The sequence below is a fragment of the Pan troglodytes genome, chromosome 4 (assembly GCF_028858775.2).
Source record: "Pan troglodytes isolate AG18354 chromosome 4, NHGRI_mPanTro3-v2.0_pri, whole genome shotgun sequence".
Lineage (NCBI taxonomy): Eukaryota > Metazoa > Chordata > Mammalia > Primates > Hominidae > Pan > Pan troglodytes.
The window spans coordinates 5,630,969-5,775,147 of NC_072402.2; the positions used below are offsets into that span (position 1 = coordinate 5,630,969).

Here is a 144,179-nt window from a genome sequence, read left to right on the forward strand (position 1 = left end):
AGGAGATCAAGGTCAACACCAGCAGTGACAAGTCACGTTGTTAGTATGGCCCCTGCATGAGATATGATGAAAATAGAACTTTATCTCCATGGCCTTTCTTCCCAAGTTCCATAACCTCAATCTAATTGTGAAAAAAAAAAATCAGATACATTTCACTTGTAAAGGAAATTCAACCAAATACCTGACTAAAACTTCTCAAAACTAGTCAGGTTATTGAGAACAAGATATGTCTGAGAAACTGTCACATCCAAGAGGCAACTAAAGAGACAAGACTGTTAGATGTAATGTATTCAGGATGGAATCCTGGAATATAAAAAGGAAATTAAGCAAACAACAAAGGCATTCTTGATAAGGTATGCACTGTACTTAATAATGATGTATCAGTAGTGGTTCATTAATTTTAATGTAAGATGTTAATAATAGAGAACACTGGTTTGGGAACTCTGTGTACTACCTTCACAATTTTTCTGTAAATCTAAAACATGCATTATTTTTAAATGAAGAGGAAGTCTCCGAAGAATGGATGCTTACCCTAAAGAAACAGAGGTGGCATGGAAGAGATAAGCAAGACAAAAACAATTCTACTTTAAATATTTAGTCCCCTGAGTAGAAAAAGGCTCATGGGGCTGGGCACGGTGGCTCATACCTGTAATCCCAGCCCTTTGGGAGGCAGAGGTGGGGGGGTCACATGAGGTCAGGAGTTCGAGACCAGCCTGGCCAACATGGTGAAAGCCCATCTCTACTAACAACGCAAAAATTAGCTGGGTGTGGTAGTGGGCGCCCAGCTACTCGGTAGTGTAATCCGAGCTACTCGGGAGGCTGAGGCAGGAGAATTGCTTGAACCCAGGAGGCGAAGGTTGCAGTGAGCAGAGATCGCACCACTGCACTCCAGCCTGGGCAACAGAGTGAGACTCGGTCTCAAAAATAAAACAAACAAACAAACAAAAAACCTTATCACTTTGTGTTAGCTGGGCTAGAACAGTCATTAATGCACCTCTAATTTTTCTTTTTCTTAAAGGTTTCTACATAATCCGATTATCACCATCATGAGGGCCATCATGAGAGTCATCTTTGCTATGAGGGTGATGATGGCCCTCCTATAATGCTTATGTGGGTCAGGCACTAGTCTCAGGATTTACCCAATTAATTCCAGGTATCCCTTCAAACACCCTAAGAGGTATATTCCATGATGAAATTGAGACACAGAAAGACTAAGTTACTTTCCATAGAGTACAATCAGGTAGTGATGGAACCAGGCTTCAACTGTCCAGTTCTAGAAGGCAAGCATATATGCACCATGCAATTCTGCTTTTGATGGGCAGCCTGACCCAAAAATAACAATATTCTGACCTTTAGGGAAGCAAAGGATCTGCCACTTGTTGAGTATATTATGGACCTGTCTGGGAAAGGTGCATTTCATTTTTGTGCTATAGCAATGAACAAACAATTTTTTGAACTGCATCAATTACTAGAACACAAGAGGGCTTTTGTTACACATGGACCACTTCTAAACGTCATCTCATCTACCTAGCACTAAAGCATCAGGCATGGAAATGGTAGAGAATCGTGCTGGGCCTGCTCCTTACAATGACTCCCATCACCCGAAAAACATATGTTTGGCAGCTGAGGGAATGCATTAGTTCAAAGGAAATGGTAAAAGGCTAAGGAAAAGAAGGCAAAAGCGTGTTCTCCAATTATTTACTTGTAACACATGTTAAATGATTGTAATATGTTTGTTTGCATGTTTCGTTACTAGGAACTTTTACCTTATCTCCAAAGAACAGAAGACAGCCAAGTCACAACATGTCTTGACTCTTTCTAAGTAAGTCATTTACGAGCAGTGGGTGTAATGCTGACTCTGACTCTATTAGCAGCAAATCCTGGCTACTTAATACTGGGAAATAGCTTCCAGACACTTAATAACTAGCAGACTGGTTCTACTTAAAATGACTTTGTGAGCAATACTTGTTAACTCTGCTTGTCAGGGCTCTTCAGAATGGGCAGGCCATCCTCCTAGACTGGCAATTAGTCACTCTAGAGAAGGTTTGTCTCATCACTCCAATCCCAAAAAGATGTTCGCCAATTTTGAATGAACCGATGTTCTACACTGACCCAAGGAACTACTGAAAAACGATCTTATGCTCTTACGAGAGTTAGGACAGTACAAGAGACAGAATTTGAATTTTGAAGTGAGGATGTAAAATGTGACTCTGGCACTTGCTAATTGAGTGACTAATTATTTCTTTTCCAGGCATTTCAGTTGTCTTATCAAAAAATTTTATAAGATAACCCATACTCTACAGGATGATGTGGGAGTTAAAGTAAACATGTGTTGGAATATTCAGCCATGATAATAACGTACTCAGTAGAGCAGAATCCAGTTGTATTTATTCATGTATTGTTCTCTGCACTGTATCTCCACAATAATGAGATGGAATTGGATCTAGATGAATCTCAATAGTAGGATTTCACAGTAGTCCTTAGAACCAGCATTTGAGGCAGTAAGACTTGTTGCCATGTGACAGAGAAACCTAACCATTCAGTAGCCATCTGGAAACCGTTTTCTCTTATTCTAAGTAGATGCACAACTCCCTTCTTTTGGCTGAAATGTGAAAGAAAGTAAGCAGTTAGGTTGGAGTGGCTACCTGAAGTAGGAATGAGACTTGTTGGAAGAGTCACAAAAAGTTGGCAAGATAATCAAAAGCCAGAACAAACAATGTCCTAAGTGAGATGAAAGATCATCTGGATATATACAGAATCGTGACCACTGCTGACATCTACTGAACTCTTGGTAGCTTGTTCCTTGTTTGACTTCTTGCATGTAATCCTCACAACTACTCTATGGTAGGCAATCACAATTTTTATCTGTCAGATGAGAAAAATGGAGCACCACAAGATGCAACCATGTGTCCAAGTTTGTATCTCCAGTGAGGACCACAGCTCAGTTCTGCCCAGAGAAGGATCCTGGATCCCAAACCATGATGCTCCCCTGCCCCTCACATCTGGCTAGACTCTGAGCATCCTGAGGACAACGCATATGGCTGATTCAGATTTGCTTTGCTGTAGCTCAGCCACCCAGACTGCCAAATCACAAATATTTCTTAGATGAATGCTGTCTAGGTTGTAACTGTTTGACCCAGGAAATGTCATGATGAAATGGGTGCTTGGGGAGCATTAGTCTGATAGAATGCAGGTTGGTTGGACCAGAAGTGTGGGAGCGGAGAGGAGAACTAGAAAGATGTCTTAGGAAACTATTACAGTGCACTGATGTGAGGATAGCTGAGGCAGCCTGCGAGCTTAACTCTCCTTTTCCATTGCATATAACACAACTTGAGGAACTCATAGGAACAACTATATATTGCACTAGTTTTCACAATCATTGTCCACTTTCCATACCTTACCTTTTTCTCTGTGGAGACAGAGACTTCTGCCTCACCAGCAAGGTTCCTCAGTGGTAGAAATTTATTCCAGGAGCCATCCAAAATGTCATAGGAAGGTGCCTTTAGTGACTAAAGAAGACCACATCCATATTAAATATCCTACAACTTCAGTGTACCTTTGCGTAAGTTACCAAGTTTAGGTTCATTCTTACATAATTGAGGTTTCACTGTGGCTCTCCAAATACAATTACTAGCATTGTTTTCCAGAATCAACAAAAGGATGGGACTATAGTGGTTCTTTCCACTTGAGGCCTTAAAAAAATGCATGTCCCTTCATTTGTTCAGCTTCTATTTCTCATATACCTACTACATACCCGGCATTCTCCTTGATTCTAGAAGCAAAACGAGGTCCTTGCTCTTTAGAAACCTACAAGTTAGAGGGATAAATAAACAAGCAAGGAATAATCTATCCATATCTCTCCTCGTTATAAGTCTCCCAAGTGTTTGTCATTTTACTTAGGAAGAAATCTAAGCTCATCAGCATGGCATAGAAGGTCCACCAAGATCGCACGCCTCTGTCCCTCTGCAGCCCCCTATTCTATCTCCTCCTCTGGAATTCAATTCTCAAGTCATGCTGAAAGGCACATGTTTCCCCAAATGTTTCGTATCTCTTCTGAAATGTTCTGTGTTTTTGTCACTCCCAGGACTTGGAGCAGATTCCTCCTCCTTCATTGTTCACCAGCTGCTCATCTTCTGACACTCAGCCTAAATGGCCAACCCTTCTCCAGGAAGACTCTGTAAAGGCCCCGGCACCCATTCCGTGTGACTGCTTCCCCTTTCTCTGCCATAACATTTGTGACAGTGTTTTATAATCACCTCATTTGAGAATGAGGATTTTATTGTTTATTTCTGTGAACTCCCAATGACTTGAACATAATGGTATCTCCTCAACATATTTCTACTGAAGGAAAGAAGGAGGGGAAGGATGAAGAGAGGGAGGGAAGAATGGGGGGAGAGATAGAGAAAGGGAGTAGGTCAGGCCTTTGTCATTAGTTTATACTATGATTAAATCCTCCTCTTCCCTGTGGGGCAATTCTGTCCTTATTCCAGGGACAACCAAACAGGAGGTAATGAGCACCTGACCTCAGTTTATTGTAGTAGCAGCACAGAGAGACAATCTGGAAGAAATCAGAATGGGAGAATCAACAATAGTTGGTGACAGGTTCAACAATTACATAAAAGGAAACAGTATTTTCCTTGTCTTGTGAATGGAAAAGACAGAGACAAAAAAGTGGAAGCCATATATTTTTGTGTCTATTAGTGAGAGTTGGGTGCCTGGATTTTCTCATTTAAATCAAAGTATTCAGAAAAACATAAAACATGCATTAATTTAGAGGTACACAGGAAAGCTTTAACATAAATACATAAGAATAATCACTGTGTTAAATTAAGTTACAAATGTATAGACCATCCAAAAGCTTTCCTGCCAAGATTCAACCAAGAGTATATTTAATAAAAATCACATCTTGTCTGATGTGGTAAACTCCTTGCCTGTGATTCATTCCTCTTGATGAACAACTCTTGAAGCCTATCTTCAGATCAGGGATAACCTCCAGCTCAAAGTCTGAATTTTCTCTGGAAGCGTATTCAAGGTCTTGAGCAATCCATCATGTTGTTATCAGATTATCAATGAAACAAAAGGAAACAAATATGCAAGAAAAATATTAAGGATCTGTTCTATGAGAGTCAAGTCAGGGTTCACGAAGCCACTATGATCACACTCTAGAGCAAGCTTGTCCAACGTGCAGCCCGTGGGCCATACGCGGTCCTGAAGAACTTTGAATGCTGCTCAACACAAATTTGTTAACCTTCTTTCAACATTATGAGATGTGGGGGGGGATTTTTTTTCAACTCATCAGCTATCATTAGTGTTAGTGTATTTTATATGTGGCCCAAGACAATTATTCTTCTTCCAGTGTGGCCCAGGAAAGCCAAAAGATTGGACACCCCTACCTAGAGATATAAGATAAGAGACCTGGGAAATATGAAAGCATTGGTGGATGGGAGACTTCCTGGAGACTTACTTGAGGAAAACCTATTGGCTGATCAAGAAGCTGCAATTCACAAAGAAACTGCAACATGCATTTGTTTTCATGCAGCTGGACACGATAGGAATGACTGCTTAAGTAACTGAGACATTTCACAAACGGGACAGTTTCACCCTAAGGGAAATCTTTTAGATTATGTTATTGCCAATACTAAGGCATTCCAAATAGAATAATTCTAGGATCCCAGAGGATTCCAATTTTGTTTGAGGATTCCTGTTAAAATTCCAGCCCCAGGACACTCCTGAGGCCTTCCTGGGTTAAGAGAATGGATGTCTATTCCAAGAGTCTCCTCTTTATCGGGGCATGATTCTTACTAACTTCTGCCACTCTGTAATATCCCCATCCCATTATTAAGTTGGCATATATTTCCTCAGCTTATACTGATTTGCAACTGGGCCTATAACCCTCAAAACGCTTGGGAGTCTCCGAGCCCCCACTTCTCTTACTGTTTTGTCTGGCTTTGTTCTGTTTGCTTCCACTATTTGTAGTAACTTGTATTATTAGAGCGCTTTTGAGTTTACAATGCTTTCAAATCCATTATCTCATCTGGCCTAAGGATTTGGCACTGTTGCTAGGCATAAGCAACCATCTGGGGATCTCTGATTTACAAGTCTATCATTAACTCATCAACAAACAGTCACCGAGCAGCTACTGTAGGTCAACCACTACATTGGGTTTGGTGTGACCTGTGGAAAGCTGGAGAAGAAAAAACAAAAACAAAAATGGTATTATGATAATATTAGCTTCAACAAATTTTAAATTAAAGAACCAAAACAAACAGCTATGAACACTCAAGTTTCAAAAAATACTAGTGTTGTCTGAAATTTCACCCCATCTTCTGTCATTTCTCTACACAGAAACTACATAGCTTTCTCATAATATCTACTCATTTGGCGGCAGTCAAATGTAAATCAGGCTGGGCACATGGGCTTATGCCTGTAATTCCAGCACTTTGGGAGGTCAAGGTGGGTGGATCACCTGAGGTCAGGAGGTCAAGATCAGCCTTGCCAACATGGTGAAACCCTATCTCTACTAAAAATAAAAAAATAAAAAAATAGTCGGGCGTGGTGGTGTGCACCTGTAGTCCCAGCTACTCGGGAGGCTGAGGCAGGAGAATCTCTTGAACCCAGGAAGCGGAAGCTGCAGTGAGCCAAGATTGCACCACTGCACTCCAGCCTGGCAGACAGAGCAAGACTCTGTCTCCAAAAAAAAGAAAAAGTAAATCAATCTTTCTTTTTTTTTAATATATATATTTTTATTATACTTTTAGTTCTAGGGTACATGTGCAGTTTAAATGAAGTCTAGATCTCCTAAATTGTACTCACTAAGAAAAGGAATCCATAGATCATTTGACCATAATACTCACTTTAATAACAGTTCTTCAGGGAAAATGATAAATATGAAATGTATGGATTGAGTATAACTTGGGCTCACCAGCTTCAGAAATGTAAAAATGTCAACATGTGCCTTAGAATTAAATGCTGACCACATACACCTAATCTTCCAGTTCCTCAGGAAGGATGCCCTACATGGCTTCAAAGAACACTTTGAGATACTAAAAATTAATATTATTAAGAGTCATTTAGAAATGTTAAATTATAAATCGTCAAAATTCTAAATATTTCTATTAGAAACAACATTCGTTGTTCAATTAGGAGTTTTAAGCTGGATATTTTGTGAAATTTTTAGTTTGGGGCACCCATATAGCCCAGAACAGCAGTAATTTTTCATTCTGAACACAAGGTTATTGACAATTCTTCAGACAAGGTTGACTTCAAAATCATATAAGATCTTTTAGCCAATTAATTTTCACTATAAAATTCATGAGGAGCTTGTCCAACACTAGTATTTATACCAATAGTTACAAGTCAAAAAGAAATAACTTCTCTAGCATTTTCTTCCAGAAGCCAGCTAAAATGCAGGACTCCACCTTTAGACTATTTCAACCTCTATTATATTAAACTACTTGACTAAGAGTATTTAACCCACAGTTTTCATAAATTGCCAACAAATAAAAAGAAAACAACAAAAACAAATGTCAAGGAACAATGTCAGGTGATATTAGAAAATATCCCAGGAAGTAGCAACTAAAATAGAGTCTGGTAGTTAATTTTCAGCTGCTCAGAGTATATTGGTTACTTATAAGAACTAATTTGTAACCACTATTGAAGTGTGCTTTTTATGCTAATGAGGGAAATTATGTTTTTGCTGTGAACTTGGACCACTTGCATGGGAAAATACGCTTACTTCCATCTCAAACTAATGGCAGTTTCTCATTCATCCTGGGTTCCTCATCAAAGTGGGTTTCCTGAATTGGAGATAATGTCTCTAGTAGAGTTCATTCTTGTGGATGCTCTACTTAGGAGAGTTGTAAATCCAGGCAGGTATTTTAACTCTGAGAACATTTCAAATGGGCTTCCTACTGGTACCTACACCCATACCTATCCCTATCCTATATGTAATTGGATACCTACACCTATTCTTATATCTACACCTATACCTATATCTCTACCTATACTACACCTGTATCTATAACTATATTTATATTTACACCTACACTTATCCCAAATACACCTGTATCTACACGTATACCTACACTTATAATGATATCTACACATACTCCTACACCTATACCTATACCTATACCCACACCTATACCTCCAACGACACTTTTGTCTATACCTATACCTACACCTATACCTATACCTATACCCACACCTATACCTCCAACGACAGTTTTGTCTATACCTATACCTACACCTATACATATACCTCCAACTATGTTTATGTCTATATCTATACCTACACCTATACATCTACCTCCAACTATCCTATGTCTATACCTATACTTACACCTATATATATACCTCTATCTATACCTACACTATACGTAAACCCATTTCTATACCTATACCTGCACCAATATGTATACATACGCCTACACCTGTACACATGCCTATGCGTGTGTCTCTGCCTAAGCCTATCTATACCTATGTGTACTCCTACACCTTTCCCTATGTCTATACTTACATCAACACCTATACCTACACCTATGCTATACCTATATGGATCCTGTGCCTACTCCTAGACCTATACTTATACCTACATCTAGACCTATACCTACACCTACCATGACACTTCTACCTATTCCTGTACCTATATCTATACCAACACTGACACTTATATGTATACCTACTATGCCTGTACCTCCAAGTATACATATATTTATACCTACACGTGTACTTAAATGTACACCAATATCTATACCTACACTTATCCTACTTATTTTTATACTTTTACCTATACCTACACCTATGCTTATACGTATACCTACATCTATACTTATACCAATCCTATACCTACTTTTGTACCTATACCTACACCTACACCTATGTCTACACCTGCACCTATACCTAAACCTGTACCTACAGGCATTCCCATGCCTGTGTCTCTGCCTAAGCTTGTGTATGCCTATGCGTACTCCCACATCTGTACCTATACTTACACCTACACCAATACCTGTATCTATAGGCGTGCCTGTGCCTGTGTTTATGCCTAAGCCTGTCTACGCCTCTGCCTACTCCTGCACCTATACCTATAACTGTATTTCTCTCAAAGGGTTGTTTTGAGGATTGAAAGGCGATTTCAGGTATATGATATCTAATACCTCATAGTCATTGCCTGAATGTTGGCCCCAAAATGATTTCCTTGATAGACTTAAAATTGATGGATTTCAATCTCTGGTAAGTGGTCATTGTGAAGAATGGGCCATCCAAATGAAGTCTGCAGTGGCTGCCAGTGGCCACAAAACATCCAAGTTCTTGAAAACATCCATTTAAATCAGCTTTGATTTACTTAAGTGAATAATGCGAATCTGCAATAGAATATTCTTGTTTACTTTTTTACTTGGCATTAAGTGGCCTGGCCTCACCCTTATCAGGAACAGGCACCATTCCCCCTCCCAGCCCATGGGTCAGCTTTAGTGGCCAGAGTGAAAAGCAACAAATTGCTATGAAAAAGGCATATAGCCAGAGGCCTGGAGTTCAAAAGGGGCATTTCAACCATGGGCAGCTGGAGAACCCCAACAAGATGGCAAGCAGGGTCACAGTCCCAGCACCTGGGCACAGGAAGGAGTTGAAGAGAGGTTCCTAGATGTGGAAGAAGTCACAGTCACTGAGAGCAGGCCCATGGATGTGTCCCTTGGGTGGACAGTGAATATGCTGCAGAAATTACAGCAGTCAAACCTTCCCAGGAGCTTGCATATCCACAGAGACTTTTCCAGCAACTACTGCATGCTGAGCCTGGGGTGGGATTCTGAAGATACAAAGATAAGTAGAAAATCGTCCAGCCTCTGAACACTTCACCTCCTGCATGGAGAAATAGAGAATGTCCCTGTAATATCAGCTGTAGGAGAAGGCCAGAGAAATCTTCTTCCTTAACACCCAGAGATATTGCTTCATCTCAGGGTTGGGGAGATAAATTCACAGAAGAAGTGACATTTGAATCAGAGCCTGAGATGAGGAAGACTTTCTGCAGAGGCAGGTGAACAACAGTCCTGGAGAGGCACAGCAGAGGCAAAGGTGTGCGGGGCAGGGCTGCAGGCACAGGACACTGACCACTGATGGAGAAGACAGGAAGCTTAGCTTAAAAGTAACAACAGCCGGGCGCGGTGGCTCACGCCTGTCATCCCTGCACTTTGGGAGGCCAAGGCGGGTGGATCACCTGAGGTCAGGAGTACAAGACCAGCCTAGCCCACATGGTGAAACCCTGTCTCTGCTAAAAATACAAAAAATTAGCCTGGCATGGTGGTGGGCATCTGTAATTCCAGCTACTAGGGAGGCTGAGGCAGGAAAATCACTTGAACCTGGGAGGCGGAGGTTGCAGTGAGTCGAGATTGTGCCATTGTACTCCAGCCTGGGCAAGAAGAGCGAAACTCCATCTAAAAAAAAAAAAAAAAGTAGCAAGGCAACCTGAGGCATCTAGGGTTTAGACTACCCTAAATCTAACCCCTCCCAGTATTGACACACATTAGTAAATGTGCATCATTTCTAATGAATTTCACTTTTATGTGTTCTGAGGTTTACTGAAATGAAGTTACTTTCACAGCTGCATTGTGCAGCGAACCTCAGAATTGCATATTTAATTGCTCACGATTGCCCATTTAAAATAAAGCAAAGGTATAGTCAAAAATTCTCAGAAATAAAGAAAAAAAGCTGCATATAACAAAACATATAAGATTAACAAAGTGCAAGAGGATGTTTGAGAACTTCTCCTGCTCTGTGCTATAAGGAGGTTCTCCTGAGTCTGTCTAATAATGCATCGACAATAAGAGTTACTTCCTTTACAAAATATCTTATTTCTGTGCTCAGGTCCCCAGGAACTCCAGTTGTATCCCCATTGTGTACCCTTTGCATAAATGAATCTATTAAAATGTGCTCAATTCTGCTGCTTTCTATTGTTTTACGCATTTGCTCAAATAAGGTTTGAATGAAGAGCACATTTTCTGATCTTTATTAAGGATGTTTCCATCTTCTTACATTTCCTTGGCTTAGGCCCATTCCACACCACTATGTTTGGTTTAGGATTTAGTTATGCTCCCTCAGTACCAATAAATCCGTGCAAAAGATATGCATCTAATTGGACTCTTCTTTGGGATGTTTCCTTGACATTTTAAGAGAGTACAGCTTTCATCCCCAATAGTGAACAAGCTCTCAAAAGCACTGAAGCACATTTCCCTTTGCAGAACAGCAAAGGCCCAATTTTCCTTCCGCCTTCAGCTCTACAGGCAGAAGAAAGAGTGTGAAGAGCCAAGGGGTGGAAATATGATCTGTGGCACTCCGCACACAAGCACTCACACCCCTCACCACAGCTTTGGATATCCCACCCTGTGCCCTCAACCCTGGTGTCTGAGAGCCACTATTTTCCTCTTGTCCTTCTGAAAATGAGGTGCTCACTGTTGTTTTCTTTGAAAGCTTCTCTGTGAGGTTTAAAGATCAGTTGCACCAGGATGTGTGGACTGTCATCCACACCATTGAAACTAGAAGCGCAAACAAGAAATGCACATCTTAGGAGTAACATACAAAGTGATAAGTAGATTAATGAATGGATGTATGGATGACTGAATGATTCAGTCAAGTGACTGCAAAGACTTGGGCCCAAGCCACACTTTGAAATTCTAAGCAGATGAGAACACCAACAAATCATTCAGCTATTTGTTCTGGCTAATCATTTCCCCTGCTGAAAAAGGGTAAACACAGACTGAGAATTCTGATGTGGTTTGCAAGTTTATTCCTCAGAGGTAAAATGTGGGATGATGACTATTTTATTATCTCTAATTACTACATTATACCATGTTTAATAAAAGAGTGTTATCACTTCATGCTTTTCAAAATGTTTCACAACTGTTATCTCAAGCTATTAAAAAAAAGAGAGGAGAATGAGTTCTGTGACTTCTTCAATTAATCTTCAAATTTTCATGTGTTATATTTTCCTTTATTGTATATTTCTGTTTTATCCCAAAAAATCAGTGTTCCTTTCTTGTGGAAGCAATTAAAAAAATCACCAATTACAATATAAAGTTCCTTTGTTAATTGTCCATAGACATTTTCATCAGGTTTTCAGAACTCATGCTATCCTAATTCAGAAGCTGGACACGGGACAAGCATTACTTCAGCATCCAGAGCACTGCCATAGGAAACAAATAGAAGCAAAGGGGAAAAGCCATAGTGAAACCAAAGTCTCCTCATTAAAACATGACAGAGAGCTCATTATACCCAACCAGCTTTTACTGCAGTGGCAGCAACAAATGTGAATGGAAAACACCCCAGACAAGAAGCTGTGTTGCTGGATGGTCTCTGGAAAGAGTTAGGCATTGATTAAAGAACCCACAGGAGCAGGCTAGGAACTAGTCTCAGACATCTTTCCTCTCCTCCAAGTCAGACCCTCTTCTGAGCAGAAGTGTGTGTGTGTGTGGGGGTGTGTGTGTGTGTGTGTGCTGGTAAGAACCTTGAGCGCTCGGCCACCTTCCAACCATGGGAGGAGGAAAACTTAAGTTGAAAGGATCTGGAAGATCATCTGGTGAAATCCTCTCCCATCTTGTGCATGAGTCACACTACAGTGTCCGACACAGGGCACTTCAGCCTTGGCTTGAATCTACCTCATGATGAGTGGCTCATCACCTGAAGGGGTGGTTTGTAGGTGCACAATTCTTATAGCAAAGTCGTGACCTGATTCTATTGAAGCGCACCTACTTGTCCCCATCATAGACTTGTTCAAGTCCTATCCGTGGAGGTCACCTGTATCCAGGGCTCCTCCTAGGGGGCCTCCAGTCCATCCTCACGTCCTCCACTGGGTGCTTTCTCTGTGGGCATGCGGAAGACAGAAGTCACCCTGCTCAAGATGTGAGCAGCCAGCCCTGCTTAGCACTGACAGACACTGTCCCATACCCTACTAACCCACTAACGCTTCCATAAATGCACTCAGATTTCTTGAGCTTTAGTCTAGAAAAAGTATGTGATACAGTTTGGGTCTTTGTCCCCAGCCAAATCTCAGGTTGAACTGTAATCCTCAAGCTGGAGGTGGGGCCTGGTGGGAGGTGATTGGATCTTGAGAGTGGATCCCTCAAGACTTGGTGCTGTCTTCATGAGAGTGAGTGAGTTCTTGTGAGATCCGGTTATTCAAAAGTTTTGTGGCACCGCCCCCCCCCCCCGCCAATCTCTGTCTCCTGTTCCTGTTTTTGCCATGTGACATGCTGCTTCACTTTTGCCTTCCACCACGATTCTAAGCTTTCTGAGGCATCCCTAGAAGCTGAGCAGATGCCAGCATGGGGCTTCCTGTAAAGCAAATTGTGCAAAACTGTGAGCCAATTAAACCCTTTTTCTTTATAAATTACCCAGTTTCAGGTATTTCTTTATAGCAAGGCAGGAATGGCCTAATACAGTATGGAACTCTGATTGCTGGCAATTGTGTGAACAACTATGCATAAATACCTAGCAACTCCTAACTTTACATGACCCACTTAAATTGAATCCTGTGTATTTGGTTGCATTTCTCTTCTTTTTTCATTCATTCTGAAGGTCAATTCTGTCATCTTCTATATCAGCTATCCCTTTGAGTTTGTGTCATGTGCAAATCTTTTTAATTTTTAATTGTAACTTTTATTTTAAATTCAAGGGTACATGTGCAGGCTTGTTATATATGTAAACTGCATGTCGCAGGGGTTTGGTGTACAGATTATTTTATCACTGAGGTTGTAAGTATAATACTCAAAAGGTATTTTTTCTTATCCTCTCCCTCCTCTTAACCTCCAGTAGGCCTGGTGTCTGTTGTTCCCCACTTTCTGTCCATTTGTTCTCCTTGTTTAGCTCCCACTTATAAGTGAGAATATGAAGTATTTGCTTTTCTCTTCCTGCATTAGTTTGCTTGGGATAATGGTCTCTACCTTCATCCACGTTTTTGCAAAGACATGACCTCATACTTTTTTATGGCTCTGTAGTTTCCATAGTGTATAAGTACCACATTTTGTTTATGCCATCTGTTGTTGATGGGCATTTAGGTTGATTCCATGTCTTTGCTATTGTAAATAATGCTGCAATGAACACATGCATGCATGTGTCTTTATGGTAGAGTAATTTATATTCTTTTGGACATATACCAAATAATGCAATTGCTGGGTCAGATGGTAACTCTGTTTCAAGTTCTTTGAGGAATCACGACACAGCCTTCCACCATGGCTAAACTAATTTAGTTTCACCAGCAATGTATATGTGTTCTCTTTTCTCCACAATCTCATCAGCGTGTCTTATTTTTTGACTTTTTATAATAGTCATTCTGACTGGTGTGAGATGGCATTTCATTGTAGTTTTGATTTGCATTTCTCTAATAACGAGTAATGCTGAGCATTTTTTCATATGCTTGTTGGATGCATGCATATCTTCTTTTGAAAATTATCTGTTCATGTCCTTTGCCCACCTTTTAATGGGGTTGTTTGTTTGTTTCTTGTAAATTTGTTTAAGTTCCTTATAGATTCTGGATATTAGACCTTACTCAGATGCAAAGTTTGCAAACATTCTCTCCCATTCTGTAGGTTTTCTGTTTACTCTATTGATAGTTTCTGTTGCTGTGCAGAAGCTCTTTAGTTTAATTAGGTCTGATTTGTCAAATTTTGTTTTCATTGCAATTGCTTTTGGAGTCTTCATCATAAAAGTTTTGCCAGGTCCTATGTCCAGAATGGTATTTCTCCTAGGTTATCTTCCAGGGTTTTTATAGTTTTAGGTTTTACACTTAACTCTTTAATCCATCTTGAGTTGATTTTTGCATGTGGTGGAAGGAAGGGGTCCAGTATCAATCTTCTGCATATGGCCGCATGTGCAGATCTTATAAGCATGTTTTTTATGCCTTCATCCAAACCACTGAATGGAAGTTAACACATGATAAAGAACAAGACCTAACAGCATGCCATTAAGGGTTTCCTCTGGATTGACCCCAATTAATTAGTACCAGTCTTTGAACAGATTGTTAAGGCAGCTCTGATCTGTTGAACTGTGGCTCCATCTAGTACCCAGGAATATCAAAAGGACAGCTACCTGCCAGCTGAAGTGGGAAGCCGGAAGTTCACCAAGCTGTTTGATACACCAATCGAGAATGCTCCTTAAATCCAAGGATCATTCTTCATTACTCATTATGTAACTAGCACCCAGCAAAGAAAGTTGACTAAATACAAAGTGAAAACATGTTGCTTGTTGTCAAACTAACCGGGCTGGACCTGGAGATCTCTGCTCCTTTTCAACTGCTCATCTGCCTGTTAATAATTCCTTCTGAATTGTTGTCAGTGATCAATGTTGAACTGACTGGCCCAGCATTTCTGGAATTCATCCTTTTGCCAATTTTGAAATTGGAAAAATATTAGCCTTTTCCACTCATCTGACCCCTCTCTCACAATTCAACATTTTCTCATGGAAAAATAACTCCTCTTTCCTATCTGCAAATACTCGAAGGCCCTGTGTTGTGACTTTGGTGGGCCTGAAGCGTTGAAGCTTCCTGGAACATCTGATCTCTTTCTTGCTGTCCCCACCCTGGAGCAGAGCAGAGCACTCTTACTGACACGTCTCTGCTGTCAGCCTGAATGTTGTCTTCTGGTCGAAGATGATGGGAACACAATGGTCATCTAGAGGTGCTGCCCTCACTCCGTCCTCTCTGAGTATAATAAATTTTCCCAAGTGTAGGCCTGTCTTTTTCTTTCTGTACTTGCTTTGCATGTATCAAGTAGTTCCATCTGATGGCTGATAATAAAGTGGTGGATTTCTCAGAAATTGAAAAGTGGAAAGAAGCTTAGGGTGTTTCCTTCCTCACTTTAATTTTCTGGAGAACAAAAGTAAAGTAATAAGTACTAAAGCATTCAGTGGTATGGTCTGTCAGTAATTCGTAAAAAAATAATAGAAACTGAAACACACAGATGATGAGTATATAAATTACATGTTCAAAATTTGAACTTATAAAAGAATCTAGCAGAAATTAAATGCAAAATTTGTGAGTGTTAAATGTTCTGTTTGTTATCATGGATTTTGTTAACTATAGAAAATAACCAACTGATTTAAACATTAATTACAATGATCATTATTAATTGAACTATAAGTAATAGTTATTTGAAAGTTTTGCTATAATGCTATAAAAGAAAAATGTCAAAACACACAAGAAAAACAATATGTGCATGTTATTTCTGTCTGTGGACATGCATCTCTCAGAGGGACCAAAGCTGGAATCATTCTCTGTGCCAGCTATTTTTCCAAGATCCTGACTTATTTCGAATATCTTTTGGTAATTGGTTCCTATTCTTCTGGCAAGCCACCTGTAAGCTAAGGCAGAAGCTAAGAAGGAGTAAAATGGGTGGAGTTGATATGTTTTTAGCATTACTTCACAATACTGTAATGCAAGCTCTTAGCTCCTGAGTCTGCGCATATTTTCGCAGGGTGTGTGGTTGATTTATTAAGGCTATTCAGGTCAAGCAATATGAGTTTTCATTTCATTTAAAATTTAAAAAGATATTTCTTCAGAGAAATATTGAATTTGGGATATTTATCTATGATTTAAAACAATAATATAAGTCAATTTAAAGTCAGTAATTCTAGTGTAAGACTTATTTGGTTAAGAGAAGTATTGGTGCCTGTAAGTGAATACTCATTTTGCCTCTATTACATCAACATAATTTAATTGAACCCAAATAAAGCTAAACCCAAGGCATGTATTTTATTTTGCTTCAAAATTTGAAATTTAATTATATAAAAAAGAATTGGCCTTTTTTTTTTTAATGCCTTGGTGCTCCTCTATACCTAGCTATGTGTTAAGGTTGGGCTATGAGGAAATTCTGTTGGAGAGAATCAGCATGGTACCGTGCCGTGGCAGCTGCTGGATGGTAGTGTGGACAGTCCTCACCAGGCCTTGCTGCTGATGCTATCCAAATCCAGTGTGTGTGTCTGTGTGCAGGGGGCGGGGCGGGGGGGTGGTGGTCTAGGTCGCTGCTCTTCCATGTGTAATCCCAGACCAGTGGCATCAGCATCACCTGGAAACTGGAAGACACCCCGGGATCCCTGAGTCAGAAACTCTAGCAACAGAATGCAGCAATCTTGTCTGAAGAATCCCTGCAGGTCGTTCTACCTATGCTACAGTTCAGAAACCACTGATCTAGGTCACACTCCCTAGAGACTGAACAATTTTGCTGGAAGCTTCTTAATTCAAGATCAACACAGGACACACGCCTGTGAAGCACTGGAAGAAAAATAGAAATGGTGGAATCTGGTTTTTATATATGCCAAAGGTAGGACCAAGTCCAACAGCTTCAAGACTCCTTCAAGGCCAGAAAATAACATCTTACAAATCACAGTTCTGTGTAGGAAAGAACTAAGCACAGCACTGGAGAGGTGATGATGTCCTTCGGCAGTTTATGGTCTCGGGGGATCCTCTAGTACAAACAGCTTCAGGTGTTTTTCAAGGTTATCTGTGTTATTAAGAGTCTGCTAAATAAGCTAAGTGTTTTATTTTACGTATTCCTATTGGTGAATCAAGATTTTTTTTAGGTTATCTAAATTATCATCAAAGTCTGCTAATCTTCAAACAGAGTATTTTATTTATCCCTCATTTTCAAGTCATTGATTAACAACTAGCTATAACTAACATTGCTTCCAAATGCTTGAAATTAGTGAGTCCACAGCAGGGCCGTGCAACCAGAAAGAGGACTCCAGTCAGGCGCACGCTGGCTCAAGAACAGTGAGACGATGAGTCAGGAAACCAGAAATGCAGCCCTTGTTGTGTGCTCACCTCTCCCATGCCTGTATTCAGTCTCATGCAGAAGTTTCCTATGGTAACTTTGCATGTCCACAGACAAAAAGGACAAGTAAAGGCAGACATGTCTATTTAAACATTTAGCAGTTTTAACAGGCATTTAAAACATATACCAAGTCACACATGGCCACTTTAGCTGATGGCTGCTCTATGTGCTGGAGAGTTTATCCATACAGGCTTCAAGACACAATCTTCCTTCTACCATCAAGAGTTTATTAGTGATGCTTTGTAATATAACACTAAAGACTACTCAGAGAGACTCATGCACTCCCTTCCACATGCCTGAGAGTTTGAGAAATAGACATGCCGCGAGTGAATGAAAAGTCAATGCTGGAAAGACTCAGAACATGCACAGGCCACCTTCACAATTTTGTCCAAAATAACCATCATGGTTCAAAGCAGATGGTGACTGACAAACAGTTTTTACTAGAGGATCCCCTGAGACCATAAACTGCTGAAAGACATCGTCACCCCTCAGTGCTGTGCTTAGTTCTTTCCTACCCAGAACTATAATTTGTAAGATGTTATTTTCTGGCCTTGAAGGAATATTGAAGCTGTTGGACTTGGTCCTATCTTTGGTTTATAAAAAATCAGATTCCAGGATTTCTATTTTTCTTACAGTGTTTCACATGCATATGTTCTGCGTTGACCTTGAATTAAGCTGCTTCCAGTTGCACTTAAGTTGCTTGCCAGTTCACGATCTGTACTTCAGCTTCTTTCAGAAAAGGTTTCTGAGAGCCAAGAAGAAAGTGGTACTAACATTAATGCTGTCGTTCCAGCATCAACAACAGCAAAATCCCTCGTGTTCCCCCAGCAGCCCCAGCAGGGGGATCTCCTGCAAATGCTCCCACAGTGCCCTGTCCTGCTTGTCCACCACATTTGTGATACTGTCGTTGAGTACCTGTGTTTCAACGTGTCTTTTCCACCAGAATGCAAGTTTCAGAAAGGCAGACAGCACATATTTTATATTCTGCACTCTATTTTTCACATCCAGTAGCACATCAAGCCTAGCATATTGTAGGTACCCAATACATTTTTGTATAATTACTAAACAAATACATAATAATGTATACATATACATATATACATTATATATTGATATTACAGCACATATCACATGGTAGTTTTTCACATTCATTTTCTTGCCTGGGTTTCTTGCTGAGCTGAATAGAATTCATTCTTCAACCTACATCTAGTGCAATGCCTGTTATCCAGGGGATAGCAAATAGTTTTATTATTAAGGGATAAATCTTGAGATCTAGGAGTGAGTAAATATGGCATGAATTCTCATTCTCACTGCTGATGAAGAACTGTTAAATTAACCATTCTGTGTTCCAGTGTTCTCATCCATTATACTGACATAATCCTATTTATTTTTATTTCCCTAAGACATTCTAAGGCTATAGGGAAAAAATGATGGGACAACACAGTGAGCCTTGAAAACAAAGGCGTTATGTGATTCTGTAAAAACAATAAAGCTATTATTTCTGGTCTACTTTTTTCCTTTTGAAATATCTACCCTATTCTAGTAACTTAGGCAGAATCTGAATAAAATACTCTTCCCATTTTACTGATTATATTCTCTAAGTAGCATTTTCCTTCTTAGCACATGACTAAAAACTATGCAATGAAAGACAGAGATCTGCCGTATAGACCTATCCTATTTCAATTTCTTCTACAGATGTTTCAATACTACTTAGAGTCTCCCAAACCCAGAGGACTAATCCTAAGTCACCCATGATTCCTTTTGCAGCCAAAACGAGAATCAGTCTCCCTAGAAGCCCACAAAAGAGGTGGCCGAGGGGCCATGAGAAATGCAGCATGAGATGGTTAATTTTATATGACAACTTGGCTGGGCAATGAGATTAAACATTACTGTGGGTAGGTCTGTGAGGGTGTTTCTGGATGAAGTTAATATTTGAATGGCTGCAGTGAACAGAGCAGACTGCGCTCCCCAGCATGGGTGGGCCTCATCCAATCCATGGAGGGACTGAATGGAACAAAAGGGCTAAGAAAGAATTTACTGTTTTCCTGCCTGAAGGTCTTTGAGCTGGGACATTGGTCCTCTCCTGCCTTTGGACTCAGACCTGGACTGAAACTTACACCATCAGCTATTCTGGGTCTGCAGTTTGCTGGATGCAGATCTTGTTACTTCTCAACATCTTTAATTAAATGACACAATTCTTTATATTAATTTCTCTCTCTCTCTCTCTCACACACACACACACACACACACACACACACACACACACTCCCTAATGCTTCTGTTCCTCTGGGGAGCCCTGATTAATACGTGGTGTGTGCAGAACCTCAACATCACTAAAACCCTCATGGTGACCACAGCTTCCTACCCTGGTGTCCAACTCCAGCATCAGGGATTTTCCTATAGTAGGTACAAATTAATAAGAATTAAAAGGCCTTTTGTAACCCATAACCTGATTGCCGGGCCACATATTCATGACTGAAAACATCCACCCTGTTAAGTGTCTTCTCACGAAGGTGATGAAGATCAGGATGGCAGAGAAACTGTAATCATAGAGGTAGAAACAGAGGACATATTTGAAAAAAAAAATGCACACATTAAACAATGTGGAATGAGTCTGAGGAGGGTTGAAGTGGAGAAGTGTAAACCCATATGAGCCATTTAGAAAAGCAATGCTAGGCACCGCCTTCTTGCCACTGCCTTAACCACATTCAGGCACCTCTTCTTTCAGAAGCATTGCTGGAGTGTGATCAGCCCTCCAGTCCACAGCCTCTTCTGGGTTGGAATGGTGAGAACAGATACCAAGTCTAAAGCCAAGCTTGGAATAGGAATTAGACAAATTCAAAGAACTAAGAATGTCAATATGATCTTTTCATGACACTTTGGAATAGAAAGTAAGTCATGTACAGACGTATTGTGCTCTGCAGTGGTGGCACCATTGGGAAGCTGCTCCCTTCCCCTTGGGAGGATCTGGGCCATCCTCCACCTCCAGTCTATGGCACTGCTGAGCCTTGAGGCAGCCATTTGCAATTTCTGTGTTCTCATGGGTATTCTCCCACCTAGTGCATGATACTTATAAATGGAGAGGTACAGAGAGTTGTGTAGCCCAATTGTAAGCATAGGAATATTGGTGTAAAACAGAAGGTATAAAGAAATAAAGCCTCTTTCTGTCTCCGGTAATTGCGATTTAACTACTTTCTTTTTTTGAGACAGGGTCTTGCTCTGTCACCCAGGCTGGAGTGCAATGGTGCAATTGTAGCCTCAACCTCCTGAGCTCAAGTGATCCTCCTACCTCAGCCTCCTGAGTAGCTGGGACTACAGGTGCATGTCACCATGCTTGGCTACTTTTTTTTTGTAGAGACAGGGTCTTGCTGTGTTGACCAGGTTGCTCTTGAACTCATAGCCTCAAGCAATCCTCCTGCCTCAGCCTCCCAAAGTGATGGAATTACAAGTATGAACCACTGCACCTCACCTAATTATTAATACTTCCTTGATAGAAAGAAGTTGAAAAGATAGCTCTTGTTAAAAGAATGAGGGAAAGGGTCTATAGCTGTAAAATCTAACTCTAACGGCAAACTTCTTTAGATGAAACCAGGCTTCTCATGAGTCTGAGAATGATAGTAGCTGAAAGTGAGCCCAGAACTGTGATTCTATATTGAATGTGGCAGCTCAGATCATGGTGTGCCAAAAGATTCTTGGCGTCAGAGGTGTTCAGGGTGGGTTCCATACAAGCACCATAAAATAATAATAATAATAATAATAATAAATCAGTGATTTTAAACCTGACAGTGGTACTTGGCTTGGGATCAGAATAATCCTGATGAGTGTCCCAACTATGTGAAGAGAACCTCAGGGCATAGCTGGACAAAGTACACAGGTCAAGAGAAAGCTGAGCTGCTCTGCAGTCCAGAGCATGGGGAGTCTGGGAGGAAGTCTGGTGATGAAGAGGGGCAGGAAAACAGAGACGTGACCAACTAGAGGAGGCTCCTCAGAGGCTGCTGGGATGAGGAGTGACAAAAGACCTGCAGCAGTGGCAAGCTAAGTGAGAAGGGGTAAATGTCCCATGGAAGTCACTTGGTATGGTAATGGCAGAAGATCTCTGAATGCAACAAGGTTTAGTGCTCATTCTTAAGAAGTTTTGTGTATTGTCCTAGATATTGAACATTGCTGCTGCTCCCAAAACATTCCTACTAACAAACATCTTACATATGGACTGTTTGAGGTATTGAGATCAAAGAGAATGACTTCTGTTTTGGGGACTGTGTGAGGAGTAGAGAAGAGACCAGGTGCCTTGAGAAATACAGAAGGGAGATGAAAAGGAAGGAGGCCTGAGTTTCTCAAACCCTGCACATTCCCCAGAAATGACTATTTTCAGGACTGACTGTTGGCTAGTTCTTGGGAAGCAAATGCTGAGTTTTGGAATGTTCTGCCTGGGAAGAGTGTTTTTGTACGGCTGAGGCCTTACGCTGCATGGCACCAGTTGAACAGCTTGTTAACGCTAGCAATGTGATTTATGCTGAATGCCTAATTCTGCTCTGGAGAACTGGAATCTGAGTATCTGAGTTCAGCCATATAAATGCTTCAGGTCTGCAGGACTGGCTCCCAATAAGAACCCTGGACACAAAGGCTCAGGTGAGCTTCCTAGACACCAATACTCAGGTGAGCTGTATGGAAACTAACGCTCAGGTGAGCTTCCTGGACTCCAAGGCCCAGGTGAGCTTCCTGGACTCCAAGGTGCAGGTGAGCTTCCTGGACTCCAAGGCCAGGTGATGTTCTGGACACTCAGGCTCAGGTAAGCTTCTGTGGTTGGCAACACTTCGCATATGCTGTTGCACAATGTTAGGAGAATTAAGCATGTCCATGAGACTCCACTGTAAGAGGATGCCTGGAAACTCTATTCCTTTGCTGAAATAATTCCTATTCCTTTGCTGTAATAAACTGTAACTGTAAGTATAATAGCTTTTCTGAATCTTGTAGGTCTTTCCAATATATCATAGAAGCTGAGGATGGTCTTGTGACTCCCCAACACAGAGAGGGATAAGTCAACAGGTGCAGGATAACAGCTTAAGGAAAAGAAAACAGGGAAAGGCCAATTCCTGCAAATCCTATGGGGTAACTGTAAAGAGAAATGATTTCCACTGTCTGGAAGTTTAAGCCTTTATTTTCCAAAATAAAAATGGAGAATCTTATACAAAAGATAATAGGAGCAGAAATAATTTTATGTGTTCTTTTCTCCTTTTCTGGTCTAGATTTGTCTTCATTTATCAACTTTAAGTGTTATTTTACCATGTTATGTTGAATCAATTTTTGTTAGCTGTGTTACATTAGTTTTGTAAAAAGGTTGGGGGTGTAATCATTAGTCAATTTTTCAAAATAATATCTTGCCAATGGCCCTTTTGACCCAAATCAGGTAAATATGACCTAAGAATAAGTAACTCGAATTTTGTCATATATGGCCACCACCACAGCGTGCTTCCAAGAAGCCCAAAAATCCCACTGTCATAGAAAGACAGCAACGTCAGCTCTCTCTGGTATCTTATTTTTCTTTCCAGCTTAAAAGTGAATTGGGTTTACTACCCACACGAGTGGATTTACCCACTTCTTAGTCCCTGATGATTGCATATGCCATAGTCACACTTGAACTGTTCTGCTCAGTCTCTTCATATCTAAATAAGGGCAGACATGTGGATTCTGGAGTGGGCTGCACTGCTTGACCCACTGCAGATTGAAGGAACTTCTCTGTGGATCCATGGCCTCTCTTTGACTGACAGACAAATAGAGAACAAATGTACAACCAGCAGTTCTTAAGAGGCTTTTTTCCAATTATAGCATATTTTAATATGTCTGTGCTTTATGAATCATTCCTTTGAAGTCATCCTAGTGTTTTGTTTTGTTGGGTGTTTTTTAATAAATTGATGACCAAAAGCTAGTATTTATATTATTTAACAAATCTATTTTGTGTCTATTTGCTTTTTTGTTGAGCACACTGTTTAGTCTGAGAATCCACAAGCACAAACTGTTACATCAGGATAAAAGCTCCTTACAACCTGGCCTGGCATTGGGAAGTGCCTCGTAATGCTTGACTTATTAATGCAGTCTATAAATGATTGTTGAGAGTTTTACAGATGGTGCATATTTTTACCAGCCTCCCCTTTCTAGGTACACTAACTAATGTGAACTTATTATTTTCTGCCAGCTAAGCACACACCCTTGGTTGGTTCCAGGTGAGAAAGTAGTTGGTGATTCAGTGGGGCCTCACTGTAGATCAAAGGCAGATTCTCCACTGGGAAAATATGTGTTGTTTGCAAAAGCTCCAGAAAAATCAAGACAATTCTCACAGAAACAGAGCATTGTTTACAAATACATTCCAGAAATATGTGAGCTAGGTCGGACTTTTTAAAAATATTTTTTTCAATAGAATACTTTTAAAACTTCAGTGGGCCTCTCAGACATCTATCCTGCTTTGCCAAGCCAAATATGAGGCTTTCCGTGCAATCCTGCCGCCCTGCAGGGGCTTTTCCATGCAACCCTGCAGTAAAATTAAAATTTGTTCTCTTTTTGCTCTCTCCTTTAATTGCAAGAATAAAATTACTCAAGAATAAGTTATGCAAGTTGGTGACAGCTACTTCTGTCAGGGACTATGCCCTACATTCTCTTACAGTAGATATTTATTGAACTTGGTTGATTTAGCAATGACCACATGGCTGAAAGAGATGCTAAGTGTCATTCAGCCCACATTTCTGAACTTATAACTAAAGAAACCAGAACAAAAGTTGACTGAGTCTTTTGCACAAGAGTATGCTGTTTGTGAGGATGAGGGATGAGGTTCAAATTAAAACTAGGTGTGTCAGGCTGGCTAGCTGTTCACTGATCCTGCCATTTTCTTCCTGAGCACACAGTGACATGGCGTTTTATGGGTCCCTGGAAGTGAGATGTGACCTGTAAGGCACATGTGCCTTGGTCAGGAATAGGCCGAGGGGAACATCCAGGCCAGAGTGACTCAGTGAGTTTAGGGTGCAGGCACATACTCCACTTGTTATATAACCTGTTTGTGTAACTCCATACTTGGATCTGAGCCACTATTGTCTGAAAAAGTTATAACTGCCCTGCTGACACTGTACGGGGTTGGCTTGCACTTGTGGGTCTTGAAAGAAGAGGGTCTGGTTTGAGGCGCATCTGGTTCACTCCAGTACCTGCCCCATGCTGGTGGTAAATGTTGCTAAGATGAGTAGAAAAGAGAATTCCAAAGTGGGTATAGCATTTATAAAAATTGACTCCCTCTCATTGGACAGATGACTCTCTCTGTACAGCGCCCAGAAAGAGAGTAGTGCTACTGAACCCGTAAGGGAGATCCAGTTGCCTTGAAGACAGGCAGTGGGGAGCCAGGAACTGGCTTGGGCCCAGAGAGAAAAAGAGTTAAGCTGCTGACCCTGAAGGCAAGAAAGACCCAGCTGTGCCGCTGTGTGTGGGAGCAGCTGGAGCAAGCAACCAAGACAGATCAGACAGTGAGAGAAAGCTGCTGTTGAGAGAGCTGCTGCTGAAAGAGCTGGTGAATAAAATCGTATTCACCTGCTTACAGCCCCCCGAATGTTCTCTCAGCTATCTGCCCAACCACCCACTCCCCTTCATACCTCAGCTGGGGCTAAACCTGACCCTGATCATGATATTTGGCATAGTTGTGGACCTAACATAACACATAATTGACTGAGCTCAAGCCAGTGGATGTGAACATAGGTAATACATAATTCTTTGTGTTCTTCAAAGACTCACCCACGAGACCTCTCCAGCGAAGACTTCATGTTCTTCCTTTATCTGCTGACTTACTGCAGACAAGCACGCCACCTTGGAAGTCACGAGCTATTACAAGACGAGAGGAGCAAATATCTCCAGTCACTGAGTAGGGAAAATCTACCCACACACCAGGAACATTTTTTGGGTTTTACATGAGAGAACAAGTAATAAACATCTATGCAAAAATAAGCTACAAACTATGAATTCAAAAGACAACAACTAAAATAAACAGAGTATAATAAGTAAGCTGCACTGAAAAAGCAAAACACAAATAAGCCAGTATTGGCTTTAGATGTTACTGTGTAGTCGTAAGAAGGTTTTAGTGTTGCTGTAGTTGTTACTTGAAGGGTGGTATTAGGATTTATTGCTTTCATACCTCATGGGTGACTTAAAACAGCCAACTGGCTGTCATACACAAATGTAGACTTTTTTTTAATTTAAAAATCCATGTTTCCAACAGTTGTGCAAAGTGGATCTGATATAGTTAGAAGCAAAAGAGTTTTAGCATAGTCAGCTTCCAACTAGCGTCTGTGTTGAATACACACAGTGGTGATTCCTGCGAAAGCAGAACGGGCTCAGAAGGAGTTTGTAGATGCAGGTATGTTTGAGGCAACAGAGATACCTTCAATCTCCCTTGGTTTTCAACACTTTTGCATAAAATTCTTTCTGTTTTCTGAATGCCCAAGCCTACTTCTTTTGATAAAAATAGTTTTGTTTTTATTATTATTACATAAAATAAGTAAGCAAATAATCTCAAAATAAAGTATGTTGTGTTTCCAATAGTAACAATTTAGCCAGCCATATATAGTTATTTCTGAGGTTCTCAAGACATTTGAGAATTGCATGCACTAAATAATAAAATAACATCTACACTGTAAGCATTCTGAGATACACCCCTGGCCCTTTTACTTGCTTTTTGTTGGAAGGCAGTTATTGCAAGACTAATTTTCTTAATCTGTCCAATGAGAGGGAGTCAATTTTTACAAATGCTATACCCACTTGGAATTCTCTTTCTACTTATCTTAGCAACATCTACCACCAGCTGAAGCATGTGCAAGTGGCGGCAACTGGAGTGAACCAGATGCTGCCTGAACCCAGACCCTCTTCTTTCAAGACCCACATCAAGAGGCCATTTCTCATGGTCCCTACAAGTAGACACTGCCAGTGACCTAGTGACACTCAGCACTTCCAGACCCATGCAGGGAGCCTTCCACATGATTGAATCTTTCCCTATCCCCTCCCAGGATTGAATGCAGAATTCTCTGAGCAACCGAAAAAGGGCACAGTCCTTGCTGGAGGGGGCTGGGAACCTGAGTGAGCACATGGAAGGCGCGCCAATGAAAACACCTGGTATTGGACTAGGGTGTGAAGGAGAAATAAGCTTCTGCTGTGTTAGGCCAGTGACAGTTGGGGGTTTATGTGTTAAATGACCTTATGTTATCTTTGTGCAAACGGACATCTCTTTTAAGTTTTTCAAACTAAAATATATTTGAGGCGTTCAAGGGTAAAACTTCAGTTCCCTCTCCTTAACCTGAAACTTATGCATTGCTCACTTCATGAGCCTACATTGACAATGGCTGATGACTGCTTTATAGAAGCTTAGGCTATGGGTTCAAAGTCAGGGCTTCTTAGCCTTGACACTATTAATATTTTAGGCCAAATAATCCTTTGTTGTGTGTGTGTGTATGTGCGTGTGTGTGTGTGTGTGTGTGTGTGTTTGTGGGGGGAGCTACCCGTTCAGTGTAGGATGTTTACCAACGTCCCTGCCCTCTGCCCATTAGATGCCAGTAACGTCTCCCCAGCTGTGACAACCAAACATATCTCACTGTCAAATAGCTCCTTAGGGGCAAAATTGCCTCTACTTTGAGAATTATTAAAGATCATCAAAGCTGGACAATAGTTAAAGAGGCAAAAACCAGATTGTATTTAGGAGTTGCTGCAATAAGAGACCTCAGTATAGTACTGAGGTACTGAGCTCAAGCGGAGATTTAGAGTCAAGGACCAGAGTGGGGATCAGTGGATAGAAAAATCACTAAGGGGAAACATCAGGGACAGAGGGGATTCTGGTTAAACCAACTTCCCAGCATTCCTGTGGAAGGCAGGCCAGGATGATCTGACATCACCTGTGGGTGGTGAGCATGGGTTTGATCAAATATTGAGGGAGAACAGTCTGGCCAAATTTACTTAACAAAATTCTTACTAAATCTAGGGAATGCAAGTGCATGAAGGACAGACACTGAAGCCCAAGGTTGAAGTCTAGTTGAGAAGCAGACTTAGGCAAGCCTGACAAAAATTTGGCCAAGGATAAGGTCTTTGTTGAATCAATTACCTGACTCAGAAGAACAGCAAGTTAACAGAAACACATAACTATTTAGTCACTTTACAAAACATTAGAATCACACAACCTTAAAGACTGATGGGAACTTAGAAATTCTCTAACACCAGCTGCCGTTCAGCCCAGACATTTCTACATTCGGTCTTTGCTGGCGTCCGGAGTTACGGAGTGCTAGGGAGCTAACACTCATTTACCTGTGGATGGCAGGACTTTCTAGAAACAAACCAAGTCACAAGGGCACATTAAATTCTAAAAGAGAAGTGAGGGACATCTTGTGTATGCCACAGATGGCATTGGTTAAAGTTGTTGCTTATGTTAGCTTTGACTAAATGCTCATAAACCACTTTCTTAATTTCTAATGCATTGGTGTTGCTGTTTTTACTAAGGCATCATGAGATTATAATCAACATGTAATTTAACAGTAAATCAGTTATCTGGGTGACAGATAAATTGGATGTTAAGTAGATACTTCATTTCCTACAGTGTATTGTGCTGTACTTAATATTTTATACAGAGAATACAGTTTAATTTTAATTTCAAAGTTTATTCATTTTTGACTGAATGCCCACATTACACTTTCTCATATTCCTGCTCTTTATACTCTAGGGTAAAATAATAGCTTTTATCTCATCTACTCCAAACATACCTCTTCCCACACACTATTGAACATATGTACCTGATGAAAGACATGTGGTTACTTCAAATATTGAAAAACACACATAATTTATTTTCAGTGCATTCTTTTTTGATATTTTTAACCTGCCAATACTTCAAGAAAAACAGAAATATCAAAATACGTAAATTTCCCTTTGCATTGTATGCACATGCACAGTTTGTATGTATACACACCACACACACACACACACACAGTGCATTTGCATATATATGCATAGTCAGCAGTTAGCATCCAAGTAGGATTATGCTAGAAATCTTTAAGCTCACAATCTGCATTAGACAGCATATCAAAGGCTGGACTTTGGCTCTCAGCAGATTTTGATAGTCTACAAAAGAGTAGGGGCCATTGCTGTAGGGGCAGGTGGTGATTTGTGAAAGGAGATTTGATCTAAGAAATGCCTTGCTCAATTTCCCTAGGAAACCTAAGGAGATGTTTGCAACCATATCTTGCCTTAAAACGATCTTAACACATGAACCTGTACAGTTTACAGTATAATTTATCCAAAGTGTAAGTCTTGAAATGCTTGAATGGTGGATAGACCCATCGACCACGTTAATCCAGGAGCTTCTTGTACCATATGGCACCTCTATAATCAAGTATGTTCTTAGCAATGTTAGGTCACTAAAAGATTCAGTTTATGGATGACCCCGAATTTGGGTTGATCTTTGCAGCTATCACTGAAACAACAAGAAGTGTGAAAAAGGACTAAGACAAGATACATCCATGTAACCAACAGCCAATCATGATACAGATGTTTGGAAATATTTTCAAACTATTTTTAGAAATGTTTTCAATATTTACTTTGTGCCCCTTACAACTTAGTATGGAGTCAAAGAACCAAACTAGTTTGCTTTATCTTCAGAGAAAAAGTGAATTTTGTTTGAAATTATGCTTTCAAGATACATATGGACAGAATTCAAACTTGAAGAACTTGGTTTTTGTTGCATTAATTTTGTTTTCTTTGTGGAGTCAGCAGACCTCTCTGCATGTACCCTTTGCTTAACAGCTTTATTAGAATATAATTCATGCACCACAAAGCTCACCATTTCAAAGAGTATGATTCAGTGGTGATGAGTATATTCACAGAGTTGCGCAACCATCACCGTATCTAATTGCAGAATGCTTTCATCATCTCACAGAGAAACTCCATTCTCACTAACAATCATTCCCCATTCCTCGCTTTCTCTAGCCCCTGGGAACCAGTAATGTACAATACTTTCTGCCTCTGAGGATTTGCCTAAGTAGGCTATTTCAAATAAATGGAACCACATAATATGTGATCTTTGGGTCTGGCCTCTTTCACTTAGCATAATGTTTTCAAGGTTCAGCTGCATTATATCATGTATCAGCACTTCATTTTTTAATGGCCAATTATTATTCCATTATACAGACATCCCACATAGTGCTCATCCATTCATCACACGGTAGAAATTTTTACAGTTTCCACTTTCTAGCTATTATGAGTAATGCTGCAAAGAACATTCAGGTTCAAGTTTTTGTATGAATACATACTTTCAATTGTCTTCAGCATATAAGTAGAAGCGGTATTTCTGTAGTACAGGGTAATGACATAATTAACTTTCTGAAGCATTGTCATGCCATTTACCTGCTTCACTACTTCACCATCTTACTTTCATACCAGCAATGCTTGAGAGTTCAAATATCCCGTATTTTCCAACACTTCCTTGTGTTCATCTTCTGATTGTCGTCATATCACTGTGGGTTTCATTTGCATTTCCTAGTGTCTAATGATGTTGAGCACATTTTTAAATGCTTATTCACTCTTTTATATTTTTTTGCTGAAGTATCTATTCAGATCCTTTGAATGATTTTAAATTGGCTATTTTTAGTATCAAATTGTAAAAACATAAATGCAAAATAAAATTTTTATTAGAAATATGATTTGCAGATATTTTCTCCCTTGCTGTGGCATATCTTCTCACTTTCTTGATGATTTCCACTGAGGCACAAAAGTTTTAAATTTTGGTGAAGTTTAAGTTATCTATTTTTTATTTTGTTGCTTGGGATTTGGAGCATATTCATAAAATCATTGCCTAAGCCAAAATCACAAAGATTTATGCCTATGCGTTCTTCTAGCAGTTTTATACTTCTAGCTTGTACTTTAGCTCTGTTATCCATTTGAGTTTTTTTATATGATACAAGATGATGGGAGTCCAAATTCATTCTTTCTCATGTGAATATGTAGTTTTCTAAGCAGCATTTGCTGAAAAGTTTATTCCTTCCACTGAATAGTCTTAGGACCCTCATGGAAAATTAATTGACCATAAATGTTTGAGTTTATTTCTGTAATTTTAATTCTATTAAAATTTAATCGACTTAAAATTTAATTTTTTCTCTCACTCTCAAAATTGTAGAAATTAAAATAGAATATATATATTATATATATATATATATGTATTTATATCTGGAAGACTTTGTCACCTTATGCCAGTACCACACATTCCTGAATACTATAAACTGTACTAAGTTTTGCAATCAAGAAGTGTGAATTTTCCATCTTTGTTCTTTTCAAGATTGTTTTGTCTATTCCAGGTCCCTTAAATTTCTCTAAGAATCTTAAGATCAGCTTATTAATTTCCACACATAACTATCTGGAATTTTGATGGAGGCATGTTAAATTCATAGATGAATTTAGGAAGGGCTGTCATTTTTTTAAAATATTTTAAAAATTTTTTGTTTTTAATTGATAATAATTGTACTTATTTATGAGGTTTAATGTAATGTTTTGATACCTTTATACATTGTGGAATGATTAAATCAAGCCAATTAACAGTTCTATCACCACACATACTTATCATTTTTTGTGATGAAAACATTTGAAGTCTATCTCTTGGTAATTTTGAAATACACAGTACATTGTTATTACCTATAGTCACTATGTTGTGTGATAGATTTCAAAAACTTGAAATATATTTCCTGTCTAATCGAAACTTTGTACACTTTGACCAACATGTCACCATTCTCCCCCCCATAACCCCCACCACCAATTTCTGGTACCACCATTGTACTATTTGCATGAGTTTCACTTTTTAAAATTCCACATATAAGTGAGATTACGTAGTATTTGTCTTCCTGTGCCTACCTTATTTCCCTTAGCATGATGTCCTCCAAGTGCTATTATAAATGACAGCATTTTCTGCTTTTTGAAGGTTGAATAGTATTCAGCATATGTGTACCACATTTTCTTTACTCTTTTATCCATGAATGAACACTGAATTTGCTCTGTGTCTTGGCCGTTGTGAGTAGTGGTGCAATGAACATCTGAGGGGAGAAATCTCTTCAACATACTACTTTTAATTCATGTGAATATATGCTCACAAGTGGGATTGCTGGGTCATATGATAGTTCTATTTTTATTTTATCCAGGAACCTCCATATAGTTTCCCATAATGACTAAAACAATTTACACTCTCACTAACAGTGCATAAGGATTTCCTTTTTTCCACAATATTGCCAACACTTACATCTTTTTGACAGTAGCCATTGGAACAGGTGTGAAGTGGTATCTCCTTGTGCTTTTAATTTGCATTTCCCTAATGATTAATGATGTTGAGCGGTTTTGTTTTGTTTTTTTTTCATGTAACTCTTGGCTACTTGTATGTCATCTTTTAAGAAATATCTTTTCAGGCCCTTTTAATGAGCTTCTTTGTTTTTTATTCTTATTGGGTTGTTTGAGCATCATATATTTTGGGTATTGACCCTTTATTGGGTGTATGAATTTCAAATGTTTTCTTCCAATCTACAGTCTCTTCACTCTGTTTATTGTTTCCTTGTCTGTGCAGAAGTTTTTAGTTGTCTCTCAATTCAGGAACGTATGGTATCGCTCCATACAGAGACATGCTCCATACAGAGCATGTAGTTCTGTCATTGTTATTCACCCATTCTGCTAATCTCTGCCTTTTAATATTCTTTATCTGATAAGTTTGTTCAAATATTTTGTTTAATTTCTGATTTTGTATTATTTATATATATTTTAGGTAGAAGTATATATCAGATACATATATTGCAAAATTTCCTTTAAAACTGGTTTGCCTCTACTTTCCACATTTTCTTAGTGAGATCTTTTATGAACAGAATATTGTAATGGGGATCAATTTTAATGAATTCATTAAATTTAATTTACATTTGGTATTTTTCATCCTCTCCAAAAAAACCTTTGCCTAACCTGAAATTGGAAATCATTTATGTTTAGTATCTGTATTAGTCCATTTTCAGGTTGCTAATAAAGACATACGCAAAACTGGGCAATTTACACAAGAAAGAGGTTTAATGGACTTAAAGTTCCACGTGGCTGGGGGAGGCCTCACAATCATAGTGGAAGGTGAAAGGCACATCTCACATGGCGGCACATAAGAGAAGAGTGAGAACCAAATGAAAGGGGTCTCCGCTTATAAAACCATCAGATCTCATGAGACTTATTGACTACCATGAGAACAGTATGGGGGAACCACCACCATGATTAAATTATCTCACACTGGGTCACTCCCATGACATGAGAATTATGGGAGCTACAATTCGAGATATGGGTGGGGACACAGCCAAGCCATATCATTCTGCCCCTGGCCTCTCCCAAATCTCATGTTCTCACCATTTCAACACCTATCATGACTTCCCAGCAGTCTCCCAAAGTCTTAACTCATTCCAGCATTAACTTAAAAATCCACAGTCCAAAGTCTTATTTGTGACAAGGCAAGTCCCTTCCACCTATGAGCCTGTAAAATCAAAGGCAAGTTAGTTACTTCCTAGATAAAATGGGGGTACAGGCATTGGGTGAATACAGCCATTCCAGTGGGAGAAATTGGCCAAATCAAAGGGGCTACAAGCCCCATGCAAGTCCCAAATCCAGCAGGACAGCCAAATCTTAAAGTTCCAAAATAATTTCCTTTGACTCTATGCCTCACATCTGGGTCACACTGATGCAAGAGGTGGGTTCCCATGGTCTTGGGCAGCTCTGCTCCTGTGGCTTTGCAGGATACAGCCTCTGTCCCGCTGCTATCATGTACAGGCATTGAGTGTCTGCAGCTTTTTCAGGCCCATGGTAGAAGCTGTTAGGGGATCTACCATTCTGGGGTCTGGAGTACAGTGGGCCTCTTCTCATAGCTCCACTAGGCAGCACCCCAGTGGGGACTCTGTGTGGGGGTACCCACCCCACATTTCCCTCCTGCACTGCCCTAGCAGATGTTCTCCATAAGCGTCCTGCCCCTGCAGCAAACTTATGCCTGGACACCCAGGCATTTCCATACATCCTCTGAAATGTAGGTGGAGATTCCCAAACCTCAGTTCTTGACTTCTGTGCACCCACAGTCTCAACACCATGTGGAAGCCACCAAGGCTCAGGGCTTGCCCCCTCTGAAGTCATGGCCTGAGCTGTACCTTGGCCCCTTTTAGTCACAGCTGGACTTCACATAGCAGAGGGACCCTAGGCCCAGCCCAGGAAACCATTTTTTCCCCCTAGGCCTCTGGACCTGTAATGGGAGGGCCTGGTGCAAGTGTCTCTGACCTACCCTGGAGACATTTTCCCCGTTGTCTTGGTGATTAACATTTGGCTCCTCATTATTTATGCAAATTTCTATAGCTGGCTTGAATTTCTCTTCAGAAAATGGGATTTTCTTTTCTTTTCTAAATAATTTTTATGAATTGCATGTATTTATTTTCTTTCTTCTAAAAAAAACGGGATACATGTGTAGAATGTGCAGGTTTGTTACATAGGTATATGTGTGCTATGGTGGTTTGCTGAACCTATTGACCCATTCTCTAAGTTCCCTCCCCTCACCCCCAGCCCCCAACAGGCCCTGGTGTGTGCTGTTTCCCTCTCTGTGTCCATGTGTTCTCAGCATTCAACTCCCACTTATGAGTGAGAACATGCACTGTTTGGTTTTCTGTTCCTTTGTTAGTTTGCTGAGGATGATGGCTTCCAGCTTCGTTGATGTCCCTGCAAAATACATGATCTTATTCCTTTTTATGGCTGCATGTTATTCCATGGTATATATGTACCACATAGAAAATGGGATTTTCTTTTCTATCACATTGTCAGGCTGCAAATTTTCTGAACTTTTTTTTTTATTTATTTTTATTTTTTTTATTTTTTATTTTTTATTATACTTTAAGTTTTAGGGTACATGTGCAGATTGTGCAGGTTAGTTACATATGTATACATGTGCCATGCTGGTGCGCTGCACCCACTAACTCGTCATCTAGCATTAGGTATATCTCCCAATGCTATCCCTCCCCCCTCCCCCCTCCCCACCACAGTCCCCAGAGTATGATATTCCCCTTCCTGTGTCCATGTGATCTCATTGTTCAATTCCCACCTATGAGTGAGAATATGCGGTGTTTGGTTTTTTGTTCTTGCGATGATAGACTGGATTAAGAAAATGTGGCACATATACACCATGGAGTACTATGCAGCCATAAAAAATGATGAGTTCATATCCTTTGTAGGGACATGGATGAAATTGGAAACCATCATTCTCAGTAAATTTTCTGAACTTTTATGCTCAGTTTTCCCTTTTAAAACTGAATGCCTTTAACAGCATCCACATCACATCTTGAATGCTTTGCTGCTTACAAATTTTTTCCACCAAATACCCTAAATCATCTCGCTGAAGTTCAAAGTTTCACAGATCTCTAGGGCAGGGGCAAAATGCAACCAGTCCCCACTAAAACATAACAAGAGTCACCTTTGTTCCTGTTCCCAATAAGTTCCTCATCTTCATCTGAGACCACCTCAGTCTGGATTTCATTGTCCATATCATCAGCATTTTGGTCAAAGCCATTCAACAAGTCTCTAAGGGTTTCCAAACTTTCCCACATTTTCCTGCCTTCTTCTGAGCCCTCCAAGCTGTTCCAACCTCTGCCTGTGACCTAGTTCCAAAGTCACTTCCATATTTTCAGTTATCTTTTCAGCAGCACCCCACTATACTGGTACCAATTTATTGTATTAGTTCATTTTCATGCTGCTAATAAAGACATACTCAAGGCTGGGCAATTTTCAAAAGAAAGAGGTTTAATGGACTCACAGTTCTACATGGCTGGGGAGGCCTCACAATCACGGTTGAAGGTGAAAGGCACATTTCACATGGCATCAGAGAAGAGTGTGAACCAAGTGAGAAGTGTTTCCCCTTATAAAACCATCAGATCTCGTGAGACTTATTCACTACAATAAGGACAGTATAGGGGAAACTGCCCACATGATTTAATTATCTCCCATTGTTTCCTCCCAGAGCATGAAGGAATTATGGGAGCTACAATTCGAGATGAGATTTGGGTGTCTCATTAGACATTTCTCCTAATGCTATCCCTCCCCTAGCCACCCACCCCCTGACAGGCCCCAGTGTGTGATGTTTCCATGTGTCCTCGTTGCTCAACTCCCACTTATGAGTGAGAATATGTGCTGTTTGGTTTTCTGTTCCTATGTTAGTTTGCTGAGAATGATGTTTTCCAGCTTCATCCATGTCCCTGCAAAGCACATGAACTTATCCTTTTATATGGCTGCATATATTCTATAGTGCCTATTTGCCACATTTTCTTTATCCAGTCTATCACTGATAGGCACTTGGGTTGGTTCCAAGTCTTTACTATTGTGAAGAGTGCTGCAATAAACATACATGTGCATGTGTCTTTATAGTAGAATGATTTATCATCCTTTGGGTATATACATAGTAATGGGATTGCTGGGTCAAATGGTATTTCTGGTTCTAGATCCTTGAGGAATCGCACACTGTCTTCCACAATGGTTGAACTAATTTACACTCCCACCAACAGTGTAAAATCGTTCTTATTTCTCCACATCCTCTCCAGCATCTGTTGTTTCCTGACTTTTTACTGATCACCATTCTAACTGGCTCGAGATGGTATCTCATTGTGGTTTTGATTTGCATATCCCTAATGACCAGTGATGATGAGCTTTTTTTCATATTTTTTTTACTGCAAAAATGTCTTCTTTTGAGAAGTGTCTGTTCATATCCTTTGCTCACTTTTTGATGGGGTTGGTTTTTTTTTCTTGTAAATTTGTTTAAGTTCTTTGTAGATTCTGGATATTAGCCCTTTGTCAGATGGATAGATTGCAAAACTTTTCTCCCATTCTGTAGGTTGCCTGTTCGCTCTGATGATAGTTTCTTTTGCTGTGCAGAAGCTCTTTAGTTTAATTAGATCCCATTTATCAATTTTGGCTTTTGTTGACATTGCTTTTGGTGTTTTAACATCTACAATCATCTGATCTTTGAAAAACTTGACAAAGACAAGCAATGGGGAAAGGATTCCCTATTTAACAAATGGTGTTGGGAAAACTGGCTAGCCATATGCAGAAAACTGAAACTGGACCCTTTTCTTACATCTTAGACAAAAATTAACTCAAGATGAATTAAAGCCTTAAATGTAAGAGCTAAAACCATAAAAAACCTAGAAGAAAACCTAGGCAATACCATTCAGGACAAAAGCATGGGCAAATTTTATAGTATATTTTAAAAAATCAAACACCATGACGAAGTAGGACTTATCCCTGTGATATATAGATAGTTCAATGTGTGCATATTAAACAGTGCAATACACTAGATTAACAGAATGAAGGATAAAAAGTCCCATAATCATGTCATCTCAAATCTTTTTGACAAAATTCAACACTCTTTTATAGTAAAAAAAATTCCAACAAATTAGGAATAGAAGAAACTTTCTTCAATGCAATAAAGGGAAAATAGGAAAAGCAAGAAGCTAACATCATCATCCTCAGTGATTAGAAACTGAAAGCTTTTTCTCTGCAATCCTGGAATAAGGAAAGGATGCCACCTCTTACCACTTCTATTCAACATATTTCTGTAAATTATTACCAGAGCAATTATCCAAGAGAAAGAAAATGCATTCAACTCTGAAAGGAAGAAGTAAAATTATCTCTCTTTTCAGATGTCATAATTTTATATGTAGAAAACCATAATGTGTACACATCTACACACACAACTGTTAGAACTAATAAACAAATTCAGTAAGGTTGCATAATACATAATTGACAAGCAAAAACCTGTTGTATTTCTGTGCACTAACAATAAAATATCCTAATAGCAAATTAAGAAAACAATCACATTTGCAATAGCATCCAAAAGAATAAAAGACTTGGAAATAAACTTAACCAGAAATGTTGTCTTAGTCTGTTTTGTGCTGCTGTAACAGAATACCACAGACCGGGTAATTTATGACAAACAGAAATTTATTGGCTTACAGCTCTGAAAACTGGGAATCCCAAGATTAAGGTAGCAGCATCTTATGAGGGTCTTCTGCTCTGCCATCACAAGGCAAAAGGCATCAGATATTAGAAGGGCAGAGAGTAAAGGGGGACCAAGTTGGGGCTGAATTCACCCTTTTATAATAACATCAATTTTGCCCGTGAGGGCAGAGCCCTTATAGCCAAATCACTTTCTAATGTTTTCACTATTTAATACTGATACAATGCCAATTAAGTTTTAATTGAGTTTTTGATGAGTTTTATGACCAAGATTCAAATCATAGCAAATGTGAAAGATTTGTGCATTGGAAACTAAAATAATGATGAAAGAAATAAAGCCAGCATAAATAAATGGAAAGATATCACATATTCACAGATTGGAAGAATTAATATTGTTTAAAAGCCCATACTATCCAAGGTAATCTACAGACTTATTGTAATTTCTGTCAAAATCTCAATGGCACATTTTAATAGAAATAGAAATTTAAAAGTTTAAAATTTATATAAAACCACAAAAGATTCAAATACCCAAAATGACTTTGAGCAAGAAAAGTCAACACATTTTCAAATTTCAAAGCAACAGTAATCAAAACACTATGGTAGTGGCATAAGAAAAGAAATGTAGACCAATGGAACAGAATAGGGAGCCCAGGAATAAATAACACATTCATAGTCAACTGATCTTCAACAAGGATGTTAAGAACACACAATGGAAAAAAATGGTTTCTTTAATAAATGTTGCTGTAAAACCTGGATGTCCACATGCAAAAGAATGAAATTGTACCCTTATCTTACACCATACATAAAAATTAACTCCAAATGAATTAAAGACTTAAATGTAAGAACTGAAAACATATAACTCTTAGAAAACATGGGGAAAATCTTCTGGACATTAGCCTTGCCAATAATTTATTGGATATGACAAGAAAAGCACAGGAAACACAAGCAAAAATAGAAAAGTAGAATTCTACCAAATAAAAATTCTTCTGTATATTAAAGGAAACAATCAAATATAAAATTAACCTACAGAAAAAGGAAAATTATTTGCTAATCATGAGTCTGATAAGGGGTTAACTTCCAAAATACGTAACGAATTTCTAAGACTCAACAGCAATCAATCAATAAATAACCATATTTAAAATATGGAAAAGAAACTGAATAGGCACTTCCCCAAAGAAGACATGCAAATGAACAGCAGGTATATGAAAAGGTGCTCAACATTACCAATCATCAGAGAAATACAAATTGAAACCACAATGAGCTATCACCTCACAGCCATGAAAATGGCTATTATCAAAACAAAAGAAAAACACAAGTATTAGGAAGGATGTGGAAAAAAAAGCCTGGTAGACTGTTGGTAAAATGTAAATTGGTGCAGCCACTATGAAGAAGAATAGGGAGATTCTCCAAAAATTTAAAGAGAGCTAACATATGAGGCAGCAATCTCTCTTCTCTGTATATATGCAAAAGTATTGAAATCGGTCTGTTGAAGACAGATCTGCATTTCCATGTTCATTGCAGCATTGTTTATTCACAATTTCCAACATATAGAAACAACCATAATGTCCATTGATAGATGAATGGATAAAAGAAATGTGTCATATACATACAATGGAATATTGTTTAATGTTAAGAAGAAAGAAATCCTGCCACTTGTGTCAACATGGATGAACGTGGAAGACCTTATGCTAAGGGAAATAAACCAGTCACAGAAGGACACATACCACATGATACCACTTTATATGATTTGGGTGTGTCCCCACCCAAATTTCATCTTGAATTGTAGTTTTCATAATTCTCATGTGTGATGGGAAGGACCAGCGGGAAGTAATTGAATCATGGAAGCAGTTTTCCCCATGCTATTCTCATGATAGTGAGTAAGTTCTCAGGAGATCTGAAGATTTTATAAAGGGCTTCCTCCTTCACTTGGCTCTCATTCTTCTCCTTCCTGCCATCAAATGAAGAAGGAGGTGTTTTCTTCCCCTTCCATCATAATTGTCAGTTTTCTGAGGCTTTTCCCACCTGCATAACTATGAGTCAATTAAACCTCTTTCCTTTGTAAATCACCCAGTCTCAGGCAGTTCTGTATATCAGCCTGATAATGAATTAATATAGTATAGTAAGTTGGTACCAGGCAGTAGGATGCTACTGTAAAGATACCCAAAAATGTGGAAGTAACTTTGGAATTGGGTAATAGGCAGAGGTTAGAATAGTTTATAGGGCTCAGAAGAAGACAGAAAGATGTGGGAAAGTTTGGAACTTCCTAGAGACTTGTTGAATGGCTTTGACCAAAATGCTGACAGTGATATTAAGTCCAGGCTGAGGTGGTCTCAGAGGGAGATGAGGAACTTTTTGGGAAATGGAATAAGGGTGACTCTTGCTATGTTTTAGCAAGGAGACTGGTTGCATTTTGCCCCTGCCCTAGAGATCTGTGGAACTTTGAACTTGAGACAGATGATTTAGGGTATCTGGCAAAAGAAATTTCCAAGCAGTAAAGCATTCAGGAGATGACTTGGGTGCTGTTAAAGGTGATCAGTTTTCTCTATTCACACAGATATGGTTTGGAATTGGAACGTATGTTTAAAAGAGAAGCACAGCATAAAAGTTCAAAAAATTTGCAGCCCGACAATGCTATAGAAAAGAAAAACCCATTTTCTGAGAAGAAATTCAAGCCAGCTGAAGAAATTTGCATGAGTAATGAGGAGCCAAAGTGAATCACCAAGACAAGGAGGAAAATGTCTCCAGGGCATGTCAGAGGTGTTCGTGGCAACCTCTTCTATCACAGGCTCAAAGGTCTAGGAGGAAAAAGATACTTTCATGGGCTAGGCCCTGGACATTGCTGCTTTGTGCGGTCTCAGGACTTCGTGCCCTGCACCCCAGCCATGGCTAAAAGGGGCCTACATAGAGCTCAAGTCATTGCTTCAGAGGATGCAAGCCCCAAGCCTTTGTGGCTTACATATGTTGTTGGGACTCTGGATGTGCAGAAGTCAAGAACTGAGATTTGGGAACCTCCACTAAGATTTCAGATGATATATGAAAATGCCTGGATGTCCAGGCAGAAATTTGCTGCAGGGGCAGAACCCTCATGGAGAACCTCTGCTAGGGCAGTGCAGAAGATAAACGTGGGGTTGGAGCCTGCACACAGACACACAGAGTCCCCACTGGGGCACTGCCTACTAGAGCTGTGAGAAGAGGATCACTGTCCTCCAGCCCCCAGAATGGTAGATCCACTGACAGCTTGCAATATGTGCCTGAAAAAGCTACAGACACTCAATGCCAGCTTGTGAAAGAAGCTGACAGGGGGGATGTACCCTGCATAGCTGCAGGAGCAGAGTTGCACAAAGTCATGGGAAACCACCTCTTGCATCAGCATGTCTTCACTTTTATTTCAAGCCTCATCTTCCTGAAACTTTTCTGGCAATTCTTTCCAAAATTGAATTTCTCCATCAAAGACGTGGAGTCAAAAGAAATCATTTGGGAACTTTAAGGTTTAATGACTGTCCTATTGGATTTTGGACTTGCATGGGGCCTATGGCCCCTTTGTTTTGGGCAATTTCTCCCATTTGGAGAGGGGGTATTTACCCAATGCCTGTACTCTCATTGTATCTAGGAAGTAACTAACTTGCATTTGATTTTACAGGCTCATAGTTGGAAGGGATTTGCCTTGTCACAGATGAGACTTTGGACTTGGACTTTTGGGTTAATGCTGAAATCAGCTAAGACTCTGGGGGGACTGCTGGAAATGCATGACTGTGCTCTAAAATGTGAGGATATGAGATCTGAGAGGGACCTGGAATAGAATGGTATGGTTTGGTGGTGTCCCCACTCAAATCTCATCTTGAATTGTAGTTCCCATAATCCCCATGTGTCATAGGGGGGACCCTGTGGGAGATAATTGAATCATGAGGGCAGTTTCCTCCATGCTATTCTCACGATAGTGAGTACATTCTCAGGAGACCTGATGGTTTTAAATAATGGGCTTCCCCTTTTACTCAGCTCTCATTCTTCTCTTTCTTGCCATCATGTGAAGAAAGATGTGCTTGTTTCCCCTTCCACCATGATTCTAAGTCTCCTGAGGCCTCCCCAGCCTGTGGAACTGTGAGTCAATTAAACTTTTTTTCTTTGTAGATTACTCAGTCTTGGGCAGTTCTTTACAGCAGCGTGTGAATGGACTAACACACTAGTTACATAAAGAATTGAAAATAGTCAAACTCCTAGAAGCAGAGAGTGGAAAGGTGATTACCAGGGGCTTAGGGAAGCAGGAAACCAGGAGGTACACAGCTTCTGCTATGCAAGACAAGTAAGTCCTAAAGAGCTATTATACAGCATAGTGCCTAAAGTTAACAATACTGTATTATATACTTAAAATTTTCCTTTGGTTGCAGATATCATGTTAAGTAATCTTATCCAAAAATAATTATTATAAACAAATAGAGAATGGGAAATCTTCTGAAGGTGATGGATAGATTTATGACATAGATCTTGCTGAGTTTCTTGGGTGTAGACTTATCTCCAGACTCATGAAGTTATGTACATTATATTTCTACAGTCATTTGTATGTTAATCATTCATCAATGAAGTGGTTTAAAAAGACTTTCATTTCTCCAAGAAAATGCCTTGGCACCTTTTTCAAAAATTACGTGATCTTCATATATGGACCTATTTTAGGGTTGACTTTTTTCTTTCCTTTCAGCACTTTCAGCATATTTACTATGTTGTTTTATTGTTTTCTATCCATCATTGCTTCTTATGTGAATCAGGTGTCATTTATATTATTACTCTCTTACTCTTTATTTAATAAGTCTTTTCCTCTGTCTGCTTGTTTTTCATTGTTTAATTATTTTATTTTATGTTTTTATTTTTGTGGGTACATAATTGGTGTATATATTCATAGGGTACATGAGGTAATAACTAAGACTTCCATCTGCTTTTAAGATTTATTTTTATATTTTACTCTCAGCAGTTTGACTATGATGTGTGTAGCTCTCTTTTTTAAAATTTATTCTTCAAGGCATTTTCCTTCATGTGAATCTATAAGGGGTTGTTTTTGAAACGATTTTGGAGTTTTATCATCATTTCTCAACTAATGTTTTCTACTCCATTCTCTATCTCCTTGGTTTTGGAATTCACATTCAATCTATGTTTGTCTGCTTGACATTGTCCCATGAGTCAGTGAGGCTCTAGTCAGTTTTTTTCTCTTGGTTCTTCAGCATGGATAACTTTTATTGACCTCTTTTTAAGTTTATCAGTTCTTTCTACTGCCGTATCTAATTCACTGTTAAGCCCATTCATTTTATTTTTCAATTCGGATGCTGTAATTTTTAGTTCTAGAATTGCCATTTAATTATTTGTCATAGTTTTTATGTCTCTGGAGATCTTTTCCGTCAGTTTATACATTATAATCTTTTTGTTAAAGTTCTTGAATATATTTAATATGCTGTTTCAAATTTTTTGTCACAATTTTTGCTTATCTTTGAATCTGTTTCTCTTAAATGCTTTTTCCTCCTTTTTAATGGGTCATGTTTTCCTGCTTCTTTGCACATACAGTAAATGATAAAACTTTGCATGTTTGTTCCATCCAAATTTCATGTTAAAATATCATCCCTGATGTTGGAGGTGGGGCCTTGTGGCAGGTGTTTGGGTCATGGGGCAAATCCCTCATGAATGGTTTGGTATGCTGTCCTTGCGATAGTGAGTGAGTTCTTGTGAGATATGGTTTGTTTAAAAGTGTATAGCACCTCCCCCTTCACTCTCTTGCTCCCACTCTTACTATGTGACAGGCCAACTTCCCCTTTGCCTTCTGCTATGATTGCAAACTTCTTGAGGCTCTCACCAGAAGCAGATGCTGAAGCCAAGCTTGTACAGCTTGCAGAACCATGAGCCAATTAAACCTCTTTTCTCTATAAATTACTCAGTCTCAGGTATTTCATAGCAATGCAAAAAAATGGCCTAACACAGTAAATTTTATTATTTGTTGAATGTTATGAATGGTATCGTGTCTTAGTTTGTCTTCTTTTTAAAGATGTTAAATATTTTTATGAGAGATAACCAAATTACTTGACAGGTAGATCCTGTCAAGCTGTTTTCTTTTGTTACGATGTATCTATTTTACTTTTCAATTAAATCCTAGGATGTTGACTTTATAGTAAAATGTGAGTCTTCTGTATGAGACGTATCATTTCCTGGGATCTTAAGTGAATGCTCAAGGTGTGTAGTGAGGTTTCTCCACTGTTGTTATGTCAGAACATCAACATCCATGAGTCCTACAGGACCTCTTGTATCTCTGTTCAGCTGCCAACTCTGTAGCAAGTCCTCTCTGCAAGGCCTCAAGGAGTCCTTTGTGGATACATGTCCAGCCCTGTACAAGGATTCAAAGTGAGTCCCATTGCCACTTCTGCAGCCACTCCTCTGTACATCTGCTTCACTTCCTGATTGCCAGCCACTTCAGCAGGTTAAAACTCCAATCTCTGACCTTTTAATTCAACAACTGTGCTACTCTGTTTGGGTTTCACCTCCTTGTGTCTCGGCAGGCAGGATGGCAGTGCTATCTTCAGGCTTGGTTCTATGTTTAGATTTTCCTTGCAACTTGTATCTTGGTTTTCTGTTGCCTAATGTCCAAAAACAGTTGACTCATCAATTCTGTCCAGTTTTATGCTTGTTCTCCACTGGAAGGAGAGTCTTGCGACTCACTGTCATAACCAGAAACCAAAGTATCATCTCCTGTTATTTGGATTACTGCAACATCCTTCTACCTATCTTCCTGCTTCCACTCTTGCCTACTCCCCCATCATCACAGTCTAGTCTCAGCCTATCAGTCAGAGTCATCCTCGCTAAACAGTTAGAGCATGCTCCTCTATTACTAAAAACTATCCATGGCTTTCTGGGGGAAAAAAAAAATGCTTTCAATGACCTGTCTGCTCTTCCCTCAGTCCTAACCATGACTGGGTCTCTAACCGTGAATTGTCATCGTTTCCATTTGTGCTACACCGGTGTCCTCCCTCTTGTAGATGTCCCAGCCATGCATTAGAGCTGTGCACCCACTGCTCTTGGTCCACAGCCTGCTTCCAGTCACCTGATTGCTCTCTGCCTCATTGTCTTCGCTTTTATTTCAAGCCTCATCTTCCTGAAACTTTTCTGGCAACTCTTTCCAAAATTGAATTTCTCCATCAAACTACATGAACTTTTCTCTCTACTTCTGTATGTCTTTTCCTCTGTGAAACCTGTCAATAACTACAACATAGCCTCTTGTGAATATTGACCTTGTCTCTTATTTGTTTTACACGTTTAGGCATGAACATTTTGTGTTTTGTTCACTTTTGTAACCCCTTCACCTAGAAGAGTACTTGACTCTGAGTAGACTTGGTATTCCTTGAAACAATAAAAGCTAAAGCAAGTATAAAGAATTTACTTTCTACAATAATAATTACTATTTATTTGTTCACTTACTCTTTAAATTTTTTCAGGAAAACTTATGATGTATTAATTATAACACGAAGAAGAGCATTCAAGTTATGTCTTAAAAATATTATAAAGATAGCTGGAACAAATTACAGAAGACAACTTTTCCAGATATTTCATTAAATACCTTAAATACTGAGAATCTTGTAAAAAATTACATTGTGTATTTTCTTTCATTCCAAAGAGATTACATGGAACCCAGATTATTTTATTTGACAATCATTGAAATAGAGATGAAATATTTTACTGCATTTTACTATTGATATAACGACATCCTCAAAATTTCTGGATATTTTCATGGTTCATACCGTTTTACAAAATTATCTAAAACTGCTCTTCTTTTTATATTTTTCACCATTTTTGAAGTTATTAAGACTTTCCACCTTAGATTCATTTCAACAAAACAACCATGATTGCAGATTTTTTTTCTAAAGATTACATGTTTCCCTGATTAAAAGGGGATAGAAAATCATTCTTCCTGTTAGTGACCCTGGGCAACTTGGCTCTCTGGTGGATTCTACTCTTTTCCCCTGCTGTAGTTTGAACTGCAAGGTCTGATGCTCTGTGATGTGTTCCTCAGTGATAGATCCATGGACAACTCACTGGATGTGGCCCTGTGAGGCACTAGAGGGAGACTGGGAGGTGGAGAGAAGAATCAAGCCAGCCTTGTCTTCTCTTTACCCACTTCCAATGGCAGTGGCTGTGTGATGGCCTCAGTTTCCCCAGGGAGGCACCCACAGGTGAGCTACATCACCTCCATCACTTCCTCATGGTACTCACTGGCCTGGTGCAGTGGCTTCCTGCTGACACTGATCCCTGCGTACTTGCATTCTCTTTTGGCTCTCTGCCCCTCCCTCACCTGTGCAATGGTTTTCCTGCATTATGTTCTCCCTTGTTAGGTAGATACATAGATACATAATATGGAGACATAGGTATAGAGAGATATAGAGGTAGATATAAAGATACATATGTATGTTTTATACGGTTTCTCTTTTCCAGGCATTTCCCGCGTAAACTCTTAGTCAATGACTCAAGTCATGCTATGAGCAACAATTTCTGTGTTCCACATCATGTACAAGCAACACAATCTGTGACTCTCCATCTGCCCCTAGTTATGCTTTGGCCAGTAATCCAATTGCTACCATCATGCTTTCCTCTTAAAGAGTCCCTGGATATTCCTGCCTAGCTTGAGGGAAGTTACTTTATTAGGGTGATTTGGGCACTTGGGGAACCTTTGCCATCTTTATGACTTAAATTTTGACTTACCAAAATAAATAAGACATATAAGGAAAGAACATAAATTTAATAGAAAAATTCAGCATATTTCCCCGTGGATGTCTTATTTACATTAATTTGGCCTCTCCTTTCTGTCCTACTCACCCCTCCTAAATAGAAAACAAAGTTAATTATTTGATTGGCTGTATTAGGGAAAGAATTAGGGCTGAACCTGTTTGTCTTTTGTTCTCTGTTTATTTGGAAATCTGAAATAGCATCTATTCTTGGATTATCTGTATCATAAATTTTCAAGGTCAGGGAAGGCTGAAATCTTCAGCTCATCAATAACCAGTTGGGTTCAATGCAGGGGTGCTGAACAGGAAGCCCACTTTTGCAGAGGAGGGAGCCGTTGTGTGCAAACAGCCTGATTAGTAATAAAGGCAGTGATTTTGTTGTCTATCTCTTTGGTTTCTCCCCTATACATTAATTAATTTAAATGTGGGGTTAGGGAAGACATTCAGTAAGTCTTTCGAAACCCTAACAACAGTTTACAGAACAAACATCACATTTAACACTTTTTTTTTTTTTTGAGACAGGGTCTCACGCTGTCACCCAGGCTTGAGTGCAGTGGCACAATCTCTGCTCACTGCAACCTCTGCCTCCCAGGATCAGGCTATTCTAATGCCTCAGCCTCCAGAGTAGCTAGGATTACAGGCACCCGCCATCATGCCTGGCTAATTTTTGAATTTTGAGTAGAGATGGGGTTTCACCATATCGGCCAGGCTGGTAACATTTAACACTCTTACTGGTAAATTTAACACACCCAGCCAGAATCTTTGCATCCTTTCCTGGGAATATCATGAGAAGAGACTTCAATTTATGATAATTCTCAAGGGATAGATAAATGACACTTTTCGGTCACGTACCTTGAAATCACCTCTCAAAAACATTAATTATAAAAAGAAATGCTCATATGAGGAGAGACAGGTATTATTGTGTTGCCCTAACCTGTGGCATTTCTGTGAGAAGGTGCAAGGCCAGGTCCCCACACTGTTTAAGCATTCAGAGGACAGCAGATAGCATGCTCCTCCATATCCATTCACAGCTCCCAAAAATGCAGTGGTTGGCATCACAGCTTCAAAGCATTCAAAAAAATTTCCATAAGTTTTGACTTTTCACCCAAATGGTTTTACGATTTTCATCTTAAAAAGGCAGAGCTGGACCTGGCACCACACCAACCATCATATCGTCCTCTTGAGTTGATCATTGCCCATTGGGGAGTGAGAAGCAGGCTATGAAAGCAAACAGCTTAGCCGTGGTTACTAGGTAAGTAAGAGCAATTCAGAGCCTTGACTATGATTCTACCTTTTCAGCTATCTAACCCAAAGACATCATACTTGGAGGAAAACATACATAGCACGGATGTCCAATCTTTTGGCTTCCCTGGGCCACCTTGGAAGAAAAAGAATTGTCTTAGGCCCCACATAAAATACACTAACACTAACAATAGCTGATGAGCTTAAAAGAAAATCACACAAAAAAAGTATGATATATTAAGAAAGTTTATAAATTTGTGTTGGGCTGCATTCAAAGCCATGTTGAGCCTCATTCAAAGCTGTCCTGGGCCACATGCGGACTGCAGTCCGAGGGTTGGACAAGTTTGATATATAGTAAAACACATAGCATTACAGAGTTACAGAACATTCTGACCAACCACTGTGTAAGAAAAATGGATGCCAATTTTTACCCTGTCAACCAGAAGACCCTTCTGTAAGTTTCCAGCAACTCTATCTATAGAATAGCATCTCGATCCTGCCATTTTAGATGAGACTGTAAATTTACATACAAGATTCAAAGATATATAATACTCATCAGACACAGTTACACCTGAGGCTCTAAAAAGGAATCTTGACATTATTTTGTTATTTAAAAGACAACCATTTGTGACAAAATGACCTTCTCCCCCAAAAATTTAATCAGTGGCTAATCTCTGGAGACTATATGTACTAGCTTACATGGCAAACAAAGGAGCTTTGTGATGAATAATTTTGACATGGGAAAATGATCCTGGATTATCTGGGTGGGCCCTAAATGCAATCACTTGTTATAGATGAGCGGTAATATACACCCAGAAGAGAAGGAGATGGTAGGACCACAGAGAGCAAAGGATGCAGCCACAGACCAAGGAATACCACAGGCACCAGAAGCTGGAAGAGCCAAGAAATGGATGTTTCCCCAGAGCCTCTGGAGGGAGCAGGCCCTGCTGACACCCTGAGTTTGGCCTAGTGAAACTGACTTCAGACTTCTAGCCTTCAGAACAGGGAAACAATACATTTCGGATTTGTTTATGGCAATTTATCATAGCAGTGACAGGATATTAACTCATAAATCACTGGCCCCCATTTCCTTGCTCAGGTGAAAAATGTCCCTTGGGTTCACTCTCTTTGGACTTTTGGGGCCCACTATGTGCTAGACTGACAACTGCAGGCACAGTCCATTTTCATTGCACAGGGGGCATTGTCTAAACCTACCGGTTTGACTTGACAAATAATACAAACAAAATAAATTTAGTTTTGACAGACTGAAATGAATTGAATTGGTTGAAGTGAACATAAAGAACCATATGATTTTTAAAAAAACTACTTCTTATTTTTTAAAGCCCAACACAGTACTGTAGATTATAACATATGTATGCATGTTTGTGGGTATCTATACATGCACATATATACATATATATATATATATATACACACACACACATATATATGTATGAATTTTCAACCAAAATGTGAAGAAAATTGTAGTTAAAAATGCCATAATTTATCTTTTACTGGTAATTTCTAACTTATCGCTTTAATTTTCTCTACCTCCCAAACATCCTTACTCAAAAATTGGAGAAGAAATTTTTATTTATCCATCTAGCTCCTCTTTATCATCTTAGTCTGTTCAGCTGCAATATCACTACAGCAGGGATAACACTTTTAAATATAATCTGCTCTAATCTGCATAATTGTCTAACAGAAAACAGACAGGTGGTGCCTTCTCAATCAGCTTGAGGACAGTCTCTGAAGCAAACGTCACGAACATATGCAAATCATCGGCTAATATGCTAAATCAGAGGATGTGTTTTTATTAAGAATTTCGAATCTGCAAAATGGTTTCTCCTTGTATTATTTTTTCCTGGAAACTTTCAGGTTTTTTCCTTTGTGCTGTATGTTTAAGCCTGTATGCTAATCTTGACCTAAATCCCTATTCATCTTTCCATCATTAAACACGATCCTGTCATTCAGATGTTTGAAGGCTTAAGAGTGACTGTTTCTACTCTTTTAACTGCAACAATTTGGCATCCTGTTTCCCATAACTGCCATATCCATGTTTTATGGGATTTTGAAAAGGTTTCGGAAAGTATTTTGGACACAGGACAGCCTACTGAATGAGACTTGGAAAGTGCCCCAAGCAAAGTGGTAGGGGCCAAGAGAAAGCCCAGAAATGATTCATGGTGTGTTCACACCGTGTGGGCTGGCAAGTGCGGGAGACGGCTCTCTGCTAGCAGACTGGAACTAAATTCTTAGACATTCCTGGGCTGCCAAACAATGTCATCACAGGGGTTCCTAAAGAAGCTGTGAATTGGATGTCAGTGTCTTTTGGCTGAAAGGAGAGTTTGTGTCAGACCCCAAGAGGTCTCCTTAGATACATTTTTCTAATTGAGGCTCCTTCTCTTACCCTGACAAAGAAAAGCATTGACACCTGTGTATTCTGCGTGGGGAAGACTTTCAGCTAAGCCAGATTCCAAGCGGGAGGTTACAGCAGGCTCGGGTGTGGTTTATTCCCTCTGCCAGTTCAATACTTTTACCCCACATTTTCAAAGAAAGCGTGTGTCCTGTCTGGTCCCTGCACACCCTTCCTCCTCACCCAACACTCTGTGGTCCTACAATTTGACTACTATTCTTGCTGCTAGAGAGGCCAGGCCACACGGCATCCAAAGGGGATCCCATCGCCACGGCAGACACTTTGGCTACGTCCTGCCCTTCTCTTTCCTTCTCTGACCTTTTATTTCCATGGTGAAAATCCACAGCTCTTTAACACACTCTGCAGCAGCCCATTTTTAGCTTAAATAAAAGTGAAGAGAGGATTTAGTTTTCCAATCCCACTGCATTAGTGTCAAATATGTTTATGCTAGTAAGAGGAAAATAAATACATTCTGTCATACAGATGCCATTCAAATCTAATGGGACTCAATTTCATGCTTTCAATACTGAGAGGAAGTACCCAGATTAGCCTCAAATCAAGAGTGATTCCTGAACCTTCTCTATTTGCCACATGCTAGATTTCCAGTTTTTTTTATTGTCTTTATATATATATTTTTAATAGCAACAACACTAGATACCATTCTCACATGCTTTCCTCGGGATCCTATTAAATAGAATTGATTATCTGTGGGTATGCATCAACTTATAAAGTAGAAGAAGGCCCAGAATTTTTCAAAGAAGTTATGAGAAGTCTTTCGTAACTAAAAATTTTAAACATATCTGACACATATGAATTTAAAAAATAGCCACAGGAGAATTCAGTTTGAATTTACTTGATAATTTGAAGAAAATCATCACTCATGTTAGATAAAGCATTGTCAAGAGGGTCAAGGGAGGAGCCATACATCCTCTTCTGCTTGATCCTCTCAACAACTGTGGGACAATGTTATGTCATCATCCCATTTCGAAGGTGACAACCCTGTACCCTGGCATGGCTTTCCCAACATCCCACAGAGTATAACATAGGGTTAGGACAGGACTGTAGGGTTTTCCAACTCCAAATCTTCAATCTTTTCTGTGGCACCATTGAAAGCTACAAACTGGCCAGGTGTGGTGGCTCATGCCTGTAATCCCAGCACTTTGGGAGGCCGAGGTGGGCAGATCACGAGGTCAGGAGTTTGAGACCAGCCTGGTTAACATGATGAAACCCCATCTCTACCAAAAATACAAAAATTAGCTGGGTGTAGTGGTGGGCACCTGTAATCCCAGCTACTCAGGAACTCAGGAGCCTGAGACAGGAGAATAGTTGTAACCTGGGATGCAGAGGTTGCAGTGAGCTGAGATCACGCCACTGCACTCCAGCCTGGGCGACAGAGCAAGACTCTGTCTCAAAAAAAAAAAAAAAAAAAAAAAAGAAAGCTACAAACTATGCCAGTAACCAAGAAGATGTTTTGTTATCCATATACACACTTATTAAATAGATACTGCAATACTTTCCAGGTATCTGTTGCACGTGACGCCTGTCACCAAGCACCAAAGAAGCTCTTCCACCACATCTGGTCACGTAGCACATGTTCATCAAACACTTACTACCACAGCATTTTGTGTTTCTGGGGCTGGAGTGAGTGTTGGGGAGAAAGAGCTCTTGTACCTTCAGAGCTCATGCCCTGCTGAGGGGCCAGGGAAGTCGTAAAGAAGTTGATTAAATTATGTCAGGAAGCATCAAGTATTATAAAGAAAAAACAAAAAGCAAAGCGGGATCAGAAGAGTGACAGAGGGCAGGGATCGGGGTGGCCTGATCTGTGTGGGAAAGTGACTGATGGCGAAGACAACACAATTAGTTTCTGCCCATAGGGACCAAACAGAAACAACAACAGCAACAACAAATCAAACCAACAGGCAAAGTCATCATGAGCTGTGATATGTGATGGGAAGGAAAACTGGGAGGCTGGGAGACAGGATGATGGAGGAAGCGCTGCCCTTACAGAGGGTGGTGTGGGACCCTGTGCTGAGTGGGTGACCTGCATCCTGAGATCTGACGATTGAGAAGGAACCAGCTGAGTCCAGTGGAAGGAGGTGCATTCTACCAGAGCCATCATCAATTGCACTGATCTGATGACTGGAACAACCTGGTTCCTCAAGGACTTAAGAGAAACCAGTGTGGGTGTGGGAGAGGGATGGACAAGGGAGTGAGTGGAGGGTGGCCCAGAATGGAACTGAAGGGATGGGTCTGAGTCCACCCTGCAGTCCTGGGGGCAGGGGAGAAGTTCAGGTTTATCTCTAGGCTAACGGGAAGTCATGGGAGTGTTTTAATCCAGGTGACATTGTGTGGAGCCTGCATCGTGGGAGGGAGGGTGGAGCAGGGAGCAGTTAGGCCCCCTGGGAGTATCTGCCATGTCTGCACAGTGCTGTCAGGGTGACCTGACCACCGCCACAGGAGAGGAAAGGGGGCTGAATTTGTGGTGTGCTTGGAGATAGAACTGACGGACAGGTCGGAGCATGGATGGAGAGTGAATCAGATTGTCTGGATGAGGGCAGGGTCTCTCTTAAGGGAAGAGGGAAGATTTCAGAGGGAGGACCTGTTTGGGGACTGGGGAGGAGAGCGATGCATGTTACAAAGGTCATCTTAATTAGGGAAGCAAGGAATCTCTGACGGAGACAAGTCTTCATCTGGTGAGATTTGGGCAAGACAACTTCAAAGCTCTTTTCAGCGCCCCCATTACCCGTGCCAGGCAGTCACATGGCTGTACTCTGGGGCCTCCAGTGACAGCTCTGGCTGCTGGGACCTCCCCATCCTTGGACAGTTCTGCCTCTGATCACACCAGGGCTTCCTGCCCCAGGACTTGAACCTGAAAGATCCATTCAGCCCATCCAGAGATGGACGCAGTGCTGCTTCTCCAAGTGATTCCTCCCAGCACTCAGAAGGGGGACTATGTTCCCTGTTCCATTTCTCTGAACAGTCATGGCCTCCACCTTTCCTCTCCCAAGCATTCTCTGGCTACTTGTCCTGGCCATGGCTTTTGGATTGTGCTTTGTTTGTTTAATGCTCTCTGAATGAGGCATCCAGAACTAATGTGGTACCCACGGATGGGGCCAGAGAGACATCAGAGAAAGGCTCCTGCCTCCTTGACCTCGGCTGCTGGAGTCTGTTGATTCAGCCCCAGGCAACTCAGCCCTTTGGGCTCCCACATCACACTGATGATTCATTCTGATCCCAGTCAATTAGGCCCTTTTTTTGAACACATGCCCCTGTAAGCTGGGGCTCTTCAGTTCTGCTTTGGAGGACATGGTTTTGGATCCCAAATCATCTCGGCTACCTTCTGATGAACTGTCTGACAGCTGACACTGTAAAGATATTCCTGGTTTCACTCGTGACAAGAAGACAATGGAAACTCAGCTATTAGTGTTGGGCCCACAGCCCAAGCTGCAGCCACAGTCACAGTGTCATCACTGCACCGCGCTGGCAAGGATGGGGTGCTTGTCTAGGAGCTTTGTGAGCACAGACAGGATGCTGCGTGCCTTTGTAGAGCCAGTCTGTGGTGTCAGGCAGGCAGGAAATGTGCTACCCTTGAGTGAAGCAGGATCCCACACATTTGGCTTGGTTGTCTGAGACCAGATTCGGAGAGCACTAAATCCTGGCCTAAGAAGCCAGGGCTTTATTCTGCAGGAACTGGAAAATCATTGTAACGAAGGGCTAAAGAAGTATTTGGAAAGGTTAACTGGTGGAAAGGTTAAGGATGAACTGAAGATAATACGGCTAACTTTTTATGAACCCCCACAAAGAAGTCAATGTAGGGAAAACTTTGAGTTACATTGGGGGTAAAATAAGAATAATTGTGACTTACTTTGGATATAAAGTGAACATATAAAGTCAATCATTCATTCAATACCATAGCACTTTTGTGTCTTCTCAAAAGAAAACATCCAATTCAAGGTGGGTGAGAGTCAGGTGTGTGTGTGGTTTTTTGTTGTTGTTGTTGTTGTTGTTGTTTGACGGAGTTTTGCTCTTGTTGGCCAGGCTGGAGTGCAATGGTGTGATCTCGGCTCACTGCAACCTCCGCCTCCTGGGTTCAAGTGATTCTCCTGCCTCAGCCTCACGATTAGCTGGGATTACAGGCATGAGCCACCACTCCTGGCTAATTTTGTATTTTTAGTAGAGATGGAGTTTCTCCATGTTGGTCAGACTGGTCTCGAACTCCTGACCTCAGGTGATCTATCTGCCTCAGCCTCCCAAAGCACTGGGATTACAGGCATGAGCCACCGCACCCGGCTGAGAGTGAGTTTTACACAAAATTATTCTTGCTTAACAGGAGTACCAGCATGGTAAGACACATTTGTGGATGCACAGAGCCAGCATGATGTGGTCAGAGAGCAAACTATCACAGCACAGCATCTTCCTACAAGAATCATTTCTGTTGGCTGCTAAATATGTGATGTGTTCACATGGTTCAAAACCTCTCCCTCTCACCTTGGGGTCCACGTACCTAATCCACACCAGGCCCTCTGCCCACGCAGTTTCAGTTTCTTAGGAATCTTTCCAGTATTTCCTTATAGCAATCAGGCTCCCTTCTGCCTTTTCCTGCTCTTATTTCTTTGATTCTAAAAAAAAGTGAACAACTAAATAGGACACAGTCTAGAAACTAATCCAGAAGCTGAAGTGCACAATGGGCTTCTTAGCACATGTTTATCAAAGACTTATTACCACAACATCCAGTGTGCCTTGGGCTGGAGCGGGTGCCGGGGAGACAGAGCTCTTGTGAGTTCGGAGCTCATGTCCTGCTGAGGGGCCAGGAAAGGCATGAAGAAGAAGCTGATTAAATTATGTCAGGAAGCATCAAGTATTACAAAGAAAAAGTAAAAAGCAAAGCAGGATCAGAAGAGAGATGGAGAGTGGTGATTGGGGTGGCCTGATCTATGTGAGAAAGTGACCGACGGGCAAGACGTCAGAATTGGTTTCTGTCCATAGGGACCAAGCAGAAACAACAACAGCAACAACAAATAAAAATTAACGAACAAAGCCATCATGAGCTGTGATAAGTGATCAGAAGGAAAACCGGGAGGCTGGACGATGCATCAGCTCAGCCATGATGTTGGATCTGTAGCCAGTCACACTGAACTGACCCCCGGGTGCATCCCAGTTTGTACTGTGGAATTATTACTCTATTTTCGACTTAGTGCTAATAGATACTGTGGCTGGTTTATCCAATGGATGGGGTTCACTTTTTCCCTGATAATCCTGTTTTACAGTTTCAAGATAAAAGTAAAAACAAAAAAGAAATGAACAAAAACAAAAACCCTATGTGGAAAGTGTTGGGGAGAGGCACGTGGTACAGATACCCCAGACAGACTTTTCTAGAAACCACCTCTCATCTGTCTTGGGCAACATGAGGGGGTACTTGGATTTCTGGGCTGGTCATCCTCTTGTTGCTATTTCATGGAGGACACTGACATTCAGTGCTCCTGGCAAGCTCACTATGCAAATTTATATTATTTTGCCATTATAAAACAAATACACACTGGCATATCAAAGGAAATTTAGAAAATAAAGATTTTTAAAGTCCATTGGCATAATAAATTCAGAAAGAGCAGCTATTTTCAAAATAGTATGCCTTATTGTAAGTCAGTACAGAAACAAATTGTTGTAGCCAAGAGCTCACTGACAGGTGAAAATACTGGAATAACAGAGTAGCAGAATTCTAGAATGGGAAAGTAATTATTAAAAGGAGGAAAGAGCAGAGGCCAGCTTTCTTTAGCTGCCTGCCATTCGCTTCCTGTGAGGTGGATTGCAGATCCATCAGGAAGAGAGAACAGGGTTTCACAGTTCCCCTGCTTTTTACTCATAAATGTACAGGCTTCACCCAGCCCTGCCCTGGAAGGGAACATGAGGCACAATGTTAAGCAAAGAATCACAGAGATGCATTTATTTATTATGTGTGTTTTTATTTTTTTATTTTTTTGAGACAGGGTCTCGCTCTGTCACCCAGGCTGGAGTGTAGTGACACAATCATGGCTCACCACAGCCTTGACCTCCCTGGCTCAGGTGATCCTCGCACTTCAGCCTCCCAAGTAGCTGGGACTACAGGCATGCACCACCATGCCCAACTAATTTTTGTATTTTTTTGTAGAGAAGGAGTTTCACCATGCTGTGTAGGCTGGTCTCGAACTCCTGGACTGAAGTGATCCACCTGCTCAATCTCCCAAAGTGCTAGGATTACAGGCGTGAGTCACCACGTCTGATGGAGATGCAATTTTTTAAGAAACCCATATCAGTTAAAGATCTAGATTCTTGGTATAATAATGCAACAAAATAGCATGAGAATAAGCCGTTGCCCTGGCATGCGGAATGATTCAGAAAGCTAGGGAAGCAGCAGCCCAACAGAAGCTTGAGACTCACAGAGGAGGGCATGGGGAGCTCCTGGAGGTGCCAACTGGGCTTGTCAGTGCCGTAGTCAAATTTTCATATCTTCATCATCCCGTGAGCCAGAACCTAGGGGTAGAAAATATGCAGAAGGAAAATATACACAATGCATCAAACCATTGCCTATATTATGACTAGATCCAAATTAGCCTTGGGGTATAATGTTTACTTAGTTTACATGCATTATATACTTATTGCAGTAAACAAATTGAAATGTTCATATCCCTACTGTACAGAAATGAACACAGGTTCCCTTAATTTTGACACTTTTTGCTTGTTATTTTATTAAATCATAAAGAAATGAAATAAGTCACATGTCTGAACCTCTCGTACCCAGCTCTGGTCACAGGGCCTCCTGTACCTGGGACTAGAGGTGCATTCCATTGTAGGAGAATTACTTGATTTTTTCCAGTAGGTTTCCAAAATCAGAGTGATTTTTCACTTGAATTATTTCCTTAGAAATGCATCCCCAAGGAAAAGTGCTACACAAATACATTTTATTACACTTTTGATCATCAATTTACCAGACCTACTCTTTTATGGAACTGATAATATGAATCTTTCAGTAAAATACGTCTTGCAACACTGGCCCATCATCATCCTCTACATAAAATGAATATACATATGAGCCCCGGAAAAGGGGAATCTTGAAGGCCTAGGTTACAATTGCAGCCATGCCATTGATAGAAACCAAAGTCCTAAAAAATTCCTCTAAAGCCATAAATGAACCAGATATACAAATAACTACATGTGTAAACCTATAAAAATCTTTCTGAAAACAGAAAATATTCGAATAAATTAAGAGTAGATTTGGTACTTAAGACAGTATGTTAAATATATTGATTACTTCACGTAACTATGTAAATTAAAGGAAATCGCAATCAAAATTTCCACCATTTTTGGAAGTTGAAAATTCAGTCTTCTGGATAATTCAGAACTAGGCAGGAACATTCTGAACACAGGGAGAACAGGACCTTGCCACTCAATAATATTATATAAAATAAAGCAGCAGCAACTAAAACCGTTCATACTAAAGAAGAATTAAAAGATAGACTGATAGAGCAAGGAGCCCAGCTACATACCAAGTACACATGGCAACTTAATATTTAATGAAGACAGAATTTCAAATGAAGGGAGGAATATATAAATTAGTTAAGGCAATATATAGATTAGTTAAGAAATGGTATTAAAATAACTGCCATCTAGAAAATGACAATGGGTTAACATTATTTCTTACATGAAGAAATATTTTTTAAAATAATTGTGGCCTATGAAATTGTTTTTCTAAACATGAGTGGTTATGTAGATTAGTATATATAACACAGTAATTATTGTGTTGCAAATTATATGCTGAACAAAGTCAAGAAGCAAATAATTTACTCAGTGAACAAAGTCAAGAAGCAAATAATAATGGGATAAAAAGTATTGCAAGGAGGTATTTCAAAATAGCATGTCATTATTTTTGTAATAAAAATTATTTAAATGAAAACCCAGATACACCTATTTATAAAAACATAGTTCCAATATCACAACTGCGTTAAAAAAATTCAAAATCCTCTCCCAGAAAAAGTACTAACTAGAGAGATTTTAATGAGAATTAGGTATTTTTTTAAGAGAACTACAAATATTATCTAACAAATGTAAAAGCAGATTCAAATATATAGAAAAGTGTAACATGTGTTGGGAGTTAAAATGGATGCCAAAAGACATTGATCTAACTATTTCTTAGTCTCTGAATAACTTGTAGGGATCCTTTGGAACTAAAAGCCTCGTGTAGATGTCTTGTGTACACTGCAAAATCCAGCACGTGTGTGACATTCACAAAGGCCTTTTGACATCATCCCAACCACTCACCTAATATGAAACACCAAAGGGAAAATATCCTCAAATAGTTTTTTTTTTTCTGTTTGTGTTTGTGTGTTTTTCATGACATAAGTGAAATACAAGGGGATTCAAACTTCCCTTTAAGTATTTAGCTTGGTGCTTGACAAAGGATCCAACTGAGTGGCTAATTAACTAATTAATTTGAATTAATGTAGTAAGGGAGGTGAAAGAGCAAGATCTGCTGGACTCCTGTAGCTACCATCAGGCAGCTGTGAGCAATCAGAAACATTGGTTTGATAGAACTAATTCAAGTGTGTGTGGTTTTCAACTTCTGGTGGAATTCTTTGAGTCTACAATATGGACACAAGGGGCTCAACTGAAGTGAAAATTTTCCAATATGCAGACGGATTTGTAATTAACGTAGAGAATTAGCCAACTGTCTCTTGTGGGCATGGTCTTATTTCATGGCCAATCCTATTCCATAAAGGAATCTGACACTTTTCTAACCACAGGGGATTGGAGACAGAGCTTTCATCTTGTGTTTGTATATCACCTCCTTTCTCCTTCATTATAGGGGGTTGAATTGTGTCACCCTAAAAAGACGTGTTCAAGTTCGAATCCCCAGTACCTGTGAATGTGCTCTTATTTGGACACAGGGACTTTGAAAACTTAATCAAGTTAAGATGAGGCAATGCTGCATTAAAGTGGGCCCTAAATGCAATGACTCTTTTCCTTATAAAGTGAGAAGTGTCACAGAGACACACAGAGGGAAGAAGGCCACCTGTTTATTCACATTTTCAACTTTATGCCATCTATTCCATCCCGTTATTTGGAAGTCAAGACAACCCTCCTAGCTTTCTTCCTCAGTGCCGTCTCCTGAAACCCAACATGGAGAGCCACACAGTTTAGGTACAGAATGGAAGATCCAGACCCCAGACAAGATCGTTGCCTCTCCCCGCACTGTTTACTCTATGGCTACAAATGATCGCCTCTGAGAATGTCTGGATCTAAATGAGTGAGATATTTGTTGTTGTTTGTTTAGAAAGCCTTGTATAGCTTGATTGAGGGTATTGGTGCAGGAAAGTCTTTCTAGCCCCATTGTGAAATCTCTGTGCCTCCTTCAGTTTCCTCACTTGTAAATTAAGACCATTTTACCCCTCTCGTGGGGTTGGTACATCACCACACTCACGGGGCTTACAATGAGCGCATACACCTGCATTTGACCCTCGCTAATCACACTGTGATTAACCAAAGAAGTGAACATGATCTGAATCTGTGAGTCAGGAACCAACGTAAAGACCCAAATAATATGAAAAACCCAAACCTACATGAAAGTCATGGGATGGTGGACTTTTTGTCATCCCAGGACAGCCGGCCTGTGTTTACCCAAAAACTGGGCAAATTTTCATCCTTAAAAATGGACAAGATGCCCAACACCAGCTTCCTTGCAAGTGCCCACTGAGCTCCCAGCTCCAACGGAACAGATGAAATAGAACAGTGAGTTATCACCAAGAGTGAGTTTTCTATTGAGCAAGATTTTGCCTAGCACATGTGATCCATGGGATCAGTGAGGCTGTGCTGGTTGTGGGATGTCACCTGGTGGCGGTGATGGGGAGGAAGTGATGGAGAAAAGGTGAATGAAGGAACAGGAAGACCCCTGAGAGGAAGGAAGCCTCAGTCTGGAGAAGCTAAGAAAAAAAAAAAAAAAAAAAAAAAGAAGCATCCAAGACATTAAACAGAATACAGAAGACCAGATTAGAGGCTCGTTTCAATAGTAGGAGTTATCAGGGATAGGCCAGGGAGGAAGACAGCGCAGCCTGGGCTCCCAGACCATTCTCAGCTGACTTTTCATGCGGCTTTAAAAGGAGCTGGACTGGATGGGGTCTGGACTGTGCACCTAAGGGGACAAATCTCATATTTAAATTTGCAGAAATGTGGGGGCAGGGCCAAGATGGATGATTAGCAACAGCGGCGATCTGAGGCTCCCATAAAAAACAAAAAAACAAAAAAACAAAAACAAAAAAACATAATAAGCATGTAAATCCTTCACCGGCAACCAAGATATCCAGGTTATCTCATCAGAACTGACTAGGAGGCTTGCGTGATTCGCGAAGAGAAAGGAAGAGCAGTGTGGTGCGGCAGCCCACCCGAGAGCCACACAGGGCATGGAAGCCCCTCCCCACAGCCAAGGCAGGTGGTAAGTGAATGTGCTGCCCAGCCGGGTGAGACGAGAAGTCTTCTTCCAATCGAAGGTTTTTCTCAGTCGTTTCATGGTCTCACCAGCTTCTAGGAATGAAGCCTTGGACCACAGCGGTGAGTGTTACAGCTCGATTGGAGAAACGCGCGGACCCAAAGAGTGTGTGGCAGCAAGATTTACTAAAGCGAAAGCAAAAGTTAAGCAAAAGCGAAAGTAAAGCTTCCACTTAGTGGAAGGGAACCCGGAAGGGTAGCAGTTTCTGGCTTGGGTGTCTTATGCTTATATCCCCTCATGACCCCTCCCCTTTTCCTTTTTCTGTCCTATAGAATTAGCTTATTTTCTATCTGCTTGTGGGTTGGCGGGCCTGATTGGTTAAAAACGTCAGGCTGCAGCTAGAGCTTAAACTCCCTATATGATTGGTTGAAGTTTCAGTCCCTTAGCTTGCAGCTATGACTTATTTTGGCTTAGGGGAAAGTCCCCTTAGGGAAGTCCCTGTTGACTCAGGAAGTCCAGCCAACTTAGCCACTTAGTCCTTCACGGGGAAAACGTGCTTTTTCCACGGAACTGTGCAACCCATGGATCAGAAGATCTTACTCACAAACCCAGGCCACCAAGGCCTGGCATCCCCCAACCCCAGAGCTGCACAGATTCTCAACAGCCTCTCAGCTGGAATCTGCTTAAGCCGACTGAGCTCCCGGGGGGAGGGGCGACCAGCACCAGAGCTTCAGTTGCCTACTGTCTACACCATTTGAGCTCCTTGGGTGAGGGGCAGCAGCCAGCACTGGGACCCACAACCGCCTAACAAGCTAAGCTCCCTGGGAGGCGGAAGGGCAGCATCTATCTCTATAGCTCCAGGCTGCGCTTTTCCCCTGCTGGCACCAGGGAGGCTGGACTGCTTGGTCCCAAGACGTGTCCCCAACAGCCCAACACACCGGCTGTGGCAGTCAGCAGTGGAGTGCCTCTTCAGGCCTGACCCTGACTCATCCTTCCTCACTGGGCAGGGCTTCCCTGCAGAAACTCCAATAACTCCAGCCAGAGGCTCAGGGACAGAACCTGGATCTCTCTGGGCCTGAGCCTCTGGGGGATGGGTGGCCACAGTCTCTGTGGACCAGCAGACTTAGGCTTTCCTCCTGGTAGTTCTGAGGAATCCAGACAGCCCAGATGAGTGGGTTTCCCCCAGCGAGGTACACACCCTCCACCAAGGGACAGTCAAATAGCTTCGTTAAGTGGATCCTGTTCCCCATCCCACCCAACTGGATGAGATTCTCCAACAGGTGTTGTCAGACACCCTATACAGGATCGATCCTACTGGCATCCGGTTGGTGCCCCTTGAGGTCAAAGATCCCAGAAGAAGGAGTAGGCACCCATCTTTGCTGTTCTCCAGTGTTGGAGTGAGCCAGATGAGTAGGGCCTGAAGTGAACCCCCAGCAAACTGCAGCAACCCTGCAGAAGAGGGACTTGACCATTGGAAGAAAAACAAACAAATAGAAAGCAACAACAGCAGCAGCATCACCACTAACAACAAAAGCCCCCACAAAAACTCCATCCAAGGGTCAGCAACCTCAAAAATCAAAACTAGACAAACTCATGAAGATGAGAAAGAATCAATGAAAAAATGCTGAAAACCCAAAAGGCGGGAGTGCCTCTTCTCCAAATGAACACAGGGTCTCTCCAGCAAGAGCACAGAACTGGATGGAGGATGCGATGGATGAATTGACAGGGGTAGGCTTCAGAAGATGAGTAACAAAAAAATATGGTGAGCTAAAGGAGCATGTTCTAACCCAATGCAAAGAAGCTGAGAACCTTGATAAAAGATTAGAGGAGCTGCTAACTAGAATAACCGGTTTAGAGAGGAACATAAATGACCTGATGGAGCTGAAAAACACAGCGCAAGAACTTTGTGAAGCATACACAAGTAACAATAGCCGAATCAACCAAGCAGAAGAAAGGATATCAGAGTTTGAAGACCACCTTGCTGAAATAAGGCATGCAGACAAGATTAGAGAAAAAAGAATGAAAAGGAATGAACAAAGCCTCCAAGAAATATAAGACTTCATAAAAAGATCAAACCTATGATTGTTTGGAGTACCTGAAGGAGACAAGGAGAATGGAAACAAGCTGGAAAACACACTTTAGGATATTATCCAGGAGAACTTCCCCAACCTAGTAAGACAAGCCAACTGCAAATTCAGAAAATACAGGGAACACTACTAAGATACTCTACCACAAGATCAACCCCAAGATGCGTAATCATTAGATTCTCTAAAGTTGAAATGAAGGAAAAAATGTTAAGGGCAGCCAGAGAGAAAGGCCAGGTCACCTACAAAAGGAAGCCCATCAGACTAACAGCAGAATTCTCAGCAGAAACTCTACAAGCCAGAAGAGATTAGGGGCCAATATTCAACATTTTTAAAGAAAAAGGATTTCAAATCAACACCCTAACATCACAATTAGACAGCTAGAGAGGCAAGAGCAAACTAATTCAAAAGCTAGCAGAAAACAAGAAATATCTAAAATCAGAGCAGAATGGAAGGAGATAGAGACACAAAAAACCCTCCAAAAAATCAATGAATACAGGAGCTGGTTTTCTGAAAAAAAAAAAAGAAAAGAAAAAAAACCATTAGATAGATTGCTAGTTAGATTAATAAAGAGGAAAAGAGAGAAGAATCAAATAGACACAATAAAAAATGATAAAGGGGATATCACCAATGACCCCACAGAAATACAAACTACCATCAGAGAATACTAAAAACACCTCTACATAATAAACTAGAAAATCTAGAAGAAAGGGATAAATTCCTGGACACATACACCAGCCCAAGACTAAATCAGGAAGAAGTTGAATCCCTGAATAGACCAATAACAGGTTCTGTAACTGAGGCAGTAATTAAGAACCTAGAACCAAAACAAAAGCCCAGGACCAGACAGATTTATATCCAAATTCTACCAGAGGTACAGAGAGGAGCTGGTACCCTTCCTTCTGAAATTATTCCAAATAATTGAAAAGAAGGGACTCCTCCCTAACTCATTTAATGAAGCCAGCATCATCCTGATACCAAAACCAGGAAGAGACAAAATGAATAAAGAAAACTTCAGGCCAATATACCTGATGAACATCGATGTGAAAATTCTCAATATAATACTGGCAAACTGAATCCAGCAGCACATCAAACAAACTTACCCACCATGAACAAGTAAGCTTCACCCCTGGGATGCAAGGCTGGTTCAACGTATGCAAATCAATAAACGTAATCCACCACATGAACAGAACCAAAGATAAAAACCGCATAATTATTTCAATAGATGCAGAAAAGGCCTTTGATAAAATTAAACATCCCATCACGTTAAAAACTCTCAATAAACTAGGTATTGATGGAACAGATCTCAAAATAATAAAAGATATTTATGACAAACCCACAGCCAATATCATATTGAATGGGCAAAAGCTGGAAGCATTCCCTTTGAAAACTGGCCCAAGACAAGGATGACCTCTCTCACCACTCCTATTCAACATAGTTTTGGAAGTACTAGCCAGGGCAATCAGGCAAGAGAAAGAAATAAAGCGTATTCAAGTAGAAAGAGAGGAAGTCAAATTGTCTCTGTTTGCAGATGACATGATTCTATATTTAGTAAACCCCATTATCCCAGCCCAAAAATCCCTTAAACTGATAAGCAAATTTAACAAAGTCTCAGAATACAAAATCCATGTGCAAAAATCGCAAGCATTCCTTTACACCAACAATAGACAATCAGAGAACCAAATCATGAATGAACTCCCATTCACAATTGCTACAAAAAGAATAAAATTCCTAGGAATACAGCTAGCAAGGGATGTGTAGGACCTCCTCAAGGAGAACTACAAATCACTCTTCAAGGAAATAAGTGGAAAAGAAATAGAAAAACATTCCATCTTCATCAATAGGAAAAATCAATATTGTGAAAATGGTCATACTGCCCAAAGTAATTTATAGATTCAATGCTATACCCATCAAACTACCAATGACATTCTTCACAGAATTAGAAAAAAAAAACTATAAATTTCATATGGAATCAAAGAAGTCCCCATATAGCCAAGACAATCCTGAGCAAAAAGAACAAAGCTGGAGGCATCAAATTACCTGACTTCAAACTATACTACAAGGTTACAGTAACCATATCAGCATGGTACTGGTACCAAAACAGGCATATAGACCAATTGAACAGAACAGAGACCTCGGAAATAACACCACACCTCTCCAACAATCGGATCTTCGACAAACCTGACAAAAACAACCAATGGGGGAAGGGTCTCCTATCCAGTAAGTGGTGCTGGGGAAACGGGCTAGCCATATGCAGAAAACGGAAAGTGGACCCCTTCCTTATACCTTACACAAAAAAATAACTCAAGATGGATTAAAGACTTAAATTTAAAACCCAAAACCATAAAAACCCTAGAAGAAAACTTAGGCAATACCATTCAGGACATAGGCATGGGGAAACATTTTGTGATGAAAAATGACAAAAGCAATTGCAACAAAAGCCAAAATTGACAAATGGGACGTAATTAAACTGAAAAGCTTCTCCACAGCAAAAGAAACTAGCATCAGAGTGAACAGGCAACCTGCAGAATGGGAGAAAATATTTGCAATTTACCCATCTGACAAACGTCTAATATCCAGAATTACAAGGCATTTAAACAAATTTACAAGAATACAAACAATCCCATCAAAAAGTGGGCAAAGAATATCAACAGACGCTTCTCAAAAGAAGACATTTACACAGTCAACAAACATATGTAAAAAGCACAACATCACTAATCATCAGAGAAATGCAAATAAAAACCACAATGAGATACCATCTCATACCAGTCAGAATCGCTATTATTAAAACAACATGAAAAATAGATGCTGGCAAGGCTATGGAGAAATAGGAACGGTTTCACACTGTTGTTGTAAAATAAATTAGCTCAACCATTGTGGAAGATGGTATGGTGATTCCTCAAGAATCTAGAACCAGAAATACCATTTGACCCAGCAATCCCATTACTGGGTATATACCCAAAGGAATATAAATCATTCTACTATAAGGACACCTGCTCATGTATGTTTATTGCAGCACTATTTACAATAGCAAAGTCATAGATCCAACCCAAATGCCCATTAATGATAGACTGGATAAAGCAAATGTGGTACATATACAGCATGGAGTACTATGCAGCCATAAAAAGGAATGAGATTATGTCCTTTGCAGGGACATGGATGAAGCTGGAAGACATCATCCTCAGCAAACTAACACAGGAACAGAAAACCAAACACTGCATGTTCTCGCTCATAAGTGGGAGTTTAACAATGAGAACACATGGACACTGAGAGGGGGCAACATATACCAGGTCCTGTTTGGGGGGTGAGGAGTGAGGGGAGGAAACTTAGAAGACAGGTCAATAGGTGCAGCAAACCATTGCACATGTATACTTATGTAATAAATTTGCATGTTCTGCACTTGTGTCCCAGAATTTAAAGTAAAATAAAAAATATAAATAAATAAATTTGCAGAAATGAGTGACATTGCCTTAACCTTCTTTTTACTTACTACATTTGCTTTTAATTATGTCTATAACTATTATACCTAGGGATTATTATTGTAACTAATCATTACATTTAATATTAAACATTTGATAAATGCAGAAAAGCATAAGGGAAAAAATAACAATGGCCCCATAATGATACTATTCAATGATTACTTTTAATATTTGGTAAGTTATCTGATTCTTCAAAATGATATCATGCTATTTTAAAAACGAATTTTAAATAATGGAAAATTTTTTTCAGGCAATTGAATATTTTGCCACAAAATTATTTCAAATGACTCTGTAGCCATAGAGACGGACTGATTTACATCTCCAGTTCTTTTTTATTGCATAGTTCATTTGTTTTTAGGCTTCAGCATTAAAAATAAGGCCATGTCAAACATACTTGAGACACAAGGCTGAAAAATGTTTTCTTTCTACTGCTTTTGTTTCTACTACCCCTCTCAAAAATCTACACCTTCATATTCCAGTTGTGTTTATACGTTCCAGTTGTGTTTGGCTCTGGGTTCCCACCCATTTCTCATCCTGAATTGTAATTCCTATAATTCCCACGTGTCAAGGGAGGGACCTTGTGGGAGGTGATTGTATAATGGGGCATTTTCCCCCATGCTGTTCTTGCGATAGTGTATGAGTTCTCACAAGATCTGATGGTTTTATAAATGGTAGCTTTTCCTGTGTTCTGACATGATCTCTCTCACACACACCTGCCACCATGTAAGGTGTGCCTGCTTCCCCTTCCACCATGATTGTAGCTTTCCTGAGGCCTCCCCAGCCATGCAGATCTGTGAGTCAATTAAACCTCTTTCCTTTATAAATTACCCAGTCTTGGGAAGTTCTTTATAGCAGTGTAAAAATGGACTAATACAGGTGTTTAACCATAAACTGGGAAATCATAAACATTTTCATTGTTTTAAACTTTTCCAACTTGACAGGTGGCAATAATTTCACATTTATATTTGAAATGTATACCCCATTGATCATCACTGAGATTAGTCAATTTCAGGGTTGATGGTATTTGTATTGGTTATTTTTTAGATTCCGAATTGTTTATTCTCATTCTTAATTATTTTTTCAGATTCTATCTTTCTTAATTATTTGCGGGACATCTTTGTGTATTAATGATATTAACATTTATGAGTCACATTTATTGTTTTTTATTTGATTTTGGATAATATCATCATATAATGATTTCAAATTTCTGTAGACACGACTCTAAATCTTTTATTCTATAGTTTCTGGTTTAGGTTTTTGTTGCATACTTAACTTGGCCTTTTGCAACCGCAAGTTCTAATAAATAAACTACTTTTTGTTCTTTTTCTGGATTTAACATTTAAATAGCTAATCCCTTTGCAAATTGTGTGTGGGCGTGTGGGGAGGAGATGGAGAGTTTGACTTATTTTCTTTCCATCCCCTAGATTCTAATCTGCCTGGCTAGGCTCAGTTCTTTTTTTTCTCTCTGAAAGAGAGATGAATTTTATAATTATGTTTTAGAAAACATATTCCTTTATACATTTTGAAAAGGTTATGTCATAGCCATAGATTCATTTGATTAAAAAAATAAAGATTTCACATTTTCATTTGTATCAGATGTTTTTTAAAATCCTAATGTATAGGTTGGATTCACTGGGAAGCAGCCTCTGAAATACAGATGAACATCCTGGAAGTTTTTTAGGGAGTGATCACAGGACCAATACGTATGAATGGAGGGGAAGAGAGGAGAATTGGGCAGAGGAAGAAACCGGGTTGAGGTGCAGCCCCAGTGAGATCTCTGCTAACCCTACAGGGAGCAGACCTCATATCTAAGATGCCCCCTAAGAGCAGTCCAGAGGTGGTGTGAGGAGACAGAGCCTATATGCTACTGCATTAACCAGTCATTGTCAGGGCTGCCCAGAAGGCAGCAGGACCTTGGGCAAGGTGACTCTCAGCCAAGGCAATTCCTGAGGATCTACCAGCCCAAAATGTTTTCGGCAGCCAGGGAAATGGAGTCCTTCTGTTCTGGAAGGGGATCTGGGAGGTGGAGCCCAACACCCTTGAAAGCCCACTGTTGTGGCCTTTCTGATAGGGTCACTACATGTGAGACCTGGGAGCAGCTCACCCAGGAGGCTGCTAGCATGTCCTCCTGGGAAAACTTAGCAGAGGAAATTTCCTGGAATGAACTACAGTCTCTGTCACTAGAGCCAGCCTCAAATCTGCAAATGATGCTCATATCTTTCCCTTCTTTCCATACAAGGCTGTCATCACACTTGGATAGCATCTCTTCTGGTTTGCCTGGGCCATGAACCAGCTCCTATCCCTGGAGGTCTGAGTCTGTGTTTATCATGCTCTTATCAGGGAATGGTTCCATTCACTGCTAAAACTGGAGAAGAAAGTCCTAAGAAATACCCACGTGGATACCATGTGTCAAGCTTATTTCTCCCCAGCTCCATGGAGAGGTGACCGCACACCATACTGAAGGCAGGGGCAGCTACCTTGCTGCAGCAGTAGGACCTCTTCTAGGTGGCCTGGCATGCCATGTGCACTGCGGCACCTCCCTTTCTATCAAGTGGGCCATTTAGTCTGATGTGGTGTCACAAGAAATGCCATATTGGGAATCAGTCATTCTGTAAGAGGGTTCCCTTACTTTGGCACAAGCAGTCTGAACTGCCCACGTGGTGACTGGAGTTTTGCATTCAGTGGAATTCTGAGTGTATTCATTGGAAATCAGGACTTCTAAAATCCACAGAAATCTCAACTGTCTAGATGAAAATCACATATTCACAAGTGGATATGATGACTGACGAGGCCACTTCTGCTGGAACCTAATGATTTTATCTGTTGGAAATGTAGCGCATGAAATGGTCATTGACTTAGCACCTACACTGAATTTTAAAAAATGACCCCTCATCCTCACAGGACATCACCTCTGAGCTGGCCCAGCAGATGTATCTTCGTAGGCTGTCCCATTATTCTGGACTGGACGCTTCTGATGGTGTGATGTGTGGTGAGATTAGTGCTGTGGTCACGTCCCCACTGTCACGTCTCCGTTTTTATAAAGTGGGTCCCTGGGTGTGACGTGATGTCACATGAAATGCCTTATTATACACCAAACATTCTGTAAGCCCCCAGAGCAACAGAATACTGTGCTGAGGCCCCAAAACAGAAAGGCAAGCTCACCAACAGAATGTGCCTTTTCCTTATCAAAAAGAATTGCTGCCCCTTACAGGACAGGAAGACTCCAATTGTGACCAACTTGGAGCAGCCTTGAGCCACAACTCAGACTTATTTTCATTCTCTGCTCATTGGCCATTAGGAACCCGATCCTTATGGTATGTTCACACTGTCTCCAGGCTGGGCACAGTGGCTCACACTTGTAATCCCAGCACTCTGGAGGCCAAGGTGGGTGGACGGCTTGAACTCAGAGTTTGAGACCACCGTGAGCAACATGACAAAACGCTATCTCTACAAACAATATAAAAATTAGCCTGGTGTGGTGGTGCACGCCTGTGGTCCCAGCTACTAGGGGCTGATGTGGGAGGATTGCTTGAGCCTGGAAGGTGGAGGTTGCAGTGAGCTGAGATTGCACCACTGCACTCCAGCCTGGGTGACACAAGGAGACGCTGTCTCAGTAAGTAAATAAATAAATAAATAAATAAATACCTGTTCACAACTCATTCACAGAAATAATGCTAACTTTTATGGTCGATGCATGATGTATACCCTTTTTTGGTAAAAATCTTGTTCTTGTAAACATATTTTCCTATCTTGATGGATATTTGTTATAAGCAGTGTCAAACATTTCATGGAAAGAGGTGTTATATACATATTATACATAAATTCATGAACTTCTTTATCTTTCTTTCCTCTGACGTTAGATGTTTAGAATTTTTTGAATTGTTTGCTCTCTTTGGTAATGCCACCAGGGAAGCTTGGTTCATCACATCTGGGAGAACAGATCCTTTTATAAATGCCTAAGAGATGTTTTGAATGATTCAAGTTTTGACTGTCTTTAGAGCTTTCCCCATATGTTGCCATATGGATTTCAAAAGGTTAAATTTTTACATGTATAAAATTATTTAATACATGCTCTATTATATTTTAACATAATATATGAAATACTTTTTTTACATTTTTTAAGTTAACTACTTTAATAAATTTATCGTGGTAGTTTTTAGCTGATGCATACAGATTGCCCGGCTATTTAATCAGTTAATCTGAAAATAATTATAGCTCAAGTTTCTTAATTCCAGCTTTATTATAAATATAAAACACACTTGATATTTACTAAAAAAGTAAAATGTAGATTGTGAAGTCATCTTATATAATCACAAGCCACTAGGAGTAAAATTAACAAGATTATGTATTTATAGATTGTAAAGAATAAGAGTTCATAAAAGAACCTAGTTTCTTTTTGCTTACGCAGCATCACCCAGCCCTCCACCTGCACCACTGGAGGGATGGCAGGTGTGGAGGTTGGGCTGGTGCTGGTGATGGAGTGAGATACTGGAACAGTGTCTGCTCTCTTTGTACAACAGCAAGGATTGGAGTGAACAGTGCTGTCTTGTAGCCCCAAGAGTTTATGGGAATTTTCAGCTTCTCCTATTTTTATCATTCTGATCGAATGTCAATAAATTCATACAAGTAAAAGAATAAAAAATAAAACCCTCATATTTCCTTATTTGTCAAGTTATGAAATTAGTTCTAGTGAATCAAGAACAATAATATTTTGGCTACTTAATTATATCTATGAGTAGATGCTAAGTTTAATTTTAAAGGGATCTATAATAGAAAAAAATACATTGTGATTCTTTATTATGACTTCCTTTCTAGATCATAAAATCCTTTTGAGTCTACCTTCAAAAATATTTAGCTCACTTCCCTCTCTTCCACTACCACGGGGCTGTCACATGTCCTGTGAGGCAGTCACTTTGCCTTCACCCGTTGAATGACCTGCCACCCAATCCTGCTCTCTTCCCACAGAATTATCTTCCAAAAATGCAACTCACTTTATGTCAGGCTCCTGCTTAATAAACCTTTGCTACCTCTCCCTCGGGGTGAAGTCCTAATTTCTCGTCACCTTATAAAAAATGATTACAGGCCAGACGAAGTGGCTCATGCCTGTAATCCCAGCACTTTGGGAGGCCAAGGCAGGTAGATCACGAGGTCAGGAAATCGAGACCATCCTGGCTAACATGGTGAAACCTTGTCTCTACTGAAAATACAAAAAAATTAGCCGGGCATGGCAGCATGTGCCTGGAGTCCCAGCTACTTGGGAGGCTGAGGCAGGAGAATCACTTGAGCCCGGGAGGCAGAGGTTGCAGTGAGCCAAGATTGCACCACTGCACTCCAGCCTGGAAGACAGAGCAAGATTCCGTCTCAAAAAAAAAAAAAAAAAAGATTACAATTTGGCCACAATCAGCATTTTTTTTTAACCTCACTCTTCCCATATAATTTATGCCCTAGCCAGCCGGGCGCGGTGGCTCACGCCTGTAATCCCAGCACTTTCGGAGGCCGAGGCGGGTGGATCACGAGGTCAGGAGATCGAGACCATCCTGGGTGACATGGTGAAACCCCATCTCTACTAAAAATACAAAAAATTAGCCGGGGTGGTGGCGGGTGCCTGTAGTCCCAGCTACTCAGGAGGCTGAGGCAGGAGAATGCCTTGAACCCAGGAGGCAGAGCTTGCAGTGAGCCGAGATCATGCCACTGCACTCCAGCCTGGGCGACAAAGCGAGACTCCGTCTAAAAAAAAAATTAAAAAAATAAAATAAAATAATTTACACCCTAGCTAAGACCAACAAAATGCAGTTAGCTAATAGATGCGCATTGAATGACAAGGCAGTATGAGGTGATGCATCCTAACTCAATTTGATCTCTGAAACGAATTTCTAGCTCAGAAAACGAAATATAGAATTAATCACAGTAAAAAGTGGGAAAATTCTTTTATATAAAACATTAGATTTGGAAAGGCAAAATACGAAGAACAAAATAAAAATATAAGCCAATGTAAATGTAACCGCATTCACTTTTATTAAACTCTGCTCAGAAACTAAAACTGAATCTTGATGGATTATGTCATAAATCTATGAAAACTGAGCTTTTCAGAATCAAGAGCTTTCACCCTGGTCTCCATCCTCACCCCTGTTGTCTGTATCATACCTTTACCCGCTGCCGCCTTCTTTTTCCAATTTTCACTCCAAGTATTTCTTCAAAAATCAAAAAAATTACCCATTTTCCAAGGGATCCCCATGTTAGCTTTTAGTTTCATTCCTTTGAACCCCTAAGAAACTCTTCTCTATTCCTATCACTATCCAAAGCCTGTAAAAGTTGGTCTTACAGTACACTGTTGGTTTGGAAAAAAATCTTTTAGAATTCTTGGACCTTTGAAGGGAGTATGTGTACTATAGGTTTTCTTTTTCCCTCTTGGTTTTGAGAGAAAGCTAAAAAGATAGGGAATGGGTAGAAATTAAACAATGGCTTCAATAAACGGGGAAAACAAAAGTGAAAACAAAAACACTAAAAAATAGAAAAAACAAAAGTCTGCAAACAGCTTCCATGTCTGCTTCTCTGTTTCTTAGTGTTTGTAACATTTGAATCAAAACAAACCTGTGGGTTCAGTGTTTCTCTGAGCAGGTAGGAGGTTGTCAGCCTAAAAGAGTCAGATTGAAGCTTTCATTCATGAACCTTCACATCTGATCAACTTTCCAATCTCAATTCATCAGCTAAACTGTTCACTATGCAGAAAATCCTTCGCTCTGAAGCCTTAGGGACAAGGTCAGTTTTTTGGCAGAAACCAACTTTTTAATATATAGCTATTATATATATTGGCTATATATTCTGCCTACAACATAGGCAGAATAATGGTCCCTAATAATGTGCACATTCTAATTTCCAGAACTTGTGATTACATTACCTTATATGACAAGAAAGACTTTGCAGATGTGACTAAAGTTAAGGACTTTGAGATGGGAAGATCATCCTGGAATATTCAGATGAGCCTTAATCTAATCATTTGGATCATTAAAAGTGCAGAACTTTTCTCAAATAGGATCAGAGAAAAAGATGGTCGATGGAAGTAGGGCCAGGGAAATGCTACACAGCTGAGTAAGACGATAGAGGAAGGGGCTGTGAGCCAAGCAGTCTGGACAACTGCTAGAAGCTGAAAAACGCAAAGAGGCTGATCCTGTCCTAGATCCTCCAGAAAAGATCGCTGACATTTTTATTTTTGCATAGTAAGACTCATATCAGACTTAAAGACCTGTATGGTAATAAATTTGTGTTGTTTCAAGGCACTGAATTTTTTGCAATTTGTTATGATAGCAACAGAAAAGTAATGCACCATAGTTCACTTTCGAGTTTTTTTAATTATGATTTTTTTACAGATGTTGTTGCTATGATTTTTCTTTTTAAGACCTGCAGTGACCTGCTGCTACCAGAACTGACTCGCTTCAAAGTGATGGATGAAACCCATATGGAGATATTCCTGGGGTGGGTAGGCCAGTTGGAAGACAGAGTGTTTACACATGAGAGAGGACTTGAGGTGAGTTGAGTATAGGGCTTGATTATGAGTTTAATATCTACTTCTCTCACTGGACTGCTCCATCAATGAGGGCAGGTTTATCTGTCATGTTCCCCTGTGCTATGTTTTTTTTTTTGTCCCTACCTAAGCTCATGTTGAAATTTAATCCCCAGCGTGATGGTATTAGGAGGAAGGTATTAGTGGAAGATGTTTGAGTCATGGGAAAAGATCCCTTGTGAATGACTTGGTGCTGTTAAAATGGTAGTGAGTTTTCCATCTCACGAGATGAATTGGTTCTTAAAGGAATGGATGAGTTCCCTTGAGAGTGGGTTGTTATGAATCCAGGACACTCTCAGGTTTGGTCCCTTTCAAGTGCCTGATTCTTCTTTGACCTTCTCACTAGGTTTGATGCAGCACAGGAGCCCCCACCAGAAGCTGAGCAGAGGCACAGCCTACAGAACCATGAGCAAAATAAACCTCTTTTCTTTATAAATCACCCAGCCTCAGATATTTCTTTGTAGCAACACAGAAAGGAATAAGACACCCTGGATGCTCAGTTCTTGGAGAAGCATGGGTATTTTGCCAAAGTGCTTAAGAGCAGGCCTCCGGATGTCTGACTACCTAGGTTCAAATTCCAGCTGGGTAGCTTCCAAGCTGTGTGCCATGTGCCTTTGGGCAGGTAAGTCAATGCACCTTCTGTGCCTCTGTGGGGTCAGCAGCAGTACTTCATAAAGTATAGCTTGGAGAATTAAGTATATTATGGTAATTTTTCAACTAACATGTACCTAATATGTGCTAGGTTCTCCTCTGGGCACCCTGGAACCATCAGTGAACAACAACAACAAAAAGAAACCTCTGTCCTCTTAGAGCTTACATTCTAGTGTGAGAACACAAATAATAAATATACTAAATGATAAATAGAAAAACAAAATAAGGCAAGGAAAAGAAACAGTATCAAAGGCAGCTGGTCATGATTTTTAAAATATACTGACTATGTGTATTAGCTGGTTCTCACACTGCTAATAAAGACATACCTGAGACTGGGTAATTTATAAAGGAAAGAGGTTTAATTGACTCACAGTTTGCCATGGCTGGGGAGGCCTCAGGAAACTTACAATCATGGCAGAAGGGGAAGCAAACACATCCTTCTTCACATGGCACCAGCAAGAAGAAGTATGAGTGAAGCAAGGGGAATGTCCCTTATAAAACCATCAGATCTTGTAAGAACTCACTCACTGTCATGAGAACAGCATGGGGGAAACCACCCCCATGATTCAATTACTTTCCACAGGGTCCCTCCCATGACACGTGGGGATTATGGGAACCACAATTCAGAATGGGATTTGGGTGGGGGATTTTGGCCAAACCATATCACCAGGGTAGGCTTTATTAAGAAGGACATTTTGAAAACGCTTAAAGGTGGTGAGAGAATTAGTCACATCTGTATCTAGGGCAAGGACTTTCTCAGCAGAAAGAGCATCTGGACAAAGGCCCCGAGGCTGGAGGAAGCCTATTGGAATGGAAGACCTGGTGGCTGAAACATCTGGAGTAGAGAGAACTGGGAGAAATTTGGTAGTGAGGAAAATAATGTGGGGCTAGATTATGTGGAGTCTAGCAAGCCATTTTAGAAGAAGAAGGAAGGTTTTCAGCAGTAAGGGATACCAGGAAGAGACATTTACAATGAGCCACTCTGGCTTCTATATCTAGGACAGACTCCAGAGGATGTGGGGTAGGGTCAGGGTCAGGAAAGTAAACACCAAATCCAAGGCCACTGGGAAACAGAGACATGAGATTGTGGTCCCTCAGAATACAGTGGTAGTCCTGGAGATGGTAAGAAATAATAAGATTGCTGGACAAGTTTAAAATACAGCCAAAACAATTCCCTCACTCAAAGGATATGGAATGTTCAAGAGTGATAACAGATGAGAATGACCCCAGCTTTGGGGGAGGCAAAACATTGGTAGAGCAGAGGGCAGCTATCAGCTGAGAAGGGAAGGCTGGGAATGGGCTCAGTGTTGAATGTGTGGAGAATCCAATGTGGGTAAAGCACCAGTGGAGATGTCGAAAAGACAGTTGGACAAAGGAGGAAATGTCAGGAGGCTGCAGTGTGGACTATGAACTTGAGCATCAGTGTGTGAATGGTATTTGAAGCCGTGAGACTGCATAAGGTCACAAGAGGAATGTGTGTGGACAGAGAGGAGAGGAAGACTGAGCTCTGAGCCATAAAAAGTAAAAAATCAGAGGGGAAAGAAAGGAAAATTTGTTATGAGAAAAACCACAGGAGTGTGGTATTGTGGAATCTAAGAGAAGACATGAATCAAGAGAGAGGAAGGGGTCGGCTGGGTGGAATGTAACTGGTCCCATTGGGTTTAGCGACACAAAGATCTTCCACAATGTGTTTGTGGAGTATAGGGGACAGAAACTGGTGGAGTGAGGTTAAAAGACAAGAGAGGGAGAGGAAATGGAGTTAGTGAGTATAGATAACTCTTGACAGCTTTATTGAAAATGGGAGCAAAGAAATAGGTGATTGCAGGCAGAAGAAATGGGGTTAGGAGAAGGGTCATCAAAATTGGGAGAAATGACAGCATGCTTTTGTATAGATGGTGATAATCCAGTGAAGAGGAGAAACTTGGCAATATGGGAGAAAGTGGAGAAAGCTCTGGGGGCCGTGCCCTGGAGTCAGGGGAAAACAGAAGGGCGGCACACATCGCTGGAGAAGCTTGCTTTGGTGGGAGCACGGACGGGGCATCCAGGGAAGAGGTATAAAGGGGAAGAAAGTGGAGACAGGTGCTGGCAGATGAAGAGCTAAGAGGAGGGAGTTTGGGGCATTATTTTCTTATTGTTCCTATTTCTTAGTGAGGGGGAAGCTAGGTCACATGGGGAGGAGGTGGACAGCAGTGGCCGGTGCTCAGCAAGGCTCCAGGGTGCTGATGCTTCTACAAGCCATAGGTCTGAACCCTAGAAGGCAAGCAAAGCTGCCTGTTGAATTATTGAAGAAATGCATGTGATAAATCTTATTTGTGAGAACCGAAACACTAATTTTTATAGTTGTATGAGCTTCGGCTAAATTTTTTGTTAAGTTACTATCACAATAATGTGTTTTATGTTTCATTTCAATGTACACTGTAAAGAATTGTGATAGCACATAATCAGGCCTATTTTGGCAGAAAAATCAAAGTGGTAAGTATGCTAATAGTCTCAAAACAAGAATATATGAACTTTTCTCTGAACTGTATTATAATGAAGATGAGGTAAGGAAAGCTCTCTCTCGTGAACAAAAGAGGCATGAATTTGGTGTCTATACTAAAACCTGGGCCCTTGTTGCTCAAATTATTTTTGAAAATAGATAAAGTATGATAAAAAGAGAAAACCAAATAAGAGGACAGAAATAGAGAGATCATAATTTTAAAACAAAGCAACTTTCAGCATGAGCAAGGCAAGCTGAGAATAAATAAAAAGAAGCTACTTCAGAGTAGAAAATCAGATTACAGAGCTCATGACTCCAAGATTTTTGCCAGTAAGAAGGGCAAAAAAAGTAAAACTGGTTTGAGTAAAAAATAAAAAGCATAAATGAACCCCAGAGGTCAATGTCAGGCCAAGTAAAAAGGTTATTTCACAGAAATCCCAGGAAACTCTTGTTGGCAACAGAATGGTGGGCTTCTTGGACCCAGCTTCTGACTAGAAAGGCAACTTTTCTCTCTTGGTTTAAACCTCAGCTATCTAGGTTATAGAACTTGTGTCAGAGAGTAAGGGTCATGCACTTGATATTAATGATTGCATAGATGGGCTTGGTTTTTTACCATGAAAATATGAAATTCATTTTCTCACCTTGCTTAAAAGTTCTGAGTACTTTAAACCCAGTAACTGACCAATCTCTGGATTGTCTTCATGGGATTCTTACTCAGAGCTTCTCTGAGCTGGCAAACAGACGCTTCAACAATGGATGTCTGAGGAATTATAGAATTCTACCTTGTGAATGGAAAATTGAATAACTCAGCCTTCTGAACTTGAACTTCAAACACCCTTGAGAAAAGTGACCAGTCTGAAAAAGAATGTAATCTAAATTCCCATGCTTCAATGGAAATATGCCCTCTGGGAAAGTTCAATGAGGACCAACTGGTTTTCTACAATGAACTTCAGTTTATAAATGCATTCTAAATTTGTCTATCACCCTGGGATTCTTGTAATACAAGACAGCAAAACAGCAGGATGCCTTCTGCCTCTCTCCTCTGTGGTGGTTGTAAAGGACAACTGACATCCCTTACCACTACTTGGGATCATGCCAGGAAGGGTCCAGAAATAGCATTTATGCTAAAGGCAATGGCTCTGAATTCATCAGCCCAGCTTGGATTTGCAATCCTTCTGTACATTTGGAGTAACAACTACCTTATTCACATGCATATATATGTTTGATGGATATAAATAGATGACATAGATATAGACATAAACAGGTATCTGTGGGTCTATTTATTAATTTTAAAAGAAACATTGTATTGCATACTTGCAATTTGCCAAGAAAGTAGATTTTAGATACTCTTACCACAAAAAGAAAGAAAGAAAGAGAGAGAGAGAGAGAGGGAGGGAGGGAGGGAGGGAGGAAGAAAGAAGGCAGGGAGGGAGGGAGGGAGGAGGGAGGAAGGAAGGGAGGGAGGGAGGAAGAAAGAAGGCAGGGAGGGAGGGAGGAGGGAGGAAGGAAGGAAGGGAGGGGAAGGGAAGGAGGGAAGGGAGGGGAAGGACGGAAGGAAAGGGAAGGAGGGAAGGAAAGGACGGAAGGGAAGGGAAGCAGGGAGGGAGGGTATACTTATCTTGATGTGTATATATCAAGATATGTATATCAAAATATATATCTATATATATCAAGATAATTATATCAGAACAACATGAGGTACACCATAAATATATATAATTTTAAAAACATAAAAAGATAAATATTTAATTGTTATTTTATTTATTTATTAACTTTTAAGTACAGGGTACATGTGCAGTTTTGTGACATAGGTAAACCTGTGTCATGGGGGCTTATTCTATAGATTATTACATGACCCAGGTATTAAGCCTAATACCCATTAGTTATTTTTCCTGATCCTCTCCCTCCTCCCACTTTCCACCCTCTGATAGGCTCCAGTGTGTGTTGTTCTCCTCTATATGTTCATGTGTTCTCATCATTTAGCTCCCACTTATAAATAAGAACATCCGGTATTTGCTTTTCTGTCCTTGCGTTAGTTTGCTAAGGATAATGGCCTCTAGCTCCATCCAAGTTCTGGCAAAGGACATGATCTCATCCCTTTTATGGCCTCACAGTATTCCATAGTATTCCGTGTATATGTACCACTTTCTTTATCCAATCTATCATTGATGGACATTTAAGTTGATTCTATGTCTTTTCTATTGTGAACAGTACTGCAGTGAACATACGCATGCATGTATCTTGATAATAGAACAATTTGGATTCCTTTGGGTATATACCCGGTAATGGGATTTCTGGAACAAATGGTATTTCTGTCTCTAGGTCTTTAAGGAATCGCCACACTGTCTTCCACAATGGTTGAACTAATTTACATTCCCACCAACAGTGTATACGCATTTTGTTTTCTCCACAACGTCACCAGAATCTGTTATTTTTTTACTTTTAACACTAGCCATTCTGACTGGTGTGAAATGGTTCTCATTGTGGTTTTGATTTGCATTTCTCTAATGGTCAGTGACGTTAAGCATTTTTTCATATGACTGTTGGCCATATGTATGTCTTCTTTAGATAGTTCAAATAGTTGATGAGGATTACCTAGGAATTTAAAATATGCTTGATATCTCTTTCCAAACCTGCTAAAACATTTATTTTCAAATGGCAGCTTTCCATGTCACTGCATGGGCATCTGGTCCTGCTCTCTGGGCTCATGTGTGTCTGGCTACATACCAGTGAGAACCATGAGTGACCTGAGTTCTGCATTAGAACATTTTTCTTATCTTTTAATAGCTTTGCTACAATTTTCTCAACATAACTCAGTGATCCTCTATTCAGAGTTTAATTTTATGACTGGATTTAGAATTTAGAGAAATAAATGCTCCATAATCATTGCAGTATCCTGTGTCCCTGATAGAATAAAGAAAACCGCTCACATGACAGCAATGGTATTGTTAAAATTCAAATGAACTTTCAGAGGTTCATGGTATGATTATAGGTATGAGTGGAGGATTACGTATAAAATTATCCATGCATTAATTTTTCATCCATCCATCTAACCACACCAAGCCAAGGAACAAGGATCAAAGATGTGTGTGTGGGTGGGGGGGTGTGTGTATGCACACACATATATACAAATATGTATTTATGCGTATATACATATATATCTGCACATGTATGTTGGTAAATATACATGTTTCTGTCCTTTGCTATGTCTCTCTTTCTGTCATTTTATTCTGCTTAATAATCACATGAAAAAATTTCTGTATAGCTGCTCAAAGAGATCAGGTTATTCAAAAATCTCTAAGCAGTTGTGAAACCCAAGGGACATGAACAGAATCCTGCACCGCAGAACCAAGTAATCTCTATATTCAGGTTATTCAGAAGAGTCCTGCAAACCAAAGTAGATTTCATAGGAAAAGCCTATTGAGGCTAATTACCTTGATGGAAACTGATAAGTAATTGCTCATCTCATATAATCTGTTCATTTCATTTCAATTCATCTCATTTGTTCTTCACAAAAACCGACACTTGAGGACACCAGGTTTGAGACAGTGCTCCTCTACCTCTGAGCCTTGGTTTCCTCATCTACAAAACAGCAGTAGCAATCATTCTCTTGCCAAGATATGAGAGAGGATGCAATGAGGTGATGAGAGCAGAGTACCTTTTTTAGTACCGTCAATGATACTAGTGCTGCTTGCTATTAGTCAATAGCTGTGTGGGATCTCAACACAACATCCTCGACCTGGACCCCTGTTTTCTACCTTCGGCTGGGATTTAGATCAGAAACAAACATGGCAGGAATTCCTGCCATTGGCTTTGAACCAGAAAGAATCCCTAGACCGGGGGTTCAAGCCAAGCTCTTGAAGGAGAGCTGAGCACCAGCCAAAGACCAAGCAACCAGGCCACGTGGGCAAGACGTGAACTGCAATAAGGGTCAGAGCCAAGGCTCACAGGACATAAGCAGAGCCTGGCGGAAACTGGTGGGCTTGGAAGCATGCAGAGGGCACAGTAGTCAGGAGAATGAAGCTGGTGCTGACCTTCCCCAGTAGGAGAGTGGACAGTGGGTACCTCAGACTGATTCAAAGCAACCAAGTCAGGGACAAGTTTTCTCCCAACAAATAATGACAGTTAATCCTCAGTCGCAGGCTCAGCTCCCCCTATCTACACAATCAAGTCTTATGTAGCCACGACAGAGGTAAGAATTCTAGTCTAGAGCATTGGGATGCAGGCTTCATCTGAACTCATTCTGACAGCTCTATTCTTTGGTCGGAGGACACTCACCCATGCCTGTCTGCAAAAGTGGACTTTCCACCCTGCAGTGAGTTTTCTCTTTCCTATTTCCTGTCTTTCAGGGAGTCCAGATTCATGTGTTGGTACATCTTAACCTATCCTTAACTGAGTTTTGTCCTTTGTCATGATAGAGGATATTTGAAACAAAATTTCTCAGATGTGCCTGAAAAAGCATTTGCCCACTTATTCTCTTCTATGATTTAAATTGAAGTTGGTGTTTTTTGTTTGTTTGTTTGCTCTTTTATTATGACAAGATATCTTTTGGAATATAATAAGCTTTTGTGACTGTTTTATAATGTTACACTTTGGATTTCCTTGTCCCATTTGTATACCTGGATTCATATACAATAGCATTTTGTATCTATGCAATTATAAGGAAAGCATCTAAGAAAAAGATGGCAGATACTATAGCTGACCGTTAAGGGCTGATCCCCTTTGCAGATCTGTTTAGACCTTAGATCCAATATTTATTCTGCTTTTCTACTCTGTCCTTGTTCTCAACATAAAGAGACAAACTTCTTGAAGCTGGAAGCCACATGTTGATAGACGTGGTGATTTTTGTCAAACTCTACAGAAAACTTAGGTTTTCCACATCCAGTTTTTTTCCCTTGTTTTTTTTCTTGGGGCTGTTACACAGTCTCAACTAAAACCATGAACTCTCATTTTTAAATATTCTGTCTACAAGCAGGTGACAGCAACTTCACATCTCAGACAGAAACATTATGAGTAAGAACCTGGGTCAGGCACATGCATTTTTTTCAATCGTTTCATTGTGGATGATGAACCAAGCCAGGTGGGACCTTGAAAATACCGACTGATTTTTTTTTTTTCTGGGGTTTTGGCCAAACATGGAACTTTTAATGCAGTTTCATGAGCACTTTTAATGAGCACTTCTCTTGTGCTCCTGACTGAAAATTGCATTCTCAGAGGCAGCTATTAGGTGAGTTTGGGATCATGTTGAGTCCAACACCAGCTACTTCTGATTTTTAGGACGAAAGTTCCGCTTCATAGGACAATTGAGCTCGGTCCATGGGACTTCCCACTGTAATAAAGAACTGCCCAAATTTTAATGTTTTAGTCAGTCCTGGCTCAAGCATAACCAGGTGATTTTGCTGTAGTTTTTAGATGAAAACTCTAGTGAAGGAGGGTAGTGTGTTTCAGTTTCAGTTATGGAGAAGAGCTGAGAAGAATTACTAACCAGGGTATATGCCTTTGAAATCCACTCTTTTTAGTTTTTTTTTTTCCCTGAAATGAGATCTTTTCAATCCTCTTGGTTTGTGTCTGAAAATCTCAGTGGCCTGAGAACACAAAGGAAATTGATTCAAAGACTTTGGAAAACTTTGCAAAGAGGCTGTCATTCGACTGGCTTCCTTTGTCAGGTGCCCAAATCTGATACTGCCCCATGGAAAGGGTATGAGGGAGATGGAACTCGCCCCTGACCCAGTTCCTTTTCAGCCCTGCCTCGGAGTGGTTGTGCAAAGAACAATTCCCACCATAGTCAAATCCATAATTGTTCTGGAAAGTGTTTTCCCTACGGTTTCTGATAAGTTCTTTGTAGGTGAACTTTCCTCACCAGCCAAGGAACTATCCAAGCTCCACGAGGTTAAATGATTTCCCCAAAGACTATTACATCTTAATCCAATCACGAAGCAATCTCATTTTTCTGAATGCATTACCAAAATGTTTTCAAGCCTCCATTGCATGTATCTTTCTAGAGGAATAGTTTTATGTTCATCGAATTGAAAGAAAACTTTTTAAATGCCAGAATGACAGGACACATTGGTATTCCTCAGGTCAAGCTTAGAAATGCAATTTAGGTTTACCTGGCAACTGAAAATATTGTTAAAACAGATTAATGCACTCCAAGAATTCAAATTATCTACATGGAAAAAATATAAAAATCTGTGTTGTAGATTTAGAAAACAGATGGGCTTATAAAGTATAACCTTTCGAAATTGATCAGCAAAGCCCCTCTTTATTAATCCTAGTTAAAATATAACAGCTTAGGGAAGTTGTAGGGCCTCAGATGTATCAAATAGAGATTTTTCCTGTAGGAGCTGAAAGAAGAGTACAAGTTTAAAAGAGCTCCACAGTTCCAGGAAGGCTCCCTCCTGAACACACGTGGGCAGCAACCTTAGGCACCTACCCACGAACAAAGGTTGATGGGCAAGCCTCATGCTAACAGGACCCCTCTTTCTAGCCAAGCGAAAGGCGGCCACCTAGAGCTTTCACCAAGAGGTGCACATTGCCAGTGCTTGAAAGGGAATCACAGGTGACTGGTCTGTGCATGTTACTTTTCTTTCCCACTCAAGTAGATTGTCCTGCCTTGTGTCTCCAAATTTCTGCTAAAGGAGTGACCCCTGGGAGGTGACCTCCCTTAGACAAACTTGGTTTACGGTTCCCAACACTGACTCACACTGAGATATGACCTTGGACCAACTACTTAAACTCCTCAGTGTTTTAAAAACAGTTTGCACGACACACATTTTACCCTTTCCAAGCCAGAAAGGGTATCTTTCCAACAGGATGTCCTTCTTCCTATTCCCAATGGACCTTTTTTTGGGGTCCCACTTCTTTACCTGAAAGACCCATCCAGGCAGCTGGTCAGCCTCTCTTCTGATCCTCCCCGGGCCCACTGCCCACCTTCCCAGCTCTCATTGTCTAACGCAGCACTGCCCAACAGAAAAACAATTCCAGCGACATAGGCAGCTTAAAGTTATTTTAGGCCGGGCAAGGTGGCTCACGCCTGTAATCCCAGCACTTTGGGAGGCCGAGGCGGGGGGATCACCTCAGGTTGGGAGTTTAAGACCAGCCTGACCAACATGGAGAAACCCCGTCTCTACTAAAAATACAAAATTAGCTGGATGCGGTGCCGCATACCTGTAATCCCAGCTACTCGGGAGGCTGAGGCAGGAGAATTGCTTGAACCCGGGAGGCAAAGGCAGCGGTGAGCCGAGATTGCGCCATTGCACTCCAGCCTAAGCAACAAGAGCAAAACTTCGTCTCAAAAAGAAAAAAAAAAAAAAAAGTTATTTTGGTAACCTTAGTAACCACCTTGAAAAATAAAAAGAAACTGTTGAACCTTATTTCAACAATATATTTTGTTTAACCCAATATATTAAAAATATTATCACTTCAAAATGTAATCAATGTTAAACCGTAGGTGAGATAGTTTACTTCTTTTCGTACTAAAACTTTTAAATACAGTGCGCCTTATACTTACAGCACATTTCAATTCAGACTAGTCTACTTTCGACTGCTCAGCGGTCACGTTCAGCCAATGACTAGCATATGAGAAAGCACTGGTCAGGAGTAGAGCAGCAGTGTCCAGCTGTGCCTGCTGGCCCATAGTCACTGCCCTGTCCTATCTGTTTTTTGTTGTCGTTGTTGCTGTTGTTTGTTTGTTTTGAGACGCAGTCTCACTCTGTCACCCAGGCTGGAGTGCAGCATCATAATCTATGCTCACTGCAACCTCTGCCTCCCGAGTTCAAGGGATTCTCCTGCCTCAGCCTCCTGAGTAGCTGGGATGAGAGGTGTGCGCCACCATGCCTGGCTAATTTTTTGTATTTTTAGTAGAGATAGGGTTTCACCATGTTGGCCAGGCTGGTCTCGAACTCCTGACCTCAGGTGATCCACCTGCCTTGGTTTCCCAAAGTGCCGGGATTACAGGTGTGAGCCACCCCGCCCAGCCCCTGTCCTACCTGTTTTAACTTCAGTGTGCCATGATGATATTTTAAAACCTAATAATGCCCTCTATCTACTGCTGAACTAGTAAAATAAATGTCTCTTACATTGATGTGACAGGCCCCTTGTAATATCAGTAAATATGTTCCTCTTTCTCTCCTCTCTGGTTTCTTAATCTGTGGTCAAGCTTTACCCCTAACTCACCTTAGAACATACTGCCCTCCATCCGCCTCCACACCATCCCTTAGTTCCCTAGAAAGAAATGCGACCAGATCCCCCTGCCTGCCAAGACCCTTAATGACTCTCATCCAACATCCCTCCTTCACTGGACACATCATCCCTTTACTGATGAACTCTCATCCAGTCCCTCAACGGCAGCAGGAGCAGCATGTTGCCGTGTGTTGTAGTTATTTATCTGCAACATCACAGCACCGTGTACAGAGCCAGCTCTATGAGACCCTCCTAGAATGCCTAGTGCAGGGATTATGTGAAGGTGGACCCTGAATTAAAACCCTTTCCCTTTTCTCTTCTTATGCTATGTAGAAGGGATCCTAGTGCCCTATCAGTAGACTATCACCTAATTAGAGCTTGTTGAGCTAGCTTAGGGCGCACATGGAGACCATGAGCATTTGCAATGAGTTTTAGCATATACCTGGACTTATCCATGGAATGGGCAAGGATATGAGGAATGGCTGCCTCATTAAAGACCTCTGGGCTTCTCCAGCTAAAGGCAGAAAACTGTTGTGTTTGATTGTATCTCTTTGGTTGCCTTGATAATCGAAAGCAATCTCAACTCATTTGATTTAGTCACTGAGAAGCCTGTCATTGTTCTGAAATCACTTGTAAGTTTTCACTGAAACTGGAGAGTTTTTCTTTGTTTGGCAGGATATATTTATAATTTCTTCTACAATGAAAGCCCAGGTGAGAGGGGTCCAAGTAAGCAGATGGCACAGAAGCATTTGTTAGGTGAGATGTACCTGAAATCACCTGCATCTCCTTGTTGGCCTACGGAATGTCTGGCCTGCAGGGGCCTCTGGATGGGGGTGTGGGTGCTGGGTCTGGCCTCGGTCTTCCAGATGCAGGCTGTGGTCATCAGTCGGGTTCTCCCTCACTGCCTCTTTCCTCTGTTTTGAAGCTTAAGACAGAACTTGACACAGTAATTCCTGGCCTGACCCTGGGTGACTCAGTACTCATTCTCATCTTTCCCTCTCCCTCATGACAGGAATCAGGAGCAGATCTCCTTCACCCCCACCCTGTATAAACCTTTATTAACTTTACTGTAAACAGATAAAGAGCTTTCTCTGGTGCATTTGGCTAAGTTTTCCTTCTTGTTTTTTCTTGTCAGTGACACATGCTGTTTTATTCTTGATCCTAGCATATCTGAACCTTTTGCACCATTCAGTAAAGAGAAAAGGGGAGCTCAGGCGAGAAATATAGTTTTATTATTTATTAATTTCTTATTCAGTTCAAATGTTGTCAATTCCTTACCTAAAGTCTAACAACTCTCCCCATTTTGCATCCAAGCATTCTCAATATTTGCTTTAGACAGCAACAGCAGGATGGCAAATGGACCCTAGATTCCCTCTGCTGGGTCAAAGGATGGCCCAATAAGCAAGTACTCGATAATTATTAACAATAATTGAGAGAAAGATGGAATATGGAGTATTTGCCTTTTAGGAAATAGAGTGTTCAGGTTAATATTTTTCTAAAGGAAAGAAAAAGCGTGACAGAGCTATTCCCAGACTTCCACAGTTTAAACTTGGGCCAGTGGTCTAGGGTGTCTTAGGGGTTTGGTGGAAGGAGATTCCTGAGGGTAGCCCCTGCTCACATATATACTCTTTGCCAAGGATTCCATGCAAGTAGTTTGTGTCACTCTCTTGCTTCAGGTATTTTTCTATGCAGACCAGGATTTTCTTGCATTCTGATCTATTCTCAGAATGAGGAATAAAGGGACCCTAAACAAACACAGGTTTCTCTCACCTCACAATAAATCAGAAGTTCAGTAAAATAATGGGAATGTCCTCTAACTTCAAACTGGGTTCAGATTTTATCAAAGCACTTTACTTGTTTGCTCTGAATCATTCAACAAAGTTACCAATTTTGTTTCCTTTAGAAGGTAATGCCAAAGCAAGTTCTATTTGGTTGATTAATTGATTGTTTGATTACATGTTAATCACAGTGATCTTAAAGTTACTTCCTGCCATTGGGATAACTTCTGGGAGTAGGAGGAGTGGTCAAGATGTTTCAGAGTCACTTAAGTCCATGAGCACATGTTCAGCCTCAGCAGCTTCTGTTCTGATCAGGGTCTGTGCAAAGTCCTTGAGGATGACAGAGCAAAGCCATCGGAGGATGGTTGACTTCAGGCTCTCTGCACTCCCTCCCAACAAGGGGCTCTGACACTGGACACCTCATGATCAGGCCCCCAGGGCATGTGCTTCTCCCCATGGGCAGCAGCATCTGACTGGTCATCCCTGTACCTTCGCTCCATTGCTTCATTTGTCCCAGTAGGAAGCTGAGCAGAAGCACCTGGTTTCTAGGAGCTGATGAGGGCTGCTGGCAAATGAGTGGATAGTTTCCCAGAAAAGTAGTGGTCAGTGATCATAACAGGGCACTTAATGCTTGGAGGCAGGGGGCATACCATTATTCCAATGAGCTCCAGGACCTCAGCAAAGTTGATGCAGGCAGTGGAGTATTGGTGTTTTGACAGTAAAAGGAAGCAACACTTGCACCGGCCCATCTCGAACAACTAAAAGTTGTAGCTGCTCATCCCTGGAGAGGGCTCCCACTTCACCAGGCACTGTGCCAAGTTCTTTGTGTGTTCTGTCTGGTGTACTCCTCACAATAAGCCAGCTGAGGCAGATATTGTCATTAACCCATGCTGCAAATAGGGAAACAGAATCTTATAGTAATCACTAAGTGACTTGTTAAATTCACAGCCAATCAAAGGCAAACCCGGGGTTTGAATTCAATTTATCTTTCTGTCTGCTGCTTATGCTAAAATTCCGCCCCATTTCCTTTCTCTTATTCGCCTGTCTTAAAGCTTCAATTCCATCATCACCTCTTCTGTAGAGTTTCTTTGATTTATAGAGAAGCCTTGGAGTTGAGCCTCTCCAGTCTCACTTCCACAATGGTGCAGCAGTCAACTTGCTATAGTTAGACTAACCATAACTCTGCTGTTCTAGAGACTCTGAAGTCCTGGATACCTGGACTATATATTTCTGATGTGAGGATTGCTAGCTGCTAGTACCATACAGGTAATATACATATGATGAAAGGAGGAAAAAGAAAAACAGACAGAGGAAGAAAAGAAAGAAGAAGGGGAGGAAGAACACAGGAAGGAAAAAAGCAGACCCTGTCATTCTTTTCAAAAGACTTAACCATAGCCATTTACCTAAAAAGAATATTAATTACTTCTATTGTATAAATAAAAAAAAACTAAAAGACAACTGAAGGTGGCCTGAATTTTTTCATTGTGTAAAAATTAATGGAACTGTGTCATTAGATGCCCCACAGGAAGAAGGTATCATACACCTATTCACAGCGAGTAAGATGTCAGAGAGAAAAAGACCTGTGTTTTCTATCAATAGCCAATTTCTGGAATTTAAATTTAATACATTTTAAGAACGATATCCTGAGACTTACATTATCAATGATCACACTTTCCTTATCTTGAACTAGGATAATAAAAATACGTAAAAAAAAAAAAGTCAATTTTCTAACCTAAAAACCTTTGAAACAGTCACCCCCAGCATAGAGCACGGTGCCAATAATGCTCGATGAATTCTTCTTGAAAGCATGTGTAAATGCATGAATGTATGAATCCATAAGGAAATGAATCTCTCTGAACCTTAACATTTAGGCAGTCAAACTGGAGATGGGAGTGGAGAACAAGATATAGTCGAGCTCCCTAAACAATTACCACGTAGTAAGATAGCACAGAGAAAGACGCCAAGAAGGGATTTTATTTTTAAGATAAGGAAAACTAAGAGATACAGAAGATAGATTGAGAGACTCCAAACACTCTCAGTGGCAGCTCGAGAAGATGAAAAGACAATGACACAGAAGTGAATAGTCTAAAAGTTAATGGCTATTTTCCAACTTAAAAGTTCTGCGTCTTCTGTAGGACACTCAATTTGAGTTTAGAGTGAGTTAAGAAAAAAATCCATATTGGGACATAAGCTAGTACAATTTAGAACAGCAAGTTAAAGAAAAAAAAGTAAAAGTTATAAAAAATGTTTTGAAAAGAAATATCTGTAAGAATAACCACAGACACATCACTAGCAAATTGACGAAGAAATCAATGAAGTATGCTCAGGGTACTGAGGGAGGAAAATCAATATTGAATGATGTTCTAATCCATGACCATTAGAATTTATGATGCAATAAAGACATTTTCAGTCTTATTTAAGGCAGTTTACAAGCTTTCTACATTGAAAGGAAGGACTACATATTAAGGAAAAAAAAAAAAAAAGCAAAGTGCCTATGGAGGCATGGTGTGGATTACGAAAGTATGCCCAGTAAAGACCTTACTAACATCTATGTGTTCATATAACCAATTCTGTGTCTAAATTTGACTTTTGTGTATTAAACAGTTGCGGTTAAAATTCTATACAACAGGTTGAGTGGTTCTTTAGTTAATAGCTAACGAATACCATGCTCCTTGTCCTGTTGTGGAAGGAGGATACAGGACCTAAATAATTTTTGACACTGTTGAAAAAATTTAGAATAAATCCTATTTATTTAAGTATGAATAAACTTAAAGAAAGTAAAAGAGAATTTAAAAAACTGTTTTAATATCATATAAGGTAATATTAGAAAAAATAAGGAAAGAAAGAAAAAGAAGAAAAAGGAAGGAAGAGAAAAGCTTTACTGCTAAAAATTATCAAGTTTTTAAATCTTCCTAACATTTCTCTCCAGTGGTTGTGAATTCCTCATGTTGTGAGATGGTGCTCTGCCCTCATAAGGAAGAAACCAGCTCTCACTTCGCATCCTCCCTTGCAGCTAAGGTGCAAGCATGTGACCTTGGCTCCAACAATAAGCATATTTAAATAGGCATGAGTGAGGCTTCTGTTCAGAGTCCAGAGAATCTAAAAAGCAGGTGCTTTGCAGCATCCACTGTGGTGAGGGTAAGGGAGGAGACCTCCTCTGCCAGGCCAGCCATAGCACCCAGGCCCAGCACTCTCAGTGTTATCTACAGGGGCTGTGCCCACAGCTCGGTGTTCCTCTGCTGGGGCAGTCCTGCTGTGCCACGTGGGTGTTCCAGCAAAGGATGGTTCTCTGGCCTTCTGTGACACACTCTGACGGTCTCTAGTATGCCTAAATAAGTCTCTTTCCTGCTTAAATTAGAACTGATTTGTAATGTATAGCCAACAACTCTGAATGGCATCATGCATGGTGAGGAAAACACAGTTTCACCATGGTACTATAACAATTGATCCAGGCAGCATTCTTTGCTGGACACATAAAATAATGAATGTGAGTTTGCTAAATAGTAATATTTACATACATTCAATGTTATTTGTTTTTTTACAACAGGAATAAAAACTTTAGGATGGGTTAATGTAACACAACCTTAACCAAGTGATCCAACTTAATATCCTCAATAACAGGACAAACTGACATCATCTGCCTACAGTTATGACACCCTGAGAAGGAAACATCACTTCTTTAATATTCCTGCCAAAAGAAAAGAAAAGCATGACCTCATAACCTGAATTCAATCAGGAGGAAACATGCAACAAACCCAAATTGAGGAACATTCTACAAAGTAATTGGGCTGAATTCTTAAAGTCAAAATCATAAAAGATGAAAGCTGAGTAAATTTTCTGGATTAAAGGAGACAAACTGGACATGGCAATTAAATTTAATGTCAAATTCTGAATTGGATCCTGGCATATAAAAAAGAAATGTAGCTACAGAAAACATCATTGGGAAAATTAATAAAATTTGAATGTGAAATATGGATTAAAAATAGTATTGAATCAATGTTACATTTTCAATTTTGATTACTATACTGATACGTAAAATCCCTTTGTCTAGCTGAGAGGATGTACTGAGGTCATCAGAAAAGATTTTGCAAATATGTTGTTAATTTAGTCTCCACTCATAGCTGAGATTTTATCCTGAGGACCTTTTTAACCTAATGGAAATACTGGAGATGAGAAACAAGTTTCTCTCCCAAATTTGAAAATTCTGGCTCTTCCATATTCCCTCTAAATTGTAATTGCAAAATGCTCCATTCTTCCTCTAGCTCATCTCTTTCTTGCAATACCTTATTATACTTAGCTCTAAGAGCCAGCTGAACATTCAACATTCTGCTTCAAAATTTAATTGTTCAAATCAAAAAGTTTATTAGGTACATTTGCTATCTCCCAAGTTAGCAAGCATGAGGGCTTTACGATTTGTTCCACCACCACATGACATGGGTCACCGTAACTCCAGACTCAATTTCCCTCCACTCCCTCCAACCTTGACCACAATGCAATGACAGGAATCTTTGATTTTTGTTATAGCAGCACCAGCACCCCAATTCTGCATAGCAGTTCTGCCTTAATTACCTATTGTCATGATAATGATGTTTTAGAAACTATCCTCAGATGCCTTAAAACAATGTAAATTTGTTATTGCTCATGCGTCAGTGGTCAGCTGGGCAGTTTTACTACTCTCACCTGGGCATCTGTGGTCAACTGCAGGTCTCACCTGTGGTCAGCTGCAGGTCTGGTGAGTGCCTCTGCTGATGGAGGCTGGGCTGCCTGACATGTTTGGGGTCAGTGGCTGTGACCAGTTTATGATGGTTTCAGTTGCAATGGCTGAGACAACTGGGCTCTCATCCACGGGACTCTCACATTCCTCAGTCCCTCCACACATGTCATCACGGTAAATGCAGAGAGCCAAAACCCAGCAAGCCCAATTATGCAAAAAGGCACATGGAAATTTAGTGTACGTCGATGTGATTTTCTTCGCATCCAATTGGTTAATGTAAGTCACATGGCTGAGTCCAAGGCAGAGTTGGAGAGAAGTAAAAATTATAGAACTGAAGGAGTAGATATGGGGAGACTTATTAGGATCTTTCTGCAACCAACCTACCACATGGTGACCTGGTTTGTGATGAAGACACCACTGATAATCAGTGGGATAAGTCTTAGAATCTCCATAGGTAGCGCTAGGTGAATCTGATATCTACATTGAAAAAATGAATTTTGACCTCTAACTTATGCCAAAGACAAAAATTGATTTAATTGGACCACAGAATTCAATGTGCAAGATAAAACAATAAAGCTTCCAGACACGTCCCTGCTGATTTATTACCAGTCTCATGATGGGAGTTGCCTTTTGAAAACACAGTCAGCTCATAAAGTCCCCTTCTCAGAAATGTGACATGGCCCCACTGTCTTCAAAATAAATGTCAATCCTTTTATCGTTGCCTTTAAAATCCTTCTAAATCTTACCTCAAGCTACATCCCAAAAGGGACCTCCTCCCCTAGACATGCCAGGAGCTGCTCGCCCCGGAAAGCAGCTCTGTTTGCAGAATCGCGCACCGGCTCTGCACACTCCCACTCGCTTTTCTGGTTGCTCAGCTTTCTACTCCCTCTTTATTGGTAAAATATAAATTGCAATTTCAGGACACATTTTTTTAAGTATTGGGCTCTTGAAACTTTCCAGAGTACACAGGCAAACATAACTCCCTCTCTTATGTGTCCTCCCAGAATTTTACTCAGTCACGTTGCTCACTGCTGCGCACTCCTGCAGACGCATCCCAGTGGACTCTGCGCTGCATCCCCAGAGTACAGCGAGTTTCCCGCCTCCCGTTAGAGATCCAACACATATTTTTTTGAAAGAAGAAACTGATGGAAGACAGGAAGCAAAAAGGAGAGGAAGGAAAGGGATAGGAAGGAGGGGAAGGAAAGGGACAGGAAGGAGGAAAAGGAAAGGGAAAGGAAGGAAAAGAAAGGAAAGGGAACTTGAAATCCTACAAGGTCTCAAAGTCAAAAAACATGTAAGTCAATTATCACAGAAAATAAAAGAACTGCTACAAGGGCAAGTTACTGGGCCAAATCTGTCACTATTACAACATAGTATGAGTGTGTTCATTTTTGGTCATTGTAATCATTGTTGCTTTGGTTATAGTCATCTATTTTATAATTTGTGGTGTCCATTTAGTTATCTTTTGTAAAAAAAAAAATGTATTGTGCATGTGTATGTGTGAGAGACAGAGAGAGAGTTTTTCACAAATGGAAAATGAAGATACAATTTGGATTTGGGAGAAATGGAAATTTATTTTAATGCCTGTTGACATTTATTTCACTTTGATAACCATATTATCTCCCACCCTTAATTTTAGAGATTGCTAGGAGGAAAGATGTTGCATTCTTAATAGATCAAGTAATTTAACTTCCAATAATAGTTTAAGCTAGATTTTCCACCCTGATGTTGTTTGAACGTTTGTGTCTCTCCAAGATTCATGTTCATACTTAATTCCCAATGCAGTAGTATTAAGTTGTAGGGTCTTTATTAGGTGATTAGGTCATGAGGGCTCTGGCCCCATGAATGGGAATACTCCCCTTATAAAAGGATTTGAGGGAGTTTGTTCATCACTTTTGCCATGTGAAGACATAGCTAGAAGGTGCCATCTTTGAAGGAGAGTATGCTTTCACCAGACAATGAATCTGCTGGTACCTTGGTCCTGGATTTCCCAGTCCCCGGAACTGTGGTCAATAAATTTCCATTAGTTATAAATTTCTCAATCTAAGGCATTTTGCTATAGTAGTGTGAAAAGGCTGAGACACACTGATTCTTTTACTTTTCATTGTCGTCAAGGGGAAAAATATCTTTTAAAAATAGTGGAGAGTAACCATCCAGTGATCTTTCTAGACCTCATGGCTGATGTTGGCTCGATGACCCAGAAGAAATGCTTTGAACCAACATTAGTTTTATACTTAGGGCACACCCATAGGAACCTATTATATTTGCAACTGGTTACACTTTAATCAATCCCAGGCAGCTGAAGTAAGTCACACAGTTTACATCTCTTGCTTAACATACGCTGAGATATATTTCCTGGAATATTATTAGTCCTGAAGTGATTTTCCAGGCAGCCAATGCCAAGGTTTATTTATTTTTAAAGAAGTCTGAATGTTATCAATATTTGACTTTGCTAATAAGATATTTGAAGAATTTCCTTATTTTTTCTCTTTGTATATGATTTAAATAGAGTAAAAGCCTAATATTTTAGAATCACATGATAATTTATATACAAATTAGATTGAGGTTACCTTATCAAATTCATTTGTTATTATTCAAGTACATACCGTTTTACTGGTCAAAGGTTTAGATTCTGTTCCTTCTAATTGATCAGTCTGATTGCTTTGCTGGTACAGAAGCTACCTCTGAGTGAGTGTCTGCATTGTAGATTTCTGCAGAGGTGCAGATGAGCTATAGATCTGCCGATTTGGCTTATAGATCTCCACCCCTCCTGCCATGCCAGCTCCTTCTTTACTTTTAAGTGCACTTCAAACACAGCATAAAGGTGGTTTGGAACTCAAATAAAACAGAACTTTGTTGAAGCTGTTAGTAGAAAAGGCAATACTTTATAATTTGGGCATAGACTCAATGTCAATTTCCCAAAAATTGTAGCAAAATTCTACTTATGAAATGTAATCAATAATTGCCTAAAAACATTCTGTTGTACTCGGAGAATGTGTCTGTCTTCTAAAATGGTGTTTTAATTTTTAGGATTGCTGTTTTAGAGAATTGAAGATCCTTCATCTTCAAGAATCTGAAATCTACCATGATCTTCACATGTAGCAAAACACAATGGGATGTAGTCATTTAAGAGTGCTGTGAAGGCAGTGTATGTGTACACAGAAGCCCAAAAGGCTAAAATTGGGTGAAGAAGGAGAGAAAGTTGGGTAAAAAATGAAGTCATCATAGTTGGGTGGACAGATACTTGATCAGTGGGCCAGACACACCACCACATGACCATGGCAAAGCGGCAGACATCACTCCATCCTTGGTCCCACATTTTAAGAGAGAAATAGCAATAACTGTTCCAATTTTATCTCCTGCATATCTGTTAAGGGATAATCCTACAAAACAGGCACATCGACTTGGAGGTCGTAGATGAAAGCTAACTGACTATAGAGCACTAAATTTTTAAATTCCAACCCAAAGACAAATAGACTTTGTATTTTACATTACTCTGATGTGGAATGAGAAAAGAGCTCAAGTGACATTTCAATTTATCATAGCTAATCATATGAACATTATTATATAAATGGAGATTCTAAAGCACTAGGTTTTAAAAAACCTTAAAGGATAATTTTAAAATACCCTCAAAAATGTATAAAGCCATGCATGCAAATCCTTATGTCTCCCAATTTCTTGCTGAAACGTCAAAACCAATGCAACATGAAAAGAAATTATCGAATTTGTAAAATATAAAGAGGGTGTAGTTATGTGCCTGAAACGTGGAGCAGCTTTGGCAGAAGACTGAGCAGGCACAACCTACTCACTATTGGGAAGCCTCTGTAGAAAGAGGGGCAGTGCCTCTCAGCCCCCGAATTTCCAGGGCCCATGAGAAGGTCTTGGATCCAGGTGTCTGAGGACCAAAGCTGAGTGAGCAGAAATTCTTCTTGGTCATGTTCACCCAGGTTTGGGGGAGAGTACACTCAATGCATCACCAAAGGAGTGCTGTCAATTGTTAATGTCTTCATCAATGAATGCAAGCAAACTAAACTGCCAAAAATACAAAAATACTAAATAACCTACTAAAAATACAAAAATTAGCTGGGTGTGGTGGTGCGCACCTGTAATCCCAGCTACTCAGGAGGCTGAGGCTGGAGGATCTCTTGAACCTGCCAGGTGGAGGCTGCAGTGAGCCTGGAACATGCCAATGCACTCCCACCTGAATGACAGGAGTGAGACCCTATAAATTTAGAGGGAAAATAGAAAAACTTAAAACATTAAAACCACTATGCTAACCCTGCCATGAGCACAAAACAATATGGAAGAAACAAAGCATTCTGGGAAATAAAAATCTGACTTCCAAAGTTTAAAATGTAATAGAAGTAAATAACATACAAGCTACCACAAAAATCTAATTAATGAATTAGAAAGTTAGTTTAAAAACCTCCTATTATTTAGAGAAGAGGTAGAAAATAGCTTTCATCTTGTGCACCAATTATTACTGATCGATAGTGGTTGCCTATGTTAAGAAAGATTCTGAGGTACTGCTTGGGTACCAATTCCATGGTTTGACTCCTGAATTTCAATTAAACATCACTGAGGGACTATTTAATGTAAAGAAAATAAAACCTACATCTACTTGGAATAGACAATTTTCCTGCAAAGAAACCAGAATCAAATTGGTTTAGATGTCTGTGCAGCCATATTTACCTAATTCTAAGGGAAAGTGATTATGACTCTTGAGTTCAACACTCAACTAACCCTCATACATGTGCAACAGCCAAAATAAATTAATTAAAAATTAAATAAATAACATAGGAAATATATCATTTAATACCTCTTTTAACACACGATTTTTAAAAATTTTTTTTTATTATTATACTTTAAGTTCTAGGGAACATGTGCACAACGTGCAGGTTTGTTACATATGTACACATGTGCCATGTTGGTTTGCTGCACCCATTAACTCGTCATTTACATTAGGTATTTCTCCCAATGCTATCCCTCCCCCATCCCCCAACCCCACAACAGGCCCCGGTGTGTGATGTTCCCCGCCCTGTAACACACGAGTTTTTTAAGTGAACCAGGATAAAGAAATCAATAAAGAGCAAAGGATGGTACAGAAGAAAGATATCCGACAAATGGACAACATTAAAGCATTTATTTAAACAGAAACAATTGCCGTGCATGTATTTTTGAAGCTTAATGCAAATACTTTAAAAAACATTCTTGCTTTATACTTAAAATTTAAATTTGCACTGAAATGTTATATGACCTCACTCCAAACTCAGAAATGGTACCTGGATAAAGGAAGAAGAGTAATACTCATCCAGGAGGTATTATTTCACTCTTGATGTTAATTAAGAAATCGAGATTCAACTATATGTTCTTTCAAAATGTGAGTGTGAAATTGCAGAACGGAAAACCTTTTCGAAAAGTCTTCCAAGGAAGGCTGAGGCTTCCGCTGGGAACGAAGAACCAAAATGAAGGATATGGAGTGAGGCGACAAGATGGCGACCACATACGGTTTGAGTTCCAGCTGTCAACGTCCCGATGAATTCCTTCTTTTTAGAGGTGCTTTCCCCAGGCAATTCTTGGTCAGCCTCTCCGCCAAAGAAGAAAACACCCATGTCAGTGACACTTCCTGTGATTCGTTCTGCTGCCCTCCTGGAACAAAACTAAATTAATCTATCCTTTTGGGGAGACTCTTTTCATGTGTTTGCTGACGTGCATTTAAACGGTTTCCTTTAAAATTGTTTTTTTAATATGGATGTTTCAGTCACCAAAAATAGAAGAGTTCGGTTTCTTCTACTGCAAAGAACATGTTCACCTTGTGGAGAGCAAAATGGTTGAGCTTTTTATAAACTCCCCGGACCACCTCCAGCCATTTGTGCAAATTAACACGGGGCTAAACTTGGAAACCTGATCTAGTAATTCAAAGTAAAATAAGAAATAAGCATGGTTGTAAATTATAAGTAAAATGAAATATGTTCATTTTAATTTAATGTAGAATTTGTTCAATATTAATGACACATATTTACAGAAACTGAATTGGAAACATAGTAATTATAAATAATGGGAAGAGAGAGTTTTCCTTTTTAATCTAATGTGCTTAGTCAATGTCTTAAAGGTTGGCAAAGTCAAGAGCTGCAGACCTAAGGCAGCTGGCAATCTGCCTATGGAACTTCTAGAGACAAAAGGAAATTAGTTACTATTTAAACACCAACCAATGGGGCTTTGGGAAAAGAAGATTCCAGGCTCTGACTCCCCCTGGGACCCTCCTAGGCCTTCCCAGGGTGCTCAGGCAGAAAATGCAGAGAGCACTGTGCACCAGGATGTTATTAAAATAATTTAAAAATGCAAGCCCCAGGAAGCTGAGAATTGGGAGAGGAGTTACACACTGATAATAAATATTTTTGTAAAGCTGAACAGAAGAAGAAAAACTGCCCTGGGAACAAAACTGACTACAATTTCCCCTTTTAATTTTAATATTGATCAAGTAAATTTGCAAAATCTGAGAATATATGCCCAGCTAAGTGTACACTAAGTGTACATGAGCATGTGTGCACATACAGAGGCACACGGGAAACTTCCCATGCTACGGGAGGCTTGACGAGAAAAATAAGAGAACAGAAAGTGGATGAGACCATGAAACATGGCCATTGTGGGAGAAGAGGCAGTTGGACTGAACGAGACAGATACTACCTAGGCTATGGAGCTTCTGTCAGTTCTGGAGCAAGTTAGCTCTGATCTGGATTTGAACTTGCTACTCTAAGGCACATTATACATATATATATGTATATATATATACACACATATATATATATACACACACACCTATATATATATATACCTATATTGCTACAATTAACTGTGCAGCCAGATGTTAAATTTTGTTTTTTCTGGTCTCACCTGAGTCATCAAAGCTGAGAAGAACATGTCTCAATCATACCACATTCTGAAAAGAGATGCAGAACTGTGCATACAGTACATGTGGTGGCCCAAACCTGGTTCTGAGACTATTCCATTCACTCACGTCCAGAGTATAATAGAGAATGTTAATGATTTACAGTGAGAAAAAGATTGAGGATTTATCAGGCAAAGTTATTGGAATGCTCTACACTCCTTTCTCACATCAAAACAAACAAGTGTCTTGGAGAGAAAAAATCAGAGAGCAAAGGTGATCTGCTGGAATGAAGACTCACATCTATCTCCCTACCCTCACCCCTGCTGGGGGCTTTCTGAGCTGCAGAAGCTCCCTGCGAAGCCCTAGGGGAGTTCTCTGGGGAGAGCATTCACTGTGCACCTCCCGGAGCGTGTAGGAGACCAACATTGACACTAGACTCGCATCTGGGCAGGTAGGAGCAGCCCCTGCTGGCCAGTTGAGGGGAGTTCTTGTGCCAGTGGTTGGGGCATGACACTGACCTGTCCCATGGCCCAAGAAGATCCTTCCAGAAATAGATAGGATTGCATAATGTGGAAGGCCCTGCCAAGAACCCTGCCTGCCAGGGGATGCAATTCTACCAGAAAGGAACTTTGGGGTATCCTGGAACAGAAGGCACAGGGTGCCACAATCAAGCGTAGGAGCAGAGCTCAGACTTTGCCAGGGAACCACAGGCTGAGTGGACAGCAGGTCTGTGAGGTTTCTACAGGTACCATGAGAGAAAGAGAGACAGAGCCAGCATGCCCCCCTCCTTGCCAGGAACATGGCACTAACCCAGATAGCTGCTGCCTCATCCAGAAAGACTTTCTAACCCTTTATGTCTCCACTTTCCAAGTCCTGACCTCCACCCAAAAGGAGGAGCGAGGAAAACCAGGCAGGCTGGCATCCTCCTGCTCCAAATTGTCAAGCTGGTGATGGTCTCTCCATAGGGAAGGATGTATGCCTTGGGCGTTATGAGGAATTGAAACAGGAAACAGTCTCAACTTTCTAAATTGCTAAAAAATGAGCATGTCCTACTGAAACTAATGGAAAAGATGGGAAACCTGTTTGACAAAGTGTTCAAGGGTGAGACGGGAGATTTGAGAAGCTAAGAATGTGTCCAGAGGTGAGGCAAAAGACAGTGAAGTTAATTTCTTGTTTATGAACGGAAGTAAAATGTGCACCATGCTCATTCCCTAATGTGGGGTAATCATTCATAAGCATATCTTCATTTGTCTTCCTTAGGTTCTTAACAGTTGTCCCTTCTATACAGTGCTATAGTTGTCATGGGTCCTGCCTATGGCATTAGGTTTTAGCACTCACAGTGGAGAACACAGGAGAAGGTCATCCTTGCCCAAAGACTTGCTCCAGCCTGTTTGCTCCACATTTAGCAGGCATAAATGTATAAGAGATCAACTAGGTTGTTGACTAAGGAGGAAAATTCCTATCATAAAGAATAAAACAAGCCGGGCATGCTGGCTCATGCCTGTAATCTCAGCACTATGGGAGGCCAAGGCAGGTGGATCAGTTGAGGTAAGGAGTTTGAGACCAACCTGGCCAACATGGTCAAACCCCGTCTCTACTAAAAATACAAAAATTAGCTGGATGTGGTGGCAGGCGCCTGTAATTCCATCTACTCAGGAGGCTGAGGCATGAGAACGCTTGAACCTGGGAGGCGGAGGTTGCAGTGAGATGAGATGGCACCACTGCACTTCAGCCTGGGTGATAGAACAAGACTCAGTCTCAAAAAATAAAAAAATAAATGAAAGAATCAACACTTCGGAGCAAATTATAGATATGGGAGTGGAAGGGGAGTATGTCAGAAATACCTTCAAGGATTCACGTTGAATCATTGACAGTGGTAATACCATTAAGAAAATTGGAAAAAAATCTATAGGGAATCTGTTTGGAGAGGCCCCTGACAAAGCTTTGCTTATGTGTGTTTACTGATGCCACGGACATCCAAGCAGATGATAGGAGCAGAAGGTTAAAGAAGTTAAAGGTCAAGGAGTAATCCAAGGCGAGAAAGAAATGAGCCAACACTTAACCCATGTTTGAAGCTTGGGTGGTGAGAGAGAGAATGCGCTTCTAAGTTTAGGTCCTGTTTGTCATTAAAAAAGCTAGACTCATATTAATGTGTCAAGTGTTATAAATGTTATGAAGAAAATCCTACAGGAACCCAAATGAGGAAGTGATTCCTGCTGGGTGGGAGGCAGTCAAAATTTAGCCGACTCTTGAAGGATAGATGACAGATATGAGGATAGACCTCAGGAGGGAGCTTCCAGCAGAAGCTGTGATGTGATGCCAGCTGTAGAGGCAGGAAGCCCAGGGCGGCTCACGCTGCCAGCCTCTGGGGTCTGAGGAGGGCATACAGCAAAGCAACTTGGTGGGGATAGGTGTCACCAGATCAGATGAGAGACAAGGACTTGTATCTGGTACTAATTTTTGTGAAGTAATGGGTCTGTTTGTTTATGGTGCTAAGATAGGCAGAGGGCTTTGATGAGAACTGAAGGTTTTTTGGAACAAAGCAACAAAGATGATAAGGATGATAGTTGGGGAGATGAAGAAAGAGTCCTCCTCCTCTCCAGAAGGGTTTCTGTGGGAGCTCATGGCAGTGGGAGCTCATGGCAGTGGGAGCTCATGGCAGAGTGATAATAAGAGCACAGCCAGCCCCGTGGCAAGGGGAGGGCAAGGGAGAGGCACGCAGGCTCAGGGACAGATCAATTGCCAGGCGAAGGAAACCAGGTGAAACTGAAGACAGCTGTCAGTTATTGAGCCTAAACGTCAGAATCGTGGTGAGGAGCATGTTAAGTAACAACAAGCAAAGACTTGGTCTTGTATTGGACATGAATACAAGGCATCGCTGGGACACCTAGATGCACACCTGGAGCCAGCTGAACGAAGGTAGAGAGAGAAAGTTGAGACTGCACTTGAGACTGGAGAGATGAAGCCATAGACCTTAGATGGGTGGTTCTCGGACTTCAGCCCACTGCAGCAGCACCTGGAGGACTCCTTACAGCACAGACTGCTGGACCCACACCCAGAGCTTCTCAGCCAGCAGGGCTGGGAGGAAACTGGCACTTCCTGTGCAGGAGATACTGGTGCTGCTAGTTGTCTAGGGACCACACCTTAGAACTACTGCCTTAAAAGTCACTGAGGAGGCAGTGGCTCAAAGTGTGGTCTCTGGACAACTAGCAGCACCACTTCTTTCTATGGGGAAAGAACTGAAAAGAACTGAAACAAAAACAGGCCCCCGCCCTCAAGAGGGGGGAAAAAAAGTCAGCCCTCTTCCCCTGAGAGTCTGATTTAGTTGGCCTGGGCCCAGATGATGTCATTGGTATTTTTATTGCTCTCCAGGTGGTTCTGACATGCTTCCAGGGTTGAGAAACACTGATTAAGGAGGAGAAAAGAAAGCAATTTATTTAAAAATTTTTAAAAGAAACAGACAAAAAGCCCACTTTTTTTGGCACTGATCTAATTCTCTTTTCTTTCCTCAGGAAAAGCAGTTGAAATACCATTAGTTAACAGATTGCCCAATGAAGTCGATGACAACTGTGATAAGAAATTACTCACTATCACAGCGTCTCCAAGAGATGAACAGTGGATGATGCTTCCAAAGCACAGATGTCCCTCTCCTCCTCAACCTTCTCTCCCCAGAAAGATGTCAACACTGTGGAGATTGTGCTATGAAGATACCTGGTGTGGCGTTGCAATAGATGAAATATTAAGGGCAATTCAACAATTTTCTGAACAAATACATGAATTTAACTTGAAGTTGAATTTAATTTGACTTCAAGAAAAATTATATTTCTGGTCCTCCTATGATCATGTACTAAGAATTATTTAACTGCAGATACAATTGTTATCTTTAGAGCTAGAAGGCCTCATTTTAGAATTAAAATGAATGGCAACCCAGACAGATAAAGTCGAGTCGTGATCATCCCACTGCGGAGGCAGAGCCAGTGCTGGCCATCCCCCGACCACCCCAACACACTCCAGGTCTCACACATTTAATCTCTCTCTCTGCCAAGGGAATTTTTTCTTTCCATTTATTCTTAGAAACAACTAAGGGAGTTTTAAGTTAAATACATGCTGCCAAATTGAATCCAAGGAAACTAAAGTCAAATATATTAGCAAACACTTAATGTCCTCTCCATTTTGACATTTCTCCCTCAATTCCTATTTCTGAGTAAAGGCTGTTCAGATGAATAAAAACATATTTTCAGAAATCTGAGCTCATAAGACCTATAGGCCTGTGAAGTCACAGACCGTGCACTGTCAGCAGTCAGCAATTCTACTGGGTTGAATTGGCATGTTTCAAACTATGTATTTTTGTTAAAAAAAAAAAAAGGGTGTGTAAATGCATTTACAAAATAATTTGTACTCTTTCCCAGTAATTTATAGTTGCCTTCACAGCACCCAGTTCCTGATTTCACACCAAGCCCTTGCTGAGGATATGAGAGTAATAAAAAGGGGAGCCCTGGCTCTTCCTCTCCTTTAGTGTCTTCCCTGGAAGTGGACTGCGAGAAGAGCTTCTTCAGCCACCTTCTGCCTGCAGACAACCTCCATGAGTTTGCTTTAGAAGAAGGCTTCAATTTGAAGAAAGTCAAATAAAACAAGATAGACTATCATTCCCATAGATGCAAAAGAAGGTGAACCCAGATTCAGATCCTAAGTCAGCCATTCTGCAGGGAACTCTTAGGTGTCCAGGTCAGAGGCTCTATTCAAACTGCCTCGTCAATATTGGTTCCTCAGTTGTTGCAAATATACCACACTCATGCACGTTGTTAATAATAAAAGGGGAACTGTAGAGGACGGGGTGGTGTATATGAGAACTCTGTACTTTCTGTGTAATTTTTCTATAAACCTAAAATAGCTCTAAAAATAAAGTTTATTCAGAAACAAAAAAATTAATCATCTATCCTGAGTAAATATTATATAAGATTTATCTAAGTTTTTACCTACTTCTTCAAATGTGCTGACCTTTACTGAAAATCTTTTATACGTTTTGAATATTCTTTTCACTCCATTGAAACGCAGTCCTCCTGGTAATTTTGTTTTGTACTGTATACCCAGTGTATTCTACATCACCAAAAGCTTTAGAGTAAGTTTCCCAGCCTACCAACCCCACTAAATGCCCACATGCTGAAAGCATAGTACAATAGTCTCTTTAACATCACAGGTTTCAACTGCACAGGTTCTTATATGTGGATTTTTTTTTCAATCAATACATTGGAACAATTTTGGAGGTTTGCAACAATTTTTAAAAACTCACAGATGAATTGTGTAGCCTAGAAATATTTTTACAATTACAAAATGTTAGATATGTTATGAATGCATAAAATATACACATTAATCTATTGTTTATATTATCAGTAAGTCTTCCAGTCAGCAGTAGGATATTAGTGATTCAGGTTTTGAGGAGTAAAAATTTATGCATGGATTTTTTTTTTCTATGCAGAGGTTGGCTCCTTTAATCCCCTGCTGTTCCAGGGTGACTTGTACACACTTATTTCTCTCTCTCACACACTCACATACACACACATCCACACACAGGCACATCCACATTACCAGAGGCCACATCAAAGAAACTTAAATGGAAAATCTCAGCAAATGGTATGAGGTGGGATTCTAGGATTTATTTTAAAAATAGTATTGAATGTTGTGTATGTGATAATTCAAAGAATAAAATGGCTAACATAGAATGTGGAAAGGCGTATTAAACGAATTCATTTCAGCCTATTTAACTGGAGTCACGAGAAGGAATTTTTAAAGACTACTCATATATGTCCTTTTTTTTTATTAACCCTAACATAATGTAGATAGAATTTAAATTTCTATTATATTCCACATTTCACAATTGATTATGAAGTCAGACTCCTAAGTAGCGGCTCTGTAGACTCAGCTCTCTCTTTTTTTCTAAGATGGGATTTCTCTGCTCATCAGGTCATTGTGTTTGCAATTGATCCTTGGAGACAGCGACATCTGCGAAGCTTCCAAGCCACGGTGGTTCCACCTTCACAAGTATCCTTCAAAGGCATCCTGCAACCACCCCATCCATCCAAGTACTCCGTTGTAGGATTCAAAAGCAAATTGCAGGGTTTGCTGCCTGGCAGAGAAGCATAGACACAAAGCATGAGAGAGCAAAACCTATGAGTTGACCATATCATAAACACAAATAGATATATGCAGAATCCCAGCTAAAAAATAGGCAATAAACTTAAACAATAGGACTATGAGTAGACATAGCAAGTGCTGGGTAGAGATGACAGTTTTGTGTCCTGTTAGAGCTAAGTCAGAAATCTGGGTCGAAGTGAATGTGAGGGAGGAAAAGGCCATTACAATATTTAAGAAGCAGCTCCAATATTTTTAAAACGTGAAGGAAAACTTGCAAGCAATCTCTAGGGCTGGAGGGAGAGAAATGCAAAGCCCCCTCAGCCTGCTCCACCATTATCTTTTGCATTCCAATAACTGACATGCTGCTGAATGTTATGACTATTTGTTTATTGTTGACTGTTCTTGGCACTGCTCAGTGTAGCCAAAGATTCCTTGCCTACAATAAAGGCTTGCTCAGACAATAAACCACGGAGCAAGAAAATTGTCCTTGAGAATAAGGGCATTTCAGAGGGAAAGGAATTCCACCAGAGGCAAAGAAACCCCCGTCCACTGCAGAATTCGAGCTCAATATCTCCTATGTCTATCTGTGAAAGCCATCATGGAACTCAAGGGCAGGAGGGGGTGGTACACAATGGTTTGTATTGTAATCCCCTGTTTTCAGACACATTTTTCTGAAAGCATAAACTTTGCTGGCTAGGATTGTATAAACCTAGCGGGATTTTTTACTTTTTCTTGGAAGGCATTTGTCTCCCAGCATCATAAAACTTAACAGTCTGCTTTCGTAGTAACAGTGTGACCTTGTAGTCCCCGATCCTAAGTGTGTATGTGTACAATGTATAATTTCCCTTTGTTTCCTCTGAATTCTCCCTCTCCATCCTTTGTCAGTCTAAACGGGCTTTCGTTTCTAATTTCTCTCTTTATTTTCTCCAGCAATGTACTAATTTTGCTTCTAGATTACCACTGTGCCTGATTTTGAGGTTGCCATTTTAATTTTAGCAAAATGCTTGGATTTATGGGAATCATCAAAAAGGCAAGATCATTGGGCTCATTGCCCTTCCTGGGACTCTCTTTTCACTTTGGTGTCTGCTGTGTTAGTGATTTGATATCAGACCAATCCATGAACGCTTCATTTTAAACCAGAGCCCAAGTGAAATAAATAACACCACCAGAGAGAAATGAGAACGCAAAAGCTATTATTAAAATGAAAACATACTCTCTCTTAGACCTGGCAAACTGCACTAAGACATTCAGATTGTGTATCCAAATGTTATTCAACCCACTCATAGCCATATTCCTTTGATGGCACTAAGGTGGTACTTAAAAAGGAGCAGGTTCCATCTCAGAATCCCCAGCATCATCCCAGATAATCAAGACCATGCATCCTCTTCAGGTATCCTGTTTCCCTGGCGGCTTCTCACCCCTGAGCCTCACTGCCCTGCTGTGCTCTTCATTACTCTTTCACTAACATGCAGAAACAATGTTTTTCTTTCCAGTGCCTTCAAAATTTGGCCAAATTCTCCACCAAACTTCAGGAATTATTCATTACCTCACATCCTTTACCCAGAACAACAACCGAACATGTGTTTCGGTGAGCGGAATATTCTGGCCCAGCCCTGCTCTGTCATGCCTGAATGACCATTTTTTAAAATGCCAAAGATGAGGAAAGATAAAACACTTCTATGGCCATTTTGAGAGCTTGGCCTTGCAACCCTTCTCAGCCTCCTCCGACCCTTCTTTCTCTCTCCCTCATGCTCTGTGCTCTGCCTGTGTCTGGGGAGCCTCCTTTGTGACACTGACACAATTCCATGATCCAAGACATTGGCCTGGCTCCCCGCTGCCCAGGAAAGGAGGAGACACCTGGAAGTGCCTATAAGGCAGCTCTTCTAAGGTGGAGGGAGGTGGGAGGAAGCAAGGTAGATCAAAGATCCCCTCCCTCCCTCTCCAGAATTTTCTGAGTTGTGATCCCTCCCTTCAGCTCTACTGGAGAAGTCCTATGGACCATAGGGCCACCTGCTGAGAGGCTGGTGGGTCTCCTGGGGGCTCCTGGAGCAGGGGCAATGCTGGACATCACACCACTTCTGCTTCACAGTGTTCTTGTCTCACCTCCCTTTTCCTCCACCCTCACCACCTCATGAAGGACTGGCACCTACTTCTCACCCCAGGCTCTGCTCTATGGGGGACGAAGGCTGGCTGAAATGTCCTTCCTGCGAGACATGAAGGTCAACCTTGGAGAGCTCCAGGGGCATGAGCATTGAGCTGTCCAGCAATGTAGAAACGTGCACACTTCTCTGAGCTTCTGTGTGTCCCGACCTGTTGTTGAGTTTGGGGTGGAAAAATGGTGACCGACAATGAAACAGGAACCTCACAGCCTGTCAGTCACCAGGAAGGCAAGTGGACTTCTCTGAGGAGCAGAGAGGAGAACCACCTGTGTGGCCTCTTTCTCAGGTTTAACTTCATTGGAATAAAAGCTGCATATGGCACTGTGTATTGATCAGGATTCTCTAGAGGAACAGAACTAATAGGATAGATGTATTTATAAAGGGGAATTTATTAAGGACTATTGATTCACACAATCACAAGGTGAGGTCCCACAATAGGCTGTCTGCAGCTGAAGGGCAAGGAAGTCAATCCAAGTCCCAGAACCTCAAAAGTAGGGAAGCCGACAGTGCAGCCTTCAGTCCGTGGTTGAAGTCCCAAGAGTCCCAAAGCTGAAGAAATTGGAGTCCCATGTTCTTGGGCAGGAATCATCCAGCACAGGAGAAAGATACAGGCTGGCAGACTAAACCAGTCTAGTCTTTCCATATTCTTCTGCCTACTTTTATTCTGGCCATACTGGCAGCTGATTAGATTGTGCCCACACAGATTGAAGGTGGGTCTGCCTCTCCCAGGCCACTGACTCAAATGTTAATCTCCTTTGGCAACATCTTCACAGACACACCCAAGAACAATACTTTACATCTTTCAATCCAATCAAGTTGATACTCAATATTAACCATCACGCACTATGACATCCAAGTCTTGACCCATTGAAATTCAACACTTTTGGACAAAAACTCACTTCCTGGTTACAGCCCTTTCTTCACGCACAGCTCAGGGAACAGAGGAGGCCAGTGAGAGGGTGTCTCCAGGAGGAAGATGCCCTGGCTCTAAGCTTCTTCTCTGGAGCTGGGGCTCAGTCAAAATAAAGTGGTGGTGATGGTCCTGCTGGCTGGCTTTGTGTTCCCAAGTGTTTTACCATGTAAAAAGAAATACAGAGAGGTGTACCTATAGAACAACCCAGTCAGATTTGTTTCCAGCCTGAAATCTCTGGGGACAGGCCTCCAGACCGTTTTGTATTCATTGTGTTTTCTTTGTCCCCTTTATATTCCGGTGAGTCCCTCAGATCCAGATCTTTCAGGATTCAGTTCTAATGCCCTTCCATGGAGAGGGTTCCCCAACACCTCCCTGTTCTATTCTGGTGGCATTGCTGCCATCACTGGTGTGAGGATGGAGGTCCTGCCTTCTGCCTTCCTTGCTGTGTCATCCTTCTTTCTAACGTGGCATTATTTTCCCCTATCCTGCACTGCCTGAGCTTATCACTCTGGCATGGATGGATTTTTGATCCCCCTTTGCTCCTGGTGGATGCAAAGTTACTTATGTCAAGTAAATGGTCTGGATTAAATTAAGAGTCAAAGAGTTTTTATCTATTCCTGAGAGTGATGTCATCTGTCACTTTTTAATGTAGTTAAATATCTTACCCTTTTGTTGTTAGGGAGATGCTGAACTAAATCCATGATCACTGTTCATATCGACAGAGGTTCTGGGGAATCACACTGATAGCCACACAACAGTACTGGTGCTCAGTGAAGGGCAGCCACGTGGCAGCAACTTCACAGAACATTGTAAACATAATGTCACTCAGCAGAAACAAGTTGCCTTATTGGTATGCACGTTCCCATGCAATGGACTTAATGATGTCTCCCTGATATTCATAAATTAAACCCCCAATCTCCAATGTGGTGGTATTGGGAGGTGGGACCCTGGGAGATAATCATGTTTACACGGGGTCCCGAGAGTGGGATTCTGATATGTTTGGATTTGTGTCCCTGCCCAAATCTCATGTCCAATTGGAGGACGGACCTGGTGGGAGGTGATTGGATAATGGGGGCGAATTTCCCCCTTGCTATTCTCATGATAGTGAGTGAGTTCTCATGAGATCTGGTGGTTTAAAAATGTGTGGCACTTCCCACTCTTTCTCTCCTGCTGCCATGTGAAGAAGGTGCTTGCTTCCCCTTCACATTCCACCGTGATTGTAAGTTTCCTGAGGCCTCCCGGTCATGCTTCCTGTTAAGCCCGCAGAACTATGAGTCCATTAAACCTTTTTTCTTCATAAATTACCCAGTGGTTCTTTATAGCAGTGTGAAAATGGATTAAATACAGGTGCCCATGACAGAATTAGTGCCCTTATAAGATGAGACTTTGGAGAGCTCACCCTGTCCCTTCCCACAAGCAAGAAAGACCCTTAAGCAAGAAGGTGGCTGTTAGCAAGCCAGGAAGAGTCCTCACCAGAAACCAACCAAGCTGGCACCCTGATCTCAGACTTCCAGCCTCCAGAACTCTGAGAAAATGCATTTCAGTTGTTTAAGTCCACAGCCTATGGGGTTTTGTTATGACAGCCGGAACTCACTAAAATACCTTGTTTCTCAGATGAGGAACTGAAGCACCAAGAGGTTAATGAACCTCCCGTAGACATACAACCAAAGATGGAAGGGGCTGAAACTTTCATCTATTTCAGTTGACATACAACCAACCAATTAAGTTGAAGTTGATAGAAGCATTGAATTTCTAGATAACCTAAATAAAATTACCTGAATTTCTAGATGATTGAGTCCCATTTATTTTTAAACTTTTGAAAGAGACTTTTAAAAATTCTCTATCTCATTATTTTCTTACTTTAAAATTTTTCACATTGAAATAATGTTAAATTTATAGAAGAGTTGCAAAGATACTACAGAGAGTTTCCAGGTATCTTCCACCCAGCTATCTCTAATGTTATCAGTTTACACATGTTGGGGTTCAGAAAACAATGCCTCAAAGTATGGTGCTTTGACCTGCTGGCCTCTTTGAACCAAAGGAGCAGCCCCAGAATCAAAGTCTCTATGACGCCCCCGTGCAAGACTCTTGTCCTTCTGCCACTTCAGAAGTACAGGCAAGGGACCTTATCTGAGGTTCACTCCCCGAACTAAGGGAAGTTCCTCTGGAAGGAATGCAGTTGTGCAGAGCCTGCTTCTTATAATTTCATAAAACAATGAAGATTAACTCATGGGAGAAGAGACTAGAGTGGACACCACACCCAGAGCCCAGACAGACTCTGTCCCAGGCATTTGTTGGTTCTTCAAGCCCGTTCATCTCCCCCAAAAATCATTTACTTTTCTTCTAACAGTGCCTACAGCCCCTACTTCCCTTTCCCCTGTGAAAAAGGTTATATAAGTCTCATTGGATTGTTAGGTATTGTGATATTTCCATGCACCTAATAAATTTATGTCTTATCTCCTATTAATCAGTCTATTTCAGTTCATTTCTCAGATTCAAATATCAAACCTCAACAGGGGACAGAAAGGGTTCTCTTACCCCAATATGTAATTTATTGTTATATATTTATTAAAAGTAAAAAAATAATATGAGTGCAGTACCAGTAACTAAATTCCAGGCTTCATTCAGACTTCAGCAGTCTTTCCACAGAACGGCACCCTTCTTTTTTTTTTTTTTTTGAGACGGGGTCTCACTCTGTCACCCAGGCTGGAGTGCAGTGGTGCCATCTCGGCTCACTGCAAGCTCCGCCTCCCGGGTTCCCGCCATTCTCCTGCCTCAGCCTCCCGAGTAGCTGTGACTACAGGCGCCCGCCACCACGCCCGGCTACTTTTTTTGTATTTTTAGTAGAGACCGGGTTTCACCGTGTTAGCCAGGATGGTCTCGATCTCCTGACCTCATGATCCACCCTCCTTGGCCTCCCAAAGTGCTGGGATTAGCACCCTTCTGTCCAATGCAGGACTCCACATCACCAGGGTGGTTTCCTGGGCACGAAGCCCAAGGCGTGCCAGGGCCTAGCCAATTCCTCAAGTTGCATTTACTCATGTTACCTTCATCTCTTCCGATTGTGGCAGCTTCTCAGTCTTTCCTTGTATTGGACAGTTTTGAAGATTGCTTGTCAGGTGTTTGGTTGAATATTCCTCAATTTGGATTTATTTAATGTCTTCTCATGATTAGCCTGGAGTTATGGATTTTTGGTAAGATGCCATAATTTTTTTACATTGACTTCATAAGTGAAAACAAATGACTTAAAATTATTTTAACAAATAGAGAACTCTGGCAAAACTATCATATGTCAAATAAATCCTATTATTTGCAAAGTATACCATTTCCGTTTTGATTGGTGAGACAATAAATATTTATGGATACATCCAGCCTCTGCTGATTTGTTTTTGTTGAAGTAAATTACACATAGTATAGAATTAAACAGTTTAAAGTGTAACCATTTTAAGTGTACAGTTCAGAGGCAGTTAGTACATTTATTTATGGAGTAAATAGGCAGATAATATAGGAGAAGAATTACATCATGATTCAAAATTAACTTTAAAGCACAATATTTAGTTGTTCATTCTTTTCTTTCCACAATGTACAAATTATGTCTCATTATCCTCAGAAAAAAATGGGCATCCATTTGCCAGTTATGAATATGTGTGTATGTGTACATATGCATATATGTATATTTCACACACGTCTGTGTGAAGAGACCACCAAACAGGCTTTGTGTGAGCAATAAAGCTGTTTATTTCACCTGGGTGCAGGCGGGCTGAGTCTGAAAAGAGAGTCAGCGAAGGGAGATATGGGTGGGGCCGTTTTATAAGATTTGGGTAGGTAAAGGAAAATTACAGTCAAAGGGGGGGTTGTTCTCTGGCAGGCAGGAGTGGGGGTCACAAGGTGCTCAGTAGGGGCTTTTGAGCCAGCATGAACCAGGAGAAGGAATTTCACAAGATAATGTCATCAGTTAAGGCAGGAACAGGCCATTTTCATTTCTTTTGTGGTGGAACGTCATCAGTTAAGGCAGGGACCGGCCATCTGGGTGTGTACGTGCAGGTCACAGGGGATATGATGGCTTAGCTTGGGCTCAGAGGCCTGACAGTATATATGTATATACATGTATATATATGTGTGTGTACATATATGTGTACATATATATATATATGATGGTCATATACACCATCAAATGAGTTGCAAGCCTGCTTGTAGAAAATGTTTTCTAGTATCCATGTGAGCAGAACTTTAGTTTATAAACTTTAGTTTGTAAAGAGAAAGAGCAGTACTTATCCAAGGGGAGCAACATGAAAGCATTTGTTAAATGGCATGCTGCTTGTCCTACGCACTTCTCTCATGAATCCTTCCACCACCCACCACACCGCTAGAACTTTCCAGATGTAAATGCATAATGTTGTAGTGAATTTACTCAATTTTTCACTTTGTCTTACATGTATTAATTAAAAAAAAAAAAAAGCTAAACTCTGTAAAATATTTGAAGAGGTTTATTCTGAGCCAAATAAGAGTGACCATGGCCCAGGACACAGCCTTAAGAGGTCCTGAGAACACGCCAAGGTGGTCAAGTTACAGCTTGATTCTACACATTTTTAGGGAGGCAGAAGTTACAGGCAAAGACATACATTGATACCTGTAAGTTATACATTTAGTTAGCCTGGAAAGGCAGAACATCTAGAAGCAAGGGGGCTCATAGGTCATAGGCTGGATTTAAAGATTTTCTGATTGGCAATTGGTTGAAAGAGTTAAGCTTTGCTGAAAGCTTTGTAGTCTGCAGAAAGACATACTTGTGTTAAAATAAGGGAAGTTGTAGAAGCTGATGTTCTTGTCATGTAGATGAAGACTCCAGGTAGCCGACTTCAGAGAGAATATATGGTAAATGTCTCTTTTCCAACCTTAGAAGGTGTCAAACTCTGTGGAAAAGATCTAGTAAAGGAAGGACATTCTCTACACAATGCAAATTTCCCTCACAAGAGAAGGCTGTGCAGAGCCCTTCCAAAATACGTCACAGAAATATTAATATATAGTGGGGTAAAATACTTTGATTTCCTTCAGGATCTGTTTTCTGCCATGTGATGCTATACCAGAGTCAGGTTGGAATTCGAATTCGGTATCTTATTGCTACAAAGAGTCCATTTTATCAGTCTTAAGATCTCCATTTTAGCATTAATGCTGGTCTGTTATGCCTAACTTCCTAAAGGGAGGAGGGCATAATAATGCATATCTGGCCACCTTTTCCATCATGACCTGAACTGGTTTTTAAAGTTTCTTTGGGATTTCCTTTGCCAAAAGGGAGGTCCGTTCGGTTGGCTGGGTGGCTTAGAATTTCATTTTTGGTTTATGTATGCCTAGCTAGAATACATGAAAGTTTGCAAGCAGAAGCCACAGCAATTCACCTTTAGAATCCTAAATCGAGTATATCATTTCCTAAATAATATCTTAACAGATACTGATCCCTTGCAATGACCCTCAGGAAAGCTCTCCTCTGTCTGTTAAGCCTGTGCTGCCCAATGATGGACTTCCCTTACAATGAGCCACAGATTCCCCAGCAGAATAAAGGCTAGGACTGTTCTGCTCCAAGAAACCCACCTTGCTCGGTCCAATCCTGCATTTCTGGAACTTGTTTGATCACAGATATCTTCGATCAAGAAACAACTGTTAGCATGCCGTTTGGGAGGGTGCGATCCTAGAAAGTTTTCTTGTGTAGAGTAGAACCTGGTTACCGATCATGATGTTTTAAAGCACCAAAATAGTTTTGTTTTTGTCTTTGTTCTTTTTCATCTGTGATAAACAAACCCCGAAAGGCATGTGAAACACAATGAAAAGGCACACAGCACAGCTTGGTCACATGGAGAGCACTCAAAAGCTAACTGCAAGGGCATCACAGGGGCAAAATCAGCATTTATATCATGCGCCTGTGACTTTGGTTATGTTAACTAAAATCCTGGTTACTCACTTTTCAAGTTACCCCCAAGACAAGAGTGAGCCTTGATCAGAAATGTTAGAGAGGAAATTGGGTGTTTGCCAAAAGAAATGTGCAAACATGAAACAAACATTTGCTGACTGTTAATGCTTTGTCAGCCTAAGGGCATTCTTTAATGCACTGAAAGGAAACCAGAGCATAAACGAGGTGATTCCCTTGCATTTCCTCACTCCCCAGTTGGGGGCGGAGTGGGGGGAAGCAAGCATAAGCCATGTGCTTAGCATAAGGATTCATTGTTAAGGACCTTCTTAACCTCAAAAGGCAGCCTGTGCCAGTGATGGCTTCCCCCCAGCAGGTTAGGATATTCATACACAGAAAGCTGGTGTTCCAGGGGCACAGAGCGGGTGGAGAATCATCGTGAAAGTGGTAAATTTTTAAGTCCTGGCCAAAACAGTGTAATGAAGATAGTCCTCTCTTGAGCATGATGACCCTAGCTGTCAGTAGCCAGCGTGTCCTCCACAGCCATGGCCAAGAAAAACCCTTGAGTAAAATAGGACACAAAACTCTGAGAACCTGAGCAGGGTCCCTGGGGAAGACGGGAGCATCCGTCAGGGGATGCTTGATGACAGCACAGACTCTGAAGCCAGGAGAACCATCCAACCCCAGCCTGTCCTGGTGCTCTCCAGCTGTAGCCACCACTTAACACTTCTGTGTCACAATTCATCCTCATCTGTAGGTAGGGGTAATAACAGTATTATTACAGAAAGGGTCCTAATCCAAACCCCAAAAGAGGGATCTTGGATCTCACGCAAGAAAGAATTTGAGGTGAATCCATAGAATAAAGAAAAGACAAGTTTATTAGGAAAGTAAAAGAAGGAAGAATGGCTACTCCATAGGTAGAGCAGGGTATTCCCGAAAACAAGAGGAGGAAGGCACCCATCCTAGGTATAATGCTTGTTTATATACAGGATTAAAAAAAAAAAATCATGAGTGATGTGCTCTACTACAAGGGTTTGTGATAAAAGATTAATTTTCATTAATTACAATATTTTGCAAGAATTGATATTGTTATCTTTAAAGCAAAATTAGGAATGCTTTTGTTCTCAAGCTATCAGAATATCAGGACATTCCTGGGCCTCGGTCTGCTTAGTAAACATTATTAATCTGTTCTCTTAACTGTAAACATCTAGAGGCTGGGAATGCCAGACTCCTGGGAATGAAGCCCAGCAAGCCCAGCCTCATTTGTCCAGGCTGCATTCAAGATGGAGTCACTCTGGTTCGAATGCCTCTGACAGTATCTCCTTTGAAGGGTGATTGGTGGTGATTAAAGAGTTAATAAACAGAGTCTCCAGGAACTGATCATCAGAATGGAGGGTGTTGTCTTCTTGGTACACTTAGGAGCAATGTAGCCAGGCCTGACTTTAAGATTCTCTGGATTACTAGCGTTGCTCCTAACCTGCCTGGAGTAACCTGATAGGGAGGAGAGAACACACCAGCAGTGGACCTCATGGGAAAGAGGGGAGAACTTGAACTTCACACATCACTGCTCTTCCATTCACTGCCATTGCCCCACACATGCTCCAGGCCTTGCTGGCTCTGAGGAGATGCTGGCATACAGGATGGGGGCGTCAGGAAGAGCTTTTCTACCCATGCAATGAATGGGAAGTTGTACATACAGGAGGCAGGGCCACTGAAACTTTAATCACCGAACAGGCGCTGCTGTAGGTGACGTCACAACCATGCTGGTCACTTCTGTTTATTTTTCAGTATTTATTTACAATGTTGCCTTTGGACAAGCTGCTTCAGCATTTTCCACTTTGGGAAAAGTCGATGCTTTAGAAAATTATGTTTATAAGCCAGAGTGTCAGATATGCTCTCAACAGTTTAAATTAAAAAAAAAAAAAAATTGAGCCCAGCCTGGGCAACATGGCTACAAAAAATACAAAAATTAGCCAGATGTGCTGGCACACATCTGTAGTCCCAGCTACTCCAGAGGCTGAAGTGGGAGGATCGCTTGAGCCCAAGAGGTCAAGGCTGCAGTGAGCTGTGATTGTGCCACTGCACTCTAGTCTGGGGGACAGAATGAGAACCTGTCTCAAAAAAAAAAAAATTGAGAACACCCTAGGGAATATGGGGAACATTCTCTCTCTCTTTTTCTCTCTGTCTCTCCCCACTGTGGCTGTGTATCTGTGTGTGTTTGTGTAAGGAGAGCTACTATACCTGTTCAGGCAAGATTGCCACAACCTCCACTTTTAGCACAGGGTGAGCTGGTCTGTGGCCAAACCTCAGCCAAGATCCTCAGTGTGACTCCACCACCCTGGGAGCTAAGGAGTTCACTCTGTTTGGATGAAGGGGGAATCTCTCAGCGGGAGGGAAATGGAAGTCCCAGGATAATATATAGCAGGGAGGCTCAAAAAGAACCTGAGACACTACGGCAGTGTGTTGTGTTAACCCCAGTTACTCAGTGATGAGCGTGGTCACTGGAACACTAGAAATACCACTTGGGATCAGAAATAAGTTACGTAAAGAGTGAACAATTAACCGAGGTCGCGAGGTGGTTTGAGCAACGCCGGTCACCCAGGCATTGTCCCATCAGCTCTGGGTCAGGTAGGATGTTATTTCACAGCATCCATCACTGCTCATCATGCAAAAGGGAGACCAGTTTGCTTCGTCACATCTTGACTGTCTTATGTCCTCAGTTTCACTCCCATGTGCCTGCAGGGCTTCATGTAAAACCCAGTATGAAAACTGGCAATGTGCAGAGGGACTTGGACACTTAAATCTACAAGGTGAACATGCATATTTCAGTTCTTGATGCCCAAGAAAAAACAATGGTAGTTAGTATACTGATACTGAGCAAAGTAATATCATTCAAAACAGCTGCCCTATTATAGTGACAAACTGTAAGAAACACATCAATTCATTCACGTGGGAATAGTTAATATGCGAATACCAATATAAATAAAGAAAAGACATATTGCTCCTACTTCAGCTATTAACTAGGCTTGAAAAAGTAAGCATTAATTCCTTCTGTCCCCTTTGTGTCCTAAGATATCTATTCTTTTATTCTCATCTGGTCTTTATAGATAACTGTGAGTCATTCTGGAACTGTTTTAGTCTTCTAACCTGGAAGTCACATATAGGAGAGTTAATCACTCCTTCTGTCCCCAGAAGTAGTAGACTTGGGTTAAACAAAACCGATATGCATTTCTTTTTCACGAAAGACAAGCTGGCCAGGTGGTGGCACGCTGCGGGATGGGCTTGGCAGGATTTTTGGAGGCTCCTGATCTCTGAGGACAGCACCCTCCTCAGCACTCCACACACAAATACCACTTCATTGTCCAAGATTGTCACTAGTGCTCCAGCCATTGCATCTATTTCCAGCCAGCAGGAACGAGGCAGAAAAGAGCATTCTTCCTCCAAGGACATTACCTGTTTCTGCTCCGCTTATATTCTGCTAGCTAGGACTGATCTCTTGACATCAACAAGCTTCAGCAAAAACTGCAAAATGTAGTCTTCATTCAGCATGACCCCTGTGCCCAACTTAGAATAAAAAACAAGGGGTCTTATCATTCAGCAAGAAGGGAAAGCCCCTACTGGGAGCTGCTGGGCCAGCCCAGCCATATTCATTCATCTTATGACATGAGTAGATTCTTCAAGTGTTCACGGAGGTGACATTTATCTTGTGCTACAAGTTCTTTTCATGTTTCTGGGTTATTTGGAGCCATGACTGTGTAGGAAACTAGACTATTTCACTTCAAAATATGTGTGAACTAAAAAAGTAAAAGTCACAAGATCTGTCAGTCCTTCACTCCCCCACACTATCACCTCTCAATCCTCTGACTCTCCCAAAGCACAGGACAAAACTGTTCTCTGAAGTGTCCTTATCTACCGAGAAACCAGACATGTCAGAGAGAAACACAATTGCCTTCCCTGAAATTTCATTAACCAGAGAAGGTTTTTTTTTTAATTTTTATTTTTATTTTTTTTTTGAGACGGAGTCTCACTCTGTCACCCAGGCTGGAGTGCGGTGGCCAAATCTTGCCTCACTGCAAGCTCCGCCCCCCGGGTTCACGCCATTCTCTTGCCTCAGCCTCCCAAGTAGCTGGGACTACAGGCGCCCACCACCATGCCTGGCTAGTTTTTTATATTTTTAGTAGAGACAGGGTTTCACCGTGTTAGCCAGGATGGTCTCTATCTCCTGACCTTCGTGATCCACGTGCCTTGGCCTCTCAAAGTGCTGGGATTACAGGTGTGAGCCACCGAGCCTGGCCTAATCAGAGAAGATTAAAACTCATGTCACAGAGGAAGAGATTGAAAACTAAATACCACACCCGGATCCCAGAGAGACTTTGAACTTTTTCTGTTCATGGGTCTCATTCACCCAAAAATAATTGTTCACAAGATAATGTCTGCCTCATGGGTCCATTCATTCTCCCCAAAGGTCATTTGCTCCTACAGCCCCATCTCCCCTTTTTTATGATGAAGTGCATATAAGAATCCATACCCCATTGGGTTACTGGGTAACCATGTTCCTGTGATTTCTCCATGCTATGCACATTAAAATAAGCTTGTACCTCCCGGACATGATTTGGCTGTTTCCCCACCCAAATCTCATCTTGAATTGTAGTTTCCATAATCTACAATGGGAGGGACCTGGTGAAAGGTAATTGAATCATGGGGCAGTTAAGTTACTCCCATGCTGTCCTCGTGATACTGAGTGAGTTCTCACAAGATCTGATGGTTTTATAAGGGACTTCTCCTCCTTTGCTCAGCAATTCTCCTTGCTGCTGCCATGTGAAGAAGGATGTATTTCTTTCCCCTCCACCATGATTGTAAGTTTCCTGAGGCCTCCCCAGCCATGCTGAACTGTGAGTCAATTAAACCTCTTTCCTTTGTAAATTACCTAGTCCAGCGTATGTCTTTACTAGCAGCATGAGAACAGACTAATACAGACTTTTTTTTCCTATTAATCTGTCTTTTGTGGGTTGATTTTCAGCCAACCTTCAGAGGGTAAAGGGGAATCTTTCCCTTCACTCCTACAGATTTGGCACAGTGAGCAGGGTAGACCCAAACCACTCTGCTCTTCTGGAAGCCACAGTCAAGGGAACCCAGGATATGACAACCAGAAAAAAAAAAAAGATGATAAGTTCTCACTACTCCCAGTCTCTCTCTTTCTCTATGAAATCTCTCTCTCTGTGAAATGTCATCACTACACATCTCTTTTTCCCTTCCAAATTTAAGATTAATGAGAGAAAAGCATTGTATGGCTAGTCTTAGGGGTAGCAACTCTGGTATACTTTTGGTGTGAATATTTATATGGTCTGATCCTTTTCCTTCCAGAAATAGTCTTTGTTTTTCTTTTGTCTTTCTCTTTTTGTATCATTTTGTTGTAAAGAGGGGTACCTTAAGAAAACATGATAAGGTTCTGCTTCATCTAGATTTACACCCTGAGAACCTGGCTTTTGTAACCAAGTGGGAAGGTTATCCCCCTTGTCTCTGCCAGCTGGGAGCATGACTTCAGATTACATCTAGCGACCATTCTGAAAGGACTGGGAATTTCAAGACATGTAAAATTTTGAGCAGCACGCTCTTTGTTCTGAATGTGCCAAGCTCTCAGGAGGGTTTGTCTTAATAAGTTCCATCTCTATTGTCTGTCTAGTACTGGAAAAGTCCAGTCCCAGAAGTGCCTGCCTGGCAGCCCAGGTTAGCAGGCCTGTTACTGGAGCCACATCCACGTGCCCCTGTATCCATGTGATTCTGAGATCAGAGGCATCACTCACACTGCACCATCCTTAACAACCCAGGGCAGCAAAGTCCTTTTGCTTTCCTAACCTACCTCTGAAAGTGAATTTTTTAGGATCATAAGGACTGCCTCTTCTATGCCCTCTCCAGGAATGCCTCTTGTTTATACAGTAAAAACATATCCTAAGCCTAGAAGGTGAGCTCCTGGTCTTTCCGTAAAGAGGCTTGTTAGATTGAGTCACTATTGAAATAGGTACACCACTAGAAGGTCTAATCATCTGTGGCCAGAAGATAAATTATTTGCATTAGAAACCCCTATATTTTAAAAATATTTTAGAAATCTCTCATTCTAAGCAAGGCCTTTTTTATATTTACCGAAGGATCAAGTTAAAAGAAAGATGCATAATAATGTCATGACTAGCCTTGGAAATTCTCTTGACAAAACGGAAGAACAAAATTCTAACCTAAAACAAGAGTTAAAATCCTTGAATGTTCCAACTGTCTTCTTTGGATTCCCTGAGGGATTTGTAAAAAAAGGCACCCACCCTTAGACCAGTGGTTAAAATTGAGCACTTACATGGCTGTAGCCTGATTCCCTTTCAGGGGGCCAGTCCCTTGGAAATGTAAGCCCTTAAACTCACGGGATAAAAAGAAAAGATTTATGAGAATTAGTTTAAATTATTTGTATGTTCCTTGACTTTGGGGTACCCGTTTATTATCATTCTTTCTTCCCCCAGTGATAGCTTTTGATTTCCTATTTGTTTTACTGTTTGTCTCTTTGAATTTTCCATCTATCAGTGTACAAGCTTGTTGGGTTTTTGAATACAGGTAGCCAACCAAAAAGGTGAGAGCCCTGGAGAATATGGCCAGAGATGTGGGTCACTCCCCATTTGCCACAGGCAAACCTTCCCTTCTTTCAGCCATCATGGTGAGGGGTCTGGATCTCGAAAAGGCTGCAGCTTTTGCTTCCTTTTTAGAGACCTTGGTTAACCCCATAAAGGGCTTCTTGGTTTTATTATCACATGTGCTTATTTGTTTTGGTTTTAAGTCATTTGTTTAGGTTTACCTCTGGTTTAAAGCTTTGGTTTATATCCAGAGTGTGATAGTATCTTTTTTCTCATTTATTTTTCTTCCTCTAATGGGCAGAAGAGACATGCCTCCCACCACCTCTGGTACTTGAATTGGTGAACAGATAAGCTGGGATTCTCCCAGACAGGAGGCTGGGTGGGGGAACATTGAGCTCACAGCTGCCATTCCTTTGGTTCCAGCAAAGGCCAGCTGCTTGTGTGACAGAAGGTTTTCTACTCGTATATTTAAAAGAAATTTTTAGAGCTCTGCAGTCAAATGTCAGCTCTTATTCTTTTGTGATCTCTTTTAAATACTATGTCTTCAGTGGGAATGTCTTAGTCAACTAGACAAATTTTTCTCTAAGCCTTGTTAACTATAACATCACTGGCCTTTTGGAAAGCTTAACATCTCCCTTAATTGGCTCTTCTAAGACTTGTTCTGATTCTTTTTCATGCTTTGTTTTCCAGAGTTTACACAACTTTTTTAAAAGTTATCTATTACTTGCAGCAATTTGGTATACTTTTGTGAACAGAATCAAAACATTTATCGTTCTTTCTACCTGATCCCTCCAGAATTTAGAAACTATTCACGGATATTTTTTATGACACTATAGTTATTTGCATAAATTCGATATGAATCTGTTTTCTTTTGTAACAGGACACAATTAGAAACACTGGTTATTTTACCACAGATTTGAATGCAATATCATATTTTCATATGTGAACAGACTGCTTTGAGGGATTGAGGTTAACTTTCATGGAACCAATAAAAAGCCTCTTGGAAAGACTGGTCTGGCACCTTTTCTACGCAGTTTCCTTACAAGATTCCTGACATCATAGTTAAGTAAATAATGTCATTTTCTGACAGGCCTAGGAACCTCAAGATATTTGGAAGACCTCAAGAAGAGAGTAATTAACCCAACTTAAACAGGCAGTCTGGGGCAAGTCAAATCCTTGGATTGGCTCCTAATTCTAGAGAAGTTTCTAATGGTTTGATTTGAGATTCCTTATGAAAAAGTTTCAACAAACCCAATTTAGATAGGTTCTATATCATAAATCACTATCCTTGCTGAACTTATATAATCAGAACAAAGACTAATTTTGCAAACAAATTGGTCTTACTGTGATTTTCTTTGGTAAAAATTAGGAGACTAGAAAAAGAAAAATCATGTTTCAGAAAAAATAAAAAAACTATACTGTACTTGCTGTTTGATTCTAGCCTTGTCAGTTTGTTTTTGAGTTTTTGTCTTTAAAAAAAAAAATCTGGATTGCAATCCTGAATTTTTAGTTTCTTCCAATATCTGGGCTTGACCCTCCAAACTAATGTTTTCCATTTTTCTCCCACCCTTCTGGCTTGGAATCACTAAAAAATTTTTTCTGAGGTTGAAGCTAGTCAACTTAGCTTTTTTAAAAAATCACTTCAAACTTTGTTTTAAACTGTTGTCTGTTTGTAGGTCCCATTTAATTCCCAGAAAGAATCAATCATTCACAAGATAATTTCTGTCTTCTGGGTCCGTTCATTCCCCTTGAAGTTCATTTGCTCCTACACCTTTCAGCTTCCCTTCCCCTACAAAGATGAATACATAAGCATTCGTATCCTATTGGGTTGCTGAGTGACCATATTCCTGGGACTCCGCCATGCTAAACACATTAAAATAAATTTGTATGCCTCTTTTCTCCTATTAAGCTTTGCTTTGTCATTTGATTTTCAGAGAACCTTCAGAAGGTGAAGAGTAAACATTCCCTGGGCCCCACAACTGGATGCTTGTTTTCTGCTTTTCTGATACTTGAGCTGTTCCTAAAAATACCACATCTTAACATGCATTGAAATCTGTAATTCAACCATTACAATTCCCTTTAAGTGCATTTTGCAAGTACAACCAAAACTTTAGTCCAAATGCCCGTTGTGCTGTCACTCTAAGTTTTTATCCTATAATTGATAAACCTGTCTAACAAGTCTATTCTCCTTTTGGAATAGACTTCTTGACCAACCCATGAGGATCACCAAAATCACAATCTCATGCCTTCACATCCAAAGCTCATGGACCATAGGCCTTCCTAATTTCTGGAGAGTCCCAGTGACTGGCAGACTCCACATGCCGTTATCTTATCCAGGGAACAGGATGGTCATTTTTATATGGTTTCTGTGGGGAATCCGAAAGATTTCTTTCCCAGTGGCCACTCTGGACAGTCACTACTGTAATACATGTGTGTGTTAACTTTGCATGTAACAAATTATTTTTTCTTAGAGTAAGGGAGGAAACCACCCCTCCTATTGTCTTATGCCCAATTTTTGCCTCTAAAGAAAGAAGTAAAAACTAAAAGGCAAAAATGAAATCCAGCCTGGCAGACAGCCTGGCACCACTCCCGGGGCCTGGTAGTTAAAGATCGACCCCTGACCTAACTGGTTATGTTGTCTATGGATTCCGGACTTTGTATGGAAAAGCATTGTGAAAATCCTTGTCCTGTTCTGTTCTATTGTGATTACTGGTGCATGCAGCCCCCAGTCACGTACCCATTGCTTGCTCAATCAGTCACAACCCTCTCATGCAGACCCCCTTAGAGTTGTAAGCCCTTAAAAGGGACAGGAACTGCTCACTCGAGGAGCTCGGTTTTTTGGCGACGTGAGTTCGCCGATGCTCCCAGCTGAATAAAGCCCTTTCCTTCCACAACTCAGTGTCTGAGGTGTTCTTGTCTGCTGCTCGTCCTGCTACAAGAGAATCTAAAAATCGATAGAAATATTATCCCACTCCCTTTCTACAGGTGCAGAAATTGAGGCTTATAGATGGTAAGTAACATAGTGGGAGATGAGAAAGAAGTAACATAACATCATAGGCATAGTTCTAGACACAGTCCACTGTAGTGCCTGGTCAGGCAAGGTGGGGCCTCGCACTATATCCTGAGACTTGGTTAAACTAAAACGTGTTTTTAGATGAGATGGCAGCAAGATGCTGCAGACTTTGTTTGTAGGTAATTCCTATAAGCATAGACAAGCCAATTTATTGTGGTTTCAACACGAATTTAGTGGCCGCTTTTCTTTACACTGCTATTGTTTTGAATCAAATGATGGGTTGGTTAATGTGAATTTATATGCCTCGTTCTTGCCAGTTTTCTCCCCAGAGATGAATTGTTATGTTGAGAGTCTTAGCATTTATATGAGTCTTTTATTTTATGTGGTATTGGAATATTGTGGTTTGTAATAAGAAATACATATTTGGTTTCTGCTCCTGGTTTCTGGCGCACAGCTATTAAAATCCTTGTAATTTTTGACTGACAGAAATGCTATGTGCATCTTCTGTTCGAATATTTGTTCATTGACCAAAGTTCTTGACATATAGCCCCTAATCCCATAGAATTTTCTAGCAATAGGAACATCTTTTGTTCCTATGGCTTGGTGTGTTCCTGGATGGGGGCTGGTCACCAGAAACACAAAGCCATGGCTAGAAGCTTGGAAGTTTCAGTCCCACACCCCTGTCCTGTGAGAAAGGGAGAGGGGCTGGAGACTGAGTTAATAATTGACCACACCTATGTGGTGAAGCCTCCATAAAAATCTTTGAACTGGAGTGTTCAGAGAGCTTCTGTGTTGGAGAACACCTCTATATGCCAAGGGGGTAGTGCATCCCAACTCCACGGAGACAGAAGCCTCTGTGCTTAGGTCTCTTCCAGACATCGCCCTATGCACCTTTTCATCTGGCTGTTCTTCTGTATTCTTGATCATATTCTTTCTAATAAACCAGCAACGTAAGTTTTTCCCTGAGTTCTGTTAGCCATCAAAGCAAATGATCGAGCCTGAGGAGGGGGTCATAGGAACTTCTGATTTATAGCCAGTTGGTCAGAAGAAAGGAGAGCAGCTCCAGGGACAACATGGATTGTGATTGGCATGTGACGTGGGCAGAGCCCTTATCTTATGGGATCCAACATCAACTCCAGATAGATAGTGTCAGAATTGAATTTAATTATATAACATCCATTTGGTTTCTGGAGAGTTGAGGAATGGGTTGGTGTGGGGGAAAACACACACACACACACACACACACACATCTGGTCACACAAGAGCTGGATATGAGTACAAAGGAAAGCCGTTTCTTTCTCTAATAGTCAGATATTAACCAAACCCTGTTGATTTTCTACTTATGATCCCTGGGACTATAATCTGAGAGCTCCCTCAAAACCAGCTTTACCCTCACTACCTGTAATTCATTTTGTTTCAATAAAAAGTATTATTACCTGCTGCTTTCTAAAAGAGTAACCGAGCTCTAGAATAAAGACAGCTGGTGGACGAGATACCAACAGTGTGGAACGAGCCCTTTCCTGCCTTCTCCCTCTCTTCCTTTCCACCTTCCCTTCACCTAACTCCCTTAATACTTTTCCCCTATTACTAATAAGGCCATCTAAATTACTAGAAAAATGATGATATAAAGGTATACAGTTCTAGGGAAGATTGTAACTATCAATAGCATCATATTAAATTACTTAACTTTTTGTGCTGTTATATGGTTTGATCTAAGTCATCTTATGTGATTTTCACAGTCATAAGTGTAAAACAGTCAAGAAAGGAATTATTCTCAGATACAAATGAGGATATTGAGTCAAAATTATTGTGTGATTTACATTAGTTTCTATAACTAGCAACTCAGAATTTCAAAGGCAAATGAAAGTCTCATCTCTTCCTCATTGTCTCTCTATACAGAGCACAGGAACTTAGCCCATGAACTTGACCTTCACAATCATCTCCTCACTTTACCATCATGCCAGTTACCTCAAAGGAGCCCAAAGAGGAAGTGGAAATAGGTTTCCAAGTGCTGTGATAGGTTTTTTTTTCTTTTTTTTAATAAATGAAACTAATATACTTTTAAAGTTTTCATGATAAGAGAAGTTAATTCCAGTTGAACTTATAAACACTCTAAATAAAGAATAAAGAATACACTAAAGAAAAACTCCACCAGTGTTTCCTGCCAGACTTGCACATATTAGGTATCAGATATTATGGTTTTGCAATCCCAGGTGCTGGGCTGATAATTCCCCAAAACGGTGTATTAGCCAGGGTTCTCTAAAGGAGCAGAACTAACAGGATATATGTTTATAGAAAGAGGAGTTTATTAGGAGAATTGACTCACACAATCACAAGGTGAATTCCCACAACAGGCCATCTTCAAGCTGACGAGTAAGGAAGCCAGTCTGAGTCTCAAAACCTCAAAAGTAGGGAAGCCAACAGTGCAGCCTTCAGCCTATGGCTGAAGGCCCTAGAGCTCCAGGCAAACCACTGGTGTATGTCCAAGTATCCAAAAGCTGAAGAACATGGAGTCTGATGTTCGAGGGCAGGAAGCATCCAGCATGGGAGAAAGATGAAGGCTGGAAGACTCAGCAAGTCAGCTCCTTCCACCTTCTTCTGCCTGCTTTATTCTAGCCACACTGGCAGCTGATAAGATTGTGCCCACACAGACTGAGGGTGGGTCGGCCTCTCCCAGTCCACTGACTCAAATGTTAATCTCCTTTGGCAACACCCTCACAGACACACCCAGGAACAATACTTTGCATCCTTCAATCCAATCAAGTTGACATTCAGTATCAACCATCACAAGTACACCCCTTGTCAACTTGAACCCATAAATATCTCCTGAAGTCAGACATAATCTTCAAATGAAGACAATAATAAGGTCATAATTACATCTGACATAATACAGCTATCCTTCATACAACCTGAAGCGCATTAATCCTTAACCTAAATGCTATTACATAAAGTTACTAACACTTAAATTCTGATATAAGTCAATAAATCTTATGTCACTAATAAAGGAAAAAAGAAAGGAAATAAAATAAAGATATTTTTAGTACAAGTTTATACATACACAAACAGGTTCTTAACAAAATAAGGAGGAAATACTCATGACAATTACAGTCCTCGTTTCTGCAACTGGTCATGCAGTCGTAGCTGGTATTAATGACTACCTTCTTCTACTACCCATTCTGTATTCCCTCTTCCTTCAGCAAGCACCTCAGCAGGCAGTGTTTTTTACCTGGTGGGGTGACCCAAACCTTCATGCCTGAAGGGTCTGGGCCATTTGTAGTCCTACCTGGATTGGGCTGTTGTATTTTTCCATTGACCTTAATCACAGGGCATGGTAATGCTAAGAGACGCCCTAAAGGATCTCCTCTATTCCATGCATACTCTTCCTTACCTCTGTTTTGGAGTAGTAGACTGATTTTGTCTTGATAGCCCGGGTCAGTCACCCCAGCCAACACTGTAACTACCTTCTTAGCCTGTTGATTTAGAGGCAGGAGGAGCCCAAAGTGTCCAGGTGGCAATCTTAACTTCCAGTTTAATGGAATCATTGTTGTGTCTCTTGGTGGCAGCATTTCTCCCTCTAGAACCAAGACCTCTAGGCCAGCAGAACATAATGTCGCAGAACAGGGAGCAAAAATTCTGCTAGTGGATTACTAGAGGTGATGGTGAGTGGTACCACTTCCACTTCCACCCTACTATGGTCATTGGAAAGGTTATACAGATAATTGATATTCATAGAATGGAATATTACATAGCAATTTAAATAAGTAAAGTGGGCTATAAGTATGAATATGGATTACATCAATAATAAAATGTTGGGATGTTAAGAGAAAAATGGTGGGCCTCAAAAGTCATTCCATATAACAAATGAATGGTTGAAAATCTTTATTTGGACAATTAAGTCTCAGGAGGTTAAATGGCTCTTCCAAGATATAAACCATGGTTCCCACAAATAGACATCCAGGGCCAGTTGACAGTGCTTCAGACATTCTACACTGATTATCTCTGTTCTTTAATGCCCCATAGAGCATGTAGGAAAAGCAAAAGATTCACAAGTATTCCAGATTTAAAAAAAAATAAAAAAGGATATGCTTACACTATCACAAATGACAGTTCTTGTTTTATATAAATACATTAAGTTATGTGACTATCACAGATGGCCCAGTGACCAGGACTAAGTTTGCATCTGAAAGCATCATAGTATGGAGGAGGGAGAGTTCTGCCTGAGGGCCTGGGTAAGATTGATTGGTAGGGTTTATGTAGACAGCCTAGAGTGCTCCAAGCACCCCCATAGACTGCTGGCTCCTTTAGTTGCCCCTCTGACCACAGATGGCTCCTATGCCATCTGAAGTCTGACACCCAGAATGTCTCCACAACCTTCCAAATAGAAAACTTTCATTCTTGTTTTGATTCCATCAGCAACATAGTGGTGGCACTTGGGCCCATTGGCCAACATGGGATCATAGATTTCGTTGGCTTCATGGATGCAGGTTGTATATGACTTTCACATGTTGAGAAGTATTCTTCTGGCTGCAGCATATTGATTTTATTCTTTCCAACATGAATTTCTTATAAAATATTTCTTTGGTGGCTATAATCTCCATAAGGACTTGGAAATGCAAGAGGGTTGCTAATTCTGACCTCTCTTCATCCTGGGCTTAAGTGCATGGATAGATATGTACACTTACCTGCTGTATTTTTGTTTGTTTTTCACATTCTGCCTCTTTTCCAAGAAATTCTCCATAAAATCTATTTTCATACATCAAGAATCCTTAGTTCATATATTTTTGAGTCAAACTTGATGATTTTACTTTTATTGCTTTATATTGTGTATGTTTTACACACTTTTCCATGTTAAAAACTTGCCAAAAATAATGCTGGAATGTAATTATCAAATGAGGAGCACAATATTTGGGTCCAACTTTGTCAAGTAGCCCCATGCCAACATGAACTGAGAGCCCTGTTTTCAGAGAACAAGCCAGGCATAGAACTTTGCTCAGCAGATCCGTCAGCCTAGCACTTACTGGCTTCATGCAGGATCTTGCCCAGTTCTCTGTACCTCAGAGAGCTTTTTCCTTCTTCCAAAGAAAGTGTCTTCATTACGTAACTTTGATCTACTTGTGGGCAAATCTGAGTTTCAAAGATTATGCTTTAAATCTTCTCTCCTACTATAACTTCCATTGGCAAACTGTGCTTGGCCACTCTCCTTAAAACGAAAAATTCTTAAAGTAGAGGTAAGTAGCTTTTATGTATGTGACCAGTTACAAAACTGTTCCAGTTTTTATCCCTTCTAACTGAGAATTATGTACTGACTCTATCTACTTGAGTGGCAAATTTGGAGATGAGGAAAGGAAGTGGTACTCAAGAGCACTGGTTTTAGTATTTGCTCCTCAATTAGGTTTGTCAACATGAGCGCATCGCTCTATCTCTCTGAACCTCAATGTAGCTGTAAAATTCACACAGTGACTCCTCCTATGCACTTAATAAGGCTGACATCATGAATGGGAAAGCCCCTTGTAAGCTGTTCACAGTTACACAAATATCAGTGTTTTAGTTTAGGTTCCCCCAAAAAAGAGACCCTGACATAAAAATTCAAGTGCAATTAGTTTCTTTGTCAACAGATGATGAGAAACATCAGAAGAGAAGCAAAGAAAAGCAGTAAGTGTTTGAGCCAGCAAGTTACCAATTGGGGAACTCTTGAGAGTGGGAATGAAGCATACACCTCAGTGTATGCATCCCAGAGAACGCTGGGCACTGAGGTGTCCACCACCAACTCCAGTAAGTTATTGGTTAGAGGGTGGGTGTGATTTCCTCCACCTCCTACGTTCCCTGAATGAGCAGCCTGGGGCAGAGCGAGCCCTTGGTGGAAGAGAAGCAGGTGCTCAGCAGCTGGAAGTCAGACTATTCTGCTTTGACATTATGGTACAGAGGAGATGCAGGTGGGGCAGCAACAGCATCTGCTGCCATCAGTATTGTCATAGAATCCTCTCAAGCTTGGGCACCACTGATGATTCTGTTACCTAAGAGAGTTAGCATCTTGCTGTTCTCTTGATCAGTCAATTGTGCTATATTTTTGATTGATACCAAGTAGACCTACATTTTTCACTGTGAATAAATTTTAGCATGTTTAATATTTATTTCATTATATTTATTTAGATTTAGTGTATGTGAAGTTCTTGTTAAGATCTTTTGCCATTTTTCTACTGCATTCTTCCTTGTTTTCCACATGGATTTTTTTTAACTTTATTACATTAAAACAATTAACCCTCAGCCTTCATGAACTAACTTTTTTCAGGTCAACTAGTATCTTAGTCCATGTTCTGCTGCTTTAATAGAATACCAGATGCTAGGTAATTGACAATAAACAAATTTATTTGTTTCATGGTTCTGGAGGCTGGGAAGTCCAAGATTGAGAGGCTGCATCTGGTGAGGGCCTTCTTGATGCATCATCTCATGATGGAAGGGCAGAAGGGTAAGACAGCACACACATGAGAGAAAGAGAAGGGGGCAAACTTACCTTTTGCCAGGAACCCACACCCCTGATAAGAGCATTGATCCATTCTTAAGGGCAGAGCCCTCATGACCTAATCACCCTCTTAAAGGTCCCACCTCTCAACATTGTTGCATTGGGGATTGAGTTTCCAGCACATAAACTCTGGGGACACACTCAAACCACACCAGCTTGTAATTTTCCTTTTTAATCATTTTATTTTAGTGTAGGGAGGTTTTTCATTTATATGTAGTCAAAATTATGACTTTTTTTATTGCTTTAGGGTTAGGCCTTTTGTTTTGGTAATAATAGTAAAGTAGGCTGGACATGGAGGCTCCTGGTGGCTCATGCCTAGCACTTTGTGAGGCTGAGGCCAACAGATCACTTCAAGTCAGGAGTTCGAGACCAGTCTGGCCAACATGGTGAAACATTCATCTCTACCAAAAATATAAAAATTAACCAAGAACATGGTGTGTGCCTGTAGTCCCAGCTACTGGGGAGGCTGAGGTGGGAGAATTGCTTGAACCCCGAAGGCGGAGGTTGCAGTGAACCGAGATCGAACCACTGCACTCCAGCCTGGGTGACAAGGTGAGACTCTGTCTCAAAAAAAAAAAAAAAAAAAAAGTAAAGTAGAAGCAGCAAGATTAAAATTATTTAATTAAAAGTATATTCTGGCCAGGCATGGTGGCTCACACCTGTAATCTCAGCACTTTGGGAGGCTGACGTGGGCAGATCACTTGAGGTCAAGAGTTCGAGACCAGCCTGGCCAACATGGTGAAACTCCATCTCTACTAAAAATACAAAAATTAGCCGGGCATGGTGGCACATGCCTGTAATCCCAGCTACTCAGGAGGCTGAGGCAGGACAATTGCTTGAACCTGAGAGGCAGAGTTTGTAGTGAGCCGGGATAGCACCACTGCCCTCCAGCCTGTGAGACAGAATGAGACTCCGTCTCAAAAAAGAAAAAAAAAAAGTATATTCTACAACAGGGTGATGCCAGCAGTTGATACAATCACTATTTACATACCTTTTTACACCATCTCAGCAAATCAGGAAGCCACGGGAGCAACTTTCATCTAACAGTTCCCTATAGAGCATGTGCACATGAAGACAAAATAGAAGTCAGTATGGGTTCTACAGATATGAAAAGAGGATCTCAGTTGTTCTGTTAGTAAAAAAGAGCTTGTCCCAGTCTTTCCTAATAAACTTTTTTGGGATATTCAATTAAAACACTTACAGCTAAGAAAAGACCAAAGTGCCTCGATGATTAAATGTAACATGATATCCTGGTGGGATTCTAGCATAAAAAAGAACAGTAGGTAAAACTAAGGAAATCTAAATAAAGGATTTAGTTAATAATAATGTATTATTTTGCTTTATTAGTTGTGACAAATGTTTAATACCAACCTGAAATATTCACTAACAATAAAGGAATCCAGGTGCAGAGTATAAGAGAGCTCTGTTATCTTTGCAATTTCTCTGAAACTCTAAAACCATGCTAGAATCAACAAGTTTATTGAAATAAAAAATACTTCCTAAAATATAAACAAAACTTAGAGTTAAACATGGTCATTAAAATAGAAATTAACAACAAATGGGAGAAACTATATACGGGCTACAAATAAATAGTTAACACATTAGACAATTGTACTAAAAAGAATTTGTTTAGGGTTAAGCCCAGAGTGAGAAAAAATAAATAAAAACAAGATGGAAAAACAATAAACAGATATGGAATCTAATTAGAGAGATAAAAAGATTTTGAAATAAAATAGGAAAAGTAGTTAAGAAATATGTAGGGCAGATTGACAGAAGCAAGGACATGTCTAAATAGGATCTCCAGAAGAGAGCAGGAAAGAGTGACAGAAAGCCAATATTGAAATCGGCAATAAACTGTTTCCAGAATAAAAGAGACATGAGAATCCAGATTCCACGTGTACACCACATGCTGACTAGAATACATGGAAATAAATCTGTTTTAGAAAACCTGAAAGATAAAAGGCTTTTGCTCATAGATTCGCTGGCTGTGCACTGCACATGGACTGTTTTGTAATGGCACTTTTTAGTTTGTAAAGTATATAACATGAACACCTATACGTGGTGGACCTGCAGGAGAGAAAATAAAAATACCAACGGTGGAACCACTGTTAGATTGAGAGTAAGCATCTCCCTACCGACAAAATCTGCCAAAACAATGCTCTGAGGGGCAAAATTCTATCAACCCAGAAGTTCGTATTGACTGGAGAATAATTTAACCTTAGGAAATTAATAGAGTTCATCACATTGTGGTATTGAGGGATTAAAAAGATATCTACTTTAATAGTTTCACAAAGCTTTTTATAGAATTTTACACAGTATAAAGTTGGCCTTCAGTATCCTCAGGTTCCACATCTGTAGATTCTACCAACCTTGGATCAACAGTTTTTGAAAAAATAACTAACAACAAAAATAACAATATAACAATTTTGAAAAATATAAATAAAGAGATATACAGAGGCTGTGTGGTGGCTCATGCCTGTAATCCCAGCACTTTGGGAGGCCAAGGCGGGCGGATCACTTGAGGTCAGGAACTGAAGACCAGCCTGGCCAACATGGTAAAACACCTTCTCTACTAAAAATACAAAAATTAGCCAGGCGTGGTGGCGCATTCCTGTAGTCCCAGCTACTCGCGTGGCTGAGGCAAGAGAATTGCTTGAACCCAGTAGGCAGAGGTTGCAGTGAGCTGAGATCGCGCCACTGCACTCCAGCCTAGGCGACAGAGCAAGACTCTGTCTCAAAACAACAACAACAAATGAGCAATAGAGTATAACAACTATTTAGATGGCATTTACATTGTATTAAGTATTATAAGTAATCCAGAGTTGATTAAAGTATACAGTAGAATGTGTAGGCTGTTATACATGCAAATACTCTCATCCCTTGGTATTCATGTGGGATTGGTTCCAGGACCTCCATGGATACCAAAATCTGTGAATGCTCAGATCTTTTATATAAAATGGCACAGTATTTGCATAGAACTGTAAACATCCATATACCTTTAATCAACTCTAAATTACTTGTAATACCTAATGCAAAGTAAATGCTATGTAAATACTTATACTGTGTTGCTTTTTATTTGTATTAGTTTTTACTATTGTACTATTTTTTATTCTTTTTTTAAAAGTATTTTCCTTTCATAGTTGGTTGACTCCTCATGTTCAGTACTCTCAAATACACAGTGTCAACTGTATTATGTCATTTTATACAAGGAACTTGAGCATCTGTGGATTTTGGTATCCACTGGAGTCCTGGAACCAATCCCCTGTGGATACCAAGAAACAGTTGCATCCTCCTGATCCACACTTAGTGATTGACTAATGAATGGCTGTTTTTATAAATAATTCGGAATTGTAGTGTTATTCTTATTAAAGTTTCTAATGAAGCAAGATTATTTGCCATTATCTCTGTATTCACATTTTTCTGTAAGCAATAAGTATTACTACAAGACTGGAAGGAATATGAGAAGTCACAAATAACAGAAAGTTTTAGTGGTAAATAATCATTAGTTATGAAAAGTACATTGGTGTGCTGAAAAACACAAGAAAATCAAGACTGGTTAAAAAAGAAATCAAAAAGCCCCAAAGTTTCTATAAATTAGAAGTAACTGCTTAGAAAATGTTATTGGAAAACAATATTAATAAGTGGCACAGAATTTAAATACAGGACTTTTGTGAAGAGAACTATAAGACCTTTTCAGAGGACATAAAGATGTGAACAAATGGAGAATCTCCTCTGTTACTCAGTGGGGAAGAGGCACCAGTGGGAGGTGAAGAGTTTGGGAAAGGCCTTTCAGGGGACACCATAGCCAAAACCCACGCAGGAAAACATTGATAGAGCTGAGAACCAATGTATTTAAAAGATTTAAAAGATTGCTAAAGTCCATTGTCCACTGGGAAGAGAATGTGTGTAACATAGACAGTATAAGAGAAAATGTTCCTATTTTAATATTAATGAGCTCTGTCTTAGTTTATTTGGGCTGCTAAAATAAAATACCCTAAACTGGTGGCTTATAAACAGCACATTTATTCCTCATGGTTCTGGAGACTGGGAAGTCCAAGATCAAGATACTATATTCCGTATCTGGTGAGGGCCACTTTCTGGTTCATAGATGGCCATCTTCTCACAGTGTTCTCACCTGCTGGAAGGGCAAGGCAGTTTTCAGGGCTCTCTTTTATAAGGGCACTAATGCTATTCCCAAAGACCCCACCTCCTAATACCATTACCTTGAAGGCCACAACTTCAACATATGAATTTGGAAAAGACATAAACATTCAGACCATAACATGCTCTTACAAATTAATTAGAAAAGGCTATTCTGTCTTAAAAATAGTTTCACAAAGTGAATTTTCAATGGTCAGAATTCCAAATGGTATCCTGTGCATCATCTTCACTTGGGGGTCTCCTAAGCTTTGCTCCCATCCCTCATCGAGCCTCCCTGTCCCTTCTCAGGGTCTCTTGCAGGCATGCTCCCTTTGATTTTCCCATTCATTGTCCAGGTGCAAGGTCACCTGCAGGCACAGATCTTAGATCCCCACCCACTGGCTTTCCCTGACACCATTCCCATTCCCAATGGCCCCAGCCTCTTCCATCTCAGCTCTGGAGAGTGGGCACTGACTGTGGAAGGTTCTGGCCTGGCTCTGCCCTTCATCTCTGTCCCCGCCTGCTCTGGTCTTTGCTTGCAACCCCTTTTACCCAGTGACGTGTGTTCCCAGATTCCCTTTGGGCTGATTTCCCCAGTGAGCATTGTCTCACATTATTTACCTGTTGGTTCTTACCTCAAGCCAGCCCTGCCTTTCTTCTGCCCTGCAGAAACTCTTCAGTACTTTCTTGTTTATAGATGGCATATTGGATTTCTTTTCCCATGTGTCAGTGCCAATGCCAGTTGTCTTCCATTTACCCCATTCTTCTTTTCACTTACTAGAAATTCAGGAGGCAGTCATTGTGTGGGGGGTCAGATCTTCATCCAGAACCTGACCTGCCACGTCAGTGGGAAGGCTGTAACTGATGCTCAATCAGTAACAGTTCAATAGAAAATCATAAAACAAGTGTTTTAGAAGTGGCAAGAGAATTTTATTTGAGCTGAAAAATTTTAACAGAGGTTGAATTACACCAGAAACAACACAGGATTTACTAGAAAATCTTGACTATAGTGCTGGATGTGTTAAATTGGTTAAATTTAATAAACCAAACACATTTGTTTTTCTTGTATTGCTAAAAAAATTAACCATTCTTTATATGCCTCTCTAAGTCATTGTTTCTTGGAAAAACAAACAAACAAGTTACATTTTATATAAAGTCTAGTTCTTTTAACAATTCTGTTGAACTATAATTAATGAAAAAAAGTTGTAGATATTTAATATGTACCACTTGATGAGTTTGGAGATAAGTATACACCCATGAAGCCATCACCACAATCTATGCCACGAACCTATTCCTCACCTCCAAAACTTTTCTCCTACACTTTTTATTTACCATTATTATTACTGTGATAAAAACACTTAACATAACATCTACTCTCTTCATGACTGTAAAGTGTATAATAAAGTATTATTAGCTCTAGACACTATGCTGCATAGTAGAGTCACAAAAATTATTTATTTTGCATAATTGAAATTCTGTATCCTTCAACTATCACCTTCCCATTTTCTTCTATCCAGTTCCTGGAAACCAGCATTCTATTTTATGATTCTGTAAGTTTGACTATTTTAGATTCCACATGTAAATGAAATCATATAGTATTTGTATTTCTGTGATTGGCTTATAAAACTGAATATAATACCGTCCACATCTATTCATGTTGTTGCAAATGGAAGAATCTTTTTATTCTTTTTTAATGTGGAATAATATATCGTTGTGTATATATACCACAACTTCTTTCTTCATTCATTCATTGAAGGTCATTTAGGTTGCTTCCATGTCTTGGCTATTGTCAATAATGTTTCAATGAACATGGAAGTACAGATAACTCTTCAATATGCTTTTTTCAATTCCTTTGAATAAACACCTAGAAGTGAGATTGCTGGATGATATGTTATGTTCAATAGTTAATAGTTAATTAATACTAATAGTAAATATTTTTATTTTTCTGAGGAACCTCCATACTGTTTTCCTTAATGGCTGTACTAGTTTACATTTCTACCAACAGTGTACAAGGACTCCCTTTTTTTCTATTGCTTCTTTGATCTATATGTCTGTGACTACAACAGTACCATGCCATTTGGATTACTGTAGTTTTTAAATATGTTTTGAAATCAAGAATTGTGATGCCTCCAGCTTTATTCTTCTTGCTCAAAATTGTAGAAACTCTAGTTTTCAATCGACATTTGAAAATGTTTTCTGTATGTTTAATCCTTTAATCTCTAAACGTTTTATTTTCTGGTTGTTCATTTGCAAGCATCATCTTTTTGGTTATAAAAACTGCCAATTGTTATGTTACAATCATTCATTAAGTATGTTTGTTATTGTCATTGTTTACAGAGTCTGTCTTTCTCTTTGATGACCTTGAATAAAGACAATGAAACTTAGCAATGTGACTGGAGGTGCATGTTTTTTTGTTCCTTTAGGAGAAAGTGTAGGAGAAGTCTTTGGGATTTTATCATAGCAAGGGTGAAGAAAGAGGCGAGACCCTGAGGTCTGCAAATGCCCCTGAAATATCAAGGCCACTTGTCATGAAAGGTGTCATACTTTAATGAGAACGGTTCCAGTATTCCATGAACCATACTTGATTCTCATAAGTACCAGCCTGTGGGGCAACATAGACACACGGCAGGAGGAACTGAGTAGGGGAGACCCCCAGCCAGTGGCTGCCCTCCAAAGATCAGGAGGCATATCTTTCTTCCATGATTTATTGTCTTTTCATATCTTCTTTTCTTTATCACTAAAATTCAAATTCTTTCTGTTAGTAGATTGTGATAAAATAAAGTTAGACCCAGGAGCTCTGAGTGAAGTACTATATTTGCTACTCCCTAAGTGATAAAATGATGCTCTCTGGCTTGGGATTTTTTGGGTTTTCCTCTTTGTGAATAGAAAATAGTAGCCACCCAACAGAACGGATGCACAACTTACAAGAAATACACTAGAAATGAGTGGCTCTCGATGAGTGTTAGCCAAGTCTGGAAGAGTCTCACAGTGCCACTTGAATTCATTCTGAAGTTTTACTCCTTAACAAAGGTAAATAGTGGTATTGAAGAGTTGAGAAACTCTCTCCTCTAACTCCAGACATATGATCAGTTCTCCTCTTAGGTACAATTCAAACCCATGTGCAAAGTGGCCAGACTTCTCTGTTCTTGCCAATAGGTCTCCACCTCTTCAGAAACCAAATACTGGACAGCTGGTGACAAAGGGTGACAAAAAAAATGTTCATCTTATGCAGTGTGATGAGAAAAAACATAGATTGAGTTCCTATATAAAGCCTGTGCCCAACATCTAGCATGAACCTCAGTGTTCGATCAGAATTAAGTGGAGGCTAAGCCTAGAAATAAAATAAAATAAAGCAAAACAAAAACATAACAAACGTGAGCATGCCTATTGCATTCTAGAAACTGTTCTAAAAACTTTTCATGTATTAGCACATCCAAAGCTTGCAGCAATCTTGTGAGTAGAGGCTGTAGTTAAGCTCATTTTAGAGATGGGTACAGAGACAGGGAGTGACTTGCCCAGGTCCCCCAGGGAGTGGGCTCTGGCATCTGTGTTCCTGATAGCTGCTCTAGATAGCATCTCTGTGCTCCAGAACAGACCTGTGGTTACAATACTCTGGATTTAGGCACCATTTGCTGAGAATGGAAGAACATAGAATTTAGGGCCTGTCCTTTAAAGAAAAAGAATGTGAGAAGAAGCAATTTAGCTAGAAAAACAAAAAAGGCTATAGTATTTGGCAATCAAGATGACATGAGTGACATTTACAGAGAGGTTTCTGGCATTTACCTGGGGTATGTAGGATGTGGAAGGGGAGATGCTCAGGCTTTTTGCGGTAAAGAGAAGAACATTATGATAGTAGCTTAAGCAAGCCATAGACTCAGAAGACCCTTTTAATGGGAGGAAAGAACTGGGTGCGTTCTTAGAAGAAACAGAGCCACATAAGAGGAAAATATAGAAGAAACAAGAGAGAGAACTGAGATACTCACAGCAAGAATCCAGAGGAAGCTAGGAGTTGAGGAGACGGAGTCCAGAGCATGGATAGAAGAAATGGCATTGATAGATAGGAGGAGCGCTTGTCCATCTAAGACAGAAGCACAGGAGACGAGCTTGGAACCAGCGACACCACCTGCAACTCTTCCCCAGCTGCAGCATCACTAATGTGATGAATGTGCCCTTATGTTTATCCGACACATATATAAAGTTCATTGTGTGGATTGGTGAGGCAAGATGACCACCCTAGCAAGTGGGTGGCAGTATAGGATCAGCTCATTCAACTCATCAGCCCTATAGTGTAGACAGTTCTACCGAACACTTGCGGCATACTTACTCCTGAAATTCTGCGCCCAAAAAGGAAAGTTAAAAGATGTCTCTCGAGATGGTGTCTCATGTCACAGCAGAGACATAAGCAGTTTCCAAAAGCTGTTGTCAAGATTCAGAATCAGAACGGTCCGGCCAGCTGTGTGCCTCACATGTAAGCATTAACGAGTGTCTTGTGTTTATGATGCTTTGAAGTTGTTAAAAGAGATAGATCATTAGATTAACACATACTGTACAAATATTCCATTATCCTCCAAATTCCCCACTGAGAAAAAAAGGCAACTGCAAATCTAATTTGAAAGATTGGTTTGAAGAAAAGCTATGGCAAGCTTCCCAGAGTCTTGTGGTTTTCTGGGTCCCTGACCCTGCATTTGTCTCCTGGAATCACCTCAGCAGTGTGAGCAGAGCCACCAAGCCCAAGCTGCCGGGAGCAGCTGGAGAACACATCTCCAGATTCCTCAAGTGACCAAAAGGAAATGAATTCAGTCACCATACATATTCATACACACATGTATAAAATAAATGTGCATTTTTATATTCAGCCTACTTAATTAGAAAAGTCCCCTGGGCTGTCACTGTCACTGAGTTAATAGTGAGCTTTCTTAGGATTTGCCAAGAATAAACACATGAAAATACATAGCAAGTCAAGGAAAGATAAGCATCGTCTAAATAGAAGGGCTTATGCTTCAGTTCTTTTATGAATTACTAGCACTTTCATATTTTGTGAGGTTTTCTTTAGAGATTCAATACAATATGTAGAATATAGCACATGATAAAAATTTGATAGCACTATAGAAACATTGGATTTTTAAAAGAGATGAAAAAAAGAAAGAAAAGCAATGAGGCTAAAATTACTAATTAATGATCCATTTAGAGGTCAAATAATGAGTATTGGATAAACAAAGCGTGCATGTTCTATTTAATTTCATTTATTGGTCACCACTGTGCCTGAGACAATTTATAATCTCCTTTCTACACTCCGTTTTTTTTTTCTTCTTTGCCATATTCCAAGCAAAACATCTAATGTGCTGTATTTTGGGGAATAAATGTTGATTCAGTATTTAAAATAAGCATCTAAGACTAGTAAATGCTGTAAAACATATACAGTTGAACAAGAAAACATCTTATTAAGGAGGTTAACTAAATAAGTTAGGTAAGTTAATGAATAAGAATATATGGCAGAATTTAAGTATCAAGAGAAAAGAGGATATTAATCATGCCTTTTTATTGTCTGTGTTTTTTATGTTTGACATCTGGGGCCTTGCTAACTCTGGAAAGATTGCCCTTTCCAGGGCTAGCTAATTGCCAGAGATATTAAAGGACTTGCCTGCAAATGTACCTCCCATTTGCAAATCAACCAATCCAGAGCTTATACCTTGGACCACCAACTTTACTGACACTTATACTCAGGGCTACTACTTTCCTGTCCTAATTACACCAGAATCAGGTAGCAGATAAGGGACACCTCCTAGCCCCCAGTGCATGCTGAAATTATTGAAACTAGCCAATTCTAAGCCTGTCTATACTGTCTCGGTCTGTTCCTTCCTGCAGAAACCACAATGCAGGCTCTTGCTCATGTTTGCCTCTCATTCCCTCTGCGTCCTGACTAAGCTGGTGTTTCCCCATGTGGACCTCCATGGTATGGCATTCCTACTTCTCTTGGGATCTGTAACAAACTATCTTTTCAATGACTATTGAATGACATTGCAATGATGATTCACCATACCTGAATAACAATAATAAAATACAAGTTTAGATAGAGAAAGTGATGACAAATAAATGGAGACATCATGTAGGCAAGTCAGGCTTCAAGAAGAATATAGCATTGGCCCAATGTATAAAACATTGAAAGGGTTTGAAAGGCAGAGAAGGAAAATCCTGTGTCCACAGAAACAGCACCAGAATCAAAGTCAAATTGAGAAATTATGCTTGATCAACAAAAAGGTCAATGGATGGAAGTTAGACCACATTAAGCTTTCTGCAGATGAGCAAAATGGTAGTGGAAATTAATTCTATAGTATAGAGTATAGATAGGAGAAGACAGTGCCTGAGTGTACTCCAAAAGTCACTGTGGAACCTGAAATAAATCAACCTTCCTTGATAGATAGGTAGGTAAGTAGGTAAAAACAACATTTAAGTGCCTTTTGCCTTTATATAAATTGCCTCTCTTTTATTTTTTTCCATAGGCATGTAAAATGGGTAGTCTCATGTCCCATTTACAGCTGGAAAATGAAGAATCCCAGAGTTAAGAGACGGCTCAATGTCCAAACATGGTAAAAAGCAGAAGATTTGTTAGCACCCAAATCTAACTTAAAAGTTAATACCACAAAACATTCCAGTTAAAGTGAAATTGAAGGGCATATCAAAGGAAAATAAGAGAGAGAGGTGGAGAGAGAAAAAGAGAGAGAGAAAATAACTAACATAACCAACATAAATCTAAGATGGATAGAAAATCTGCAAGGATTTCTACTCATCAAAAGGACAAACACAACCACCACCAGTTTTTCAATGACCATTGAATGACTGTTCAGTGATGATTCATCATACCTGTATAACAATAATAAAACACATTTTTAAATAGAGGGAGTGATGACAAATAAATGAAGATATTTATTTTGTGGTCAGTATTCCACCTGTTCTTTGCCTCTTGAAATAGTACTCATGTTTAAAAATGTTAGAAAAATGCCATGTTTGTTTCCCGTTCCATGTCACACGACTCAGCATCTCCAATTCTAGAAATTTCAAAACCTAGAGACCTATTCCTCTACTTCCAGCATTGTTTTTCATAGTAGGCAGGCACCTTACTCCACACCTCTGCAATTCAATTTGGAGATGGAAGCTTCCAGAAGAGGACAGGCTGGGAACTAGCTTTTGATCATGCCACATTGCATTTCTGGAGATCTGGGTGGGGAGGAAAGGCAGGAGATGGCTGGTAAATATGAGCTGGATGTTGAGCTAACCTATGCATCCTACCAATGCAGAAGGGCAAGCAGCCATGCTAGAGGCAGGAGATGACTCCACTTCAGCAGCCTCTGGGCAGCAAAGGCTGTTAAGCACTGAGAACACAACTGAAGGCTACACACGCTATTTGTTTTCCGTAAGCAGAGTCAAAGTTCATAATTTGTTATTGTTGATCAGATCTCAACTTGTACAAGTTGCAACAGCTAACTATAATGTATTCATCTTTGTAATTACTGGCAAAGGTTCTAAGTCACTTGCAGATTTTAGAGAAAATCAATGAAAAAATAACAACAAAGAATTCAAAAAATATGAAAAATGAAATTACATTCAAAGTTGAATTCAGAGGCAAATACACAGCCTTAAATGGTTTATTATTCAGCAAAAGTAATGAAAACCAAAGAATTAAGCAAGTACTCAATGATACTAAAAAATCAATACATTTGCTATTACTAAAAAATTTAGAATTTAAATCAAGGATAATAAATAATAAAAACAATACTTAAAAGACCTGATTTATAAAAGGCTGTGTATTTTTTTAAAGTATAATTCTAAGAAAGATTTAAGGACCAGATTTTACCATAAGTTACCTATAGGTTCCAAATAATAAATCCCAATATATAGTAACTTAAATTATGCAATATATTGGCATCAATTATGACAGAAAAGGATCAATATGATCAGTATATGAAGAGCTACATAAAGAGCCCTTAAAATCATGAAGGAAAACTTTAACACCCCAAAGTACAAAGTCAAAGGCAATATTTAATTTACTGAATATATATGAATTGCCAATAAAAATAAAAAATACTTCCCATCTTACCAGTGCTCAAATATGCCAAAAGCAGAGGGTATGGCTGAATCCTTTGCTATCCACATATCTCCACCTTGGCTCAGAGAAAGGGAATGCTTATTTCCCCCTTACCAAATGGTTGTTCTTCTCAGGGGACTCTTTTCCATCTTTCCTGGGCCTTACTCCCGTGATTTATCTGATGGGTGATACTGATGGATGACTGGTATTCATTGGACCTTATTTCTCTTTAGAGTGACTCTCTTAAAATAAGAATCACATATGTGGCATAGACGGTTGTCCATTGCTTCCTCCTGAACATGCCTTTGTTCGAGTTCATGTGTTTGTTCTCCAAACCTGGAGAGTCAGACCACTCACTTTATAATTTACATTATAACTTGCTTTCTCTATTTGCAATGCGACGGTCCAGTCAAATGCAATTGCTGTGTATATCACCATAGATATATGTATTTTGATTCCCAAAATTCTAATTTTTTAAAAATTTGAGGTCAACACTACTCAGAACATGCCAGAGAATTGCGTCCCCTGAAGGGTCATGTGTTGGAAACTTAATCCCCAACACAACAGTGTTGGGAGGTGGGGCCTAAGAGAGGTGTTGGGTCATACAGATAGAACCCTCATGAGTGGAATAATGTTATTATCACAGAAGAGGGTGGGTTATCCAGAGAGTAGGTTGTTATAAGTGAGTCCAGACCCTGTTTTCTCTATCTGATATTCTGGCTTCTGCCCTCGGCCCTTCCAGCATGAGATAACCCTAGCCAGGTTTTGGTGCTATGCTCTTGGACTTCCCAGACTCCATATGAGAGAAATGGTCTCCATAGGTGAGATATAAATTTATTTTCCTTGTAAATTATCCATTTTGTGGTGTTCTGTTACAGCAGCAGAAAACAAACCAAGAGAGAACACCAGTCTGATTGCTTCCTACATGGAAGGTGTGATATTTTTAAAATGTATTTTGAAAGCAAATAGAATCTTAGGACCCCAAACTCACTATGCCAAAGGGAAAGTTAAGGTTGGGGGCTGAGTCACACAATACTGCCTTTCTTTTCTTCCCAAGGAGACGTAATTTCACTACTCTATGTCTCACCCATAGGCCAGGTTTCTACAATCATAGGGCCACATGTTTCCCCAGATGACCTCCCTCAAAAATTGCTTACAAGGAAGTTCCTTGTGAGCAGTTAAGTCTTTCAGAATACATAGCTTTCCTATAAACTAGCCTTAAAACTGAGTTCTGTTGAATCTCACCTTGAAAGTGTCAATTACCAGCTTATTTTCACAGGTACAGGACAAGACCAGAAATCATTCCCCCACCTAGTCTGAGATGAATGCATAATTGACTTTTCCTCTACTCTCTCTTTTCACATGTTTACTGTATCTTCAGTAAAATGTAGACTTACTGAATGCAAGATAAGGCATAATTGACTTGTCTTCTACTCCCTCTTTTCACATGTAAAATGTAGATTTAGTGAGACTACTCAGAGCTTCACAAGAATGTAACTATTTGTCTCACTGCCTTACCTTCCCTTTTTTACCTCCTGCTTGCTCTTTCCCCATTAAACACTGCAGTTCCCCAAGTTTGCTTTTAAAAAAACACAGGTCATGTATAGTCCTGTGACTTATGGAGTTTGTTGTTGTTGGTTTGTTTGTTTTCTTTCTAGGTGTGTCTTCCTCATCCTTGGCTAAATAAACTTCCATGTATTGAGACCTGCCCTAGTCACTTTTTGGTTAATAGCATCTTGGTTGCAAATACTTGAATTCCAGGTCTACTCAGCACAGTAATCCCTTTACATATTACGACCTTATACTTTGTTAATAGAACTACTATTAGACATTCATTGGAACCTCTCTTCTAAAATTCATGTCTCTCTATTCTTATAGACATTGGAAAAGCTTTTATCATTTGGTGATGCACGTTAAGAGAGTCCCTCAGATTGATAGCAGTTCATTAATACACTCTTCCTCTGTTATCATACATTGCTTTCTTTCATTATTTTGCTCGTTTTAAATGACAATACTTTTTATTTCTAAGATTTTAAAATGTTTTTCATAAGTACATACCTACTGCATTTTGTAACACATCTTTCTTGCTTCATAACTTCTTCTTCTTGATTCTTGATTATTATTTGGTCTATTATTACTTTCAGTACTTCTAAATAAATTTAATGATCCTTTTGCAAAAATCAAAGAACTAAGC

General features: G+C 40.3%; 3 long non-coding RNA genes across 3 annotated transcripts; 2 read left to right on the top strand and 1 right to left on the bottom strand.

The window, feature by feature from the left end:
* Nucleotides 1-21,696: 21,696 nt before the first annotated feature.
* LOC104006330 (uncharacterized) lies at nucleotides 21,697-104,216 on the top strand. Its single transcript, XR_680004.5, has 3 exons — nucleotides 21,697-22,599; nucleotides 73,659-73,787; nucleotides 102,028-104,216. It is a non-coding gene; the product is annotated as an uncharacterized LOC104006330 (long non-coding RNA).
* On the top strand, nucleotides 34,880-65,146 carry LOC134810049 (uncharacterized). Its single transcript, XR_010157135.1, has 2 exons — nucleotides 34,880-47,843; nucleotides 49,539-65,146. It is a non-coding gene; the product is annotated as an uncharacterized LOC134810049 (long non-coding RNA).
* A 99-nt stretch (nucleotides 104,217-104,315) lies between the features above and the next one.
* On the bottom strand, nucleotides 104,316-113,413 carry LOC107974602 (uncharacterized). The gene is made up of 2 exons (XR_001717432.2): nucleotides 113,306-113,413; nucleotides 104,316-104,639 (listed from the first exon to the last, which is right to left on the bottom strand). It is a non-coding gene; the product is annotated as an uncharacterized LOC107974602 (long non-coding RNA).
* Nucleotides 113,414-144,179: the final 30,766 nt, after the last annotated feature.